At 41.6% G+C, this 108,035-nt stretch overlaps 2 protein-coding genes across 2 annotated transcripts; one reads left to right on the top strand and one right to left on the bottom strand.

Moving 5' to 3' along the window:
• Positions 1 to 475: 475 nt before the first annotated feature.
• On the bottom strand, positions 476 to 47,547 carry dennd11 (DENN domain containing 11). Its single transcript, XM_072267682.1, has 9 exons — positions 47,238 to 47,547; positions 39,883 to 39,982; positions 35,235 to 35,393; positions 29,597 to 29,759; positions 28,060 to 28,198; positions 27,378 to 27,506; positions 18,592 to 18,742; positions 13,002 to 13,070; positions 476 to 5,663 (listed from the first exon to the last, which is right to left on the bottom strand). The coding sequence occupies exons 1-9, from the start codon at positions 47,470 to 47,472 to the stop codon at positions 5,468 to 5,470; spliced, it is 1,341 nt and encodes a 446-aa protein (XP_072123783.1). The 5' UTR covers positions 47,473 to 47,547; the 3' UTR covers positions 476 to 5,467.
• A 12,167-nt stretch (positions 47,548 to 59,714) lies between these two features.
• On the top strand, positions 59,715 to 76,635 carry stmp1 (short transmembrane mitochondrial protein 1). The gene is made up of 3 exons (XM_072267683.1): positions 59,715 to 59,822; positions 74,918 to 74,971; positions 76,406 to 76,635. Exons 1-3 carry the CDS (start codon positions 59,808 to 59,810, stop codon positions 76,484 to 76,486), a joined length of 150 nt encoding a protein of 49 aa, XP_072123784.1. The 5' UTR covers positions 59,715 to 59,807; the 3' UTR covers positions 76,487 to 76,635.
• Positions 76,636 to 108,035: the final 31,400 nt, after the last annotated feature.

The raw sequence follows: 108,035 nt of genomic DNA, 5'->3' as shown, positions 1-108,035 counted from the left end.
CCTAAAATGTAGCTTTTCTAATACAGGAAGTATCTGGCATCTTCAAACTCGTTCTAGATGCATTTTCAAAATATCTACAATCCTTGCATAATGCCAATAAAGCTCCATGGAAGGGATGATCACAAGACACCTCAGAACAAATGGCTATATAAATACACTCCTGCCTTCCCATCCCTCTTTTTTTTAAAAAAAAGGAAACTGAAGTTGATACTTCACTCACATCCATCTGCTGATAGAAACCAGCCAGCTTTGTGGTTGATGGCATTACCAATGAAGTCTGAATCTCACAGATTCAAGTCCCAATGAGACCAGAGCACAAAAATTAGGGTGGTGCTCATTCTCACAGTATTGATGTACAACATTAATAGTCTAACAGAATCATTGCCAATCTGTATTATCTTTGGAGACATCCTCATCGACTGTTTCTGAATATATTAAAGGCACACAAATATTGAGTAGACTAAAGCTGAAGTATATTTTAATATAGTGCTATACATTCACAGCATGTTGTAACAGGCCCACTTAAAACTGGGGCTCTTTTACAAGTGCATAATGTGGCTCAAACAGAAATATCCGTATGGCAAGAATACATCACCTCTGACAAAACAAGATTTACTACAGATAACTTTTAATTAGAAAATATATTAGGCACATCTATTCAGATTTACAGAGTACAAAATTAACAGAAGACAGTGAGAAATTTACATTCCTTCACATATACCTATTATTTTAAAAGTACATTTTTAATAACCTTGACAGCAGTTTTCAAGTCCAAATTGTCTGTTTTCTCTCAATTCCCATCAGTAAAGAACACACAACCTTCACAGTGTGTTTTATGCAACAACTGAACAAAGATCTCTACAACATTTATCTAAATGTATAAAATACTAAAAATACTCAACAGGTCTAAACAGGTTTCTTTTGAAACGTTAGGGATCCAACAAGTTCTTTCTCTGCAGATACTGACTGACCTGACTGCTTCTGGTAATGTATTTTTATTTCAGATTTCCAGCATCTGCAGTATTTACCTTTAGAACATTATCACTGGTTAATACAACAATGTTGAATCCAGAGTTTTAAGCAGATTAACAAAAGTTCTTCAAAACTTTATATTTAAGTGCATAACACAGATAGATCAAGAGCCTAATTTTCACTATGTTCCTGGCAGGCCAGTGGCAGTACAGATGCTCCCCTACTTCAGTCCCTTTCATCAAATGCCATTTATACTTTGATTATGTTTAACACCAATTAAGACTGACACATTTCATCAAGCATCTAACATTTTAGAACCTGTTGAGCAAATTTACCACCACTAATCATTCTGTAACAAGTGCATATAAAGAGTGGAGGCAAGAGTGAAAAAGGGCCAGTTATCACGCTAATACATTGATAACCAGTATTTATTTTAAATATCAAATTTTTCTTCTCTCATTAATAACCCAAGACAAATTTAACTCTGCCATAATAAACCTAATCAAGATCCTGATCTCCAGGAAGCAAAGCGGTCTCCACACTGGAGAAAGGCTGAAGATTTATAGCTTCCTCAGCAGAGAAGTCATTACAAAGCAATAGCACAGAGAGGTGCATCAATTCTAAATGCTTCTGCTTCCATCTAGCGTAAGCTACATCTATTAGAAACACTTTACAAAGTCACAGAATTATTTACTGACCTCAGCTTCTTGGATTTATTTAATAACGCATCTTACAGTTCAGAATAAAGCAACTTAAAATAATATATTAACTGTTTAGTATTATACAGTTTTAGGAATGTTTTATTAAAGATGTTGATGTCTACATCATACCATATCTGGAAAAGATAATTATAATATTACCTCATGGAATTAGATTTCTTTGCTTATCTCTTAGGCAGTGTCTGAGGCAGATTCAGTATTATTGCAAATGCACAATGGTTGGGCATATTGATACATCTGGGCAGAGTAATGAGATGGAAAAACATCTACAAATGCTGAAAAAGGGCACTGACATCCATAGACAAACCAAAGAGAAGTGCAATAAAAAGATTTAAAATGAAAAATAATGTACAATCTTCATGCCCAAATCAGTCCATCATATCTTATAAACCTCCTGTATATCTTTGATCTAAATTTAGGGTGAATATCACTGAAAATAAAAAATCTGAGTGGATGATGATAACTTGTATCTGCTTTGCAAGGTCAGATTTTTGGAAGGTTAAATACAACATCACACTTGTTCAACTGAATTGTAGCACTTCAGGCTTAACTTGCACTCTCACACTACCTCCCATCACTGATCATATTTACATGATAGTTACTACTGCTTAATAGCATGATTTTGACATCAAGGAGTGTTGGCTCATGTTAAAACAATGGAATGATAAAGAATTAATGTTTTGCTTTTACTGATATTATTAGCATTAAGAAATATAGCCAGCTGTCAAAGTAATTTTTAAATAAGGCAGCAAAGTAGCTAATCTGGTTGCTGAACTGAATTGATAGATGTAAACATCACCACTGGTTTCATTTAAAAAGCACGTGCAATGCTTAACTATAGCTCCCAAAACTATTTTAACAGAACAGAGCCACAGATAAACCATGCCACTATAGCACAGGTGGATAAAACTTTCAGTGTCTATTCTCTCCCATGTGAGAGGCAGTAGCATACACAAGTTTAACTAAATATTTCCAGAAGTTACCTTCAAACCTAGTGAAACAGGCCACCCGTGAATTAAGCAAAATCATAAGGATTACAAGGATTAAATGCACAAGTAGCTGTCAAGTCCAGCATTCATTTCAAAGTGCAGCACAACAATGTTCAATGTACTATCAGTTCAGCATTAAGTAACCTCCTCCCACTCTTACTATTGCACACTTAAAAATGCATCAGGTGTAGACCATTAGAACATATCTGTAATGGACTTATCTTTATCTTATAGTATGTTCATCTCAACTTCAAACAAGAGAACGTAACCTTGATTGCACAGCTGAAGTAAAATTTCACTTTTTAAAGAACAAACAAAATTATTGGATAATAGAAACAATTCTAAATATGAAAAATGTGAAGCTTGCACTCAATGGATAACAAAAACAAACTGCTATACACTATACAACATCAATGGTAAATTGTTAAAATTATGATTTTATATAAGGTCAGCAGCATATGTACAAACGTTAGTACTAGTGCAGGTTCATATTTTCTGAACCTTTAGGTGGTGCCAATATCCTTCAGTAAACTAACCAATACAAAAATCAGAGTTAAAAAATCCGAAAGATTAATTTAATTTTGAGAAGTTATGGGGAATGTAAACCAATACTTTAGGTATGAACTTAAATTATACAAATACCTTTGATAGGTCTATTGCACTTTACTATATTGACAGTGTCACACTGATGGACAAAAAGGTGGTTGATAACCACACAAAAATTACTCATTTTACATTTTTACCAATACATTTCCCATGATCCATTGTGTATTGCTTTAGTAATATTAAAATTAATGAAAGTGATCAAATTGTTCAATTGAGTTCTATCTAAAGGTTCAATACTTTTATAAGCTCAGTTACCATTCTGCTTTGTACATCTGGAAAATTTAATCGCTGCAGTAGCTTTTACCACACCGTCTCTAGTGTTACCAATGTCCTTGTTTTGCCCGACGCTGGCCCCCTAGGCCTGAGTCGAGGTAGTAGTAGTAGTTGCTAAAACTACTCACACCAAAGAAAGCTATTCTTAACTTTTATCAGTTGTTTATCCACTACATCCAATTCATTTGACAAATTTATTCATTTCCACTGTATTTTCTATTCTCATTCTGAACCTGTTTCTGATTACTTGTATTATTAGCACTGCCTGAAGAAAGTTTTGTGATGATCTTAAACTGATTTATCACTGAACACTATCACTTAATTTTAAGTACTTTTATCAGACTTTCTTTTGCACTTTTTTGCTTCCCAGTAGGAGGAGAAAATAAATTCTTGAGTCTCATAGTTAATCTCTAATTCCTGATATTACTTCTGTGAATCTTTCTAACACATTCTCAATTTGTTTATTGGTTTTAAAATTAGGTAACCAGTAACTAGGCTGTAATCTGACTGGACATGAAATAATTTTAAGCCATTTTGGCTTTTAATCTAATCGGCCTATAATTACCTTGTTTAATTTGGAGTTCCACTAATGTTTCTTAGTACTTGCTGAAGTGAAGTTGTCTCCTCAACCATCAGTTCCAATTCTCATGTTTTCATTCTCACAAAAATACACTGAGGAGAGATGAGCACACACACAATTGACATCTGGCATCTTCCATCACACCTTATTTGATTTCCTGACACAAGGCTTCACCATTCCTTCAACTGCTATAAAATCATTTATAATTTAGCTTTGTTACTTGGTCACTTTTGTTACTCAACCAATAAACAATGTCAAAGCAGGAAAGAATTGCAAACAACTCTACCAATAAGAGGATAACTTCTAGCACAATACTGAACATGCTTTCATACTAAGCGAACAAAGATGCTAATACTAGGTTGAAAAAAAACATGAATCTTATTACTTGCTTTCCTTATGGCCTTAAAAGTAATACTGAGAAACATTTTCCAACTTGACCCAGTAACCTGACTGTGGCATCAAATATCTTTCGTTCTTTACCTCTGAAATGGTATGATTTAAATCGTATTCAGAACAATAATTTGTAATGCTTTGATACGTGGTAGTTGGTGAAATTTACCTGCATGTAACATTATAAAGTTACCTGCAACAGGTGAAGTAATGGTAACAAAACTAGAGGCATATTCAGGGTCAATTTAAAAGTCTGATGGTACAATATTTAAAATGGAAGTTCAATGAAATTATTTCTTTCTTAATTATCATGCTACAGTGCACCTCATTATTTAGTGGTCAAAATCTTCACTTTAAAAACGAGTGGGTGATTGCCAATACCATGTAACTACTCAACACAGCTTAGTGATGGCCTTATGAAATCAAGTTAAACACTTTCCAAAAAGTAGAATCCAATCTTGGCTGAAGAGCAATACAAAAAGGCATCTCCCTGCAATTCAGTGGAACAGTATAGAGTCTCTGTGCGCTGGAAATGCATTTGTGTATGTGCACGAAAGTCCACATGTGCATATACCATATACAACTGCTATTGTACAAGTCACAAATAGCAATCAAAAAAAAATCACATTAGCTTTTGTCAACAGAAGGCAATAATCAAGAACACTTGCTATACAAAAAAACTCCTTCAGATTAGCTTTTCTTGCAGTGAAGCCATCCTGATTTATTCCATAGATTAATTCTTCAAAGTCTTTATGTACTTTGACAATGGAAAAGGGAGAAAACTAGTGGTTTGTGAACTGACCTGGGCACAGCTCAAGAAATCGTTGTGTGCCATGGTACAATTGCACTTGGTTTTTATATATTTTTTAAATGTTATGTATCAATTTAATTATTATCTTGGACCCGTCCAGTTTGTACAGCAGTTCACCAGTCCTGGATCATGGACAACAGGGATTGTCAATAACCAGCATTACATCAATCCCATAAACCTCAAGCAGATCCATCAGGAAGATGCGATCCCCCTGGGGGTCCAGCCCCATACTCCTTACATGGTCAGCTGTTAGCGTTTTGTCTTGGCATGCTGAAACTTCCAACAACATTTGAAAAATGCGATTATTCTGTTCCATGAAGAACCTGCAAGAAATTATCAAAAGTAACATGGATGAACTCACTTGTCAAATTACTTAAAGGCAACAAATGTGTGCAAGTCCTTACACAAACAAGAGAAAATCTGCAGATGCTGGAAATTCAAGCAACACATACAAAATGCTGGAGGAACTCAGCAAGCCAGGCAGCATCTGTGGAAAACCAGTACAGTCAACATTTTGGCCCAAGACCCTTCGGCAGGACTGAATGAAAAAGGATGAGGAGTAGATTTAAAAGGTGGGGGATAGGGAGAGAGATACACAAGGTGATAGGTGAAACCAGAAGAGCGAGAAGTATGAAGTTAAGAGCTGGGAAGTTGATTGGAGAAAGAGATACAGGGCTGGAGAAGGGGGAGTCTGATAGGAGAGGACCGAAGGCCATGGAAGAAAGAAAAGGGGGGAAGGAGCACCAGAGGGAGGCGACAGGCAGGCAAGGAGATAAGATGAGAGAAGGAAAAGGGGATGGGGAACGGTGAAGGGGGTGTTAGGCATTACCGGCAGTTTGAAAAATCAATGCTCATGCCATCGGGTTGGAGGTTACCCAGACGGAATACAAGGTGTTTGTCCAACCTGAGAGTGGCTTCAATGCGACAGTAGAGGAGGCCATGGGCAAGTCCTTAACCACATCTCACTGACAGAAAAAAATTGGTTCACCATCGACTTCTTTCCTTTGGCATTCTGATTCAGAAAATCCCAGCAACATGGGGAAGGATTAATTCTCAGAAAATCTTGGAAGAGGAGCTCTGCTTCACTCCAAGATATTTGTATTATTTACCTTTCAACCTTAGACAGAATTCTGATCTACCTATATTCCCCGTTATTGAAAGTTCATATTGGTTCCAATAACCTTTTACTTACTTTCTGCAAAATAACATAATTAAACTCAATTCTGCATTATTGTCTTACAAGGTCATGCCATAAAACATTAAGTGCCATGCCATTTTTTTAATAAAATGGCACTGATCAAATTTATTTGAGCCTGTATGTTTTGTGAGAATTAACTTATGCTAACTTTCCTGAATTGCACAGATCATAGAGAAGTACAGCACAAACAGGCCCCTCAGCCCATCTAGTCCATGCCGATCCATTTAAGCAGCCTACTCCCAACAACCTGCACCTGGAGATATCCCTATCCCTCCTATCCATGTACCTATCCAAACTTCTCTTAAAACATTGAAATCAAGTCCACATGCACCACTTATGCAGCAGTTCATTCCACACTCGCATGACCACCCTCTAATTGAATAAATTTCCCCTCATGTCCCCCTTAAACTTTTCACCTTTCACCCTTAACCCATGACCTCTAGTTGTAGTCCCACCCAAGCTCAGTTGAAAAACCCAACTTGCATTTACCCTATCAATACTCCTCATAATTTTTATATACCTCTCAAATCTCTTCTCAATCTTCTACATTCTAAATAGTCCTAACCTTCTCAATCTTTCCTCCATACCTGGCAACATCCTTGTAAATCTCCTCTGCACTCTTTCAACCTTGTTTACATCTGTCCTGGAGGTAGGTAACCAAAACTGCACACGATACTCCAAATTAGGTTTCACCAACATCTTATACAACTTCAACATAATATTCCATCTTCTGTACTCAATACATTGATTTATGAAGGTCAATGAGCCAAAAGCTTTCTTTATGACACTGTCTACCTGTGATGCCATTTTCAATTAATTACGTACCTATATTTCCAGATCCCATTATACTCCTCAGCGTCCTACCATTCATTGTGTAAAATCTACCATGGTTGGTCCTACCAAAGTGCAAAATCTTGCACTTACCTACATTAAATCCATCTGCCATTTTCCACCTATTTTTCCCTCAGCAAGCCATGATAGCCTTCGTCACTGTCCACTACAACCCCAGTCTTGGTGTCATCCATAAATCTGCTGATCCAGTTAATCACATTATCATCCAGATCACTGATACAGATAACAAGCAACAATGGACAAAGCACTGATCCCTGCAGCACACAACTAGTCACAGGCCTCCAGTCAGAGAGTTAACCCTCCGCTATCACTCTCTGGCTTCATCCACAAAACCGATACCTAATCCACTTTACTACCTCATCCCGAATGCCGAGTGAATGAACTTTCCTGACCAGCCTCCCAAGTGGGACTTTGTCAAATATCCAAGAAGACAACATCCACTGCCCCGACCTCATCCACTTTCCTGGTAGTTTTCTCGAAAAACTAGGATTAGTGAGACATGACCTACCATGCACGAAGTCATGTTGACTATCCTTAATCGGCCCATGAATATCCAAATACTCTATATATCAGAAATGCTCATAGAACAGAGGTAAAGTGGAATTTTTTTAGCCAGAGAGTAGTGAATCTGTGGAATGCTCTGCCACAGACTGCAGTGGAGGCCAAGTTCCTGGGTATATTTAAGGCAGAAGTTGATAGTTTCCTGATTGGTCTGGGTATCAAAGGATATGGCAAGAAGGCAGGTATATGGGGTTGAGTGGGATCTGGGGTCAGCCATGATGGAATGCTGGAGCAGACTCCATGGGCTGAATGGCATAATTCTGCTCCTGTATCTCGTGGTCTTAAATCCAGTCCTTTAGAATACTTTCCAATAACTTTCCCTCAACTGATGTTGGACTCACTGGGCCATAATTTCCTAGTTTCTGTTTAGAGTGTTTTTTAAACAGCAGAACATTATTGGCTATCCTGTCCTGTTGCTAGGGCCCCAGCAATTTCTGCATTTGCCTCCTGAATAGAGCCCAAGAGAACACCTTGTCAGGCCCTGGGGATTTATCTACCCTAAACTGCCTTCAAACAGCAAGCATCTCTTCCTCTGTAATCTCTGTAAGGCCTGTGGACTTGATGCCACTTTGCCTCACTTCTATAAACCCTGTGTCAATCTCCTGAGTAAATACAGATGCAAAGAATGCATTTGAGATTTCCCCCATCTGTTTTGGCTCCACACATGGAAAACCGTTCTGGTCTTCCAGAGGACCAACTTTGTCCCTTACAATCATTTTGCTCTTAACATACCTGTAGAATCCCGAGGATTTTCCTTCACTTTGTCTGCTAGAACAACTTCACGCCTTCTTTTAGCTTCCCTGATTTCTTTCTTAAGTGTCCTTTTGCATTTCTAGTACTCCATAAGCATCTCATTTGTTCCTACTTGCCTATAAATACTATGCACTTCCTTTTTACTCTAATTAGCGTATCAATACCTCTAGAAAACCAAGGTCCCCTGCTTTTATTATCATTACTTTTCAATCCGACAGGCACATACAATCTTTGTACTCAAAATTTCATTTTGAAGGCCTCTCACTTTCCAAGTACACCTTTGCTAGATCATTTCTCATACCATCAAAATTGGCTGTTCTCCAATTTAGAATCTCAACCCGTGGACCAGACCCATGTCTTTCCATATTTAGTCTAAAACTAATGGCATTGCGGTCACTGGATGCAAAATGTTCCCTTACACAAACTTTTGTCACCTGCCCTGTCTCATTCCCTAATAGCAGATCCAGTACTGCATGTTCTCTCATTGGAACTTCGACGTGCTGAGAAAGGAAACTTTCCTGAACACATCTGACAAACTTTATCCCATCTAGTCCTTTTACAGTGTGGGATTCCCAGTCAATATTTGTCCCGGTGAGGAAGATAAAGAATGGTGGGGTGAAGGAACCATGGGTGACAAGTGAGGTGCAGAATCTAGTCAGGTGGAAGAAGGCAGCATACATGAAGTTTATGAAGCAAAGATCAGATGGGTCTATTGAGGAATACAGGGAAGCAAGGAAGGAGCTTAAGAAGAGGCTGAGGAGAGCAGGGAGGCATGAGAAGGCCCTGGCGAGCAGGGTAAAGGAAAACCCTGAGGCATTCTTCAATTATGTGAAGAACAAAAGGATGACAGGAGTGAAGATAGGACCGATTAGAGATAAAGGTGGGAAGATGTGCCTGGAGACTGTGGAAGAGAGCGAGGTCCTCAATGAATACTTCCCTTCAGTATTCACCAAATGAGAGGGAACTTGACGACGGTGAGGACAATATGAGTGAGGTTGATATTCTGGAGAACGTTCATATTAAGGGAGAGGTGGTGTTGAAGTTGTTAAAATACACTAGGACGGATAAGTCCCCGGGGCCTGATGGAACATTCCCCCGACTGCTCCATGAGGCGAGGGAAGAGATTGCTGAACATCTGGCTAGGATATTTATGTCCTCGTTGTCCACGGGAATGGTACCGGAGGATTGGAGGGAGGCGAATGTTGTCCCCTTGTTCAAAAAAGGTAGTAGAGATAGTCCGGGTAATTATAGACAAGTGAGCCTTACGTCAGTGGTGGGAAAGCTGTTGGAAAAGATTCTTAGAGATAGGATCTATGGGCATTTAGAGAATCATGGTCTGATCAGGGACAGTCAGCATGGCTTTGTGAAGGGCAGATCGCGTCTAACAAGCCTGATAGAGTTCTTTGTGGAGGTGACCAGGCATATAGATGAGGGTAGTGCAGTGGATGTGATCTACATAGATTTTAGTAAGGCATTTGACAAGATTCCACACGGTAGGCTTATTCAGAAAGTTAGAAGGCATGGGATTCAGGGAAGTTTGGCCAGGTGGATTCAGAATTGGTTTGCCTGCAGAAGGCAGAGGGTGGTGGTGGAGAGAGTACATTCAGATTGGAGGATTGTGACTAGTGGTGTCCCACAAGGATCTGTTCTGGGACCTCTACTTTTCGTGATTTTTATTAACGACCTGGATGTTGGGGTAGAAGGGTGGGTTGGCAAGTTTGCAGATGACACAAAAGTTGGTGGTGTTGTGGATAGTGTAGAGGATTGTCAAAGATTGCAGAGAGACATTGATAGGTTGCAGAAGTGAGCTGAGAAGTGACAGATGGAGTTCAACCCAGAGAAGTGTGAGGTGGTACACTTTGGAAGGACAAACTCTAAGGCAGAGTACGAAGTAAATGGCAGGATACTTGGTAGTGTGGAGGAACAGAGGGACCTGGGGGTACATGTCCACAGAGCCCTGAAAGTTGCCTCACAGGTAGATAGGGCAGTTAAGAAAGCTTATGGAGTGTTAGCTTTCATAAGTCGAGGGACAGAGTTTAAGAATCGCGGGGTAATGATGCAGCTCTATAAAACTCTGGTTAGGCCACACTTGGAGAACTGTGTCCAGTTCTGGTCGCCTCACTATAGGAAGGATGTGGAAGCAGTGAAAAGGGTACAGAGGAGATTTACTAGGATGCTGCCTGGTTTAGAGAGTATGCATTATGATCAGAGATTAAGGGAGCTAGGGCTTTACTAGGAGAGAGGGAGGATGAGAGGAGACATGATAGAGGTGTACAAGATATTACGAGGAATAGATAGAGTGGATAGCCAGCGCCTCTTCCCCAGGGCACCACTGTTCAATACAAGAGAACATGGCTTTAAGGTAAGGGGTGGGAAGTTCAAAAGGGATATTAGAGAAAGATTTTTTAACTCAGAGTGTGGTTGGTGCGTGGAATGTACTGCCTGAGTCAGTGGTGGAGGCAGATACGCTAGTGAAATTTAAGAGACTACTAGACAGGTATATGGAGGAATTTAAGGTGGGGGGGTTATATAGGAGGCAGGGTTTAAAGATCAGCACAACATTGTGGGCTGAAGGGCCTGTAATGTGCTGTACTATTCTATGTTCTAAAGTTAAAATCACCTGCAATATCAACCTTATGTTTCTTACAACAATCTGTGACCTCTTTACAAATTTATTTTTCTAAATCCCTAGGACTATTGGGTGGTCTGTAATATAGGCCCATTAATGTGGTCGTGACTTTTTTATTTCTCAGTTCCACCCATAATGCCTCACTAGCGGAGTTCATCTGCCTTTCCTATGATACTTCCGGCATTAAAACACACGCAGCTCAGGACACTAGTCACACCATGGTCAACCTTCTGACTCCTGACTTTGTTGGAGGTCTTACCAAACTTTGCCTCACCTCTTCACCAACTGTTCCAGCCATCCTTATGCAACTCTGTTTACATTCCACCACGCAGCAGTAACAGACCTTCCTCCAGTTCAGGTGCAAACCATCTTTTCTGTACAGATCCCACCTTCCCTGGAAGAGAGCCCAATGATCCAAAAATCTTATGCCCTCCCTCCTACACCAACTCCTTAGCCACATATTAAACGTATTAATCATTGTATCATTTCTTAATACATGCATTACTAAATGACAATAAAAAGAGGACTGCGTGTCCTCATAATCTAATCTAATTTAATCTTCCTAGCTCTGGCCTCACTAGCACGTGGCACTGGTAGCAAACCTGTGATTACAACCTTGGAAGTCCTGCCCTTTAACTTAGCACTTAACTCCCTGAACTCCTCGTCAATCGTCCTACCCATGTCATTGGTATCTACATGGACCACCACCTCTGGCTGTTCACCCTCCCACTTAAGAATGCTCAAGACTCAATCCAAGATGTCCCAGCCCTAGGCAGCTGGGAGGCAACATACCATCTGGAAATCTTACCCACAGAACCTCCCGCCACCCTAACAGATCCCCATCACCAAATTGTGCCTCGTCTTCTCCCCACCACCCCTCCACCATCTCTTCTGAGTCAAAGAGCCAGACCCAGTGCCAGAGAATTGACAAATATGACTTTTCTCTGTCAGGTCAAACCCACCATTACCCAAAGTGACAGACCTGTTGTTGAGGGGGGTGGCCACAGGGATACTCTGTACTGGTTCCTTAACCCCTTTCCCCGTCCTGATTGTCACCCACTTTCCTGTGTCTGGCACGTCGGATGTAACTATGTTCTATCTATCACCCGTTCCGCCTCCAAGTAATCCGGAGTTCATCTAATTCCAGCTCTAACTCCTTAACATGCATTGTTAGAAGCTGCAGCTGGGTGCACTTCTTGCAGTTTGAGTGGTCAGAGACACTGGAGGTCTTCCTGCCTTTCCACATCCTACAAGAGGAGCATTCCACGATCTTGCCTGGAATCTCTACTGTCATAGCTGAGCAGTAATAAAAAAGGGAAGGGAAAAAAAACTTAACCTAGAGATTTCCGTTTCTTTGATTTCTCTGACTGAAGCCTCGAAGAGAAAAAGCCTCAAGTTCACCACTCTGACTCTATCCACAGATGATGGCCGCTGCGGTCGCCCTGCCTTCCTTTAATTTGCTCTTCTAATCAATCTCAAATGCAGATTGGTTGCTGGTCAAAGATGAATTTCACTGCCGCAACCCACTGCTCTCTTTTCCTACTCGGGCAGTGGAGCTGAGTGAAGTCATCTCCTCTCAAACTTCTGATGTCCAGATTGGTCGCTGGTCAAAGCTCTATTAGGTCTAAAATTTCTTTACTTTCCCCCTGTGCAAAGATAATTACTTACATAATGAACAGATCCTCTTCATTGGTGCTGCAATCTCCCCCCACCTCCTGAGAATAAAGCAGCATTTGTCTGTTGGAAAGATTTAAAATGACTTATAAATACCACAATTAACTGACAGACATGCACATGCAAAATTTGATTTGGCTGGATAAATTTAAACAAGATTTCAAATGGAAAAGTGAATCTATTGCGTGAATTACAGCATCATCTTTAGTCATATGAATAGTGGATCTCAGCCCAGTCCTGAAATAGCACCATCACCCAATCCAACCTTCAGCTAATTCAGTTCACTTCATATGACATTAATAAACACCTACAACAAAAACATCTACAAAAATTTAAAAAAAATACCATCTAGAAAAAAGGACAATGTATTCATTCAATTACTGTTTAATCCACCTACCATCTGCCATTAAGGGGAAGGGGTCATTGACAATACTATTAAATTGCACACAAGGATAACATCATGACAACTTGGCTCCAGACTTCAGTGTAGCTTTAATTAAGATGAGGACAAAGTGGCGACTTCTGCTGATGATTTTCATGTTGAATTCCATTTCTATACAGGAGAAAGCAACGACCAGAAGTGGCATTTTCTCCATTCTTATAAAAGATTCACTCTGTCCATGAGTCATTTTGGAGATAATGATCACAATTCTACCTCCTTTACCATAGCACTGGAGAGGGATAGGAACAGACAAGTTAGGAAAGCATTTAATCGGAGTATGAGGAAATATGAAGCTATCAGGCAGGAACCTGGAAGCATAAATTGGGAACAGATGTTCTCAGGGAAATGTATAGAAGAAACGTGGCAAAAGTTCAGGGGATATTTATGTGGGATTCTGCATAGGTACGTTCCAAAGAGACAGGGACGGTAGGGTAAAGGAACCGTGGTGTAGAAAGGCTGTTGTAAATCTAGTCAAGAAGAAAAGCTTACAAAAGGTTCAAAGAACTAGGGAATGATAGAGAGCTAGAAGATTATAAGGCTAGCAGGAAGGAGCTTAAGAAAGAAATGAGGAGAGTCAGAAGGGGCCATGAAAAGGCCTTGGTGGACAGGATTAAGGAAAACCCCAAGGCATTCTACAAGTATGTGAAGAGCAAGAGGATAAGACATGAGAGAATAGGACCAATCAAGTGTGACAGTGGAGAAGTGTGTATGGAACCGGAGGAGATAGCAGAAGTACTTCAGTATTCACTACGGAAAAGAATCTTGGCGATTGTAGGGATGACTTACAGCAGACTGAAAAGCTTCAGCATATAGATATTAAGAAAGGGGATGTGCTGGAGGTTTTTGAAAGCATCAAGTTGGATAAGTCACCAGGACTGGACAAGATGTACCCCAGGATACTGTGGGAGGCTAGGGAGGAAATTGCTGAGCCTTTGGCGATGGATCTTTGCATCATCAATGGGGATGGGAGGGGTTCCAGAGGATTGGAGGTTTGCAGATGTTGTTCCCTTGTTCAAGAAAGGGAGTAGAGATAGCCCAGGAAATTATATACCAGTGAGTCTTACTTCAGTGGTTGGTAAGTTAATGGAAAATATACTGGGAGGCAGGATTTATGAACATTTGGAGAGGATAATATGATTAGGAATAGTCAGCATGGCTTTGCGAAAGGCAGATCGTGCCTTACAAGCCTGAATAAATTTTTTGAGGATGCGACTAAACACATTGATGAAGGTAGCACAGTAGATATAGTGTATACGGATTTCAGCAAGGCATTTGATAAGGTACCCGATGCAAGACTTATTGAGAAAGTAAGGAGGCATGGGATCCAAGGGGACGTTGCTTTGTGGATCCAAAACTGGCTTGCCCACAGAAAGCAAAGCATGGTTATAGATGGGTGATATTCTGCATGGAAGTCGGTGACCAGTGGTATGCCTCAGAGATTTGTTCTGGGACCCCTATTCTTCGTGATTTTTATAAATGACCTGGTTGAAGAAGTGGAGGGATGGGTTAGTAAATTTGCTGATGACACAAAGGTTGGGGGTGTTCTGGAGAGTGTGGAGGGCTGTCAGAGGTTACAGCAGGATATGGATAGGATGCAAAACTGGGCTGAGAAGTGGCAGATGGAGTTCAACCCAGATAAGTGTGAGGTGGTTCATTTTGGTAGGTGAAATATGATAGCAGAACATAGTATTAATGGTAAGACTCTTGGCAGTGTAGAGGATCAGACGGATCTTGGGGTCCATGTCCACAGGACACTCAAAGCTGCTGCGCAGGTTGACTCTGTGGTTAAGAAGGCATATGGTGCATTGGCATTCATCAATCATGGGATTGAGTTCAGGAGCCAAGAGGTAATGTTGCAGCTATATAGGACCCTGGTCAGACCTCACTTGGAGTACTGTGCTCAGTTCTGGTCTCCTCACTACAGGAAGGATATGGAAACCATAGAAAGAGTGCAGAGGAGATTTACAAGGATGTTGCCTGGAGATTGGGGGGGGGGGGGGGGGATGCCTTATCAGAATAAGTTGAGTGAACTCGGCCTTTTCTCCTTGGAGCAACGAGGGATGAGAGGTGATCTGATAGAGGTGTACAAGATGATGAGAAGCATTGATCTTGAGGATAGTCAGAGGCTTTCTCCCAGGGATGAAATGGCTAGCAAGAGAGCGCACAGTTTTAAGGTGCTTGGAAGTAGGTACAGAGGAAATGTCAGGGGGTAAGTTGTTTTTTTTTCGCCGAGATTAGGGGCTGCCGGCAACAGTGGTGGAGGTAGATACGATAGGGTCTTTTAAGAGACTCCTGGATCGGTACATGGAGCTCAAGAAAATAGAGGGCTATGGGTAACCCTAGGCAATTTCTAAGGTAAGTACACGTTCGGCACGGCTTTGTGGGCTGAAGGGCCTGTATTGTGCTGTTGATTTTCTATGTTTCTACGAGCCCATAAGATATAGGAACCGAATTAGGCCACGGCTCATCAAGTCTGCTTCATCATGGCTGATCCAGTTTTCCTCTCAGCCCCAACTACCTGCCTTCTGCGCATATCCCTTCATGGCCTAGATCAATCAAGAATCTATCCACCTCTGCCTTAAATATTCATAAAGACTGCCTCCACAGCTGCCTGTGGCAAAGAATTCCTCAAATTCTCCACTCCCTGGTTTAAGATATCATTCCTTTTCTCCGTTCTAAAAGGACGCCCCTCTATTCTGAGGATGTGTCCTCTGGTCTTAAGACGCTGCAACCACAGGAAACATCATCTCCACAACAACTCTATTAAGGTTTTTCATCATTCAATAAGTTTCAACGAAGTCACCCCTCATTCTTTTGAATTCTAGTGAATAAGGGTCCAAAGCCATCAAACGCTCTTTTTAAGACAAGCCATTCAATCCTGGAATCATTTTCGTGAACCTCCTTTGAACTCTCTCCAGTTTCAGCGCATCCTTTCTAAGAGGCCCAAACCTGCTCACAATTCTCCAAGTGAGGCCTCACCAGTGCTTTAGAAAGTTTCAACATTACATCTTGCTTTTATATTCTAGTCCTCTTGAAACAAATGCTAACATTTCACTTGTCTTCCTCATCATAGATCCTACCTGCACATTAACCTTCAGGGAATCCTGCACAAGGACTCCCAAGTCTCTTTGCACCTCAGTTTTTTGTATTTTCTCTCCATTCAGTAAATAGTCAACCCTTTCATTTCTTCTACCAAAGTACATGACTATACACTTCCCAACACTGCATTCCATCTGCCATTTCTTTGCACATTCTCCGAATCTGTCTAAGTCCTTCTGTATCCTAATTCCTCAAAGTACCTGTCTCTCCACCTATTTTCATATCGTCTGCAAACTTTGAAACAAAGCCATCAATTCCATCATCCGAATCATTGACATATATTGCAAAAAGAATCGGTCTCAACACAGACCCCATGGAACACTATTATTCACCGGCAGCCAGACAGAAAGGGCTCCCTTTATTTCCATTCTTTCCCTCCTGCCAATCAACCACTGCTTTATCCATGCTAGAATCTTTCCTGTAATACCATGGGCTCGCAGCTTGTTAAGCAGCCTCATGTGTGGCACTTTGTCAAAGGCCTTCTGAAAAACCAAGTACTAACAGATTCTCGTTTGACTATCCTGCTTGACACTTCTTTAAAAAATTCCAAAAGGTTTGTCAGGCAAGATTTTCCCTTGAGGAAATACATGCTGACTATGGCCTATTTTATCATGGTCTCCAGTACCCTGAGCTATCATCCTTAATAATCGACTCCAACATCTTCCCAACTACTGATGTCAGACTAACTGGCCTATAGTTTCCTTTCTTCTGCCTCTATCCCTTCTTGAAGAGTGGAGTGACATTTCCAATTTTCCAGAACCATTCCAGTACCTAGTGATTCTTGAAAAATGAATACTAATGCCTGCACATTCTTTTCAGCCACCTCTTTCAGAACTCAGGGCTGTACACCATCTGGTCCAGGTGACTTATCTACCTTCAGACCTTTTAGTTTCACAAGAACCTTCTCTCTAGTTATGGTAACTTCACACAGTTCATCCTCCCTGACACCAGGAACTTCCACCATATTGCTAGTGTCTTCCACAGTGAAGACTGATGGAAATAATATGAAAAACTCTGGTCAGGCCACACTTGGAGTACTGTGTCCAGTTCTGGTCGCCTCACTATAGGAAGGATGTGGAAGCATTGGAAAGGGTACAGAGGAGATTTACCAGGATGCTGCCTGGTTTAGACAGTATGCATTATGATCAGAGATCAAGGGAGCTAGGGCTTTACTCTCTGGAGAGGAGGAGGATGAGAGGAGACATGACAGAGGTGTACAAGATAATAAGAGGAATAGATAGAGTGGATAGCCAGTGCCTCTTCCCCAGGGCACCACTGCTCAATACAAGAGGACATGGCTTTAAGGTAAGGGGTGGGAAGTTCAGGGGGGATATCAGAGGAAGGTTTTTTACTCAGAGAGTGGTTGGTGCCTGGAATGCACTGCCTGAGTCTTTGGTGGAGGCAGATACACTAGTGAAGTTTAAGAGACTACTAGACAGATATATGGAGGAAATAAGGTGGGGGGTTATATGGAAGGCAGGGTTTAAGGGTCAGCACAACATTGTGGGCGAAGGGCCTGTACTGTACTGTTCTATATATGATATGAAGATAGGTGGAGGGGCAGGTAGTTTTGAGGAAGTAGACGCACTACAGAAGACTGACACTGTCCACCTTGTGGATATAGGGTGTCCAATCTCTGGATGCCCTACAGCAATTCTCAAAGGTTTCTTTGCCATTCCTCAGAATAAGAGTCTGCAGCTAGAAGGATGTTTGCATCCTAACATCCTGCAATGTTAGGATGCAAACCCAACATTGTCCCCTTGTGTTTTCCTCCAGACATATGACCCCCGTCATGGAGGTGCTTGTTCTTTATTGTTGCTGAGCATACCAATAGCACTTTGGTGTACCTTTACCACAATGATTTCAGCCATTCAGAAAAAAAGTTCATCACCACCTTTTTCCAATGAGGAAAGTACCCATTAACAGTATCCATATAAACCTTCAGTTTTCACTTGGGCAGCAGTACAGTTCTAAAATTTCCCAATGTATCAGATTTAAGGAAAGGAAGGCACGAAGATGGTGTTGCAAAAGTACTCAGTTTACCTCTGGTCATTGAGCTTCCGGTATTTGTCCTTATCAGCATTGTTGACTTTCAGCAGTTGCTGTAGGTGCTCATGGTCAGTTTTCACATTTTGGTTATCAATATAAACATCATACAAGTCCTTTTTTTCTTCAAATATCTTTTCTGTTGTGCCTCAAAACATGAAAACACCGTGATTTATATAAAATGGTGTCCTTGTAGAACAAGATACTTAAAATTCTTCATCAAATTTAGTTTCTGATCAAACAAAGCAAAATAAATGTTGTTATATACAAGAAAACAGGAGCAGGAGAAGCCACTTGGCCCCTCAAGCCTGCTTCACCATTCAAATCCGATCATGGTTGATCTGTTCCAGACCTCATCTGCTCTTCTGTGCCAGTTCCCCAATCTTCCAAAAAATCTTTCTCCTTATTAAGTACCTTCACAGCACCCTAGAGTAGATAATTTCAGAGATTCACCACACTCTGAGAAGAAATTTCCAAATACATTAATTTTAAATGATCACACGACAGCTAACTTGCTGAAACCTACTTAGGATCTTGTATGTCTTTCAAAAATACGGCTCTAATTAATTCAACTTTCTCATCCTACAAATTAACCTAGAATTTCTTCTGATCTGCTAGAATATTCTTTCTTAAATCAGCAGACCCAAATGCTATTCAGTATTCCTGATGTGGTCTCACCAACACCTAAAAATTGCTAATCATTATTGCAATTGTATAAGATTCAATCCCTAATCACAAAGGCCAATATGCCAAATGCTTTCTTAATTACCTGCTGCGTCTGCATGTAGGTGTTTTGTTTTATGCACAGTAGCATCCAAGTCTCCTTTTACACATTTGCCCCATCCCTTCCTTTGACTTCAAAACTTTAACACTTGTTTTTCATATTGTTAATCTTCCTCAATACCTCTATCCTATCCAATGACTTACCCATGGTCTATCCTGCATGCCATCACAAGGCTCCCTTTTTTAAATGTAAGGACAAATATTAAACCATTCTGCTTATATGCCCCTGATTTAATATCTCCTCAACCAAATGATCCAACCCCATTCTATGATAAATGCCCATATGATTAACAATTGCTTGAAGCATTGCAATTCCTTCATCTACAGTGTGCTAAGGTATACCCTGCTATCCCCTGACTACTGCAAAGGGATCAACTCTCATTAAAAACATAGAAAACTAACAGCACAATACAGGCTCTTCGGCCCACAATGCTGTGCTAAACACGTGCTTACTTTAGAAGTTACCTGGGGTTACCCACGGCCCTCTATTTTCCTAAGCTCCATGTACCTATCGAGGAGCCTCTTAAAAGATCCTATTGTATCCATCTCCACCACAGTCGCTGGCAGCCCATTCCATGCACTCACGACTCTGCATAAAAAAACTTACCCCTGACACTCCCTTTGTACCTACTTCCAAGCACCTTAAAACTGTGCCCTCTTGTGTTAGCCATTTCGGCCCTGGGAAAAAACCTCTGAGTATTCACGTGATCAATGCCTCTCATCATCTTATGTACCTCTATCAGGTTACCTCTCATTCTCCATCGCTCCAAGGAGAAAAGGCCACATTCACTCAACCTTTTCTCGTAAGGCATGCTCCCCAATCCAGGCAACATCCTTGTAAATCTCCTCTGCACCCTTTCTATGGGTTCCACATCCTTCCTGTAGTGAGGTGACCAGAACTGAGCACAGTACTCCAAGTGGGTTCTCACCAGGGTTCTATATAGCTGTAACAATTCCCCTTGGCTCTTGAACTGAATCCCACGGTTGATGAAGGCCAATTCACCGTATGCCTTCTTATCCACACAGTCAATCTGCGCAGCAGCTTTGAGTGTCTTATGGGCTCGGACCCCAAGATCCCTCTGATCCTCCACAGTGCCAAGAGTCTTAACATTAATATTATATTCTGCCATCATATTTGACCTTCCAAAATGAATCACCTCACATTTATCTGGGTTGAACTCCAGCACTAACACAAGTCGAACGCACAAGAACAAATCTGTAAAGGTCATCATTGTTATTCTGCATTTTATTAGTAGTAACACTTTCCCTTGAGAGAGGGAGCAAATCATTAGCCTCCACCGTGGCCAAATGCACCATGCCAGCAACTGAGCTAACCATGCAGCGAAACATTCTTCCATTCTTCATTCCTTTTCACATACTTATCCAACAAGGACCCCTTTTCCACACTTCCCTGCCCTAGTCACTCTTTCCTCCTGTAACATCCAACCACCTCCCAGCATTGTTGTGGACTGTTACTGGGAGGGCCCATACTTTTGGGTTCTTACATATAAGGTTCTGCTCATACCTGGGTGGAAGATCCTTAGGACCATCAGCATACTGACTGTTGACACAATACCATACATCATCATCCCAGCTGTCGAGAATCCAGTCCTTGGCCATTAAAGGCCTCATTTTGACAGGATCCAGGACATGATCCATCATCTTTGCCTAATCTTCCTGCTGTGCTTCAAGCTGTTTACATGCTAGGGTGGTTTGCTGGGTTTCAGCTTTGTCAGCTCATTTGTCGGCCAATTTAACTGATTCAGATAAAATGACATCCTACAGTCCTTGAATTCCCATTTCCTCAGTAAGGGTAGAAACTCTTTTGCTCTGCAGCCCAATACATGTCAAATACCATTTTCAAAGCACACAGCAAGATTCAACAAGCCATAGCCTTACTCTTTTCACATTCTGGAAATCCAATCTTAATTAGCAGAGTGGCTACCATGACCACAACTGTTTTCCATCTCAGCTTTCCAAAATATGGGAGGGTAACATGTGGACAATATGCTGGGTTGGCTACAGCCACAAAATTATAGGTGTTGCCCATTCACCCCAGTACCTGAAACTCAGTCATGCCTACGGGTACATCATGTTGTTTGTGAAACAGAGTATCCATTGTGCTGAATCCTGCCAACAATGCCTATTGTATAACCAAAATTATTTTAAAATCTGTTCTATGTTCCTTCCTGATTCAGCAACAGGCCCTTGCATATGTACTCACAAACAAAGCAGACACCGTACACGTTTAAGTACAAGAAATAATTAAAATTATATAAAACATGCAATATAAATAGGAAAGCAAATTGTTAATGAAGCAGGACAAAAAAGTAACTAATAATTATTATCCACTGAATGAGCAGCTCTGCAGAATGCTGACAATGTTCACACAGCCTTCTCTCTCTCTCTCTCTCTCGACATACTCTTACCCTCCTGACATACCTTCTCCAACTTTAGCGCTAGTCTTGAGAGGATTCTTCCTCTCTTCCTCACCCTCCTTCGCTTTTATCTCGCTCACAAAGGAATTGCCCTTTTTTATATCCTTCACAACCCCTTACGTAGTACTTTCCAATGCATTTGGTAACTGCACCTACACAATGATCTCACCTTCACCAGACAAACATGCTTCTCATCATTACCCACTATTATGGTTACAGACTTTTTATTCCCTTAACTTTCTCAAAACACTGCTGTGGACTGGTTCTCCTGCATTGCTCAAAACAATCCCACTCTAAACCTACACCATTTTGTTTTAAAGACTTCCATTTTATTTTAATATATACCAAGGAGGAATCACATTTAATTCTTTTCTTACAATTCGCTATTTAGGTAATTGTCTATCTTTTTATTCCTCCTACCAAAGTGCATGATGTTATTTTCCTATACTGAACTCCACATGCCAAGTTTTTTGAGCACTCGTTAAATAACATGGTCCACAGTGTAAATACTCTGTTCACAGCATACCAGCCACCTAGTTTCATTTCATCACTGAACAGTTAGATACCTTACACTGTTTCACCTCTACAAGTTATTAACAATGACAGGAAGTAATTTCGAATCAAGAACAGATAAAACCATGAGGGGCACAGATAGGGTTAATGACCTTGTCTTTTTTTCCCCAAGGCTGGGGAATCAGGAACTAGAAGGCACAGGCTGAAGGTTAAGAGGTTCATAGGAACCTAACTGGCACCCATTTTTACCCAAAGGGTGCTCAGAATATGGAATAAGCTGCCAGAAGAAGTGGTTGAGGCAAGTACAAAAGGCATTTGGAGAAGCCTACTGGACAAGAAATGTTTAGAGCGGTATGGGCCAAACGCAAGAAAATGTGGCCAGTACAGATGGGAACCTTGGTCAAAAGGGACCAGTTAGGCGAAAAGACCTGTTTCTCTGCTTTATGACTCTACAACTCTGTTACGGATCTTTAGGCATTCCAGTCTGACAAAGATGCTTTTCCAAGTACAGCACATCTACTAGTTCTGCTCTATCAGCTGTTTGTAATATCCTCATAAGATCTCTAGCAATTTTGTCAAACATAATTTCTCTTTCATAAAACCATGTTGACTTGGTTTGATTTCATTGAACTTTTCTAAACTGACTAGCTATTTTACTGCAGCATCTTCCCAACAATAGCTAACTGACTTATATTTGAGAGAGGGTGAAAACTTGGTAAATCAAGTTTAATGTGGGAAAAGTGAAGATAGGCATTTCAGCAAAAGGATCTACCATAAGGCATAAAATTTGCAGATCAAAGTAGAGTAATCTGGGTTCTTGCACACAAATTCCAAATTAGGCGCAGTGAGTTCTTAGGAAGGCAAAAAGCATATTGGCCTTTCTTGAAGGTAGTAGTTGAAAAATAGGTTAATGTAGAGTATAGTCTGATATTCTGAGATGAAGGGATTACCTTGTATATATTTGAAGAATGAGGGTGATCTTACTGAAACAGAGGATCCTTATGGGGCACGATATGGAAGACTTTAAAATGTTTCTACTAATAGAATCTCAAATGAGAGGACAAAGTTATAGGATAATTTATTTAAAACCAAGATGCATAAAAATTTCTATTGCAGCAAGTATTCAAAATACCTCAGAGATTTGTGGAGGCTAGATTGTTGGAACTATTTACAATAGATGTACATAAATTTTTGAAAGACCAGGAAACTGAGAGGACTTGACAAATGGAGAATACAAGTCATAATTAGACTGAATGGTGGAGCAGGCTTGAGAAGCTAGGTAGCTTAAACTTGGTCCTTTTGTTGTTCTTATAATTTCCCATTGATTGCTTTGTCCTTTCTTGCTCATCAAGCTCATTGTTTTGCAATTCACTGCTACCCTCTTAAAAGTTTGATGTGTTTTGAAAAATTTCAAATCAATGGCTCTTCCATTAATTTTTTGGATGCAAGCCATTTGGTCTTGGAAACTAGTTTCCTCCTCGCTCAATATCTTGTCCCTTACCACAGGGATTATTACAATTTAAAATAGCCCAACAATTATCATTGGAATATCTAAAAAAAATTCTCCACTATGATCCAAATTATTAGTGTAAATTATCTGCCATTTCCCATCATTAAGCTTCTCAGTCGCACACTTGTTTGAAATACCTCCTTTTTAAATTTCCATAAAAGATCTTGCTGTTTATCAAATTTACTTTATTAATTTCTTCAATCTTATTAACTTTTTGGTCCCAAAAAATGCTGGTTCCAGTAAAAACATCCCAATCCTCTGATCTACTACTAGCCCTTGCCACTTTATATATTCAAATTTTAGATTTAATAGTTTCCTTGATTACTCTGCTACCAGTAGATCGCTATAAGACCATAAGATACAGGAGCAGAATTTGGTCTTTTGGCATTGAGTGTACTCCCAAATTTCATCATAGCTGATCCATTTTTCCTCTCAGCCTCATCTCCTGCTTCCCCCCACATCCTTCCTTGTCCTGACCAATCAAAAGCTCTATCAACCTCTGCCTTAAATATATTTAAAGACTTGGCCTCCACAGCTGCCTGTGGCAACAAATTTCACATATTCACTACTCTCCAGTTAAAGAAATTCCTCCTCATCTCTGTTCTATAAGGACACGCCTCTATTTTACAACTGTCTCCTCTGGTGTTAGACACTCCTACTATAAGAAACATTCTCTCCACATCCACCATTCGATAGGTTTCACTGAGGTCACCACCTATTCTTCTGAATTCCAGTGAATTCGGGCCCAGAGACATCAAGTGCTCTTCACATGACAAGCCCTTTCATCCTGGAATCATTTTCGTGAATCTCCTTTGAACCCTCTTCAGATTCGGGACATCCACTCTAAGAGGCCCAAAACTGCTCACAATACTCTAAGTGAGACCTCACCAGTGATTTATAAAGTATCAATATTATATCTTTGCTTTTACATTCTAGTCCTCTTGAACTGAATGCTAACATTGCATTTGCCTTCCTCACCACAGATTCAACCTGGAAATTAACCTTTAGGGAATCCTACACAAGGACTTCCAAATCCCTTTGCACCTCAGATTTTTGTATTTTCTCGCCACTAGAAAATAGTCAACCCTTTCATTCCTTCTACCAAAGTACATAACCATACACTTCCCGACACTGTATTCCATCTGCCCATTCTCCTAATCTGTCTATGTCTACTTCCTCAAAACTACCTGCCCCTCCGCCTATCTTCACGTCAGCTGCAAACTTTGCAACAAAGCCAACAATTCCATTATCTTTCTCATCAAGTCCTTTCTGATTGTGATAAATTCCTGCTAAACTTTGAAATGTTCAGCAGAAATCTATCACAAACACCTGTTTAAATATCTGCCACTGATCCTGACCTTCCTTTTAACTATTTTCCTGGTCCACTCTGATAAACTCTTCCTTCATATCACTGAAATTGTCCTTATAAATTGAAAATATTTATTAAAGACCCAAGGTGTTCAGCTTCAAACTCTATTTGGAATAAAAGTGTTATGTTTGTTAATTCCTGGAGGAATCTTCAGTATACAATCTATTAATCCTACCTCATCACATACAACAAATTCTAAAATATCCTGTGCCCTGATGAGCCCTGCAATTTATCACTCCAAAAAATAACATAATACACCCTTTAAATTCCTCTTCCAGCTTCTGCATCAGTTTGGTAAATCCAATTTATAAGTAGATTAAAAATCACCGATATTAACTGTGATTCCCTTCTTTCTCACCTTTGATACTTCCCCACCTGTCCCATTGATCATTATGATCTATTCTTACCCTTACTCTACCTTATTTATACCCAAAAAGAGTTCACATCATGATCCACTGTATCTGGTCACCACTTTTTAAATTAAGAACCAAACCCCCCTCCTTACTATTTCTGCTTTTTTCCATTTGGAATGTCCAAGAACCTCGAATACTGAGTTCATGCCCAGTCATATCTCTATAAGAGCTCAACTTACTCATTTTATTTGTCCAAACAATTCATCTATCTTGTTACAAATGATGTGTACTTTCAGATTAAGACCTGAGGTTTAAGATTTTTACTCTAGTTCCAGTTCCTGCTACAATCTTCTGCTTATATTTTCTCCTCTTCCACATCATGCTTTGACCTTCAGTCACTTGTATTACTGTTCAGACACTTTTTAATTTATTAACCTTCCCATTCTCTTTGCAATTGCTTAAAAACACCATCTATTACCCTAGTTTTGTGATTCACCCAGACACTGGTAACATGATACAAATGTAGCCCATCCTAATAGAACTGTTCTCTCCTCTCCTAGTACTGGCACCAATGCCCCCCAAAAAAATCAGAATTCATTTCTCCTTACAAAATCTCAGCACCAACATTTCTGTAATCTTATTTACCTTTTGCCAATTTACACTTGGTTCAATTATTGACCCAGGGTTCATCACCTTTGCTTTGTAATTTTGCCCTAAGGTGTTCATAATCCCTCAACAAGATCTCATTGCCAGTCCTACCCATGTCATTAGTGCTTATGTGGATCACCACAAATAGATCCTCCTCCCCCATTCCCAAGTTCTTCACAGGCCTACAAAAGATGTCCTAAACTGGGCAATGTGCTAGGGACAAAATTTTTGGTAATTTTACCTTGCAGCAGAGGAAAGAGCACCTAGCCCTAACTATACTATCCCCTTTAACATTTCTCTTTTCTCCCCCAACTTCAATCACAACCCCACTCCCCAATACAGTTTGTACATCCCTCCTGCAGTCTTGTTCAAACAAGACTGCAAGAACATCAAACCTCATGCAAGGACAAGGGTTAAAGCTTCTTCAGAACTATGTGCCAATTCCTTCTATTTACTTCTTTTACAGTCACACATTTCTTTTCCTGGCTGATGATCGTATTCAACATAATTAACCCAAGAGGTCACCTTGAGCAAAAGCATCCAGACGCCTTTGTCCTTGTTGATACATCACTGTGAACGAAGATTGGACTGCAGCTTAAGAACTCTGAAACAAATTTCCTCAGGCAGCCAACACACTTGCTGCAGATGTGGTCACCATAAATCACAACGGATTCCATTAGCTTTCACATGCTGCAGCTACAACACATCACTTCTCAGCTACCTCTGTTCTATTTAGTTATTTCATATGGAATTATTTTAAACATACACTCCTTAGCTAGACTGACATTCCATCTTAAATTACTTGGGTAATTAGAAGGTCCAGGAATAAATATCCACAAAGTTAATTTTAAAAAGCTGCAGATGTTGGAATCTGACATTAAAAATTGCTAGAAACAACCAGCTGATCAGACCCAAGACTCGTCACCAGAACTATTTTGGTGAAGGTTCTTAGTCCTGAAAGCTGAACTCTGTTTCTCTTTTCAAATGCTCCTTGCCCTGCTGAGTGTTTCTAGCATATTACATTTTATTTGGCACTGCGTCCGGAACATGTTGAGATCAGGCCCATCACTTATTTCTTCCTGCCTCCTGCTCTTTACAGCTCCTCGACCACTCACTTGTTATACCATATGCTAGACTTTGACAGATATGAATATTTGTTTAATACTTACAGGCTACATAGGACATCTCATTCTCCAGGGTTTCTATGTCTGCTACACTGATATAAAAGTAAGGTTTGGATTCAGGAACTCCACCAATCCCAGGCAGTGAAACATTCGCCAGACAACAACAACAGTAAACTAGAATGGAATGTTGGGAGAAAACAAATTATGAGACAACTTAGTTCACTGTTAGTTAAAACAGATTAAGAACGGATGGTTATAAAACATTGCAGCATGCATTTTGAAAGGTATTCAGTGATAAAGGGGACACTAAAAGGCCATCAAGAACATGAAATTTCAGCTCCCTGATGGTTCTGAGCAGCTGTGAGCTTCGATGTGAGACAAACATCCAATCATTCTGGTTTAATGAAAATCAGGACTGGGAATTAAATTTTTTCTACAATATAGCATACCAGTTAATGTAAAAATTAAACCAATGACTCAATTTAGCTGTATAAAACTGACAGCCTTACTTAAACATGACATACTTAAGTTTGCCAAGTTTCTGCCAAATTAAATTGTTGGGTACCTTGCAGTAACTATGTGTCTTCCTGTCAATAACTGGCACTGGAGAAACATTGACCAAACAACAGTAAAATGGTCTGTGCTTAATCTGTTCATAGATTCTGTATTGCTGAAGAAAAATGAAATATAAGTTATATTAAAAGACAAATTTATTTAAAACTCACACCTCTATAGCAGACCACTCCAACTGGAGGTGGCGAAAAAATCAAGATCCGCTTCCTTAGGAGTGCAAACTTCCAAAGAACCATTATCTGCTCCCCAAAAAACTTGATGAACTGTGACATGCATCCTGCAGGGTGAGTGATCTGTTTCAAGACAAGAATTTCAGCAGTGTTACTTGCTATTTTATGAAATGAATAAAATTTATGGTAACGTGGATAGACTAGGAATGTTCTAAGTAGGAACCTGTGTTTATACTCTAAAGTTGGAGTAGAAATTCCCTCTACAGATTGCAATTGATGCTAAATACAATCAATTTGCTAAACAGAATGGGTCACGTTCAACTGCTCTGGAGTATACTGCCTGGTATAACCACCCATGATTTATTTCCCCATGCCAATATTTCTTAATCTGGAAGTGGTGGCCAACCTGGCAGCACAGGAACGTTTAGCACACCAATGGCAACAGGCTCTGGAGTGGTAATGTGAATAGTGTGAGCTGCAAAACTCACATGAAAATTCTTATAACTTGAAAGGTCATGCTTCAAATCACCGAATGAAAGAGCCAAGAGTGATTTTTGAAGGTTTTTCCCCCTCTGACATTAAGGCACATGTAAAAACCATTAAATAGTTGCAGTTTAACATGCTTTAACTAAAACACTGAACAATATTATAACGCAAACTATTAAACTAATCAACCATGGTTATCAGATCATGTCCAATTATCTCTATTTTTGCTATTAACTCTACATTATGCATGTTTTATTTATGATAGCTTTAGGCTTGCCTTTTTTCGTTCAATTCCAGGAGACTCCAGATTGATCTGGGAAGGTTGGAATGCCTATTCATATCCATTATAGATGGTCTTAGATAATATAAACAAATATTTTAATATAAATAGCTTTAAGCGTGGGAAATTTTCAGATTTGATCTCTTCTCCACGTCAGAATGTTGCTTTAAACTCGCTTGTAATTAACCTCCAGTAGGATTAGATTTATCCTTTTAATACGGCTCTGACACATATTTTTAATCTTTATTATAAAACTTCTCATTTAAAAAAAACTATATGGAGAATAAACCTTGCTTCCTATGAGACATGCAAATTTACTGTTCATATTAAAGAAAAACATGCAGTTCATCTTAAAGCAAAACCCAGAGACTGCACTTTTGTGCTAAATTTATCCATCACCTTAAATGCCCAAGTTATAATATTCTTTAAACCATTCAAACCCTTTCCTCAGAAACACTAAGAAAGAATATAAATTCTCCACAATTTTTTTTGGGATAAATCAGTTTTAGTATGAACTAGTATAAAAAGTCTTCTATTGATGGAATGGAAATGCAACACACTTGGGTCAGAGTTGGCTTAAATTTCAAATGATTAAAGTGTCATTCCCCTACGTGCACCAGCATGATAAATAATGCCTCACATAAGGAGTTGGTATATTAACAGGTTTGTTTTGTTTAAATGTTTCAAACCACTTATTTTACCTTCACCTTGGAATAACCTATCTAAATGTTTTAAATAGCTATATATTTTGTTACCTTCATCTCTGGATACATGTACTTGTTAACTGATGGCAACCAGTGAAGGGGCTGAATGGATGTAGGGGTTCCTTTGCTGCTCAATCCAGCAGGTAAAATACCTTTCTTGTCTTCATAAAAAGCTTCTAATTGTGCATAATGTCCAGGAATTTCAAGTTGATGTCTGTAAAAGTTACAATATATTCCATGAGTATTTCAAGATTCTATCATTTTGTGAAATTTGCCTATTGGCAAATGAGATGATATATAAAAACTCTGTCTCTTTTGCCAGTAAAAAATATTACTCAATTCGTTTAAGCATTTCAACTGAGAAATTTTGCAAATGGGTCCAGATTTTAACCAAAAGTCACAGGAAAAAAAAAGGAGGCTTATAATGCTCCTTTCTTAGATAAAGGTTTTAGAGCTCAAATTCTGCAAACAACTCTCATCGGAATGAGATCACAGCAAAACATCTGACTCATTCATTGTCACATGTTCCTCTGCATCAAAATCAAGGGAATATTTGATGAAAATCTATTCTCTCAGCACAAGTATTAAATTTCAGGATTTTGGTTCTGTTCTTCTCTGTTTTCTAATTAATCCAATCCATAGCCATTAAACAGTAGACTGACTAATTTTCCAAACATGAGAATCAACATTAATAATCACCCAGCATAGCAGAATAGCATATACATGTTGTGAATTGAATGTCAACAGGATAACTTATTTGGCACCAAGATTAAAATTAAACCATAAACTGATGACACAATATAAATAAAAAGTTATTTATTTTTCTTTACTCTAGTAAGGCCAAGAAACACAGAAATCTTCAGATACATCAGTATCAGTACCAAAAGTATTCAGGCATTCCCGAACCAGAAGCCATGGATGAACAACGAAATAGAAACCTGCTCAAAGTTTGTGACACTACTTACAGATCCAGTGATGCCAAAGCATCAGATCAAATCATAAGAGAGACATCAAGACAGCCAAGTGTAGACATAAAGTACAGATTGAGACATAATGCCACTGATCCCTGATGTGTTGGGGGAAGATATCAGATCCATTTCAGTTTACAAAGGAAAGCTTTCTTGTTCTGCTCATGGTGACACCAAACTATCTAAAGAGCTAAACAACTTCTTTGCTCGCTTTGATAAGGACAAGGAACCAGTGATGAGAGCCTTAACACTGGATGGAGGAACATACACGAGGTGAGGCATGAAGTCCGTAAAGTCAGCGCACACAGAGCTGCGGCACCAGGGAGCGTAGACAGGTGAGTCCTCAGGGACTGCACCGAGCAGCTGGCAGAAGTTCTGACTAGTATTCACAAGCCTTTGCTGTGCCAGGCTATGGTTCCGGCATGCTTCAAAGCATCGATCTTCATACCAATCCCCAAGATGTCAACAGCATCATGTCTTAATCATTACAGATCCATGGTTGCCAAGTGCTTAGAAGGAATGATTAAATCCCAAATCAAAGAGGTAATCCGGGCTACCTCGACCCTGCACTAGTTTGCCTACAAGGCAAAGAGAAATGGCATCTTCGGTTGATCTATCACCCTTCATACTGTCTTGGAACACCTGGAGCACAAAGACACCTACTTCAAGATGCTTCCCATTGATTACAGCTCAGCCTTTAACACCATACTACCAAACAAGCTGACTATCAAGCTCCACAATCTAGGTCTCGGCACAACAACCTGTAACTGGATCTTGGACCTCTCTCTAATTGTACCCAGACAGTGAAACTAGGCAAGACCTGGAGAAAATCTACAATTTTCCATGCCAACAGCACACTCATAACATCATTAAAGACCCATACCATCCCAGACACCATCTGTTCAATCTCTTACCATCTGGTAGGAGATCCAGAAACATCTTACCCAAGACAGTAAGACTGAAAAACAGCTTCTTCCTGAAGGGTATTGTGCAGCGGAATAATATTACACCCCAACGTGCCCATGGCCTTTGACTGTTATGGACTATCGAAGTCACTCATTGCATATAAAAGTGATTTTAAAAAAAAGCCTGACTGCATGCATTGTAAATATCTGTTTTGTATGGACTGGAGTAGCATCGCAAACTTCTTGTCTTGAGCTATGGCAAAACTTTCTGCACATTACATCGCTGGGGTTTAGGAGCACAATGAAGGTCCCCTTAAATGATGAGAGCTTGGCAAGGTTGCTCTCTGTCATGCACCAGCCTTCTGACTCATACAAGAGTCGGACAGAACACAGCTCTGGTACGGCTTCACCTTGGCTGATCCCCATATGCTGTTTAGTGATCTGAAGACATTTCTAGCTTTGCTGAGTCTCCACTGGATGTCATCCTTGGTCCCACCATCCTGCCAAATGATGCTGCCCAGGTAGGTGTTGCGTAAGTCAACGGCATATACCTTGACAGGAAGAGGACTCTATATTCAGGGCCATGGTCTCAGTCTTTCTCTGGCTAACTGTCGAGTCCAACCCGTCCACCTAAGGTACAGAGGCACCGAGTTTTCTCTTGCATGTGCTGGTGTGTATATGACAGTATGCAAGGTCATCTGCAAAGTGTAAGTCTTCTAAAGTAGAGAATGCCTCTCTGCTTATCTTTCGTTGTTTGCCTCATAACCCAGTCAATAACCAGGTTAAACAATATCGTCATCATCATGCAGCCTTGCCTGACTCCTGTCTTGACTTCAAAGCTCAAATTGCAGTCCCCAGCTGTGCAGGTGAAATTAGCATAGAAACTCTGAATAAGCTAGACAATTTTGGAAGGTATCCCATATGATTTGAGAATTCACCAGACTCTCCCTATGGTATCAAACCTTTTCAAGGTCCACGAAATTCACATAGAGTTGTCTCTGTCACTCTGTGAACTGTTCTAAAATGTTAAGTAACAATAAAATTATATTCTATTCTGTTGACAGTAGTGTCATTCAACACATATGGAGGGAAAAGTTTAATCTTTCATGGCCGCCAAAATGATACTGCTCAAGATCTTTAAAGATATGAAATGAATGTAAACAGGACTTACTCACTTTGCAAAGAATATGAAATGCCAGGAGTTGTAAAATAAAAATGTGCAACTCCTGGCATTTCATAGTTTTGCTAAGTGAGCGACCACTGTTTACATTCATTTCTGCATGTCACAAATGGTTTTAGATCTATTAGATGTACATTATAGTTCATTAAAATATTTCTACCAGTGAGAGATTTGATCTACATAAATCTGAGGCAATCATTTACAATGTACTGATGTCAATGTTAAACAAAGGTCTACTATGTGATTTATAGGAAGGTTCATTTATTTCAGTTAGCTTGGATCCATTAAACAATAACGAAAGCTGTTCTCCCTTTTGCCGCTTTATTTTCTTCAATTGGTTGGGATATCATCTACATGAAATGATTGTAATCAGGGCAGACAACACCAAAACAAATTTGTTGGTGTTAAAAGGAGTTGAAGAAAACATACAGTGATAATCACTGGGCAAACTATGCAGAAACATTTGTTACTGATTTTGGAATTTATATGGTTCATAGATCAAGGGCTGCACAGTAGTGTAGCAGTTAGCATTGCACTATTACAGCACCAGTGATCAGGTTCGATTCCACTGCTATCTGTAAGTAGTACACCTGCCCTGTAACCATGTGGGTTTCCTCTGGTTTCTCTGGTAACCTCCCACATTCCAAAGTCATGGCGGTTAGTAGGTTAATTGGTCATATGGGTGTAACTGGGTGGCGCTGGGCTGAAAGACCATAGTTGCCATGCTGTGTCTCTAAGTTAAATAAAATACACAGCTCACTGTCTTCCATTCAATGCCAATTCCATTCTTTACTGAAAAAGATTATAAATGTTCCACTATAATACTATTTGTGTAGAAGGCCTAAAAGATTCTGGGTGTTCTGTGAGCCTCGAGTATTCTTAATAGCTAAAACATGACAGCTTTGAGTTCCTTTCTCTTGGACTAGCCCTAGAGAGAATTTTGATGATTTTTAGGACAGGGCAGATGCACAGAAAGGGTGGCGCAATCGTGGCACAGGTAATTTAGCTGTCTCACTGCTCCAATAGCTCAGGTTTAATTCTAACCTTGTGTGCCGCTGGTATGAAGTCAGCACATTCTCTCTGTGACCAATGGTCCTCTTGCACCCTGGGGATGAGGGAGGGGCCAGTGAAAGATTGATGGTTATTGTTAATTAGGCATTACAAATTCACCCCAGTGTTGGCAGGAGAGAAATGAAACAGGGACGTTCATGCAAGAGAGAAGAGATTACAGGGAAATAGATGGGGGGCCGGATATTGCCTCTAGAGCTGATAGAGCCCAAAAGTGAATAGCTTCCTTCTATGAGGAATATGAAAACATGTTTTAGGAACTATGAAGGAATATTTTCTATTACAAGGGAAGTACTCAAAACTTTTGGAAAAAATCCTTATAGATCCTTGCACCTATTTGTGGTTTGCTTTTCTTGTAACTAAACAGCTTCTATTCAGAAGAGAAACTATGGAGAAAACTGAATTGTCAGAGTCTGAAGTTGCACCGTACATCTGTGACAATTGAGTAAACTTAGCACGGAGACTTGGAGAAATATTTACTACATTAGACACAAATATATCCCTGTGGTATTATGTGATGGTATGTTAATTAGCAAAGAGGAATATAGAAACTGGTTTCATGTAAACTAGCCTTTGAATGCACAGAACAGTTCTTGTTGAAAAACATGCCCAAGTAGGATGATGTTTAAAATAGCTTTGCTATCATCCAAATTATCATCCAAAGATTAATAGACAAGAATGATCTTTTTAATGAATGGGCAAACATAAAACCAATGTCTGACTATAACACACAGAAAATTCTAGTTTCTGTAAGGTGTAATGTTTTCAGGTGGGTAGAAATGCTATGGAGCACTCAAATCTTCTACCTGCCTGGCAGCACAGTCTCTGTTAAACAAACCTTTTCAATCCGGTCACCTGAAAGATAACTTCTTAGCGATTCTACAATGGACACCATTTTGTTCGATGGTAAATTTTGACTTGACTGCACATCATTCTGTGGTAAAATGTTGAAACAATACTGATCTTACAAAAGACTGTTAAAAGTACAATCGACAGGAAGCATTGCACAACAGTCAGCATGTTAGCAAGAAGCCAAGGCCTTTGAAGGAGAAATAGATGCTTAGTTGTAAGCACTGCCATATGTGTCTTTTTTTTCTTATACTATACTAAGGCAATATGAAAATGATCACCTTCACCCTACAGGATAAGCCACAATAAATCATAAAAGTAGTCATTAACTGGTGAAAAGACAAGAAAGATAAACAAAACCAGGCAACCAAAATCATAAGCAAATGGTCCAATGCAAGGGCAAAGTAAAGTGAAAACCCAATTAACTGTCATTAATGAGCAACATCGGCACAAATCAGGCAACAACAGCTTTTAGTCTTTCTCTATAAAATCAAATCTATTGGTGTTGATTTGAATAACAATTACACCGAGAAGTACGAATTAAGAACATTGGGTTCCTGAGACTAATTATGAACACAAGTGGTACTTTTAAGGATCAGTAAGAGACCTTTAATACCTATTACCAGAGGAAATCTAATTTAAAAAAAATTGCACATTAACCCTTTAAGTGTTAAATTGATTCATCACATATTAAGAGAAACTAGCATAAGAGCTCTCACCTGACCTGATTCTCCAGAAAATGCATGTATCTGTACAGAAGTGTATACGATGGGGAAAGAATTCCAACAGACTTCATTCGAGCACCTCGTTCCAGTTCACTCTCGACAGGCATGTTGGCAAAACATGCCATACCAAAGTAGTTACCTTTCCGAAAGTAGCTAGAAACATGAAATGATAGCTATTTGATTAGGAACATATAGGAACAGAAGTAGTATTTTACCTGTAAGCAGTTCTCAGGGCTAGTCTATAGATAACAAAAATATACAATAAGGATAATAACCAGAGTTTACTTCAGGCTTCATCGACACAACTGACAGCTTCAATTCTGAAGCAATTCAATATTTGTAAACCAAGTAGACCGTTGGCTAGACCACAATTGAAGCAGGCTTTCCCAAGAGGCCAAATTGACTAAAATACAATAGTAGATAATAAGCATGAGTAACATTTGTCACTTATCAGTCTATGCTCAAATATCATCTACGTCTTGCTGCACATAGATATGGATTGCTACATCTTTTAAGAAACTGCAGGTAGAATTCGACATTACACAATCAAAGGCAATTACCCCCACCATTAATCTTATGATTGAAGGAAGCATATTGACAAAGCAAGTTTTAAATGATAAAAACCTTCCAAAAAATGTTACTTTGATAAACACACAATATCCACCATTTTGTTGTTTTCCCTTCGATGCCAATGTATAGCATTTTTACAAGGCACTCCATGTTTGGAATTCACCATTCTATCCAAGATTGGACCAAAGAACAAATGAGGCCTGGGCAGAGCAATCGTCGGAAAGTTCACCAAAGCACAGATTAACAGATACTGCTTAAATACATGCATCTTTCTAACAATTGAGAACAGACTAATAGGGCTGTGATTAACAAGGTTAATAAGCTAATATGCCAATGTTAAAAAAGTACTAGTGATTTAACTGTAATGAAGCAGCTTGTAGAGAGGAATTGCAGATTACGAATGAATGCAATAGGACTGGCTGGGACATCTCTTAGCTGCACCTACTGCATTCTTATTTTGCTGTTTAGAACATGTACTTCTGTGCTACTACTCCACCAAGTTGACATTTCATTTTAGATATGTCCTGGCATGACCTTCATTGAACTATGGTTGGTACCCTATCTTGATCAGGAGGGCAAAAGAAATAACAGACCAAAAGGTTATTGTGGAAAAGAAATCAGAGCTGATAGCCCACTGCACCTCCTGAATGCTCAGCTTTGTTGCTAGATCTGAGGCTATCCCATTTAGCCCAATGGTAATGCCAGACATGATGCAGGGCACCTTGGGTAAAAAACTGGACTTCGTTTCCACAAGAACAGAAATGCTGCAGGAACTTGGCCAGTAAAGCAGCATATGTGGAAAGAAATTAAGTTACCAGCAGCACTTACTGCTGTCCCTATAAGGATTACTGTCAATGAAGAATCCAATTATGAGATCAAATATGCTTACCCATTGTGTTGGTTTCCTTCCCACCAACCGTTAGCCGTTTCCCTTTGTCGCTCAGCAAACGGGGAGCAAAGAAACAGCAGATGAACTTAAGTATTTTGTGTCCGTCTTCACCTTGGAAGACACTAGCAATATGCCAGAAATTTGATAGTGTGAGGGGGCAGAAGTAATCGTAGCTGCTATTACTAAGGAGAAGGTGCTTGGGAAACTTAAGGTCTGAAGGTAGATAAGTCACAGACCAGGTGGACTACCCCCTAGGGTTCTGAAGGAGGTAGCTGAAGAAATAATGGATGCATTAGTAATGATCTTTCAAGTATCACTAGCTACTGGAATGGTTCCAGGGGCATGGAATGTGCAAAAGTAGGAACTGAAATAGATAATGTGAAGAATAAAGTCAAGCCACAAAAAAAAGGTGAAGGGTGGGCAACAAGCTAAGAGGAATATTAAAATTACAAAATTAAATGTAATAGAAGTAATACCTTGATTATAGGAAACCTTAACTTACATGTGGGATGCATGAATAAAATTTCCTGTAATAAAGAGGAAAATCAATTCATGGAACATATCCGAGGTGTTTTTCTAGATCAATATGTGGACAAAACAACTTGGGAAATGGTGATTTTGCATCTTGCTTTATGTATTGTGAAAGGGTTGATTAATGATCTTGTGTTGAAGGGCTTTGGGGAAAGAACAGCCACAACATGAGAGAATTTTACCTTGTTTAAAAGTTCAATGCAAAACTAAGGTTTTATATCGAAAGTTAAGGCTAGAACGTTAAGTACAGTACATTCCGATTAACTGGGCTATTGGTTAAACAGGACAGCTGTCTATTTGGGACAACTCTTAAAGAACAAAAACTAATCAAGAAAATAGTTGAGATTCCCTTTGTTTATTTGGGACAGTATACCACTTAATTGGGACAGGAGACTGTTGAACAGTTTCTAACTAGTGTCAGTTGCGTGCCCATTAGACTACACCGTGCTTGAGGAGAACAGTTTTTAAATAGTCAGCTGCATATGTTTGTGCTCAGAAAGTAATGATTTTGTCACTGATGGTTAGCAAGAAATAAGCAGTAAGATAATTCAGAACAGCTTTGCTCATTGCAGTTTCAAGCATTCAGGTTTGGAAATGCCAGAAATGGCCTGAAGTGAAAATGAAACAATTTCATTACATCAACAAGTTAAGGAACTATGAAGAATTTAAAAGTATACAATTTTCTTGAATGTTATAATGATAATGAAGATTTGGAGAATGCAATGAGGAGATTGAGTATATTAAACTGTATTCTCCAGCAGTTAGAAGAAAGAGATCTCATGAAAAACGAACAACATTTTTTAAAGGGTTTTACTGGCTAGTTGCAAAAAGCACATTTCTCCTGACTCAAGAACCTAGGACCAGGGGCAGTTTGAGAAAAAGAGGTAAACCACTTAAGACTGAAAGCGAAGGAAATCTCCACTGCAGAAGGCTGTGGAGACTCAGTTGTTCATTCAAAATAGATCAATAGATGTCTGCATTTTAAAGGAACGAAGATAAATTGTGATACTGTTAGAAAAGTGGCATTAAGAAAATAGATCAGCAATTATTTTGAAGATTGGCAGAGAAGGCTTAGAGAAGCAGATCGTATCCTGCTGTAATTCCATATGCCAATGGTGGTACTTATGTTACGTACCCCGTAACTGGGTTGCCAAACCAGCAGAAATGGATCACTCAGCTGGAGTCTGGATTACTAGAACTAAGAAAGTTTTATTAAAGAAACAAGCAACACAGTACTCTAATCAAAAGGATAATGAATGCAACAGTTCAGCAATGATAAACATACATGTACATAGAATTAAGATAACAGGATCAATCAAGCTCTATCGTTGTCTAGGGGTAAATGACCAGCTTCAAAGTGACGCAAAGTTCAGTTCAATTTAGTTCAGTTCAGTTCGCAGTAATCGCTGCCGTGGGAGATGGACAGTGTGGGGGAAGGAGAGAGAGAGCAAAAACGAATGAATATTCACGGCTTCCACACAGACCTTTGCAGTCAGCTTTCGGGCGAGTCCTTTGTGATGTCATCTGAGGTCACCGACCGTGACCCCTCCGTTTCCAGATACGATCGTTTCCCTGCGGTGAACCTGGCACCCAGGCAAGGGTGGACACACACCAGGTTCCCGCCGATCGTGCCTTTCCACCCTGTGCATTTATGGCCCGGTACTTCCCACCGGCTTGTGAGAGACGCACCGCTTCCAGGGTCTTGTTACCTCGGGTGTCGTGTGTGTCCTGCCTTAGCGAACCTGTCCCTTTTTATCCCCCTGCTGGGGTATCGCCTGTCCATCACTTCAAACAGTTCAGGGTTCAAAGGGGGAGCCGATCTTGACAGCTCTCCTTCCCCTTCATTAACATCTCCAAATGTTGCTCCATTGTTTTCCTTATCTCTCTCTCTCCTGAAGACAGGTGGCAGACCAACTGCTGATCCCACAGGTGCCAGCACAGGACAGCTACATCTTAATCTATGTGTATTCTTGTCACACTACCTAGTCATTCTGGTGATGAAAACTGAAGTTTCTCACTAACAATAAATCTTATGCCCTCATTTCCTGCTCTTCTAAGTCTTAATGAACACGTAAGTATAAAACCATATCAGAGATGAATCCCACCAAATGAGTCATCTTAAGTTGTTCCCACCATCAATGTCAGATTTTATTTGCTCAAGAACTAGCTACTTCAGGCAGACGTTAACTGGGTGGATTTGGAGGAATGTCCCCGACAAGTATGGTAAAAATAGCCATTTCTGTATTAAATAGCACATTACTCAAATAACTGTTATTACAAAAGCAGCTTGCTTATAATCAGGCATTTCCATCGTTATTTTTAATAATGTCAGCTCTTTATTTACAGATTGAACTGAAATTCTCGAACTGCCATGTTTGATTTAAAGTCACATGTTTGCTGAACTATTGCTAGAGGCCTCTGGATTACATACTAATAATGTTACCACAATGCATTACATTACCAACCAGAAAACAAGTTTATAAACAAAATGGAAATCTGAAGTTCTTTCGACTGTTTTAATTCAAACTGGCACAATGTAAACATTTCACAAAGCCACCATTATGATTTACTAACTCCAAATGATGCATTTCATGTTATAAACCATGTTTACACAAGTTTACATCAGAAAATAAGAATCAGAAATCTCCTTACACAAAATCAGAGTTAATTCTGTGAGATCCACTCGCCATGGATTTAAATTCCACTCCTTCCAAGTCCACTTCTTGAGGCAAACGCCATTCAACAATGTTACCTGTGGAGAAAAATATTAATTATCAAGACAGCAGATTGAATTAATCACCTCACATCACAAATTTTGTCTTTTCCTTTCCAGCCTACTGAGTCAAAGATCTGAACAAGAAAACTTGAATTAATGGAAGACAGTTACTTATTAATGACTTGTATACGCAATAATTACACTAATCTCCTTTAGCGCATCTTTGATAGTAATTGTTCATGCTGTTTTGGAAGTTAAAACATCTGAGAATACCAAAAGTACGATAATTACAATAGCAGAGACTTGACAATATTCCTGTATCACTCTCCTTCTGTAGATAGGGTTAAAAAATAAGAGCAGAAAAGAGTTAAAGCCTAATAACAGAGTTCTTCAAATGTGTGTTATATTACATTATAATCAACACACTTGACAGAAAATAAAACAATGCATATCATAGTTTGATTGTTAATTGTGTAAATAAAAACTAGCAGCTAAAGGCATCTACAGATTACTTTGTCTGTTAATACTATCGTATTAATATTACTTAAGGCCTGTATGTAATATACGTACAGTTTTACACCTTAGTCTCTGAGGAACATTGTTTTGTTCACCTGTACAATTGAATGACAAACTTGAAAATGAAGGGCAATTCTCTTCAAAAGGATAATCCATGTAAAATTGATTATCTTACATAGATGGAATTCTCTTAATCTAATTTACTACAGATTAATAGAAACATAGAAAACCTACAGCACAATACAGGCCCTTCGGCCCACGAAGCTGTGCCGAACATGTCCTTACCTTAGAACTACCTAGGCTTACCCATAGCCCTCTATTTTTCTAAGCTCCATGTATCCATCCGGGAGTCTCTTAAAAGACCTTATCGTTTCTACCTCCACCACTGCTGCCAGTACAGCCCATTCCATGCACTCACCACTCTCTGCATAAAAAACTTACCCCTGACATCTACTCTGTACCTACTTCCAAGCATCTTAAAACTATACCCTCTCGTGCTAACCATTTCAGCCCTGGGAAAAAGCCTCTTACTATCCACACCATCAATGCCTCTCATTATCTTGTACACCTCTATCAGGTCACCTCCCATCCTCTGTCCCTCCAAGGAGAAAAGGCCAAGTTCACTCAACTTATTCGCACAAGGCATGCTCCCCAGTACAGGCAACGTCCTTGTAAATCTCTTCTGCACCCTTTCTATGGTTTCCATGTCCTTCCTGTAGTGAGGTGACCAGAATTGAGCACAGTGCTCCAAGTGGGGTCTGACCAGGGTCCTACATAGCTGCAACAATACCTCTCGGCTCTTAAACTCAATCCAATGATTGATGAAGGCCAATGCTCCGTATGCCTTCTTAGCCAGAGTCAACCTGTGTAGCAGCTTTGAGTGTCGTATGGACTTGGACCCCAAGATCCCTCTGATCCTCCACACTGTAGATTGTACAGAAAAGATACACAAGGATATTGCTGGGACTGGAGGGTTTGAGTCATAAGGAGAGCCTGGATACACTTGGGGCCTTTTTCACTGGAGCAAAAGAGGCTGAGTCCTGACCTTATAGAGTTTTATAAAATCATGATGGAGCATAGATGAGATAAACTGTTGCAGTCTATTTCCTAGGGTAGGGGAGTCTAAAACTAGAGGAAAACAATTTAAAGAGGACCCTAGGAACAAGTTTATACGCAAGGAATTGCAAGGAAAGTGGTAGAGGCAAGTGCAATTACAACATTCAAAATACACTTGGACAGGTTCGAGTTATTGGAAAGGGTTAGAATGATACAGGCCAAATGTATGTAAATAGGCTGACCGCAGGAAGGCAGCTTGATCAGTACGGACGAGTCATGGAGCACATTTCTGTGCTCCATGACTCCATAAGCAGTATCAACACATCTCTCTATTTTCATAATTTACATTTCTATTATGCTGGTAGGGGTACATCCAGAGAATGCTTCCTGGCTGGTACTAGCTTTATTGCTTTAATTGGCATAGAATTATCTTAAAACCTATCTGATATATTCACAAATTCCTCCTACTTGAATCTGTAATTTGATTGAATTTGCATTTATATTGTACTTTCAATGCAAAATACATGGTAATACCTCACAATGAGAAAGCAACAAAACTCAGTAGCATGGTGGAAATCGAATATGTCAGAAAATTTCCTCATTACTGAAGATCAGTGATGAAGTTAGTAAAAGGAGATAAAAGGTAGATACATAGATACTTTATTGATCCCAAAGAAATTACAATATCACAGGAGCATTACAAGTGCACAGATATAAATATTACAAGTAGAAAGAATAAAACAATAAGTTACCACAGTCTAACATGAGGGGGTCATCACTTCCCTGGCTGTAGGTTGACTCATTATATAGCCTAATAACTGAAGGTAAGAATGACCGCACATTGTGCTCTTTGGAGCAGGGCATTTGGCTCAGTCTATTACTAAAAGTGCTCCTGTGTTCAGCCAAGGTGGCATGCAGAGGGTGAGAAACATTGTCCAGAACTGCCAGGATTTTTCATAGGGTCCTTTGTTCTACCACAGCCGCCAGTGTTCAGTATGACTCCTATAGCAGAACCAGCCTTTCTAATCAGTGTATCGAGCCTGTTGGCATCACCCGCACTGATGCCATTGCCCCAGTACTGGTGACAACAGACTGGTAGAAAATGTAAAGAAGAGGCCTGAACACTCTAAAGGACCTCAGCCTCCTCAGGACGTACAGGCAACTCTGGCCCTTCTTGTACACAGCCTCTGTGTTGCTGTTCCACTCAATTCTGTCCTCCAGGTGCACCACCAGGTACTTGTAGGTCCTCACCACATCCACGTCCTCACCACCAATAGTAACAGTGAGCGATGCAGGCTTAGCCTTCCTAAAGATCATCACCATCTCCTTTGTCTTATTAATGTCGAACTGCAGATGATTCAGCTTGCACCATTGACGAAGTCTCCACCAGCGCCCTACATTCATCCTCCTGTCCTCCCTTAATACACCCAACTACTGCCGAGTCATCAGAGAATTTCTGCAGATGACATGACTCAGTGTTGTAGCTGAAGTCCAAGGTATACAGGGAAAACAGGAAGGGAGCCAGTATAGATCCCTGCAGGGTCCCAGTGTTGCTTATAACCATGTCTGACACACAGCTCTGAACCCGCACATACTGTGGTCTGCCAGTCAGGCAATCCATTATTCAGGATACAATGGAAGTGCTAATCTGTATTGAATGGAGCATTTCCCCCAGCAATGATGGCTTTATTTTACTGAAGGCACTTGAGAAATTATATGTCAGTTGGAAATCTGGAGGGAGAAATAGCAGATTGAGTTCAATCTGGACAACAGATGAATTTTGCAAATCAAATGCAAGAGAAAAATATACAGTAAGTTGCAAGATCTTTAGGAGCATTGGTGTATAGAGATCCTGATGTTAAAAGCCATAGTTCTGTGAAAGTGGCAGTAGTAAAGAAGATAAGCAGCACACTTGTCTTCTTCAGTCAGAGCACTGAGTATAAAAGTTGGGAAGTCATTTTCAAGCTGTACATAACTTTATTTTGGTCACATTTGGAGAAATGTACGCAGTTCTGGTCACTATACTATAGGGAGGATGAAGAGGCTTTGGAGAGGAAGCTAAAGAGGTTCAACTGTCGGTCTACTTTACTAGCTAGGAGAGATCGGAGAAACTTTGGTGTTTTTCTTCTGCAGCATCAGGGGTTGAGGAACCACTTAACAGAAGTGTATAAAATGATGAGGCATGGGCAGATAGTTAAGAGACAGTTCCCTGAGGTGAAAATGTCATACTAGAGGGCATGAATTGAAGGTGAGAGGCGTAAAAGTTTCTAAGTCAGTGGAATAAGTTAGCAGTGGAATACACTGCTGGGGAAAGTGGTAGAAACAGAAGAACAACGTTTAAGAAACATTTAGACAGATGCATGAACAGGCCGGGAACAGAGGATACAGACCATACACAGGCAGATGGAATAGTTTAATTTGTCATCATGATTGGCATAGACATTGTGAGCCAAAGGCCTGTTAGTGTGTTGTACTTTTATATACATCTATGCATCTACATATAGAAAATAAGAGTGCTCCAAAAAAACCCATTAGATATTACAACTGATGGTAGGTGTGGGATGCATGCACCCATGCTGGGGTATCCTGTGTTTGGATGACATAACCACAGGAGGCAATAAAAGAGAGAGTGAGTGTGTGAGTGAGACAGAGACAGAGACGTGTAGAGACGGGGTTCGTATTCTAGAGATGGAAAGAACAACCAGAAGACAGCAGAAGAGAGCCAGGAGAAATGCAGCCATGGTCGCCACCACTACCACATATACATGTCCCACCTGCAACAGAGCTTGTGGGTCCAGGATAGGACTGTATAGTCATCAAACATCTCACCGTTAAAGGAGTGGACGTTGTCATCGAATTTCGATGGACAACTGAAGAAGAGTGTGTGTGTGGCCTTCGCCGGTCATGGTTGACCATGGGTACTGCGCCTCTGGTAGTCTCTGGGAGTGGCCTCTCCAGGGCACAAGCCAGGGCAGAGTTGATATGGAGATCCGTCTGTTGCCCATGCAGTGGGACCCCCCTCTCCATGCTGATGACAGGTCCAAAGGAATGGCAAAAGTCGATACAGTTTGGTGCCAGCAGCATCGCGGGAGTTGCCGTGCCGGTGCTGGGTACAGCACTCAGCCACCTTCAGGACTCTGACTCCGGATTTTTCCTCAGGGTTTACTCCCAAAGCCTTTCCTGTGAGCGGGTATAGCCGCAAGGCAGCGGAGGTTTGAAATTGGAGTTTTCCCTCTCCTAAATGAGCTACCATCCGTGGTTACCGAGCCCCATCTGCCCGGAATAAAAGAATAGAGGTCTGGAAAAAGTAGAAATATCTCTGACTGTGTTTTGAAATTCAACCAATGCAACTAAAGCTATATCACATGCCTTTAAACATATCTAATCTTAATTATGTCTCAGGTGAAACTTTTTCGTAATGAAATCAAGTTCCATTAATTCTAGTCAATTTTGTATCAAGGATAAAATGGGTGAAAGGTCTTAACTTCAAATCTTCCCAGCCTTTACAATCACTGCAAAATTCTTACTCAATGCCCCGATGCGAGGTGGGCCTGTTTCACGGGGTTTGCTTATGTCTGTGCTGGACTGATACTGTGGCCTGCAATGAGTGGACTTCTGGATTGGCTGCAGTGATGCCTAGCGTTGTGAGCTTCAGCTCTAAATGCTGTTTGCTTGCTTTTATTGTTTGCATGGCTCGTTTTTTTTCTCTCTCTCTACACACTGGGTGTTTGACAGTGTTTGTTTTTAATGAGTTCAACTGGGGTTCGTTGTTTCATGGCTGTCTGTAAGGAGTCAAGTCTCAAAGATGTATAAAGTATACACACTTCGATAATAAATGTACTTTGAACTTTGACTTTAAATTTGTTTCCACATTCCCTCTCAGTATTCCATGCCTCTGGAGCTGATGTACAAGAAATCACATATTCAATAATTTTGATTATTATAAACTTCATCCCTGAGCTCCAAAGGTGGGTAAATGGATTAAATTCAAGCAACAGAGGAAGAAAAAATTCCCAGCACAATACTAAATCAATAATTCCTGATTTCACAGTGATCAAGGGTACAAACAGAAAGCTAGTGGTGTGATAACCTCAATTAATTGTAACTGCCCTTCAGGTTTGCCTCCACGTTTCATATTACATGAAACAAACAGAATGATTAGATTGAGGCTGAGGAGAAAAATACGGATAAAATTCAGCAATTAAATATCATAGCAAGATACTTCAGCCTGAAACATTTACTCTTTATTCCTCTCCATTGATGCTGCCTGATCTGTCTCATATGCTGAGTTCCTCCAGCATTTTGTGTGTGTTCTTTAATGAAGTTGTTGAAATTCTACTACAAAATTAAATGCAGAACTAAATCTAAGTGAAAGAAGAAAACAGACAGAGTAATAGTCTCAAAGGAGAAAATCTGCAGATGCTAGAAATCCAAGCAACAGATACAAAATGCTGGAGGAGCTCAGCATGCTAGGCAGCATCACGTTTTAGGCCGAGACCCCCTCACTACATTAAATATTGTGATGCAAATACCTTAACACGAGATGTACTATTTATAAAACTGGCAGCCACTAACTTAACAGTAAGATTAGTCTTTATTACAATGACACATAATGGCAATAATAAACTTTCCCAAACAAGAGAAAACCTGCAGATGCTGGAAGTCCAACCAACACACACAAAATGATGCCGGACCTCAGCCCGCCAGGCAGCATCTATGAGAAAAAAGTATAGTCGAAGTTTTGGGGGAGACCCTTCATCATACTTCCCATTGAACTCCAGTCTGATTCATTAAATTAAGAACAAACAAAGCGATTGCTGCTGCCCAGCACAGGAGTGGATCCAAGCCAAATCCAACTGGCTTACATTCCAACACATGCAATATTTTCTTTTTGCAAAGGAAGATTACACACCCAATCAGTAATATAACCACATCACAATATTGCACAATGCCACAGGACACAGTAACCCTGCATCCTGTTACTCAATTCTGATGCCTAACAAGCAACTCTTCTTCCCCTGAACACCACTCATGCCTGTGCCAACACATAACTCTTTACTTCGGTATCAGAAGTACCCTCTTCACTCCTTCTCAGAAGAGGAGGAGATGGAGGAGTAGGGTGGGAAACAAAAACTGCAAAGAGACAAACAGGATTTGGGTTAAGCGTGTAGTGGAGACATTGGATACCCAGGCACTGGATTAGGATTCCAAGGATGGATCTACCCAGAAAGATGCACAGATGCACAAAATTGATTCACTAAGTTGATTCCTAATGTGTCATGCATCGAGAGATTATGATCAGACAACGAATTGACACAATCTGCCGCAAAAGATAGAACTGCAGCTTTCAACATTTTTCGATAAAGGGAATGACAACGAGACTGACAATCCAATTTTTCACAGGCTCATTCATATGAAGATGGGAGTGTTATACAGTCATACTTACAACTTTATAAAATCCTCCTACCACATCCAAGGCTCGCCTCCTCTCCCCATATGCACAATACATCCAGTTACCCATCGCATCCCTTCAGATGCCAACCCTCCAGTACATCCCGCTCCCAAGTCTGCCTCCTCCCCACCTGAAAACAGGTATCTACTACAGGTGTTCCGCAAATTTCCCCTCCCTTTCACACGCCCCCGACCCTTCCGCGGCCATCTTCCTGCTGCTCTGGTGCAGCCATTTTAATGCGAAGACCCGGGAGGAGGGCGGCCTCACCTGCTCTGGTGTCGAAAGTGACCACGAACACGGCGACCACCTGCTCCTCCTCTTCGCGCTCCGGGCCTCGATGAGCCGCTCGTGGACCGCCCGGTACCGGGCTCCATCTCTCGCCACTACCAGCGAAGCTGCGCGGTCCAGGTACCGCTTCTGATCCGCTGCCCGGACCCGGGCCAGCAGGAAAAGCGACGGCAGGACCTTCCTCGTATTCTAGGAGAGGGGCGCGGTCCGCCATCTCGGCTCGCCGCCGCGTCTCCTAGTCACTCCGACCAACAACTCGCCGCCTGCTCGGTTGCACCCGGAAACTGCCGCGGCCAACCGGACATGACGACAGACCAAAGGCACCTGCACGATACCATCTTGGGAAGGTCTCAGACTTACCTGCTCCATCGTCAGTTGGCTGAAATGGTGTGATCAAGAAGGGTGATTTGGCTTCTGAGGAGGCAGGGTAAGCACAGAGTTCTTCAACATCATCCATGCTCTTAAAAAAAAATAGAAAAGAGTAGAAATACCCAGAGATATTATCATATGTGGAAAGAGAAATAACCAGCTGGAAGACTCCTTGTCAGTGGACCAGGGAGTCCCGGAGGGAAGAACATGCTGAAAGAAGAAGAGAGGGGGGAAGAGACTCTGGTCTCTCAACCTCCTTGGAGGTGGTGGATGTTGTAGAGAATGATCTATTGAATACTAATTCACTAGGCAACAGTACTGGCTCACTGAGAAACAGTTCTGCACAAATTCTGAAGGAGTACAATTTCACAGGCAGCAACTCTCACTGAGGAATGACGTCAGGCACTAGTGTCACAGGAAAGAGCAGGTCTGCTGCAAAAAGCTAATTTTCATGGCATTTATACCCATGACAATAACTCTTGAGTCCATCACTCTGCAGTCTCTTGCTTTCCTGAACATTGGAGTTTCTATACCAGGTCATGATTTAAACTTAAATGTGACTGTATGGTTTTCTAGACTTAATAGAAATTGCTAGTGAGCTACTGGCAAGAAGACCGGTCAAGGGGGCTTAAGACCTGATAAGGATAGACAGTATTAAGTAGCAAACCCCTCCCAGTAGCTTTCTCAACTGGCCACGTGAAAGACTTTGGCCTCGTGCCTCATGACAACTTTGGAGGGTTGAATACCAGATTTCTACTTTGCATCCATGCTGGTCTTGCCCAGAAGAAGGCAATGGCAAACCACTTCTATAGAAAAGTTTGCCAAGGACTATCATGGTCAAAGACCATGTTCGCTCAAGTCATATGACATTGCACATAATAATGATGTAATATATCACACCACATAATGCTGATGATAATGATGATGAATGAAAATTGTGTACCAGCACACACTATGCTTCAAACTTTATTATTCTTCCTTTTATCGCTGCTACCTCTGTGGCTTCATCAGTAATCGAGGCAGATGATCTAAAACTGTACTCTGATTGCTGAAATGCTCTTGCTTCTTGGATGTCCTCTGGGTTTTGGAATCCTCCACAGTGGGGAAACCAAACGCAGATTAGGTGGTTACTTTATAGAAGGCACCTGAGCTTCTCATTACCTGCTACTTTAATTTCCCATTCCACTCTCACACACATGATGATCAGTACTGTACACTGAATGCAGGCTGTGGTTGGGCTAGAGATGTATGCCTCCCTGATAAAATAATACATGTATTTTAACCACATTGTCAGCTTGTCATCCCACACTGAGGTTTCCTATAACCCCAGTGAAATACAGTGCAAGCTTGAGGAAAAGTACCTTTTCTCCCATTTCGGATCATGGCAGCCTTCCGGACCCAGCCTGACCTGCTCGGCACGTTCTCCTACTCCACATTTTGCAACTCCCACATTCCCACATGAGTGCATGTCCTCACTCCCTAACTGCTTTCATTAACTCATTGACCAGATGAATAGGGCCCTCCAGCCCTTTGAGCTGCAATGTCCAGCAACCACAAACACGAAAAAATCTGCAGATGCTGGAAATCCGACCAACACACACAACATGCTGGGGGAGCTCAGCAGGCCAGGCAGCATCTATGGAGAACAGTAAATAGTTGATGCTTTGGGCCGAGAACCTTCTTCAGGACTAGAGAAAAAAGGATAAGAAGTCAGAGTAAGAAGGTGGGGGGGAAGGGAGGAAGAAGTACAAGGTAGTAGGGTGATAGGGAGGAGTGAAGTAAAGAGCTGGGAGGTTAAAGTGGTAGCTGGCTGGAGAAGGGGGAATCTGATAGCAGAAGACAAAAAGCCATGGAGGAAAGGGAAGGAGGAGGAGCACCAGAGGGAGGTGATGGGCAGGTAAGGAGATAAGGTGGAAGAGGGAAATGGGAATGGGGAATGGTGAAGCGGTGGGGGGAGGGAGGGAGGAGGCCATTACTGGAAGTTCGAAAAATTGATGTTCACGCCGTCAGGTTGGAGGCTGCCCAGATGGAATATAATATATTGCTCCTCCAGCCTGAGTGTGGCCTCATTGTGGCAGTAGAGGAGGCCATGGACTGACATGTTGGAATGGGAAAGGGAAGTAGAATGGAAACAGGTGGACACTGGGAGATCTCGCTTTTTCCGGCAGACTTTTCAGTAGGTGCTCGGCAATGCGGTCTCTCAGTCTATGTCAGGTCTCACCAATATACAGGAGACCAAACCAGGAACACCAGATACAGTAGATGACCTCAGCAGACTCACAGGTGAAGTGTAACCTCGCCTGGAAGGACTGTTTGGGGCCCTGAATGGTTGTGAGGGAGCTGTAAGGGCAGGTGTAGCACTTGTTCTGCTTACGAGGGTAAGTGCCAGAAGGGAGGTTAGTGGGGAGGGACAAATGGACAAGGGAGCCACATAGGAAGTGACCCCTGCTGAAAATAGAAAGTGGGGGTGGAGGGAAAGATGTGCTTGTTGGTGGGATCCCATTGGAGATGGATGAATGTTATGGAGAATTATGTGCTGGATGTGTAGGCTGGTGGGAGGTAGGTAAGCAATCCTGATTTTAACCCTAGCCTAAACACGGGATGATTTACAATTACCAATTAATCGACTAACTGGAATGCCTTTAGACTGTGGGAGGAAATCACAGCACCCAGAGGAAACCCACACATTCCATGGGGAGAAATTACAGATGCCTTACTAATGAAATGGAATTGAAAGCCGAATTCCAACGCCAATAACTAATAGCATCATGTGAGTCACTACACCACTATGGTGTAACTTAACCCCATGGTCATCTCAGTTTTAACCTCATCTGAGATCCCCGTAATTTTACACGCTTCATTTGTCTCTTTCTCACTCTGACCTGAAACTTTTAACTGTTTCTTCTCCCACGGATGAGGCATGACCTGCTGAGTCCTTCTGGCATTTTGTGTTTTGGTCTAGATTTACAACAATTGCAATTTTTTAAAAAAATGTTACTGTTGGTACACTGTTCTCTCTCATATGACCTGCTTCTGACAATGTCCCGTTAACTGAGTCAGCCATTTCTTGCTACCTATCTACATTTATGGGTTTGGCCATTGAACTTTATTTCTGAGCTTGAAATCTAGCTGGTTCCAACCCAAAAAAGAAACAAACTGATTGAGAAACTCAGCAGGTCATGCAGCATCCGTGAAGGCAGATGGATATTGATGTAACAGGACTGAGAGTGTTGAGGGAAGATAGCCCATATAAAGACGTGAGAGGCAGGGTTAAGGCAGGTATTAGTAAGTGATATGTGGAAGCCGGTAAGGTGGGGATTAGTGAGCCACTCTCATTTATTATAGTCCGTTCTTACTGACGAGTTATCTGTCTATTGTGTTGAGAACAATCGTCATATCAGCATCCATTCTTGCAAAGAATAAACTGATGCTGAACTTTTCTGTACTTATAGTTTGTAAACTTCATAAATCATAAAAAGGTATCAGGTCTGTATTTATTGTTTGTATTTCAAATAAGGAGGATTCAATCCGCATAATAAAACTTAAGAGAGTTGCCAACAATTTTGCTAACAGAGCAAATTAAAGTTTACAACATAGGAAGACCTGTCTTCAATGCCAGTTAAAAATTGTAGATAAAGAGCACGTTCAAGTAGTTTTAAAATATAGTAAGCATTTAAGCCTCTTCTTCCCCTGAACACCCTCAGTAGTACATCACACTTGTGACATAATGTGGCCATTTCTATACACTGTATTTAAATTCTGGTTTGACTTCAGATGTACACTTCCCTGCCATTATATTCTATGCTCAGTTAATAAGAAATACCTACTTTTTAACTGCATTGTCAGCTTGTTATGACACATATAAGGATCTGCACACGTACACATGATTTCTATTTTCACTCAACTTGACTTCTTCCATTTATTATGTTTTCCCTTGCTTGCTTGAAACTCCTAAGTGCACTTCTCCAAATTGAATTCCAGTTGTCTGTTTCTGCCCAGTAGATGATCTGACAATACCCTGCAGGCTAAAACATTCTTCTTCACTTAACCACACGACCACTTCTTATATCATCTGCAAACTTCATTGCATCCACTATGCTTAAGTATTTATCACACCTTCCTGTTCAGCCATTAATCCTCATCAGGGGCAGCACGGTAGTGCGGTGGGTAACACAACAGTTTACAGGTGACCCTGGTTCAATTCCTACCGCTACCCAAGTTTGTACATTCTCCCCGTGTCCGGGTGGGTATCCTCTGGGTGCCCCGCTTTCCTCCCACAGTCCAAAGACGTACCGGTTGCTAGGTTAAATGGTCGTTGTAAATCATCCCGTGATTAGTCTAGGATTAAGTCAGGGGGCTGCTGGGCGGCAAGGCTCGAAGGGCCGGGGGCTGTATTTCAAAAAATAAAACAATAAATAACCATATTTTCTTTCCACTGAGTTAGTTTTAGATCTCGTTTGACATAATCCTTCAGCTCCTATGGACTTTAATTTGAATATGAAGCTACCATGAGAGATTTTGTTAAAAGCCTTGCTAAATTCATTAAACGTAATACACTCATCATCATTCCTTATTTCCTCAAAAACTTAAAATCAGATTGTATCTGCGCATGTGGAACATTAAAAATATTGCACAGGAATAGGCACCTCAACCCATAAGCCCAGAAGATCGAGGAGCAGATGTAAGCCATTCGGCCCGTCGAGTCTGCTGTGCCATTCGATCATGGGCTGATCCAATTCCCCTGGCTAATCAAGAACCTATCTATCTCTGCCTTAAGCAAAGGCCCACCAGCCCCTTTACTTCCTGAGAAAACTAAAGAAATTTGGCCTGTCCCCTAAAACCCTCACTAATTTTTATAGATGCACCGTAGAAAGCATTCTTCTAGGGTGCATCACAACCTGCTATGGAAGTTGTCCTGTCCAAGACCGAAAGAAGCTGCAGAAGATCATGAACATGGTGCAGCACATCACACAAACCAATCTTTCATCCGTGGACTCACTTTACACTGCACACTGTCGGAGCAGTGCTGCCGGGATAATCAAGGACACGACCCACCCAGCCAACACACTTTTCGTCCCTCTTCCCTCTGGGAGAAGGCTCAGGAGCTTGAAGACTCGTATGGCCAGATTTGGCAGCAACTTCTTTCCAACTGTGATAAGGCTGCGAACAGATCCTGACCCGGATCTGAGCCGTACCCTCCAAATATCCGGACCTGCCTCTTGGTTTTTTTGCACTACCTTACTTCCCATTTTTCTATTTTCTATTTATGATTTATAACTTAAATTTTAATACTATTTTCTATTTAATACTTATTGATTTGTAATCCAGGGAGCGGGAAGCGCGGAATCAAATATCACTATGATGATTGTACGTTCTAGTATCAATTGTTTGGTGATAATAAAGTGTCAAAGTATCAAAGTAAATGCACCGAATGACTTGGCCTCAACAGCCACTCATGGCAACAAATTTCACATACTTACCACCCTCTGACTAAACAAATTTCTCTGCATCTCTGTTCTAAATGAACGTCCTTCAATTCTGAAGTCGTGCCCTCTTGTCCTAGACTCCCCTACCATGGGAACTAACTTTGCCATATCTAATCTCTTCAGGCCTTTTAACATTCTGAATGTTCTATGAGACTCCCTATCATTCTCCTGAACTCCAGGGAATGCAGCCCAAAAGCTGCCAGATGTTCCTCATACGGTAATCCTTTCTTTCCTGGAATCATTCTCACGAATCTTCTCTGAACCCTCTCCAATGTCAGTATATCCTTTCCAAAATAAGGAGCCCAAAACTGCACACAATACTCCAAGTGTGTTCTCACTAGTGCCTTATAGAGCCTCAACATCACATCCCTGCTCTTATATTCTATACCTCTAGAAATGAATGCCAATATTGCATTTGCCTTCTTCACCACCGACTCAACCTGGAGGTTAACCTTTAGGGTATCCTGCACAAGGACTCCCAAGTCGCTTTGCATCTATGCGTTTTGAATTCTCTCCCCATCTAAATAAGAGTCTGCCCATTTATTTCTTCCACCAAAGTGCATGACCATACTCTTCCCAACATTGTATTTCATTTGCCACTTCTTTGCACATTCCCCTAAACTATCTAAGTATCCCTGCAGACTCTCTGTTTCCTCAACACTACCCGCTCCTCCACCTATCTTTATATCATCGGCAAATTTATCCACAAATCCATTAATCTCATAGTCTAAATCATTGACATACATTGTAAAAAGTAAGGGTCCCAACACCGACCCATGGGGAACTCCACTGGTAACCGACAGCCAGCCAGAATAGGATTCCTTTATTCCCACTCTGTTTTCTGCCGATCAGCCAATGCTCCACCCATGCGGGTAACTCCTCTGTAATTCCATGGGCTCTTATCTTGCTAAGCAGTCTCATGTGTGGCACCTTGTCAAAGGCCTTCTGAAAATCTAACCACACCACATCTACCGTATCTCCTTTGTCTACCCTGCTTGTAATTTCCTCAAAAAATTGCAGTAGGTTAGTCAGGCAGGATTTTCTTCTCAGGAAACCATGCTTGCTTTGGCCTATCTTGTCACGTGTTTCCAGGTACTCCGTAATCTCATCCCTAACAATCGATTCCAACAACTTCACAACCACTGATGTCAGGCTAACAGGTCTATAGTTTCCTTTCTGCTGCCTCCCACCCTTCTTAAATAGCGGAATAACATTTGCAATTTTCCAGTCATCCTGTATAATGCCAGAATCTAATGATTCCTGGAAAATCATCAGTAATGCCTCCGCAATCTCTCCAGCTACTTCCTTCAGAACCTAAGCGTGCACTCCATCAGGTCCAGGAGATTTATCCAGCCTCAGACCATTAAGCTTCCTGAGCACCTTCTCAGCCGTAATTTTCACTGCACATACTTCACTTCCCTGACACTCTTGAATGTCCAGTATACTGCAGATGCCTTCCACTGTGAAGACTGATGCAAAATAAGCATTCAGTTCCTCTGCCATCTCTGCATCTCTGATTACAATATCTCCAGCGTCATTTTCTTTTGGTCCGATATCTACCCTCAATTCTCTTTTACCCTTTATATACTTAAAAAAGCTTTTAGTATCTTCTTTTATATTAGTTATATTATATTCCTTTCATAATTCATCTTTTCCTTCTGAATGATCTTCTTTAGTTCCCTTCTGAAAGTTTTTAAAAGCTTCCTAATCTTCTATCTTCCCGCTAGCTTTGGCTTCCTTGTATGCTCTCTCTTTTGCTTTTAATTTGGTCTGACTTCTCTTGTCAGCCATGGTAGTGTCCTTCTTCCACTGGAAAATTTCTTCTTATTTGGAATATATTTGTTTTGCGCTTCCCTCATTTTTCGCAGAAACTCCAGCCGTTGCTGCTCTGCTGTCCTTTCTGCTAGTGTCTCTTTTCAGTCAACCTTGGCCAGTTCCCCTCCCATGCCATTGTAATTTCCTTTATTCCACTGAAATACCATCACATTGGAATTTAGTTTCTCCTTCTTAAATTTCAAAGTGAACTTGATCATATTGTGATCACTGTTCCCCAAGGGTTCCTTAACCTTAAGCTCTCTTATCAACTCCAGATCATTGCACAACACCCAAACCAGCACAGCTGATCCCTTAGTGGGCTCAACAACAAGTTGTTCTAAAAAGCCATCTCTTAGACATTCTACAAATTCTCTCCCTTGAGGTCCAGTACTGGCCTGGTTTTCCCAATCCACTTTCATGTTAAAATCTCCAATGATTATCATGACATTGCCCTTCTGACATGCCTTTTCTGTCTCCTGTTGTAATTTGTAATCCACATCCCAGCTGCTGTTTGGAGGCCTGTATACAAATGCCATTAGGGTCCTTTTACCCTTGCCATTTCTTGCCTCAACCCATAGAGACTCTACACCTTCCGAACCTATGTCATCCTAACCAGTTCCCCTCTACCACCACTCTCCCCCGTCTAGCGGAATTAGTCCTTACTCTTAATGATTTCTCCTTTGGCTCCTCCCACTTCCTCCAAACTGAAGGTGTAGCCATGGGCACCCGTATGAGTCCGAGCTATGCCTGCCTTTTTGTTGGCTTTGTGCAACGGTCCATATTCCAAGCCTATACTGGTATCCGTTCCCCACTTTTCCTTCGCTACATTGACGACTGCATTGGCGCTGCTTCCTGCACACATGCTGAGCTCATTGACTTCATTAACTTTGCTTCCAACTTTCACCCTGCCCTCAAATTTACCTGGTCCATTTCCGACACCTCCCTCCCCTTTCTTGATCTTTCTGTCTCTATCTCTGGAGACTGTTTATCGACTGATGTCTACTGGAAGCCTACGGACTCTCACAGCTACCCGGACTTTTCCTCTTCCCATCCCATCTCTTGCAAAAATACCATCCCCTTCTTGCAATTCCTCTGTCTCCGCTGCATCTGCTCTCAGGATGAGGCTTTACATTCCAGGACGAAGGAGATTTCTTTTTTAAAGAAAGAGGCTTCCGTTCCTCCACCATCAACTCTGCTCTCAAACGCATCTCCCCCATTTCAGGCACATCTGCTCTCACCCCATCTTCCCGCCACCCCACTAGGGATAGGGTTCCTCTTGTCCTCACCTACCACTCTACCAGCCTCTGGGTCCAACATATAATTCTCCGTAACTTCCACCACTTCCAACGGGATCCCACCACCAAGCACATCTTTCCTGCCCCACACTTTCTGCTTTCTGCAGGGATCGCTCCCTACGCGACTCCCTTGTGCATTCATCCACCCCCCCCCCCCAAATCCCTTCCCACCGATCTCCCTCCCAGCACTTACCCTTGTAAGCGGAACAAGTGCTACAACTGCCCTTACACTTCCTTTCTCACCACCATTCAGGGCTCCAGACAGTCCTTCCAGGTGAGGCGACACTTCACCTGTGAGTCGGCTGGTGTGATGTACTGCGTCCTGTGCTCCCGGTGTGGCCTTCTATATATCGGTGAGACCCGACGCAGACTGGGAGACCGTTTCGCTGAAGACCTACGCTCTGTCTGCCAAAGAAAACAGGATCTCCCAGTGGCCACACATTTTAATTCCACATCCCATTCCCATTCTGATATGTCAATCCATGGCCTCCTCTGTTGTCAAGATGAAGCCACACTCAGGTTGGAGGAACAACACCTTATATTCCATCTGGGTAGCCTCCAACCTGATGGCATGAACATCGATTTCTCTAACTTCCATTAATGCCCCTCCTCTCCTTCTTTCCCCATCCCTTATTTATTTATTTATTTATTTATTTATTTATTTATTATTCTCTCCTCCCCCCCTTCCTCTCTCTGTCCCTCTCACAATCACTCCTTGCCTGCTCTCTCTTCCTCTGAGCTCCCCTCCCCCTTTCTTTCTCCCTAGCCCTCCTGTCCCATGATCCTCCCCCTTGTCCAGCTCCGTATCCCTTTTGCCAATCAACTTTCCAGCTCTTAGCTTCATCCCTCCCCTTCCTGTCTTCTCCTATCATTTTGGATCTCCCCCTCCCCCTCCCACTTTCAAATCTCTTACTATCTCTTCTTTCAGTTAGTCCTGACGAAGGGTCTCGGCCTGAAACGTCAACTGTACCTCTTCCTATAGATGCTGCCTGGACTGCTGCATTCCACCAACATTTTGTGTGGTTGCTTGAATTTCCAGCATCTGCAGGTTTTCTCGTGTTTGCGTCATCCCTTTCTAATGACTTAATATTATTTCTTATACACAGGGCCACACCAACCCCTCTGACTACTAACCTATCTTTCAGATACACTGTATATCCTTGGACGTTCAGCTCCCAATGACAGCCATCCTTTAGCCAAGTTTCAGAGATGGCCACAATGTCATACTTGCCAATCAGTAGCTAAATTTCAAGATGGTACATTTTATTTCTTATGCCGCATGCATTTAAATATAACAATTTCAGTCCAGTATTTGTTGCTTTAGTTTAAACTGCACCACACCTCTATTGCCCTGTAACTCATCCCACTGGCTGTGATTATGCCTAATCTCCCTGAATTCTCTCTTCAGGGCCTCCTCCCTTTTTCTACCTATGTCATTGGTACCAATGTGTACCAAGACTTCTGGCTGTTCACCCTCTCCTTTCAGAATACTCTGCACCAATCTGAGACATCCCGTACACTGGCACCTGGGAAGCAACACACCATGTGGGTATCTCTCTCAGGCTGACAGAACCTCATGTCTGGTCCCCTCATATGGAATCCCCTATGACTAGTACATTCCTCATCTTCCTCTTTCTCTTCTGCACCATGGACCAGGCTCAGTGCCAGAGACCGGATCACCATGGTCGTCCTCTGTCAGGTCATCCCCCTCAACAGCATCCAAAATGAGATAACAATTACTGAGGGGGATGGCCACAGGGGTGCTCTCTACTATCTGAGCTCTTCGCTTCCCTGGCCCATGATGTCTCTGCTGACCATGAGGTCAATTTAAACTGCATGTCTGCCTGCTTATTGTCAATATCCCTCAAATCCCTGGCTTTTCATGTGTTTATCTGAATGACTCTTACAGGTTGCTGTCTCATCTGTTTCTACCACTATGTGTTTCCAGGCAAATACCACTCTGTGTGTGAAAAAAACCTGACACATAAATCTCCTTTAAACATTTCCCCGCTCACCTAAATCCGTGCCTTCTAGTATTTGACATATCTATCCTGGAAAAGACCATATCTATGTCTTTATAATTTTGTATACTTTGATCAAAAACCCTGGTTGATTCCAGGAGAAGGGTGTATATAGAGGACAAGTTTCTCTTTGTCTTCTGAATGCTCAATGTAAGAATCTTCTTTTGATATACTTCAGGAGGAATGATTATGTACATGTATACAAATGTTATCTGTGAACCATATTTCAATAGTGGAGGTTGGAACGATCTTGATTCTGAAGTGGAGATGATAAAGGAGGCTATTTTCTGCTCATACACTGGCTTAGTTCCTCTCCAGCAGGAAGATGATTGGAACAAGGTAGAGTACTGTGGTAAGAAAGATTGAATAAGTACAAGTCAGTGATGCATAAGACAGTCAAGAACATGCATGTGCTGGTATGCAGCACTGATTGTATGTATGTTGGAATATGGTGATAAGATTGATGTAGAAACACAAAATGTTTTGGTGATATTTAATATCATGAACATCAAAAAAAATCTGTAGATGCTAAAAATTTGAAATGCTGAAGCAAAACACTGTGCTTCCTGATATTCTTCAAAGTGAACCAAGCAAAACTGCTCCCTCTAGGCTGTATAAATAATCTAGTGTGTGACAGTCTGTTGCTATCTTTACTATGGGATTGTGTTCAACACACATTTCTCAACATTGACAGGCTCTTTGCCTAAATATCAGTTCTTATAGTTCTTCACAGTTCTTTTGAAAGATCATTGACCAATATCAGCTTTCAACAGAACTATGAAGAATGATAAATTATTTTTCCTATGCATGGATTCTAATGCTGAGTACTTCTGGCCTTTTCTGTTTTATGTCAGGATTTTGTGTTCAATGTCTGGTTAGAGTTCTCATCTATCTACTGTTATTTAAAGGGGCTGTTCCTCAGTTTTGTAGTAATCTAATCACAGACAAGAGAAAGTCTGTAGATGCTGGAAATCCAGTCCTACCGAAAGGTTTCGGCCAGAAACGTCGGCAATACTCTTTTCCATATATGCTGCCTGGCCTGCTAAATTCCTTCAGCATTTTTTGTGTGTTCCTCAGTGTCGTACTCTTGTTTTTCTAATCTTTGGGCACCTGGTGACTTCCTTGTGTAATTGCACTTGAATCTTCCCAAAGAGGCTGTCAATAGGTCCAACCAGTGAATCTGCAAGCAATATATTCAGCCAGCATCTCCGATAGCGGTATTTGGGGGACGCATCCAAGAGGAGGAACATGCAGAATCGGTTGTCACACTATGATTGACGTGTGGTGTCATCATCATAAAAGCGGCAGAGAAAGCATTAGACGTAAGCGTTGACTACTTCTGAAAATGTTTGCCAGAATGTTCTGAGGAATGAACAAGCCGAACAAGTTAAAAAAAAAGCCTCCTTGTTCGCTACGTGCACTAACTTGAATTCTTGACCTTCTCAAGATGGCAGTAGGACGAGCCCAAGTGTGGCGATGCGCATGCGCAATGTGCTGTTACGAGTAGGTTAGAGGGGAGAACGGAGAGCAGGGTCCAGGTTTCGAGCAGGCCCGTACCGTAAGATGTTTCAGTTCCTGGTGAGTGAGGCTGCGGCCAGGGTGGGTTCAGCTGGATCCGTTGTCGGAGGTGGTTGCGGTTTCCAACAAGGAGAGGAACTGGATATCTGTGTCCGCGGCTCCATGATAGCCAGCTCTCGGTGATGGCCGTGAGTGCGACACGCTTAGTGTTTTCTCAGGCGGAGGCTTGTTGAAAAGGAGTGTCTACATGGTTCAAAAAACTCTTGGATGCCATCGCTGCTCTGACTCTATTTGTCCCTTTCTGTTTTTTTCTTTTAACATTTCGCCTTCTCTTCTGACCATCCCTTGCCCAAACGACCAGCCGTCAATGGCTCCAGGTCTTTACTCCTCTCACCTCGCTGAATTGTGAGCTTGGTGGGAGCACCGTTTTACCACTTGCAGCTTTTTTTTCCCCGATTCCCGGACAATTTTTAAAATCTCAGCAGTCTGCCTATTTCCTCCGTATTTGTGCAGTTTACCGCCCATGACTCCTTAATTTCATTTTCTAAATCTCATTCCGGCTGCTCATTGTTGCTCGTTTAAATTCAAGAAATTGGAAAATTCGATGGATATGGCCCCTGGTAGATGATGGATTTAATGTCACTTCAATTCTGACCAGACCAGATAAGTAACACACTTTCAGACCAAGTTGTGGCTTTTTAAACTGCTGATTGGGGGTTGAGATTCTTTTATGTACCGCCAACCATATCAAGCTCTCTTCAAATGAGTCAAAAGATTGTCACTCATCTGGTCGTTGCCGTCCCTAAATTCCAGATATCCCCTGCTTGATAGCCACCTGAGATATGGTGCCACTACAATCCTGACCTTTATGAAGAACCCTACTACACTAGTAAACGCATCCATTAGTCTTGCGAGACCATGGCTCTTTATGAAGAACCCTACTTCACTAGTAAAGGCATCCGTTAGTCTTGAGAGACCATGGATCTGCGCCTGGAAAGTCTTCACTCTCCAAGGCGCAGGCCTGGGTAAGGTTGTATGGAAGACCAGCAGTTGCCCATGCTGCAAGTCTCCCCTCTCCATGACACCAATGTTGTCCAAGGGAAGGGCATTAGGACCCATACAGCTTGGCACCAGTGTCGTCGCAGAGCAGTGTGTGATTAAGTGCCTTGCTGAAGGGCACAACACGTTCCCTCGGCTGGGGCTCGAACTCACGACCTTCAGGTATCTAGTCCAATGCCTTAACCACTTGGCCACGTGCAGCACACTTCACTAGTAACAGGTGGATAAAATGGCCAAGGCCTGCAAACCTTCCCAAAGCCTTTCCACCTCTTACCCTACTTTAGAAGCTTTTTAAAACTGATCTCATTGGCTATTTTTATTAGTCACCTGCCCTAGTATGTTCTTGTGTGATCTGATAACAATAGTTTGGTTTGCTAATGCTATCGTGAGGTACCTTGGAAAGTTTTCAATTTTGTCATAGAACACTACAGCACAAAAACAGGTCCTTCAGCCCATTTAGTCTATGCCAAACTATTAAGCTGCCTGGTCCTATCAACCTGCATCCAGACCATAGCCCTCTATTCCCCTCCCGTCCATGTTTATTTTAAATCTTGAAATCAAACCGGCCTCCACCACTTCCGCTGGCAGCTCATTCCACATTCTCACCACCCTCTGAGTGAAATTCCCCCTCATGTTTCCCTTAAACATATAGCTTTTCACCCTGAACGCATGACCTCTAGTTCTATTCTCAGCCAACCTCTGGGAAAGGCCTGCTTACATTTGCCCGATCTATAAGAGGCCTTCTGTTGGTTGGGTCCATGGATCTTGCATCCCAGCTGTGGACATGATACACAGCCAGGACAGTACAGCATGGAGAGCAAGCTGTTGTCCATGCGGCAGGCTCTCCCCTCCCCCACACAGCTGATGAATATAAAAGAACGGCAGGGACCAGAACAGTCTGGCATCAGTGGCGTTGCAGGAGTTGCCAATCACTGCTGAACTCAACGTTGGACTGCCTTACGGGCTTCAGCTCTGGATTTTTCCTCGGGGTTTATTCCTGAAGCTTTCCCCGTGAGTGGAGGTTTCCTTCTAGGTGAGCTTCCAACCACAGGTGATGAGCTCCATCTACCCAAAATGACTGGCTTTAAGCCACCAGTAACCCACCTTTGCTCCTTCTCCTGACTGTAGAAGCAGTTCTGCCAGGCTTAGTAGCTAAGCTACCTGTGAAGGCCAGGAGCTGGACTTGGTTGTCAGAGGCTTTTTGAGAAGCACACCATTGGGACATTTAACAGGTAGTAGGAACTCATCCCCACTGCTTCCCCCAAATATGACAACTTTAAGAAGCTGCCCTATGTATACATGTATATACATATTCTCATTCCACCTTTGCTCTATCGTTGACTTTTTGCTCTGTCTGGATAATAAGAACATAATAAATAGAAGTAGGCCTTTCATGTCAAGTTCATTGTTTAAAAGGTTTTTTAACCACAACATTATTTTTCTACATCATCCTGATACCTTCTGATTCTTGTAATTTAAAAACAAAACTATCTTTTTTTTTGCAAACTGCGGCCATAATATTGAATGGAGCATTTTTCTACACCTTCCATTTTAATTCATCTTCCACTGAACTTTGAAGGCTATTTACCAAAATGAAGTCATGACATTGTCATCGAGTCTACCGACAAGAGGAACATTATGTTTGAAGAACCTATTCTTTTTCATTGTGCTGCGATTGAATGATTCTATATTTACTCCACTTGAGTACTAAGCTGACTCCGACTGTGGTCTGCATGCAGACAATAGTTACGTGTTTGCATATATAGAAGCTGAGCTCCAGTCAGTGTCAACAAGTTGTCTGGAGTACACGAAAGAATGGACATTACATTAAGCATCTCTAAGCAAAGGTTCTTTATCAAACTGCCCCACTGTGTCAAGTGGAGTTTATCTTCATGTGCACAAGTACTGTGAAGTACAGATGCAGTGAAAATCTTTCGTGCCACTGCATCACTGGTTCAGACCACACAGAATATAAATTATCCACAATTTATAAAAGACAGTGAAGAGAAAAAAATGACTAGTGTCTTGTTTTACATAGTGAATTAAAAACCCCCAGAGACAAGTCTATTGTTAGTGCAAGAGGTTCATAGTTTCTGTTAGAGGTTCTGTTACTGAGGTCGGATTAGATTTGTATAGATAGGTTTAACAACCTGATGACTGTAGGAAAGTGGTTGTTCCTGAACTTGGTAGTGTGGCTTCGGTCTCTCCTGCCTGACTAGCAGCAAGAAGAGAGTATGACCTGAATGGTGGGGTTCCTTGATGTTGATGTTGATGTTGATGCTGCTGCTTTGAGGCACTGCCTCCTGTATATATTGTCAGTGATTTGGATGGACTGTGCTGCGACTACTACTTTCTGCAACCTGTTGTGTTCCAGTGTTGAAATTGCCATATCAGGCCACGTGCAGCTAGTCAAGATACTAGGTAACAGTGTACTTGTAGAAGTATCTGGAGAAGTTAGATCAAAAGGTAGGTGTTGATGAGTGTTGCTCCTATGCCTAGTACCACCACTGTACCAACAGTCTTTGGCCTTCTGAGGAAATGGGTATTCAAAGCTCAAGGTCGCAGACTGGGTATAAAAGTCACTGTCTACTGAGAAGCATTGATCCTCACCCTCCTGTAAACCTCAGTGAGATTGCCTACCTAAATAGGTCCATGCAAAATCTTTCCAATCCACTAGCAGAGATGGCAAACCAAAATCAGTGTTGTCTTACGTGATGGTATTCCCAGCGTTGATGCTGTAAGTGCATTCAGGCTGGGGCATATTGATTACATGTCTTAATGCAGATTCCTGAAACATAAATTATGTAAAAAAAAAGCATCTGAACAGCAAGAAGACATTAGGAGGACAGAAAAATGATTCAAGATGTTTTCAGTCTCCCTGCAAAACATATAACAAACTTATTGACTCATTCAGATCCCTGGCCATTGACTGCTAACAATGGAGGAGGAGTTGGGATGGCACTGAGAACCTCAGTTCTCTTTGTTCAGTAACCAGTGGATGAAGCTTGGTGAAAACAGCAGAAGGGATGTATTACCTTCCACACTACACATTGCAAACTCTTGCCCTATCTGTCAGGCTCTGCAGACTCAACTAAAGCTTCATTAATCACTGTAGAACCAAGAGAACTTGAATTGAAGTTCTTTGAATCATTCTTGATTCAAAGGGATGCCTTTAGAATGAAGTATCTATATTCACCCTTGAGGATGTGGCCTCCCCGATACAGTTAGGAACAGATGCAAATTGGCTGATGTCTTTGTGAAGCTTCTCTGTGTGACCCTGAGCTATGGGTCATTTGTTGCATAGGTCCTTCTTCCTCCTATCATTTGAACACCTCGGTTCTCAGCATCTTATACAGTACCATTCTAATTAAGATCAATACAAGCTTGCGGAACAAGCATCTCATCTTTCTTCCAGTTATGTAATAGACTTCCGGACTCAATATTGAGTTCAGAAATTTTAGATAATGATTCTGTTATTTTCTGCTACATATCCGTTGAACCCATCTTTTGTTTCCTATTCCATTATCATTCTGTTTAAACCTTACACCATCATCTCTTTTGTGATTTTAATTTTCCCATTCCCACTAGTGACCTTCCCTTTTTGTTATTTATTATTCTCTCCCTATTTCTTTGGTTCTCAAAAGACGTTATGCCTTTAATTTTTAACATTTCTGAAGAAATGTCATTGATGTCAAAGGGGAATTCCTTTTTGCTTCCCAACTTGCTATGTGTGTTGTGGGACGTGTAGAGCATGAATTCATGATCTGAGGGCTGAAACAGCTGAATATATGGCTGTGGGCATTATGTTCAGTGCTGTCTAAATATTGAAATAGGAAGATAGAATCAGAATATTTTATGATGTGAAATTTGTTTATTTGTAGCAGCAGTACAATGCAAAGACATTAAATTATTATAAATTACAAAATAAATAAAAAGTGCAAAAATAAAGAAGAATGAGAAATGTCCATGACCCAAGCTGTTTGTTAGTCAGAATTAAACAAACAATGCATGGGTAAGGATCACATAAACAGCCACGAAGGGAAAGCAAACAGGCACAGTTCACTGACCGTTCAGAAACCTGATGACGGAGGTAAAGAAACTGTCTTTGAATCATTGAGTGTGACTCTTGGGCTCCTTTACTTTCTCTTTGGTGATAGTGGAGATCCAACAGTGTGTATGCTGCTGGAAGAGTAGAAATAGAGAGGTCTATCCTTGGATTAGCTCTATTTCTTCATACTTGAATATTCTCCGATGTTTTAACATAAGAGCAATGCATTTAGATAGACCGTCCTCGGCACATCAATTGACCTCAGCAAATTTATGGAAACAGCATTATAGTGAAGACAAAATAACTCATTTTTAAATTGTGTTGATTGAGGTCCAAATATTGGTGAAGGTAACAGATAGCTCTCTTTACTCTTCAGAGAAATATCAGAAGATCTTGCATGAAAATACTAACTTAGTTTAATTGCTAATCTGAAAACATTCTGCAACCTATTTCCATTATTAAGACAGAGAGGGAAGAACTATTATCAGCTGGATCACATTTATGTAAGAGATGCATTTATCTGGATGGGAATTTCATATGTAAACAAATGGGGCATACTTTTTTTATTTTACTTAAAAATGTGGTTTCATGTTTATTATTGATATGTTTCACAATGTGTCTGAAGACCATCGTAAACTGCTATGATGTAAATGCAAGTCTGTCCCTTAGCCTGTTTTTATTACGTAGGTGTCCTGCCCATGTTACAAATGCCCAACTTATGAACAGCCCATATATATGAATGAGCATTTGGAAGACTGTTGGTTTAGATGGGCATGGATTTGCTAATGCTGCAGGTATCTCTTGGATGGAGACCATGTGCCTTCTCTGCCCACCAACCCTCCCCACAAGGTACAATAGTTGAGGGCTAGCTAGGAGTGCTGAGCAAACTCACTCACCAAATTAGTGAGGCCAGCTGATAGTCATTCTTTCCACTGCTGTTGCTGTCCCATCATGGCTGTCTCTGTGATCCTTTCACCGGCACTTTTTGTTCAGTTTTGGCTTGCAAACAATTCAGGTTACAGACGTTTCTCAGGAACCCTGTGGTAACCTGGAGACTGTCTATATTCTGCCAAAGATTCATTATTAATTCTGTATGAGGTACCAGTCCTAAATCATTGGAACTGGCTATTTCTTTGTAAATTATTTCCATTAGGCTGTATGTTTAAGTATATGTATTGAGTGTCTTTTTCAATGCTGATATATTTGTAGTGTGATTCAAGTATACTTCATCAAATATTGAAAGACTTAAACAAAAAGTCTTGTACTTTGTCAACTTGCCTTTATGCGGAGCTGTTAATAAAGGTAAACCTGTCACGGAGATCTCAAAAATAGAAAAGTAATGATGCAGAAGATGAAAACCAAAATTCTGCAGTTACTGTAAACCTGAAAAAACAGAAAATGCTGGAACCACTCAGCAGGTTAGGTAGCATCTGCGGAAGAGAAGAAAACAACTTTACAGATCAAAGCTTCTGTCAGAGTGGCAGAAGTGTTTAGGGAAGAAAGTCCAGGTTAATGGATTTTGCTGAAAATAGTGTTAGTTCCATGGTTGCCTGAGCAGGGAGTAGATGCATATGAGGCAATTGTTGAAGGATTTGTTGGGGAATTTGCTCAGCTGGGGACATTGGGGTAAAACCTGGGGGCCTGTGTTCTCATATGGTTAATTTTATGGACGAGCATTACTTGGTGTAAGAAAACATAGAAACAGCAGAGCTTTTGGATAAGATGGACCATCAGATCATCACAAAAAGGTAAAAAGATTCCATAGTTAACCAAATGGACACAGGTAGAGGTGAAAGCACAGGATGGGGCGGCAGAGTAGCGTAGTGGTTAGTACAGTGCTTTACAGTACGGGTGAACCAGGGTCCGTTCCCTGTCGCTGCCTGTAAGAAGTTTGTATGTTCTCCCCAAAGCCGTGTGGGTTTCCTCCAGGTGCTGCAGTCCCCCCCCCCCAAGTACAAAGATGTATCGTTTGGTAGATTAATTAGTTATGGTAATTTGCCCCCTGATTAGGCTATTGTTAAATGGGATTGATGGGCAGCGTGGCTTGATGGACTGGAAGGGCATACTCTGTGCTGTATCTTAATAAGTAAATAGAATTTCTGTGACAGACTTTTAGGGCTATTGAGAACATACTGCCACACATCTTCTGGTCCTTAGGAAAACTAGTGAACCCAATACTTTGGAGAGTGTCAGAAATAAAATTAATGCAATAGATGTGCTCCTTTGGCAGTCACAATATGTACAGATTATAATATGTACAAAATAATAAATGCGTACTCTCATCTGCCATTTCTCAATGTTATTCTTTTTGCATTGAGAGTTTAAGGAATATTTTCCAGTGCAGCCTTGTGCTCCACCCGTAGCTGTGACTCAGCACATGGTATGTTTATCTTGTGAATATTACAGACCTATTAATCGAAAACAGCAGATAGAAATTAAAGCCTGTGGAAATTTTAAATAGTAGTCTTTGCATATCCAATAAGTGTTTCAGTAACTTGTATCTTTATTGTATATTTAATGTAGTAAAATATGCTAAGGGTGTCATGAGATATAATTTGATGCCAAATGAACTATTAGGATAGGGTATTTGGTTAATGGATAGTTTTAGGAAGCATTTAAATGAGAATAGAGAGCAAGCTAGGTGGGTGGGGAATTCCAAAGCTTTGGGCCTAGCCAGCTGAAGGAACAGTCGCCAGTGATTGGGTAGGATAGGGAGAGAGTAATAGGAGATATTCCTCTAACACTGGCCATCAGGGATTGTTGTGAGGCTAAACTTCAGCAGTAGAGGGACTTGACATTTAACCAACTCTCTTAAGAATTCTTCTGGACAATGTATTCAGAATCTTATCTCAAGCACCAAACTTATAACATTAAATCTACTGAAGCATCTAGAACAGCTGTATTATTTTGTATATTAAAATATATAGCAGATCTGTAAAGGGAAAAGAAAATATTAATGTACAAAAAGTGAATGTGATTAGTGTTTACATACTGATTCAACTTGTTATTGTGTAGTACTTACAATGTCTAAACGTACTTTTAGATGTTTTAAAGATATAATTGAACTAGAACAGCAACCAAAGAAAGTAGAAAAAAGAATTTGCTTTCAAAGAAGTCCTTGAAAGAAAATGATTAAGTGCAGACAAGTTTAAACTGGGCAGGAGCATGAGCCTTGTACTATTAGAGAAATGATCTACCAATAGTGATAACATAGAAGTGTGCATGCAAGAAGACAGAGATGGTACAGTAGCATATTTGCATATTCTCCAACCGACTGTGCAGAGAATTTCACAGGTACCCCAAGCTCTATGTAATGAAATTTCCCTTTCTCTCAGTTCTAAATGTCTTGTTCCACCTTCTAACACTGCTCCCTACCCAGTGGTCAGTGGAAACTTTCTCCCAGTATCCAGCATGCCTGACATGTCAGAATTTCATATGTTTTGGAATTCTAAGTTATAGTAAGTGCAGCCTAATTGACACAATGTTTCCTGAGATAACTCTCCTGCATCCTGGAGAATCAATCTGGTGAAACCTTGTTGCATCCCCTGAGAGAAATGTATCCTTCATGAGGTAAGAAGATCACCATTTTCCAGGTGTGACCCCCCCCCCAAGGTCTTGTACAGTTTGTTTCCAAGAACTCCTATTACGAAGGCTGATGCATCATTTGTCACCTTGACTGCTTAGTACACCGAATGTTGCTTCCAATGACAAGTGTTCTTGGATCCTCAGATTCCTTCTACACCAATATTACCCAAGCTGTCACTACTTAAAGTAATAATCCCTTTCGGTTTTCTTACATGGTGCAGCATGTACGTGCAATTACAAAGAGAGCGCGGCAGCACTTCCACGGTCTAAGAAGCTGCGAAGATTCAGCATGTCATCTAAAACTGACAAATTCCTATAGATGTGTGATGGAGAGTATATTGACTGGTTGCATCGCGGCATGTGAGTGCCTTTCAAATGACATTCAATAGAAAAGCCTACAAAAAGTAGGGAAGCAGGCCTGTCCATCACAGGTAAAGCCCTCCCCACCATTGAACACATCTGTACAAGCACTCTCACAGAAAAGCAGCATCCATCATCAAGGACTGCGAGTACAGGTTCAGGAACAGCATTACCCCTCAACCATCAAGCTATTGAACCAGAGAGGATAACTTCACTCACCCCAACATTGAAATGTTCCCACAACCGGTGGACTCACTTTCAAGGATTCTTCATCTCATGTTGTTGATATTTATTATTTTGTTTATTGGTATTTACTGTGAAATGCCAGCAAGAAAATGAATCTCAGGGCTGTATATGGCACCATACTGTATGTACTTTGAATTTAAATTTACATTTCTTAAATTTAAATGTAAATGTAAATTACATGCTGGACCATGTGAACGCCTTTACATTTATCTATGTTGTACTGCATCCGCCATCTATCTGTCCAATATCTTAGCTAGGCAACAGTGAAGTCTTCATGTGCCTCACAATTCACAGACTTCTGATAGTAAGTTTAGAAATATTACTTTCATTTCACTCATCCAAACTAAATACGTTTTGAGAGTAGCTGAGGTTGAGGCACTAATCCCTGTTACAGCCCAATAGTCGCTACCTAAAAAAGAGCATTTTGATTCTTACTCTGTTTCCTGTCGGTCAGATTTTGATCTATGACAGTTTATTACTCCCAATTCTACGAGCTTCAATTTTGTATGCTAATCCCTTATATGATACTTTATCAAAGGTTGTCTGGAAATTCAGATACACCGCTTCTAGTTCTTTCTTATCTATTCTACCATTTACATCTTCAAAAAAATTCTGTAATTTTGTTAAAGTACCCATAAGAAGGGTTAAACATATTTGACTTGTTATCACATCTTTTATAATAGACTCTAACATTTTCCCTGTTACGGATGGTAAGCTAACAGACCTGTAGTTCCCTGTTATGTCTCTCCTTCTTAGTTACATTTGCCATTCTCCAATCTGCAGAAGCTTTTCCTTAGTAGAAATTTGGAAGATGATAACCAATGCCTACACTTTTGCTGTGGCCCACGATCGATCCCGTTGAATCATCACTTTTTACAATTGCAAATTTCATTTATTTCTTTATTTTCATTAGATTCCCCATGAAGACTGAACCAAAGTATTTGTTTAGTTTGCTCTCCAATATAAATTCTTCTGTTGCAAGAAATTTAAAATTGTCTTCACTAGTTTTTCTCTTTTTATGGGCTTGTGGAAGTGTTTCCAATCCATGTTACTTTCAGCTTTATTTACCAGTTCATTTTTGCTTTCTTACTCAAGCTCTTGGACCTTTTATGCTCAACTCCGAACCATTCCTTGTCCTAAGGCTTGTTATTTTTTCTGGCAATCTTGTATGTCTCTGGATCTAATATTATCTTTAGCTTGTATTAGGCTGAATTGGGTCCCATTCTCGTTTGTGTTTTTGTGCTGGAGAAGAATATATAATTGTTATGTTTCCTGTGTTTATCTTTTAATTGTTAGTCATTGCCAATTCATCATCATGTTTTTCAATGAAGCTCCCTAATTTAATGGAACTGACTTGCCCCTCATTCATTTGTATATTCCTTTGTTTTGACTTAGGACCCTAGTTTCAAATTGACTTGCTTCACCTTCTGTAATACTGAGGAATTCATTCATGTTAAGATCATTTTTTGCAAAAGGATCTTGCTCAACTTCCTGGTCATTAGCATATCAGATGATCTGTCCTGGGCCTAGCACACAGGTGCGATCATAAGGAAAGTACACAGGCATCTTTTCTTTGGAGGTTGAGGAGATTTAGCTTGATACAAACATGCTAGCAAACTTGTACAGATATACTATTGAAACTATCCTGACAATCTTGTCGTGAGAGGCCCCTTGGGTAAGAGTGACCATAATATGGTGGAATTCTTCATTAAGATGGAGAGTGACATAGTTAATTCAGAAACAAAGGTTCTGAACTTAGAGGGGTAACTTTGAAGGTATGAGACGTGAATTAGCTAAGATAGACTGGCAAATGACACTTAAAGGAGTGACGGTGGATATGCAATGGCAAGCATTTAAAGGTTGCATGGATGAACTGCAACAAATGTTCATCCCAGTTTGGCAAAAGAATAAATCAAGGAAGGTAGTGCACCCGTGGCTGACAAGAGAAATTAGGGATAGTATCAATTCCAAAGAAGAAGCATACAAATTAGCCAGAGAAAGTGGCTCATCTGAGGACTGGGAGAAATTCAGAGTTCAGCAGAGGAGGTCAAAGGGCTTAATTAGGAAGGGGAAAAAAGATTATGAGAGAAAACTGGCAGGCAACATAAAAACGGACTGTAAAAGCTTTTATAGATATGTAAAAAGGAAAAGACTGGTAAAGACAAATGTAGGTCCCCTGCAGACAGAAACAGGTGAATTGATTATGGGGAGCAAGGACATGGCAGACCAATTGAATAATTACTTTGGTTCTGTCTTCACTAAGGAGGACATAAATAATCTTCCAAAAATAGTAGGGGACAGAGGGTCCAGTGAGATGGAGGAACTGAGCGAAATACATGTTAGTAGGGAAGTGGTGTTAGTAAATTGAAGGGATTGAAGGCAGATAAATCCCCAGGGCCAGATGGTCTGCATCCCAGGGTGCTTAAGGAAGTAGCCCAAGAAATAGTGGATGCATTAGTGATAATTTTTCAAAACTCGTTAGATTCTGGACTAGTTCCTGAGGATTGGAGGGTGGCTAATGTAACTCCACTTTTTAAAAAAGGAGGGAAAGAGAAACTGGGGAATTATAGACCGGTTAGCCTAACGTCGGTGGTGGGGAAACTGCTGGAGTCAGTTATCAAGGATGTGATAACAGCACATTTGGAAAGCGGTGAAATGATCGGACAAAGTCAGCATGGATTTGTGAAAGGAAAATCATGTCTGACGAATCTCATAGAATTTTTTGAGGATGTAACTAGTAGAGTGGATAGGGGAGAACCAGTGGATGTGGTATATTTGGATTTTCAGAAGGCTTTTGACAAGGTCCCACACAGGAGATTAGTGTGCAAACTTAAAGCACATGGTATTGGGGGTAAGGTATTGGTGAGGGTGGAGAGTTGGTTAGCAGACAGGAAGCAAAGAGTGGGAATAAACGGGACCTTTTCAGAATGGCAGGCGGTGACTAGTGGGGTACCGCAAGGCTCAGTGCTGGGACCCCAGTTGTTTACAATATATATTAATGACTTGGATGAGGGAATTAAATGCAGCATCTCCAAGTTTGCGGATGACACGAAGCTGGGTGGCAGTGTTAGCTGTGAGGAGGATGCTAAGAGGATGCAGGGTGACTTGGATAGGTTGGGTGAGTGGGCAAATTCATGGCAGATGCAATTTAATGTGGATAAATGTGATGTTATCCACTTTGGTGGCAAAAATAGGAAAACAGATTATTATTTGAATGGTGGCCGATTAGGAAAAGGGGAGGTGCAACGAGACCTGGGTGTCATTATACACCAGTCATTGAAAGTGGGCATGCAGGTACAGCAGGCAGTGAAAAAGGCAAATGGTATGCTGGCATTTATAGCGAGAGGATTTGAGTACAAGAGCAGGGAGGTACTACTGCAGTTGTACAAGGCCTTGGTGAGACCACACCTGGAGTATTGTGTGCAGTTTTGGTCCCCTAATCTGAGGAAAGACATCCTTGCCATAGAGGGAATACAGAGAAGGTTCACCAGATTGATTCCTGGGATGGCAGGACTTTCATATGAAGAAAGACTGGATGAACTGGGCTTGTACTCGTTGGAATTTAGAAGATTGAGGGGGGATCTGATTGAAACGTATAAGATCCTAAAGGGATTGGACAGGCTAGATGCAGGAAGATTGTTCCCGATGTTGGGGAAGTCCAGAATGAGGGGTCACAGTTTGAGGATAGAGGGGAAGCCTTTTAGGACCGAGATTAGGAAAAACTTCTTCACACAGAGAGTGGTGAATCTGTGGAATTCTCTGCCACAGGAAACAGTTGAGGCCAGTTCATTGGCTATATTTAAGAGGGAGTTAGATATGGCCCTTGTGGCTACGGGGGTCAGGGGGTATGGAGGGAAGGCTGGGGCGGTGTTCTGAGTTGGATGATCAGCCATGATCATAATAAATGGCGGTGCAGGCTCGAAGGGCCGAATGGCCTGCTCCTGCACCTATTTTCTATGTTTCTATGTTTCTAAGTTGCATCGTAGTCTGGAGCGGCAGTTGAAATGCGTGGGACTACAAGAAGTTGCAGAGAATAGTAGACTGCCTAACACATCATGGGCACATCCCTTTACTGCTAGTACTACAGGAGGTACTGTCTCAAGAAAGCAACATCTATCGTCAAAGACCTCCACCATCTATGGCATAGCATCTTTTCTCAGCTACCATTGGGAATAATGCTATGGCAAAAGGCTGAAGTCCCACACCACTACAGTTATGTCCCACTAAAAACGGCCACTTCCCTTCAACCATTGAGTTCTCGAACAAGCTGGAAAACCTTGATCAGTACATTTTAGCAGCACTATGGCCACATTGATAACATTGCAGTAAAACTGACTTTTTTTTTGTTCTAATTGAGCATTTCTTGAGAATAATGCTATGTGCCTTTGATACTGCTGTAAGTTTTTCATTGCACCTGTGTACAGTTGCATATGACAATAAGTTTGACTTCAACTTAAACAAGATTATAACTAATCCTTTCCTATTGTATGGTATCCAATTCTGTTGTAGACTACTCAACTTACTGGTGTATATATTCCAGTAATTTACCTGCCATAAGATTTTGAACTGACATTCACAACTCTATCTCAACAGTGGAACACTACAGACTACCTCTTGCATGGACCCGTCTTTGTTTCTGTCTTATTTTCTTGCACTATGGTCTTGTTGTTTTTTTTTCTCCCTCCCCCCTCCCCCCCTTTTGATCCTGTGCATTGGAGCTTCCATGCCAGGCAGTGATGCATCCAGACAGATGTACTCTCCACAGTACATCTGTAGATATTTGGTGACATACCAAATCTCCTCAAACTCCTAATGAAGTGCAGTTGGTGGTGTGTCTTCTTCATGATTGCATCAATATGCTGCACAGGTGGTTTTCTATTTGGTGCCATTTACTACATTAATGTTTCTGTTTGGAGGCATATGGACATCTCCCAACTAGGTTTCTTTTACCCCTCTGAGTGCTTCATAGGTTCACCCAGATTGAATATACATTGTGGTTTTCTGAGCCATGTCCTTCTCACTTTGCTCTGATTTCATCTGATTTTGGGTCAAGACCCAGAATCGGGACTGAGAGTGCAGAGGAAAACTGTACAAAGTGAGAGAGAAGATTGATGTAGAGAAGTGTAGGTGATGGGTGGAATGAAGATGCTAGGTGGACAAGGTGCAATTTTGTAGAGCACCTGTATTCTGTTGGCAACGGTGTTCTTGAACTTTTGCCTGGATGTCATTTCAAATCCCCATCGAATTCTCACACTGACCCATCTGTCCTCGGGCGTCTCCACTGTCATGGTGAGGCCAAACACAAAAACCAGGAGAATGGCACTTTGTATTCTGGTTGGGCAGCCTACAGGCCAATGATATGATTGATGTATTTTTCAATTTCAGGTAACCAACACCCCTCATTTCTTTCTCATTCCCACCAATCTATCAGGTTCTCTCTTGGTCTACCTTTCCCATTCCTCGCCCCTCATTATTGAGATCCATTCCTTCTGCCTATCCACCCACAGACCTATCTACCTGGATTTCTTCTCCCTTGATTCACTTTTCCTCCCCAAATTAGTTCAATCTGCCTATTATTTCATCCACCACCAAATCTGTTTCCACCCATCGCCTACTAGCCTCTATATCATCCTCTCTACTATAAACAGACTACCTCCCCTCTGCATTCTCAGTCCTGATGCCTGGCCTTGAACCGAAGTATTGACCATTCTTTCACCTCCACAGATGCTGCTTGCAATGAGTCTTCTAGAGCTATTTTCAAAAAGTTTTTATGTTTGTATTTTTTTTTTACATTATTAGAACTAGTCGTGAATGTTATTTATTAATACAATTGAGTTCTTTGTGTCTTCTGTTTCAGGTAGGGTTTACTCTCGGAAACGTGGTGGGAATGTATCTGGCCCAAAATTATCAGGTGTGTTTACGAAGACTGTGTGCTTGAAAGATAAATTTATATCAGTTGAGATTTAAACTGAATATGATTTATGCTTTCATAATTATATATTTTTGCATCTTGGTATTGAGAATCATGAAATTTAGCTTGTAATTGCTTGCTGGAAAATGAAGGTAATATGTAATCTGATCTTTCAGTGAAGTGTTGGGTAATGATAATTAAAGTTTTTAATCCCCTCTGAGAATTAAGTCTGAACCATTTCTTATCATAGCTAGGCAGGATATGTCTTATTACAGTGAAGTTGTGTTTGTTAGTTCAAATTTAACCCCTGTCTCTTCATTAAATTACTAAAGAACTTGCAGCTGCAATCTGGTTCAGAAAGGTAGCAGCAAAAGTTCAATTCTTGTGGATGCCCTATTCAGGTTACAAAAATTAGAAATATCAAGATGGCGGTTAGCATATTATAGCTCAGGCATGTCAGACTGAGAAGTTCAGATTTATTTAAGAACTGCAGATAGATCTCTCTGGAAGATGGAAATCAATGAAGTTCAAGGCACTGCTTAATCATGGTCTTGGCACTGCAACTTCCTAAATTCACTGAAAACTTGGATATGGGGAATTTACCTAATGTACAGAAGACTACACAGTAAAATAGCATTCACTTTATTCCCATTACTCTAGTCAAAAATATATCCTACTATGAGGATTTGTACAGAAAATACTTAAAGATTGATAGTGTTAAAATATGCCAGTTGGGATACCTTATCAGAACAAATCAACAGCCCCAACTGCACACACTAGCCACCTTCAAACTCACGTGGCAAACGTTCCATTCACAGCAGGATTCAAAATTCATTTACATGAGTTTGTGACAATATCATTGATTTCCAGAAACAAGTCTACAAGAATGCCATTGAGCTAAATGAGAAAGGAATTATTAACTTTGATCCTGGGATGAAAGTGCTGTACCACCACTGTTAATTGATTATTTTCAATGTCTGAATACTCATCCAAAGCTTAAATATAATTTAGTTCATGCATTCTGCTATAGGGCTGTGTGCACCAGGCCGTCATTTCCCCTGTGATGTATGTGAAATGCACATTACCAACAGCAAGATACATGAGTGCATGGGAATACTAAAGAGCTTTGGCCAAAAGCTGTGAGCTGATATTATTTTAGCGTCAAAACAAGCAAAATATTCAAAGCCAGATTTAGGTATGTTCATGACAAGATTCTGTGATATACTTCACTGCTATAAGACACTTAAGCTTTGATTTTTTTTTTGTGGCCAATTAATTTGCTAAAGCCAGGACCTGTTACTCATCCTTCTTAGACTAATCCTAATCAGCCAAAGAATTGATTTTGTCTTTGTGTTTTCCTTGTCAAGTTTTGAAGTGAAAGTTTATTGAGGACAAAAAAGTTAATTTCTTGATCTTTTGAACTTTTTTTTTAAGATTCCAAATATCTATAAGAAGTTTGAAGAATTCAAAAAGGATGCTGAATCCCGAAAAAAGCCACCAGATGATCGATCGTAATATGTACGGCCCATGGCTAACACTGGGACATTGGCATTCAGTTACTAATGCTAAACTGACTCTATGCATTGAGTATCAAACAGTATTGGACCCACCTCAACAGTTCTATTTATTTAGCACTGATTAAAAAAAGTAGTCCAACTCAAAAATCACCTGTGTTTTTATTATTGTGAATCATTACTTTACTACCATATTTGTTTCTGCTGGCATTTGAATCTTTTTTTAGTTTTTCATGGGAATTAGAGTTTAATTAACGGGATCAAATCTGTGGTCTCAGTGTGTTCTTCTCCATGAATATATTATAAAGACTGTCAACATTTTTTGCGATTTTTGTTGATGTATTTCTGTTATCAAACTAAGATTAACTGGTAATGATGATCTTAAAGGGAGACTCACCTACTGCAGGGAGATGCAGAACTGCTGTGTATTCTGTTTCACCGAGACCTGGCTCTCCCCTGCCACCCCCAACTGTGCCATCCGACCAGAGGGATTTGTGATCCATCAGATGGACCACACGGCGTCTTCGGGCAAGACGAGGGGAGGTGGTGTCTGCCTACTGATCAACACTGTGTGGTGCTCGGACATAGTGGCACTGACAAGTTCCTGCAGCTCGGACCTGGAACACCTATTGGTGAAGTGTCGTCCCTACTATCTGCCACGGGAATTCACCTGGGTCATACTGACAGCGGTCTATATTCCCCCCCAGGCGGACGTGGAGTGTGCTCTGAACATACTGTATGCCAAGATCAGTGAACTTGAGACCAGGTATCCGGAGGCTTTGCTCATTACAGCCGGGGACTTTAACCAGGCCAACCTCAGAAAGACGCTGCTAAAGTTATACCAATATGTCTCCTGCCCCACTAGAGGCCCGAATATACTTGACCACTGCTACACAGCAGTCAAGGATGCCTACCGTTCCGTCCCACGACCTCACTTCGGAAAATCGGACCATCAGGCCGTACTCCTCCTCCCGGCTTACAAACAGAAACTGAAGCGGGAGGTCACGGTGTCGAAAGTAGTGTCACATTGGATGGAGGAAATGGATGAGGTCCTCCATGACTGCTTTGAATCGGTGGACTGGTTAGTATTCAAGGACTCGGCAGCTAACCTCGATGAGTATGCCTCAGCTGTCACGGACTTTATTTGGAAATGCACAGAGGACTGTGTGTCTCGCAAGACGGTCCGGGTATTCCCTAACCGGAAACCTTGGATGAATTATGAGGTCAAGTCCCTTTTAAAGGCTAGAGCTGTGGCTTTTAGGTCTGGGAATACCAGTCGCTACAGGGAATCCAGGTGTGAACTCCGGAAAGCCATTAAGGGCGCCAAGAGGCAATATTGAGCCAAGTTGGAAGCCCAGGCTAACCAGAGGGATGCCAGTAGATTATGGCAGGGTCTAAATGAGATCACTGGGTGCAAAGAAAAGGCTGGGAATATCAATAACTGTGGCGCTTCTCTTCCTGACGAACTTAATGTATTCTACGCAAGATTTGAACAGAAGTGGAGCATCCCGCTCCCTCCGGATGAACCGGACCTGGTGGCATCGAGATTCATCTTCACTGGGGAGGACGTTAGAAGGGCCTTCCTGAAGATAAATCCAAGGAAGGCGACGGGCCCAGATGGCGTCCGGGATGGGTTCTCTGGGCCTGTGCAAGCAAGCTAGCTGGAGTGTTTGCTGACATCTTCAACTGCTGCTTGCTTCAGTCTAAGATCCCCTTGGGTTTTAAGAAGGCCATGATAATCCCAGTGCGGAAGAAGAGCAAGGTGGCATGCCTGAATGATTATCGACCTGTGGCTCTGACATCAATTGCTATGAAGTGCTTCGAGAGATTGGTTATGGCACACATCAACCACAGCCTACCAGTCAACCTCAACGCTTTGCAATTCGCCTACTGGAGCAACAGGTCAACGGCAGATGCCATCTCTCTGGCCCTACATTCCTCCTTAGAACACCCGGAGAATAAAGACGCATATGTAAGGCTCTTTTTCATTGACTACAGCTCTGCCTTTATTACCATCATTCCAAATAAACTGATTCCTAAGCTCCGGAACCTGGGCCTTACGACTCAGATCTGCAGCTGGATCTTCAACTTCTTCACAGACAGGACCCAGGCTGTAAAAATAGTGGACAAGCTCTCCTCTACAATCACTCTGAGCACCGGTGCCCCACAAGGCTGTGTACTGAGCCCCCTGCTGTACTCACTGTACACCCATGATTGTGTAGCCAAGTGTCCATCAAACTTGATATATAAGTTTGCTGATGACACAACAATTGTAGGCCATATCTCGGGTAATGATGAGTTTGAGTACAGAGGGGAAATTTAGAACCTGGTGGCATGGTGCGAAGACAATAACTTATCCTGCAACGTCAGCAAGACGAAGGAATTGGTTGTTGACTTCAGAAGGAGTAGCGGACCACACAACCCAATTTACATCAGTGGTGCGTAAGTGGAATAGGTCAAAAGTTTTAAGTTCCTCAGGGTCAATATCACAAATGCCCTGACTTGGTCCAACCAAGCAGAGTTCACTGCCAAGAAGGCCCACCAGTGCCTTTACTTCCTGAGAAAACTAAAGAAATTTGGCCTGTCCCCTAAAACCCTCACTAATTTTTATAGATGCCCTGTAGAAAGCATTCTTCTAGGGTGCATCACAACCTGGTATGGAAGTTGTCCTGTCCAAGACCGAAAGAAGCTGCAGAAGATTATGAACACGGCGCAGCACATCACACAAACCAATCTTCTGTTCTTGGACTCACTTTACACCGCACACTGTCGGAGCAGGGCTGCCAGGATAATCAAGGACACAGCCCGCCCAACCAACACACTTTTCGTCCCTCTTCCCTCCGGGAGAAGGCTCAGGAGCTTGAAGACTCGTACGGCCAGATTTGGGAACAGCCTCTTTCCAACTGTGATAAGACTGCTGAACGGATCCTGACCCAGATCTGGGCCGTACCCTCCAAATATCTGGATCTACCTCTCGGTTTTTTTTGAACTACCTTACTTCCCATTTTTCTATTTTCTATTTATGATTTATAATTTAATTTTTTAAATATTTACTATTTTTAATATTTAATATTTGTAATCCAGGGAGCGGGAAGCACAGAATCAAATATCGCTGTGATGATTGTACATTCTAGTTTCTAGTATCAATTGTTTGGCGACCGTCAAGTATAAAGTATAACGTGGTCAAATCTGTCTCAGCATAAGATTTTTCACTCTCCCTTGCGTAAAGATGAATGAATGAATAGTCACTTGTCTGCAAGGTTCTTTACACTGTACGCTGTCGGAGCAGTGCTGCCAGGATAATCAAGGACACGGCCCACATAGCCAACACACTTTTCGTCCCCCTTCCCTCCGGGAGAAGGCTCAGGAGCTTGAAGACTCGTACGGCCAGATTTGGGAACAGCTTCTTTCCAACTGTGATAAGACTGCTGAACGGATCCTGACCCAGATCTGGGCTGTATCCTCCAAATATCCGGACCTGCCTCTCGTTTTTTTTGCACTAATTTACTTCCTATTTTTCTATTTTCTATTTATGATTTATAATTTAAATTTTTAATATTTACTAATTTTAACTATTTTTAATATCTTTAATATTTAATATTTGTGATCCAGGGAGTGTGAAGCGCAGAATCAAATATCGTTGTGATGATTGTATGTCCTAGTACCAATTGTTTGACGACAATAAAGTATAAAGTAAAGTAAAGTGGCAAAGAGAAAGCCACTGTTGAAAAAAAATTCACAGAAAATCTTGGCTGGAGTTTGCTAGAAGGCATGCGGGAGACTGAAGTCAGCTGGAAGAAGGTGCTATGGTCAGATGAAACCAAAATTGGGCTTTCTAGTTACCAGACTAAAACCTTTGTTTGTGTAAGTCAAACACTGCACATCATCATATACACACCATCCCTACTGTGAAACATGGTGGTGGCTGCATCATGCTGTGGGGATGCTTCACGGGAAGGCTTGTAAAGGTAGAGGGTAAAATGAATGCAGCAAAATACAGGGGAATCCCAGAGGAAAACCTGATGTAGTCTGCAAAAGAACTGTGACTTGGAAGAAGATATGTTTTCCAGCAAGACAATGACCCCAAGCGTAAAGCCAAAGTTACACAGGAATGCCTTAAAAACAACAGAAGTTAATGTCCTGGAGTGGCCAAGTCGGACTCTAGACCTCAATCCAATTGAGAATTTGTGGCTGGACTTGAAAAGGGCTGTTCAGTCATAATCCCCATACAATCTGACAGAGCTTGAGCAGTTTTGTAAAGGCAAATGGAGAAAAATTTCAGTGTCCAGATGTGCAAAGCTGGTCAAGACCTATCCACACAAACTCGAGGCTGTAATTGCTGCCAAAGGTGCCTCTACTAAATACTGACTTGAAAGGGCAGAATAATTATGTAATCAATTATTTTGTGTTTAATCATTGTAATAAATTTAGATCAATTTGTCGACATTTGTTTTCACTTTGTCGTGAAAGAGTCTTTTCTGTTGACTAGTGTCAAAAAAGCCAAATTAGATCCACTGTGATTCATAAGACCATAAGATTTAGGAGCAGAAGCAGGCCATTCAGCTTATCAAGTCTGCCCTACCATTCAATCATGGGCTGATCCACTTCATCCAGTCATCCCCACTCACCTGCTTTCACCCCATACCCTTTGATGCCCTGGCTAATCAAGAACCTGTCTATCTCTGCCTTAAGTACACCCAATGACTTGGCCTCCACGGTCACTCGTGGCAACAAATTCCACAGATTTACCACCCTCTGACTAAAATGCTGTAAAACAATAAGACATGAAAACTTTCAAGGGTGGTGAATACTTCTTATAGGCACTGCATGTAGCTAGGGTGCCTAAGACTTTTGCAAAGTGCTGTATTTGTCAGCGTTGAGCAAGTTTGTAAATCTGGCAGGAGCAAAGGAAGTTGGGAACGGTAAAGGTGAAGCACTGCAGGAGGGGTGTGGGACTGCTGCAGGGAAGCACGGACAGAGACTGGAGGTGGCACAGGTGGAGAGACACCAGGCAAGATCATGTGATTCCAAACAATTGGTTATAGATCTTTACAGAATATCTCTGGTGCTTCCCACTCCCGTCCATTTTCCTAACCATGATTCCCCTCTCCCTGCCCCCTTCCCACTCACAGTCCACAATAGAGACCCATATCAGAATCAGGTTTATGAACACTTAAACATATGTCATGAAATTTATTTTTTTACAGTACAGTGCAATACATAAAATTACTACAACACTGTGCAAAAGTGTCAGGCACCCTAGCTATTTATATGTGCCCTCGACTTTTGCACACTCTGTACATACATCTAACTTTGAACAGTGTTTATGTTTTGGAGCACTGTAAACAAATAGATCCTTGGAGTACAGTAGAGACTGATGGTGATGACCCACATCTATATCAGGTGGGTTACATTGCCTTGTCAAATAGTAGAGTCAGTAAAGGTCCGGAAAAGGGCCTTGATCTACCCAATCAACATATTTGACCTCAATTCCCTGGTATGCCGTAATGGGTAAATTCTCAAGAAGTTGAATTAAAAGAATCACTTGTCAAGTTATTCTCTTTTTGTATATAAAAGCCAGCTTCAAGCATGCTGTCTGAGTTTACTGGGGGAAAAAAAAACTAATTTCACCAGACATAAATATGTCAACTGCAGCTTCAGCTTGTCAGAGTCCTCTGTCCTGGGCCAGTCTTTCAGGTGGTCCCCAGGTGTAGCTCACCTTGGTGTATCATTCCAGGGATAATGTCTTTGGAGCTTCTATTAACATTCCTGTAGCACTGATTGTTTTTTAACGGGGTATGGGTTCCAGCCCCATGTGCAACCCTCTTCCTTTCACAGCTGGGCTTGTGACCATCCATGGCAAATTTTGTTTAACATTAAGTCTATATTAATTGCTCTTGGTGTATGGGGTGTCCAGGGAGGGGTAGAACCTCTGGTGAAGAGGCTTGTCCTGTCCATTCAGGGGCAGCTCACTCACCTTTGGTCCCCACCAGATACTCAGCTCTCAGCCATGGCTCCAAGTAGCTGTTTGCACACACCCCGGTACACTGCTTCGACTGGCAAGCTAAGCCAGGATGAGGGTAGCTGGCGGCCTCATACCCAACGAGTTGGGGACATGCTCCAGCTGACTGGGCAGATGAGATCTACATTGAGATCCAACGGTCAGGAAAGTGGTACTGCAATGCTCCATGGAGAGCAAAGGTATAGAAGAAGTCATGGTCATCTGCAACTAGGTAGCCCCCGGTTTGTGATGCTTGTTCATACCAGTGGACTTTGAATTCTGAGGTCAAGAGAGTGGAACTGTTCCAGTGCAATGGCTTTTTCACTTTTAAAAACTCTCCCCCAGAGGTTTCCTGTCATTTTTGGATATGATGGACAACCACCATAGTGTACCTAAAATATGGGGATGCTGATATAGTGGATAAATTAGTGGATATAATGTATTGTTTTAGATTAGTTAAATGATCACCAATTTTTTCTTTTCCAATTCTGATAAAGGATCTTCAACCTAAACCATCAACTCTTTTCCTTTCCACGGGTGCTCCTGAGCTGCAGAGTGTTTCTAGCATTTTTTGTTTTTATTTCAGGTTTTCAGTAGCTGCAGTTTATTAATTTCCATCTGGTTTTTCATTTTCCTTCTGATAAGGAACTCTACCATCTTTATCATATCTGGCCTATATGTTATTCCAGACTTACAAAGTAGTGGTTGATTCTCAACAACACTCTGAAATAACCTGGCAATACATTTAATTGTATGAAATCTGCTTTGTCTACAGTTATGTGCAAAGGTCTTAGACATATATAGCTAGGGTGCCTAAAACCTTTACACAGTACTGTATATTATGTTTTTCCAGTTAGCAAATAATACTTAATACTACTGAGCTAATGCAAAGCTATGCACTCTTACTTGATTCACAACCACCTTCCTACTTTAACCAATATTTAGTACAATGCAGAAGTCTTGAGCATCCTGGCTATAATAATGTGTGCTAGACTTCTGCACAGTATCCATCCTGAACTGGATTGAGACAGAATAATTGCTCGCAGACCAGGTGAACCTGCAATGTTCTCATTAACATTTGGGATGGTTGCCTATAGTCTTGTTGAGCAACATCCTTTGTTTATCTGGTGTGACTCTAAATATGTGAAGTATTCTGTACACAATTGCTGGGTTGGTCCTACCCTACTGGCAAGCAACCTGCCCTCTTGTTTATCACCTGTCCACCTCCCTCATGAATTCGTGCTCCATGGTTAACATCACATAGACAAAACACTGGAGGTAGTAAGGGCACAAAATATTCTCTGGATCAGCAATGTCACTGTCCATCACCAAGAATGGCTGAGCAACACCACCAATGCCCAACTGGCTGAATCCTGAAGGCCAGACTGGGATTGTTGCAGGTGGTGAAAGCATCAACTCCTGTGGTAATTCTAGTTGACTTTGTTCTCAAAATCGTTTTCAGATATAACCAAAGCTGATGGTACAATGACAGATGATATTTCTTAAAGATAAGTGATGTAACCCTCTCACTGGGCTCGTATACAAACCTGGCTTGTTAGCAAATGCTGCTGACAGCCACGTGACTCAGTAGTGAGAAGCTCACCTTTCATGAACAATACACGTCTAGGGTCGGTATGATTTGGGGTTCAACCAAACAGAAATGTTGTGATGTTCCAATTAAAGAAACCTTGATTTGAGTGAATACTGTGTAAATACTACCTGTACACAATTTTCGGTCGGCAAGAAATAACAGATTATACACTGCACAAAATTGTAAACAAAGTATATTTACCAATTTCAGCTTTCTCAGTCACTAAAAGAAAGAGGGGGGAAAAAGGGCCCATTATAGTTAAACCAGTCTAAGTGTGCACATGACTGTTGAAACTCATCTCTTCAAAAAGCTAGATATAACTGTTACTTATGGTGTGCAAAAGAACCTGCCACAGTCGGAATTTCCCTTGAAGTCTATCTCGAACAACCTGGTTCTCCCTCCCTTTGTCCCTTCCTTCTTGGAGCCATTCATTTGCACAAAGCACTTCTTGCAGCGGGGACTCTCCTCCCAATGGCATTCTACTACTTCTTCCCTTCTGTCTCACTCCACAGCTCCCCCGAAAAGACCCCAAACCTGTCCGTCACGAATCTCTTTCCATCCTGCTCTCTCTGGTACCTTCTCCAGATCCCACTATCCTGATTGGCTGACACAGCATTCTTAACAACAGGGCTTCCCATCTTTAGCCAAAACCAAAATGTTCTCCCAGCAGGACACACCGCTTTTGCAGATAACTGCTAAAGTGAAATACCTACAACATAGCAGTACAACTCTTAACCAGTGATTACATAATGGTTTTTGTTTTATCTTCCCATGGAGGCGTTTTGTGTGGCATTATCATTAAGCTAGACATGATAGTTTCAATCTGACTTGTTGGCTAAAAGTTGGGCAATCACCAGGAGGTTTGGGCCACCGGCAGCAACAAGAAGATATATTCTACTGCACTATGCAACCTCATAGCCCATCACATTTTCCCTCTATTATTATAAAAATATAATTATCAAACAGGTTCCATGACGAGTGTCTGAAGGGCATGCTTGGAGCAGCACCAACTGTATCTAAAAACAAGATGGTAACTTGCTGATTGCCAATATATGATTCCATGTAGCATGTTGTTTTGCTGTTTAGCATACAAACAGCTGTGATCCCACAATTGATGGATCATGTCAAAGTTCTGTATTCCTGCCTCATCCAGGAATGGTGGTGAATGATTAGTTAAATTTCAGGAGGAAGACGCTCCTCAAATTTTTAAATCTTGATATCAGCTGAGCCCAGAATGAGTGCTAAGGCAAGACGAAAGCATTCTCAATCATCTGAAATGAGAAATCCTAAATGACTACTCTACCTTGACATCCACCTGAAATTATGCTTTTCCTATGTGATGTTAAAAAATAACTAACATACCAAATGCAGCAAGGCTATGTAACCAAAGAGCATCCTGGTTGTCGTGCTGAAAATTTGTCTTCCAAAAGTCACTGCATCTTTATCCTAACTGCTGTAGCACTGTTACAAGACTGGCATTTGTTCCCAATACTAGGAAATGGCCATTCATAAAAAGCAAAATAAATTTAATTTCTGCCTCTTGGTTCTACGGACAACCATCAATAAAGCAGTGGAAGATAATGGCAGGCAGTACTATAAAAAAGCACTTAATAAATAACTGATCGTCAGTGGTTAGTTTCACAGGGATCACCGACACCAAACCTCACTAAGGCATTGAACCAAGCATAAAAAAGAAGTGAATTTCAGAGGCACCATTTGAATGAGGGAGGCAGTAAAGACCTCCGGTAAAGCCGGTCATCGTAAATTAAGATTAATATTTTCTCTGGCTGGTGTTATAACTTGCATGGATAAATATAGTTAGGATGTTGGAGGCCCCAGAACGCCACTGCAGCAGCTGTTCAGGACAGTGCCTGAGGCCTAATCATCTTCAGCTGCTTTGTCAAAGAGCTTGTTTCAGTGATAAGATCACACATGTGGGTTGTTTGCTGGTAATTGCTCAAAGTTTAAACCTATTTGCAACTTTAAAAAAAATGCCTGTTTGTGCAATCTCCAGGTAGTCTCAGGCAAATAAGCTCTGACAACAGTTAAAAACCTGACATCATCTGGGACAAAGCAGGCCACTTGTTTAGCACTTAATTTGCTATTCATACCACTAGTGCTGTGTACTGCATCATCTATGGAAAAGCCTAGAATAACTCACTTAGTTTATTTAGTGAACTGAAGAAATACTTCAAAAAACTGGAGTTCTAGAACATAGAACATAGAATAGTACAGCACAGCCCTTTGTCCCACAATGTCGTGCCAACCCTCAAACCCTGCCTCCCAAATGACCCCCCACCTTAAATTCCTCCATATACCCATTTAGCAGTCTCTTAAACTTCACTAGTGTATCTGCCTCCACCACTGACTCAGGCAGTGCATTTCACGCACCAAACACTCTCTGAGTAAAAAACCTTCCTCTAATATCCCCCTTGAACTTCCCACCCCTTACCTTAAAGCCATGTCCTCTTGTATTGAGCAGTGGTGCCCTGGGGAAGAGGCGCTGGCTATCCACCCTATCTATTCCTCTTAATACCTTGTACACCTCTATCATGTCTCCTCTCATCCTCCTCTCCAAAGAGTAAAGCCCTAGCTCCCTTAATCTCTGATCATATTCCATACTCTAAACCAGGCAGCATCCTGGTAAATCTCCTCTGTACTCTTTCCAATGCTTCCACATCCTTCCTATAGTGAGGCGACCAGAAGTGGACACAGTACTCCAAGTGTGGCCTAACCAGAGTTTTATAGAGCTGCATCATTACCTCGTGATTCTTAAACTCTATCCCTCGACTTATGAAAGCTAACACCCCATAAGCTTTCTTAACTACCCTATCTACCTGTGAGGCAACTTTCAGGGATCTGTGGACATGTACACCCAGATCCCTCTGCTCCTCCACACTACTAAGTATCCTGCCATTTACTTTGTACTCTGCCTTGGAGTTTGTCCTTCCAAAGTGTACCACCTCACACTTCTCCGGGTTGAACTCCATCTGCCACTTCTCAGCTCACTTCTGCAACCTATCAATGTCTCTCTGCAATCTTCGACAATCCTCTACACTATCTACAACACCACCAACCTTCTCTTCACCAGAAAGAGAGGAGAAAGGAATTGGGTCCTTTTATGATAAGGAAGGAAAAATTAATTTTTAAATCTAAAATTTGTCAATGTTATGAAGTTTTGAATGGGTAAATAATCATTTTATTAGTTAAGACTATGTATTATCACCAGATGAAGAATGTTATATAAAAAACAAAGTGACTGACATTTTTCAGCATACACGAGGAAATCTACAGATGCTGGAAATTCAAGCAACACACACAAAATGCTGGTGGAACGCAGCAGACCAGACAGCATCCATAGGTAGAAGCAGGGTTGACGTTTCAGGCCAAGACCCTTCGTCAGGACTAACTGAAAGAAGAGATAGTAAGAGATTTAAAAGGGGGAGGGGGAGATCCGAAATGATAGGAGAAGACAGGAGGGGGAGGGATGAAGCTAAGAGCCAGAAAGTTGATTGGCAAAAGGGATACAAGGCTGGAGAAGGGAGAGGATCATGGGACGGGAAACCTAGGGAGAAAGAAAGGGGGAGGGGAGCACGAGAGGAAGACGGAGAGCAGGAAAGGAGTTACTGTGAGAGGGACTGAGAGAGAAAAAAGAGGGAGAGGAAAAAAGGGGAAATAAATAAATAAACAAACAAGCAAACAAATAAATAAACAAATCAATAAGGGATGGGGTAAGAAGGGGAGGAGGGGCATTAACGGAAGTTAGAGAAGTTAATGTTCATGCCCTCAGGTTGGAGGCTACCCAGACAGAATATAAGGTGTTGTTCCTCCAACCTGAGTGTGGCTTCATCTGTACAGTAGAGGAGGCTGTGTATAGACATATCAGAGTGGGAATGGACGTGGAATTAAAATGTGTGGCCACTGGGAGATCCCGCTTTCTCTGGCGGACAGAGCGTAGATGTTCAGCAAAGCGGTCTCCCAGTCTGCATCGGGTCTCGCCAATATATAGAAGGCCACATCGGGGGCACCGGATGCAGTATATCACCCCAGCCGACTCACAGGTGAAGTGTCGCCTCACCTGGAAGGACTGTCTGGGGCCCTGAATGGTGGTAAGGGAGGAAGTATAAGGGCATGTGTTGCACTTGTTCCGCTTACACGGTTAAGTGCCAGGAGGGAGATCAGTGGGGAGGGATGGTGGGGATGAATGGACAAGGGAGTCGTGTATGGAGCGATCCCTGCAGAAAGCAGAAGGGGGAGGGAGGGAAGGAAATACGTGCTTGGTGGTGGGATCCTGTTGGAGGTGGTGGAAGTTATGGAGAATTATATGTTGGACCCGGAGGCTGGTGGGGTGGTAGGTGAGGACCGGGGAACCCTATTCCTAATGGGGTGGCAGGAGGATGGAGTGAGAGCAGATGTCCATGAAATGGAAGCAATGTGTTTGAGAGCAGAGTTGATGGTGGAGGAAGGGAAGCCCCTTTCTTTAAAAAAGGAGGACATCTCCCTCGTCCTGGAATGAAAAGCCTCATCCTGAAAGCAAATGCAGCAGAGACGGAGGAATTGCAAGAAGGGGATGGCATTTTTGCAAAAGACAGGGTGGGAAGGGGAATAGTCCAGGTAGCTGTGAGAAGTCCATAGGCTTATAGTAGACATAAGCATATATATTTTCAGCATATATGTTTTTATTATTTTAAATGTACCATTTTCATAGAGAACCATGCAACATAATATTAATAGGAAATAAAATTAGAAAGATACATGACAAAGGGGAGCAAAATCAGACATTTGCATTCGAGGAGTCAGTGCTGATTCCAATTGAGGAATCCTGTCGGTGCTAGTTACTGCATATTTGATGTTGTGTATTCCCACATTCACCCCTTATCATCAGAGTTTATAGACGAGTTTCATGACTTATTCTCCTGGCAAAGGGTGCAGGATATGCTTGTTATGTAGAATTAAGAAGCTACAAAAGGACACAGCTGAAAGCTGTAATGTGAGTGGATTGAACGTGCTGAGACTTTTGAATTGAAGCTGTCAGAACAACAGTGCTGTTGGCAACAGACAGATAATTACATAGAAATTAGTCCTGTTGAGAACTCTCAATGTATTTTAGAGCTGAGTCACCAGTCTCCAAAACTGACTTTGGCAACTTCATGCGACTTCGTTGCATATTTAACCCTTCCAACCAAAGTTGAATTTCAGGGCATAGATGCAAAAGGCCGACCGTGCAAGGCAGCAGAAATGAGTGTCAAACTATGCATAAGGAGAAGTGAAGGTTGATCAGTTTGATCTGATCCATAGGGTCACAGAGCGGTATGGTATGGAAACGGGCCCCTTGACTCACCAAATCGGAGAACTTCCCATTTGCAGTTATCCCAAACCCGTCCCATTCTCCCCACCTTCTCAAACCCTATACAGTACAGTATATCCATCCACGTGTAAAGCCCAAACAACTGGAATATTTAGTATTAATTAACAGAAGAACCACCGATTTTTGTTATAGTTCGGAACAAAAGCCATGCACACTGAAGCCTGATCTCCACTTTCAGTCTCAGAGCTGGCTGGGATTGGTCACTATGCACTCGCCAGAATCTTCCCCGATAAAGGCTGCTGACGTGCCCTTTCTCTATCCAGCAGTAAGAGTGTCGATCTGTTCAGCATTGCCATCTTTTTTTTCACCAGCAGGACCAGATAGATTCTTTTGACCTCACATGCAGCTGATCTTCTTACACCAGTGACAGTCAGCAAATTATTAGACTCTGAAGACTATTGCAACCAATATAATCTGCTTGTCTGGCATATCTGCACATGGACTTCAATCATGAACAGAGACCTTGTTCATTTTCTCTTTCTAATCATAGGCACTGCAGCATTTGAAAAGTCAAAATATTTGATTGCTGTACCTTTGGACTTTGCTAGAATCTCATGTCTGGTTGAAAACAAATTCACTGTCAACATAATTGAGTCACTACTTAATGAAGCTATTGACAGACTCGTGCAAACTAAATAAGTAACTTTTTGCTGTTGTGAAGTTGAACATAAAGCAGCAATTAGTAATCACAAATAATTGATTTCTGCAAGCAACATATTAAAACCACTGTTAATGGCATTTATCAGTAACAATTTTTTGGATTACTAATTAATTGAGCAAATAAAATTGATGCGAGAATTTTATAATCCACCAGAGGGCAGCATGTACCTGACATTTCTAACCTGGCACTCTGAACAGAAGGAGATTCCAAATTGATTTTAGTCATTTCTACAAATTCACGAAATTCATCTCGAAGTATATTTCCATAGTTAAATGGGATCTTCTGATAGCTTACCTGCTACCTTAGGATAAATTTTAAATGCTAAGTATAGGATAGGAAATAGGTCAGTCACTTTGTCAATCATTTCATCTGCAGTGTTAATTTTTAAGTCTCCCAGACCACTTTATTTCCCTGAATTTCTGCTTCATTTGTCCATGGTGGGTCAGCTTCTTGTGCTGAAAATGATTTATTCAGCAATTTAATGGAAGCATACCATAAGAAATTAATTTAGTGGTAAGATCTAAACTAATTACAATATTTTAATTAAAAACTAAATAAGAGAGCCAGTCTGTGTTGCTAAAGCTTTTTGGCACAGTGCAGAATGTTTCCATAAAATTTTAGTAAATTTCTTCCCTAGACTTGGAATGTGAAGCAAGCACCCTAAAGAAAATCTGACCAGAATTTTGTAATAATAACTCCCTTTTTTAGATATGCATTTGCAGAGTGTCATGATTATGTAAACAAACCCTTACGTTGCTCATTCACCCCCATTTACCATTTTCACTGTAAAGTATTGCTATTTTATACTCCCATTTACCATTTTCACTGTAAAGTATTGCTATTTTAGATATTAGGGTAGAAAATAAATTTTATTTACTGTGGCAAACTATTGACAATTTTGAGAGTTAATGTCTTCCTGCTTCTAATTTGAGCCCAGATTGGTTCAGATATTATTCTCAGGTTCATTTAAGAATGGGATTTTTATATGCAAAAGAAATGCCTAATCCTTTAGCTATCAAATAGCTAAGCATGCTAATAAAACTGGCAAGTTAAAACAAAGAGAAACTGTTCTTCAGGGATGTGGAACACTGGTAAAGAAGCACTTATTGGCCATTCCTAGTTGCCCAGGGTTAGCTCTGCCCGATTATGTGGGGAAAAGGGGCCCTTCCTTGACAGATCTCAGTGAAGCCGACAGATCAGCTTTTTACCACTCAGTGCCTTTTGTTGTCTGTTACTGTATATCAGCAGACTGATAGAGCTCAATTTCACAAGTCAACGTAGGTAAAGTCTGTAGTGTATTTAATATTTCAGTAATAAAATTAAAATTTAATATGAGTAATATTGTAAATATATTGTTTGGTTAGGCATTCTTTGTTTACACAATTCATTATGGGTTACAGTATACGTGAGAAGTATGTGAATGGCATACATCATTACACCACCATTATTAGTTTCTGGAGTTAGCAAACATAACATTGGTGATGAGGAAGTTTTAAAATGAGTCTGAGATAACTACCTACCTTTGAAGCAGAAAACGAATGAAATTCATGGGTTCATAAACAGTGAGTACCAGGTGATGATGATGATAATAATAATAATAAATCAATAAATAAGAAGAAATGGCTGGCTACATTGGAAAGATAAACACGTTCGACTGCACAACAGATAACTGGACAATGTATGCTGAATGAATTGAGCAGTATTTTGAAGCAAATGAAATAGCCAATGAAAAATGCGTGCCAGTGTTACTGGGTGCAATAGGTAGCAAAGCATACAGCTTGCTTAGAAGTTTAACTGCTCCAGCTAAACCAGCCGAAATTAGTTTTTCTGATTTTGTAAACGTAATGCAGGAATATTTAGAACTGAAATTATTGCTGATTGAAGAATACTTTAGGTTTCATAAGCAGCATCAAAAGGAAGGGCAGTCCATTTCAGCTTATGTGGCTGAATTGAAGAAGTTGTCCAAATATTATCAGTTTAGTGATGGGCTTAATGATGCGCTGAGAGATTGCTTAGTTTCTGGAATCTTACAAAAAATATTCAAAAGTAGCTCCTAACTGAAGCACAACTCGCATTTAAAAAAGCAGTTGAAATCACTGTATCAACAGAAACAGCAGCCAGAGACACAATTGAGTTGCCGTCTGGAATGAAAGTGAGCGTGAACAAAATAGAAACCTGCCTGACCAAACAAGTTGTATTACTGTTTTGGCAGGGCTCACATACACCAGACCAATGCAAGTTTAAAGGTGAAACTTGCAGGAAATGCAACAAAGTAGGACACACGCAAATATAAGTGAACTGTACCGAGAAGAGAAAAAGTTAAAAAGTCAAGTTCCAGTTTCAGAAAGAGCACTAATCTGTAGGCTGTTAATGAAAAGTCTTATAAAAATTAGAGTTACATACGACTAAGTAGCTTTGAGATTTAAATATGAAAACTAACAAGAGACAAGCAATATGGCTTATACTCAAGTTTTACAATGCCCATCCGGTTCCCTATATCATCTGTGATAAAGTAGCCATTGAGCTAGATTGCATAGAGGCTAAAGGAATTCATTCCAAGGTTGGGTGGAGCCCATTGGCAACACCAGTGGTCCTAGTAGCCAAGATAGATGGGTCTGTCAGTATCTGCGTTAAAGTTAAGGTTACTACCTACCCAAAACTGGAAGTAGATCAATACCCTCTGCAGAAGATAAAGATATCTTTGCAAACCTTTCTGGAAGGAACCACTTCAGCAAAGTGGACTTAGCTGAGGCCTACCGACAGATTGAGATGGAAGTGTTTCTCACCTTAAACATTTATAAAGGGCTTTATCACTATAATAGGCTTATTTCAGAAGTAGCATCTACAACTGCACTCTGGCAGAAAGCCATGGGCAAGGATCTGCAAGGCTGCCCAGGCACTCAGTGTTACCTGGACGACATCATAGTTACTGGTGAGGATGACAAAGAACATCTCCAGAATCTCAATATTGTGTTAAAAAGATTAGAAGATTAAGGGATCAGAGTATGACTCAGCAAGTGTGAATTCTTTAAACCAAGCATCACTTACTCCTGTAACACCACTGACGCACAAGAATTACACAAGTGTGCTGAGAAAATTCAAGCAGCAGTGGATGCCCCATGGCCAAAGGACATCACAGTTATGGTCCTTTTCAGGATTTGTCAATTGCTTTGACAGGTTCCTGCCAAACCTGGCTACTGTGCTCCATCCCTTGAATTCAATACTACTGATCAGAAAGAAATGGCAAAAGACAAAGGAATATGAGGTGGCTTTCCAAAAAACAAAAGAAATGGTGACATCAGACACTGTAATCACACATTATGATCCACTTCGTCCAGTGAGGCTTGCTTGTGATGCCTCACCTGATGGTATAGGTTCAGTCATCTCACATGTTACGAGTGATGGAAGTGAACGCACCATAGCCTTTACTGCCGCAGAGAAAGATTATGCACAGATTTACAGAGAGGCCTTGAGTCTGGTTTGGGGTGTAAAACATTTCAGCCAGTACTTGTATGGGAAAGGGTTTACCCTCATTACTGATCATCAAACACAAGTGTCCATTTTCAATCCACAGAAGGGTGTTCCACTACCAGCAGCGGCTCGAATGCAGAGATGGGCTCAGTTTCTCGGAGAACACAATTACAAGGTCGAATTCAAGAGGACAACTAATCATGGAAATGCTGGTGGATTGTCTTTTTTACCCTTGGAAATGGAAATACGTGAAAACTTTGCAAAGGCGGTCACTCCTCCTTGTGTATTCTCCCGAATGCAAATTGAAAATCTCCATATTAGGGCAGAGATGATCCAAAGGGAAACCAGAAAATACTCACTGTCTTGGGTCTACATGGCAACTCAAAATGGCAGGAATGTGCAGCAGAAATTCCCATTTCTCCCATTTTTATCAGTGCCTGGATGAAGTTGTCCTCAACAGGGGGCTTATATGGGGATTGAGAGTTGCTGTACCATCCAAGCTGAGAGCTAAAGTGTTGGAAGAGCTACATGCTGGTCATCCTGGCATGGTCAAAACAAATGCATTAGCTCACAGCTTTCCCTGATGGCCTGGAATTGATCATCCGATCGAGCAGCTTGCCATGCACAGTTTGAGATACCAACACATCCAGAAGGTGTCAAGAGTAGCTCCTCTCCGCCCCTGGGAACGGCCTGCATTGCTGCTGCAGAGGATTCATGCAGATGTTGTCGGTCCTTTCATGGGCACAAATTTCTTGGTAGTAGTGGAATTGTTCTCAATAGCCTCCACTCCAGCCTCACATGCTGTTGGTGTGACGAGAAGCTTCTTCTCAATAACAGGTGTTCCAGAACACTTTGTCAGCGACATTGGACCACAGTTTCTTGTGAAATAGTTTGTGTTCCAGAAAGTGAATGGAATAAGACATATTACATCTGCACCGTACCACCCGGCGTGGGAGAAAGGTTTGTCCACAGTCTAAAGATTGCACTGTGAGCAATGTCAGTAGAACACATTACACTGACACTGAATCAGAAACTCACCAAATTCCTCCTTGTGTATCACAATTCAGCACACTCCATAACCAATAACTCACCAGCTATACTGTTCCTGGGTCATCCTTGTGCTCATGCTTGGGCCTCCTCATACCCAATCTCGAAATACTTATTCAGAACAAACAGCTGGGACAAATTGAGGGCTCCTCAAACAAGTGAGTTTGATGCTTCACTCCTGGGTAAGCAGTCCTGGCAAGGGACTACAGAGGTAAGCAAAAGTGGGTACTTGGCAAGATTAAGGACAGAACTGGACCATCCTCCTACACTGTGGAGATTGTGTCTGATGTCATCTGGAAACGACACATTGATCAGTTGAGGAGAGCAGAGTCAGTTCTTAGAGAAGAAAAGTAACTGGAGCTGTCAGAACCACTTCCTACCATCCAGAGTGGCCTACTACAATCACCACAGAGGAAACCCCAGCACCTGAGATTGTTTCACAGCCGCAAGTCTATTCTGCCAAGCAGAATGTCCTCCCACCCCTTGTCAGGAAAGCCATTATCCCACAAGAGTAAGAAATCCTCCACAGTGATTAAATCTTTAGGCTTGAATAGGCTAATTGCCTTGCCTCACCTTGCCTCATGTTACCTCATGTTACCTCACGTTACCTTACCTTATCTTACTGTACCTTGCCTTGCCTTACCTTACCTTACTGTACTATACCTTATCTTACCTTAAGGTACTTTGCCCTACCTTACCTTACCTTACCTTGCCTTGCCTTGCCTTGCCTTGCTTTACCTTACCTCGCCTCTCCTTACCTTGCCTTGCCTTGCCTCGCCTTACCTCACATTACCTTGCCTTACATGACCTTGCCTCGCTGTACCTTGCCCTTCCTTACCTTACCTTGCCTCACCTTACCTTGCCTTACCTTGCCTCACCTTACCTTGCCTTACCTTGCCTTACCTCGCCTCACCTTACCTTGTCTTACCTCAAGTTACCTTGCCTTACCTTACCTTACCTTGCCTTGCCTTTCCTTGCCTTACCTTACCTTGCCTTTCCTTGCCTTACCTTACCTTACCTTACATTGCCTTGCCTTACCTTACCTCGCCTCTCCTTATCTTGCCTTGCCTTGCCTCGCCTTGCCTCGCCTTACCTACCTCGCCTCACCTTACCTTGCCTTGCCTTGGCCTTGCCTTGCTTTACCTTACCTTACCTTAACTTACCTTGCCTTGCCTTGCCTTACCTTATTTTACCTTGCCTTACCTTACCTTGCTTTGCCTTACCTTGCCTTGCCGTACCTTACCCTACCTTACCTTGCCTTGCCTTGCCTTACCTTGCCTTAACTTACCTACCTTACCTTGTCTTGCTTTGCCTTGTCTCACCGTACCTTGCCTTACCTTACCTTACCTTACCTTATCCTACCTTGCCTTGTCTCACCATACCTTGCCTTGCCTCACCTTGCCTTGCCTCGCCTTGCCTTGCGTCGCCTTGCCTTGCCTCACCTTGCTTTGCCTTGCCTCACCTTATCTTACCTTGCCTTGATTTGCCTCATTTCTATCGACTCTGTGTTCGTCTCCCAAGTACAGATGCAAAGAATCAATTTAATATCTCCCCCATCTCTTTCATTTCTGTACGTAGATTACCACTCTGATTTTCCAGAGGAGCAATTTTGTCCCTTGTTATCCTTTTGCTCTTAATATATCTATAGAATCCCTTAGGATTCCCCTTTATTTTGGCTGTCAAAGCAAGCTCATGCTTTCTTTCGGTCCTTCTGATTAGTTTATTAAGTGTTCTCTTTCATTTCTTATACTCCTCAAGTACCTCATTTGTTCCTACCTGCCTATACTTGCTGTGCACCTCCTTTTTCTTTTTAATCAGGGCCTCAATATATTCGAAAACCAAGGATCTCTATACCTGTTATCCTTGCCTTTTATTCTGACAGGAACACACAAACTCTGTACTCTCAAAATTTCACTTTTGAAGGCCTCCTACCTACCAAGTACACCTTTGCCAGAAAACAGCCTGTCCCAATCCACACTTGCCAGATCATTTCTGATACCGTCAGAATTGGCTGTTCTCCAATTTAGAACCTCATCCTGAGGACCAGACCAATACTTTTCCATAACTGCTTTGAAACTAATGGCATTATGGTCACTAGATGCAAAGTGTTCCCCTACACAAATTTCCGTCTCCTGCTCTGTCTCATTCCCTAGTAGGAGATCTGGTATCGCACTCTCTCTAGTTGGGACTTCTATGCACTGATTTAGGAAACTTTCCTGAACACCTTTGACAAACTCTTTCCCATCCAGCCCTTTTACAGTATGGGAGTCCCAGTCAATATGTGGAAACTTAAAATCACCTACTATCAGAACCTTACGTTTCTTGCAACAGTCTGTGATCGTCTTACAAACTTGCTCCCCTAAATCCCACAGACTCTTGGGTGGGCTATAATATAATCCTATTAATGTGATCATATCTTTCTTTTTCCTTGATAGACAAGCTCTCCAGTCTGTCCTACTTGAGCACTGCTGTGACATTTTCCTTGGCAAGTAATCCTTCCTGTTCAATCATGTCTAAAACAACAAAACCCCAGAATATTAAACTGCTAGTCCTGACCCTCCTGCAAGTGTTGCACTAATGACTACAATATCATAATTCCACGTGCTGATCCAAGCCTTAGCTCAGCTGTCTTTCCTACAATACTCCTTGCAATGAAATATACATAGCTCAGAGCATTACTCCCACCATGCTCAATCTTTTGATTCCTGACTTAGTATGTAGGCTTAACAACATCTTTCTCCACAAACTCCCCACTATCTGTTCTAGTGCTTCGGTTCCCATCCCACTGAAGCTCTAGTTCACCCAGTAAACTTTCCCACTCTCTCCAGTTCAGGTGCAAACCGTCCCTTCTGTACAGGGCCCATCTTACCTGGAAGAGAGCCCAATGATCCAAAAATCTGAAGCCCTTCTGCTGCACTATCTCCTTGGGCATGTGTTAAACTGTATGATCTTCCTATTTTTGACCTCTAGCAGGTGCATGGGATAGCAATTCTGAGATCGTAACCCCAGAGGTTCTGTCCTGTAACTTAGCTCCTAACCCTCTGAACTCACTTTGTGGAATCTTGTCACCCCTCCCTCCCTCCCCCCCATGTCACTGGCACCAACCTGGACCACAACCCTTGGCTGCTCTCCCTTCCACTTCAGAATGCTCTGGACTAGATCCAAGATGACCTTGACCCTGGCACCCTGGAGGCAACATATCATTTGGAATCTCATTCTCGTTCACAGGACCTCCTTTCTGTTCTCCTAACCAACAAATCTCCTATCACTATATCTCACCTCTTCTCCCTCCTTCCCTTCTGAGCCACAGAGCTAGACTCAGCGCCAGAGACCTGACTGCTGTGGCTTTCCACTGCTAGGTCATCCAACAGTACCTGTTGTTAAGAGGGATGGCCATATGTCTGCCTATCCCCTTTACCCCTTCTGACAGTCATCGGTATCTGTAACCTGCACCTTGGGTGGAGCTACCTCCATGTATATTCTATTAATCCCTCAGCCTCCTGAATGATGCACAGTTCATCCAGTTCCTGCTCCAAACTTCTTAATACAGTCCGTTCAAAGCTGCAGCTGAATGCACTTCTTGCAGGTTTAGTTATCAGAGACACTGGAGGTCTCCCTGCCTTCCAACATTGCACACGAGGAGTATTCCACTATCCTTCCTGGCATCCCCATGGCTCTAAATGTGCAATAAGAAAGAAAGAAAGAATAAATAATGAAAAAAACAATTCTATGGGCTGTGCCGCTCATTGCCAAAGCCTTGATGAGCCAAACCCTCAACTCCTCACTTTGACACTGGCCCACTCACACAATGGCTGCTCTACTTAAACCTAATTTATTTTTATTGTATCTTGCCAGGTTCTTAATTATGCATAATCCAACATCTTCTCAGGAACTATGGTGTGCAAAATCTGCTGACAGCTCCTGCTTGCTTCTTTTAAACATGCTCTCCTTCTATGCAATCCAATGTCTTCTTGGAAACTTTGGCGTGCACAATATGCCAACTACCCCACTCTCTCCTTCTGCATGATTGAATGCCTCCTTGGGAACCGTGGTGCACAATATGTGCCAACTGCCCATGCTCGCTTCTTTTAAATTCTCTCTGACCACACAATCCAATGTCTCCTCAGGAACTGTAGCATGCAGAATGTCTTATCTTGTTAAGCAGCTCATCAAAGGACTTCTGAAAATTCACATAAACAATATCCAGTGGCTCTCCTTTGTCTATCCTGCCTGTTATTTCCTCAAAGAATTCCAACAGATTTGTCAGGAAGTATTACCCCTTCAGGAAACCACTTTGGCCTACTTTACCATGTGCCTTCAAGTCCCCAGAAACCTCATCCTTCATAATGGAGTCCAATATCTTACCAACCACTGAAGTCAACTAACTGGCTTATAATTTCCTTTCTTCTGCCTTCTACCTTCTTAAAGAGTGGAGAAACACTTGCAACTTCCAGTCCTCCAGAACCTTTTCAGAATCCAGTGATTCTTAAAGATTAAAGCCTCCTCAATCTCTTCAGCTACTTCTTTCAGGACCCTGGGGTGTAGTGCATTTGGTCCATTTGGTCCAGGTGACTTGTTACCTTCAGACCTTTCAGCTTCCAAAGCACCTTTGCCTTAGTAATAGCAACTATACTCGCTCCTGTAACCACCATCCCACCCCCACCATGACACTGTCAAATTTCTGGCATACTGCTAGTGTCTTCCACAGTGAAGACTGACACAAAATACTTATTAAGTTTGTCCACCTTTTCTTTGTTCCCCATTACTATCTCTCTAGTACCATTTTCCAGCAGTCTGATATCCACTTTCACCTCTCATTTAGTTTTTATATATCTGAATAGCCTTTTGGTATCCTCTTTTATATTGGCTAGCTTTAATTTATTTTTCATCTTTTCTCTCCTTATGGCTTTTTCAGTTGCTGTCTTTGGTCTTGAAAAGCTTCCCAATCCTCTAATTCTCCACTAATTTTTTGCTATATTGTATGCCCTCTCTTTTGCTTTGATATTATCTTTGACTTTCTTTCTCACCCACTGTTGTCTCATCCTCCCTTTAGAATACTTCTTCATCTTTGGGATGTATCTATCCTGCACCTTCCGAATTTCTCCCAAAAACTCCAGCCATTGCTATTCCCCGGTTATCCCTGCTAGTAACCCCTTACAATCAGCTTTGGCCAGTTACTCTCTCATGACTTTGTAATTCTCTTTACTCTACTGTAATAATGATACATCTGACTTCACCTTCCCTCTCTCAAACTACAGGGTGAATTGTATCTTATTATGATTACTGTTTCCTAAGAGTTCCTTTGCCTTAAGCTCCCCAATCAAATCTGTTTCATTACACAATACCCAATCCAGCATAGCCTTTCTCCTGGTGGGCTCAAATACAAGCTGCTCTAAAACGCCATCTAGAAGGCATTCTACAAATTCCCTCTCTTGGAGTTCAGCACCGACTAGACTTTTCCAATCTACCAGCATATTGAAATCCTCTGTAACATTACTCTTATTACATGTTTTTCCTATATCCCATTGTAATTTGTATCCCTCATCCTGGCTACTGTTCGGACACTTGTACATAACTCCCATCGGGGTCTTTTTACCCTTGCAGTTTATTAACTCTGCCCTCAAAGAGTCTACATTTTCTGATCCCATGACACCTCTTTCTAAGTATTTGATTTCAGTTTTCACTAAAAGTGCCACCCCACCATTTCTGCCTACCTGCCTGTCTGTTCAACACAATGTGCATCCTTGGATGTTTAGCTCCCAACTATGATCTTCATTCATCCACGACTCAGTGAAGCCCACAACATCATACCTGCCAATCTCTAACTGCACTTGACGATCGGCTACCTTATTCTGAATATTGTGTGTATTCAAATCTTCAGTCCTGTATTCATCATTTTTAAAAATTTTACTCCCACATTCCACTTCAACTCATCCCACTTACTGCAATTTTTCCATATCATCTGCCTGTCATCATCATATCTCACTCCACTCTGCATCTGCTTGTACACCAACTGCCCCATCCTCAGCCCTATCACTTGTATATCAACTCAACAGACACAAAAACTGGAGGAACTCAGCATGTCAGGCAGCATCTATGAAAAAGAGTACACAGTCGATGTTTTGGCTGAGACCCTTCTTCAGGACTGAGAAAGAAAGGGGAGATGCGAGAATAAAAAGGAGGGGGGAGGGAAAAGAGGCTAGCTGGAAAGTGATGTGTGGTCAGGTGGGTGGGAAAGGTCAAGGGCTGGAGAAGAAAGAATCTGTTAGGAGAGGAAAGTGAACAATAGGAGAGAGGGAAGGAGGAGGGGACTCAAGGGGAAGTTATAGGCAGGTGAGAAGGTGAAAGGTCAGAGTGGGGAATGTTGGGGTGGGGGGTGGGGTTGGAAATTTGTTCACCAGAAGGAGAAATCGATCAGGTAGGAAAGTACCTAGACGGAATATAAGGCGTTGTTCCTCCACCCTGAGGGTGGCCTCGTCTTGGCACAAGAGGAGGCCATGGTCCACATGTCAGAATGGGAATGGGAATCGGAATTAAAATATTTGGCCTTCGGGAAGTCCTGCTTGTGGTGGATAGTGCGGAGGTGTATACTAACTGCCCCATCCTCAGTACTATCACTCCATTTCCCATCACCCTGCCAAATTAATTTAAACTAATCTGTCTGTGTTTCTCCTTAAATAGTTGTAAAAGGTTCTGGAATGATAATTATTTGTGCGTGGGGAAAGGAGTAAGGAGAGCGAGATTGTAATGGAAGGATGCAGGGCAAATGGCAATGAGTACAGATAGGAGCTCTCAGTGGAGTGTAAGGACTGTGAGTGGACAGCGACATATAACAATCTGGTAAAGTTGAGGCTTTAAACACGAGCAAGTCTGCAGATGCTGGAAATTGAAAGCAACACACACAAAATGCTGGAGGAACTCAGCAGGGTAGGCAGCATCAATGGAAATGAAGGTTAAGATAGTTACTCTGGGGCACTCAGCCCAAACTGCTTCGACGTGACTGTTGTACAGGGACCCTCAGTTAACACTACCACTGCAAGCCAGATGAACCACTTCAATAGCTCTTACAAGACGGAAACACCATGAAGTGGACTCTGACCTCAGCTTTTTAAAGATATTGTCGGCATTACTATTGAGATTTTTGTGAGAAGTGTTTCATGTTTTGTGAAAAATGCAACAAGTACAATGAATAAGAGAGACAGGTTGAACAGGTGCAAAATTTTGTGATAAAATTTGAATTGTACACATTCCTCAGTTCCACACTTCCTACTTGGACATTTTCTCAATCTGGGCCTGAGTTTAATCCTCAGATGAGAAAGATGGGCAGTGAGGTCAGGCAGACAGGGAGATTATTATAAATACAAGAAATTCTGCAGATACTGGAAATCCAAAGCAAAACACACAAAATGCTGGAGGGACTCTGCAGGTCAGGCAGCATCTATGGAAATGAATAAACAGTCGACGTTTTGGGCTGAGACCTTTTGTCAGGACTGGAAAGGAAGGGGGAAGACAGCAGAGTAAAAGGTGGAGGGGGAGAGGGGAAGGAGAATAGCTAGAAGCTGATTGGTGAAGCCAGTGGGTGGGAAAGGCTGGAGAAGAAGGATTCTGATAGGAAAAAAGAGTGGAATATAGGAGAAAGAGAATGAGGGGAGGCACCAGGGCAGGTGATAGGCAGGTGAGAAGAGGTAAAAGGCCAGAGTGCGAATAGAAGAAGAGAGAAGGGGAAGGAAATTTTTTTTAGCAAAAGCAAATTTTGCTAACATAGCTCAATCCTAATTTTAATGTAACACATTATCTAACAAATTTTATATGATTAATTTACTATCATTATTTTAAATAGCAAAATATTTGGCAGAGATGTGAGATTAATGTCACATCAAACCAGGCTGAAGAACTGGGAGAGCAGAACAGTATAATGTGAATTTACACAGGTAAATTCCATTAACAACATCAACAAACAATAAGGATGGGAAGATGACAAATCACATCCTGATTTTTAATGTAATGCAATATAGATACAAATGATATTTTTGCGATTAGAATGGAATCCATTTGCTTCCTCAGAACATGCATTAGTAATGCTGTGAGTGTGGCCTGGTTGAAACCCCAGTAATGTTCAGTTAGTTAATTAAGTCATTTGTGTTCCATTCATTTATCAACTGCGGGGATGTGCTCTTTTATATATGTTGCATGCCCCGCATTATTTTCTGAGTCATGTGCACTTGGTGCCCTCCTGCTCTGTGTTCAGTCCTCTGTGCTGTTTAGTTTGCAGACACTTTGCTGTCTGCCACATGCTTCAGCTTTTTTTGCTGTGCACTTTGGTCTTCGCTTGATTTTTCTTTTGCTGTCGCCTAGGGCAGTGTTCCACTCATCTAGTTGGACATGTAAGTAGAAATGACATCCAATTATACAGCAATCACAATACAACGTGATGGAAAACCTACATGAATGAAAAAGTGCATCGGCAACATGGGATTGTTGAGCATCTAGCCACTGCAAAGATTAATCACTTTTGATTTCTCTGTGAGGGCCCACTATGTCAGGCTATGAAGACAGAGTTATTATTTATATAGCAGGCTGTCCAGGAGGAGTGAAGCAAGAGAGAAAATTACCTGGCAGAAGATGATGAGAAGTCCATAAGAGCTCCATCTTGTCTATCAATCCTCTGTCACTGGACAACTGTTCTGGAGTAGGGTGATTGATGTAAGAGTCACTTCTACTCCCAGAATTGGAGTTCCAAGCAAAGGCAGCAGGAGGGAACACAGATGAAGCCAGATCAAACACTGCAAGCAAATGTTACATGTGGTTCAAACACTTACTGTATGAGAGAAAACAGCTTTGTGCTTTATGTTGTTAGTTGTCTCTGAATAATAAAATGATTATTACAAGCTACATCTGTCAAATCAACTGCTAACTGCTCTGTTTTAACTGTTACTTTTCAGTAAACTAGGAACATGTTCCCCCGACCCTTGAGCTTAAACCATATGCTGCAAAGAGCAGAACCTGTTCCTCATCTGCTACCCGAATCACTGAAAGTAGCTCAGCTCAGACACGATCAGAGTAAACATCGAGAAGCAACAGAACACAGTGGATCACAGTGACTGGCAGCTGGTTTGTGTATTTCTAATTTAGGCCGGAACCATGGTTAAAATAATCGCTTCAAATTTAACATCTAGTTTAAGGTAATTTCCAGTTGCACATGGCTGCAAAGTGCAGTCGTTTTGATGTTCACCCTGATTTTGGTGGTTCTGAAGTGGTTGATGAGATCAATGTGTACGGTCCGGGTGCAGAGTAGTTATAATGTGCTACATTCCTTCAGGAGCTTATGTTGATTTTTTTGTGTGCATGCAGTATAGGAACACAAGGTTGCCAGTAGCTTCCCATGTGCTCCTTTCTCCACTTTGAGTGGCTCCTAGGAATCGGTCAGAATGCTGCATTTTTCCAAGGAGACTGGGAATGGCTTTGAATTTTTTTTCCTCTGCCCACCTGGTAACATTCGAGGTTTGAGCTTGGATTGAGTGTCAGTTTTGAGAACCTAGTGTTGCACGTGAGAATAACGTGGCCTGTCCAACAGAGCTGGTGGAACGTAATGAGGGCTCGAATAGTGGGGATGTTGGCCTCAGAGAGCATGTCTACGTTGATTTGTTTTTTCTTTACAGCAGATTTAAAAATTTTGTAGGGACAACGTTGGGGGTACTTTTCCAGTGTCTTAAGGTGCCTGCAGCAGTTACCTAGGTATCAGAAACACACAGGAGGGCATAGATCATTGCTGCCTGGTAGACCATGAGTTTTGAACCAGTTTTGTGGACTTTGCTCTTCAAGCATCCTTTTCCTCAAACAACTAAAGATTATGCTGAAGCTGAAGTGAATTTGCCTTTTTTGAGAGGTGACCGCCAAGTTATGGTAAATAGTGCAAGTTATATAAGTCTTGCTGTGAAACTTGTATTGCCAGAGGGCTATGGGGACAGCTTAGTTGAAGAATTTTGTCTTGTGGACGTGGAGTATGGGACACGTTTTTAATGTGCTTCAGTGAATAAGTCAAAGATGCCTGGGAGCTCAGCCTCTTAGCCCATGCAGACGCTGCTACTCTCTGCACACTGCAGCTCAACTACCGAGACAGACGTAACCTTGGTTCTTGTGTTTAGTTGGTGTAGGATGGGCAGTTTACTAATAATCTATAGATCACCTTCACTCCAGTGGGAGGTTTGCTGGAGGCGAGTTGAAAAACTGCATTGAGAAAGAATATGTTGGTGCAATGACATAGACTTGTTTAATACCAGTATTCACTGAGACTGACTTTGTGGTAGAACTTTTGATTAGAATTATGCCTTGAAGCAAGTATCTGATGGAAAACTATAGTCTCTTGATGGATAGACAATGGTTCTCCGTAATCCCTCCCAAATGATGGAGTCAAAGGCTTTGGTGCAGCTGTGTAAACCTACGTTCAACAGTTGGTACTGGATGCTGAACTTTCACATGGTGAAAATCAAGTCCACCTTGTGTCTAAGTGAACAGAATCCACACTGATTTGAGGTATAGCTTTCCAATCACTGGGAGGAGGTGGCTGTCAGCTCCCAGTCTCCACCCAGCTAACACGAATCACTTTCCAGTCTCCACCCAGCTAACAGGAAACATTTAGCATTCATTTCCAACTCATCACCTGCAGCCTATTTAAACCCAGCTCTCATCCTCAATCCTTGTTCACTCATACGAACTAGTCAGTCAGCCTCACCTTCAGTTATCTTGTTGCCTGTGGTGTTTAGTATCTGTTCTCTCTTGTATTGTAGCCCCTTGAGGCTTGTTATTTTTGCAGTCAGTTATTAAACTGATCATTCATCACTGAGTGGCCTCTGCTATTCTGCTTTTGGGTCAAGCTTCCTCGACATTTCCTGACAGAGCGAGTGAACCAGTGATTAATGCAGCAGAGTTTGCATGCCGAAAGGAACTCGTCCATCTATATGAGTACACAATCTAGAAGCAGCAGGAAACTATTGACTATCTGCTTGCCACTGTCAACCAACTCTCCGTCTCGATACCACATCCCTGCGCCAGTCAACCTCCTCCCTCGGAGCCCCGAATTCTGGTGCCTGAATGTTTCAGTGAATCCCCGCCCCAATGCCATAACTTCATATCCCAGTGCTTCTTGCACTCCCAGCTCCAGCCTTCTCTGTATTTTATAGACCGAGCCAAGATCACCTTCATCATCTCTCTCTTTACTGGGCAAGCGCTGACCTGGGACACCACTAATTGGAATAACAAGACTGCCCCCCCCCTCACCTTTGCAACAGCTATGAGAATTTCAATGCTGAAATGCAAGGGGTTTTCGACCATCTGGAAAGTGAAAGGGAGGCAGTAGATCAGATACTTTGCCTGCATCGAGGCTCACGCTTGGTGCTGAATTACACCGTGGAATTCCGGACCTTCATGGTGACTGGAATGAGGAAGCACTGCTAACCCGTTACCATCAAGACTTCTTGGAGCATTTGAAAGCCAAGCTGTCTACCTGGGAGATGCCTACTGACCTCAAACACTACATTGCTCTGACCCTCCATATTGACAAGCATCTTATGAAACAACTCTCCAATCACCAACCAGAACCCCAGTTCCATTCTTAGAACCATTTTAGGCTCCAGGACCCTCATCAGCTGTGCCTCCAGAGCCTATGCAGTTAGGGAGAGCTCCCTTAACACAGCAAGAATGTGAACACAGGAGGAGAGACAGCTCGTGCACCTAATGCAGAGCAGGTGACTACCAAGTCCTCAAATGTCCACTGTGTCCAGGCAATGGTACCACCCTATCGAGATGAGGGGCCTTCTATCTGGTAAGCGTCCCCGGTCCCTTATTCCAGCACCATAGCCTGAGTCGCTCGCTCTGTCTTCCTCCAGGCTCCAACAGCTCTATGTGCACAGGAGGCTTTGGTGGACTTTGGCGCAGCAGGCAACTTTCTGGACCAGACTCTGTATGTGCAGCTTGGAGACAGGCTCCTTATTGAGCCCATCTCTCATCCCTTCTATATCACAGCCACTGACAGATAACCCTGGGGGTCTGGAATGGTCAGTGCACGCACACGGCCTGTGCATACAAGCATCAGAGAACACCATAAGTCCATCCATTTCCTCTTGATCGACTCACCCAACATTCCTCTCATCTTTGGTCACGCAATTTCAGCTCTACACAGTATTGTTATGGAGTAGGAGACAGGGAGCCACTTGCCGTTAAATGGGCCTAGGAGGAATGGAGACATTAGCTGACTGGAAACACTGAGTCCTTCCTGATCTGGACTGACCACCAGAACCTAACATCATATATAACAGAACCCCCCCGCCACAATTCAACCTACATCAGGCTCACTGGCCCCTCTTCTTTGTGCAATTCAACTTCACATTCTCACTGTTCACTGTTTTCTCACTGTTGCCATCGGGTAGGAGGTACAGAAGCCTGAAGGCACGCACTCAGCGATTCAGGAACAGCTTCTTCCCCTCTGCCATCCAATTCTTAAATGGACATTGAAGCTTTGGACACTACCTCACTTCTTTTAATATACAGTATTTCTGTTTTTGCACATTTTAAAAATCTATTCAATATATGTAATTGATTTACTTGTTTATTTATTATTATATTTATTATTATTATTATTTTTTCTCTCTGCTAGATTATGCATTGCATTGAACTGCTGCTGCTAAGTTAACAAATTTCACATCAATAAACTTGGTTCTGATTCTGATTCTGACATTCTCCTCCTGACTGGTCTCCAAGAACACTAAGGAAGATGATAGTCTGACCCAGCTGAAATGGAGGTGAAGCCTCAGCCCATCATTCCATCCTCCCAGACCCTTATCCCAATCATTTGGGACCCTGAGAACTGTATCTGCCAGGCTGTGTACCGTGAGTCTGTTCTGGCCGACGCTTTTCATAACCGCACGTATGTCCCGCTGGCTGTGCGCTCTGGGGCACTCCAGTGTGCTCTCTCCTCACCCCTCTCCAGCCATCCGGGCACATGGCGGTCTCCGGATTTTCTGCGACTCTGGTTCTGGTGGTGCACCATTATCGCAGATGTATGTCGGTTTGTCACTGTCTTCTCTCATTGAGCCCAATCCAGTTCTTCTAAACAGAAGTCCCCTGGGTTCCTGCAGCCCCTACCAGTCCCTCACCACCTACGGTCCCACATTGTCATGGACTTCATCACGGATTTGCCCCCTTCCAATGGGACCATGTCGATCATGATATCAGTGGACAAGTTCTTCGAGGCAGCCAACGTCATTGCTCTCCCTAAACTTCCGTCGGCCACTGAGATGGCAGACATAGTTCTCCAACATGTCGTTCATCTCCACAGCTTCCCTCAGGCCATTGTGTCAGACTGGCCCACAGTTGTCGCCCACTTCTAGTGAGCCTTCTGTTCCCTCCTGCACAC

This window comes from Mobula birostris, chromosome 9, assembly GCF_030028105.1.
Source record: "Mobula birostris isolate sMobBir1 chromosome 9, sMobBir1.hap1, whole genome shotgun sequence".
Classification (NCBI taxonomy): domain Eukaryota; kingdom Metazoa; phylum Chordata; class Chondrichthyes; order Myliobatiformes; family Myliobatidae; genus Mobula; species Mobula birostris.
This window is presented reverse-complemented; position numbering and strand designations above follow the sequence as displayed.

What these genes read in the sequence shown, in the direction of transcription:
- dennd11 (XM_072267682.1), bottom strand. Translation starts at nt 47,472, where the DNA reads ATGGCGGACCGCGCCCCTCTCCTAGAATACGAGGAAGGTCCTGCCGTC. An exon ending in TTTCTGGAGAATCAGGTCAG is followed by an intron (nt 29,760 to 35,234) that starts GTGAGAGCTCTT and finishes TAACTTTTACAG; the next exon opens with ACATCAACTTGAAATTCCTG. An exon ending in ACATGTATCCAGAGATGAAG is followed by an intron (nt 28,199 to 29,596) that starts GTAACAAAATAT and finishes GTCTTGAAACAG; the next exon opens with ATCACTCACCCTGCAGGATG.
- stmp1 (XM_072267683.1), top strand. An exon ending in ATCTGGCCCAAAATTATCAG is followed by an intron (nt 74,972 to 76,405) that starts GTGTGTTTACGA and finishes TTTTTTTTTAAG; the next exon opens with ATTCCAAATATCTATAAGAA.